At 42.4% G+C, this 135820-nt stretch overlaps 4 protein-coding genes across 4 annotated transcripts; 3 read left to right on the forward strand and 1 right to left on the reverse strand.

The window, feature by feature from the left end:
* Positions 1 to 489: 489 nt before the first annotated feature.
* On the forward strand, positions 490 to 12447 carry slc39a7 (solute carrier family 39 member 7). The gene is made up of 9 exons (XM_066669237.1): positions 490 to 641; positions 1516 to 2135; positions 4654 to 4752; positions 4887 to 4956; positions 5099 to 5167; positions 5493 to 5615; positions 7696 to 7806; positions 8032 to 8228; positions 9662 to 12447. Exons 2-9 carry the CDS (start codon positions 1521 to 1523, stop codon positions 9914 to 9916), a joined length of 1539 nt encoding a protein of 512 aa, XP_066525334.1. The 5' UTR covers positions 490 to 641; positions 1516 to 1520; the 3' UTR covers positions 9917 to 12447.
* Positions 12448 to 36375: 23928 nt separating this feature from the next.
* On the forward strand, positions 36376 to 62793 carry sncb (synuclein, beta). The gene is made up of 6 exons (XM_066669390.1): positions 36376 to 36510; positions 37608 to 37739; positions 54013 to 54042; positions 54712 to 54830; positions 59291 to 59380; positions 62553 to 62793. Exons 2-6 carry the CDS (start codon positions 37619 to 37621, stop codon positions 62583 to 62585), a joined length of 393 nt encoding a protein of 130 aa, XP_066525487.1. The 5' UTR covers positions 36376 to 36510; positions 37608 to 37618; the 3' UTR covers positions 62586 to 62793.
* A 10900-nt stretch (positions 62794 to 73693) lies between these two features.
* LOC136695232 (G protein-regulated inducer of neurite outgrowth 3) lies at positions 73694 to 79521 on the forward strand. The gene is made up of 2 exons (XM_066669165.1): positions 73694 to 73774; positions 74336 to 79521. The coding sequence occupies exon 2, from the start codon at positions 74386 to 74388 to the stop codon at positions 77113 to 77115; it is 2730 nt and encodes a 909-aa protein (XP_066525262.1). The 5' UTR covers positions 73694 to 73774; positions 74336 to 74385; the 3' UTR covers positions 77116 to 79521.
* Positions 79522 to 98647: 19126 nt separating this feature from the next.
* On the reverse strand, positions 98648 to 123878 carry zc3h12ab (zinc finger CCCH-type containing 12Ab). The gene is made up of 7 exons (XM_066666854.1): positions 123764 to 123878; positions 120477 to 120877; positions 117588 to 117736; positions 113442 to 113581; positions 107661 to 107895; positions 105188 to 105288; positions 98648 to 103816 (listed from the first exon to the last, which is right to left on the reverse strand). The coding sequence occupies exons 2-7, from the start codon at positions 120855 to 120857 to the stop codon at positions 102834 to 102836; spliced, it is 1989 nt and encodes a 662-aa protein (XP_066522951.1). The 5' UTR covers positions 120858 to 120877; positions 123764 to 123878; the 3' UTR covers positions 98648 to 102833.
* Between the last annotated feature and the right edge of the window lie 11942 nt (positions 123879 to 135820).

Here is a 135820-nt window from a genome sequence, read left to right on the forward strand (position 1 = left end):
CTGACATAGGGAAACAAATCAGTATTTGGTTTTGGTGTATTTGTTATTTAATTGCTGTATGGTATTTGACGTGGGCAGAACAGTATCCGCAGATCAGGGACGTTTGTGTGACTGTGGATACTGCTCTGCCCATGTAAACTGCCAAACAGTAATTAAACCACACACAAACACATGACAACAACACATAACTCCCCAAACAACCCCTAACTAAACCCGTAAACGTGCCCAAACAATGTCCCAACAAAACCTCTGACTACTGCAATATCTCACTTTTTCCCTCTGAATTGTATTTTTCTTCCACTTTCTGTTGCATTTTGAACTTTTTATATATTATTTGATTCTTTTTCTGCTGTATCTTCTCTATTTCATTTTTTATCCCTTTATATCTTTCTCAGAACTTAACGAATGAGGGACAGCTAGCATAGTCCTTCAGAGGCTTAAATAACGTTAAATCATCGCGAGATTTGCACGGCTTTGAGTGCGGAGGTGGTAATCTCGCGATATTTCCCGGATTTGACTAAAGTAAACGCCACGTCGGTTTTCCGGAGGGAAGAGCATCAGCTTTGCAGCGATTTCTGACCAAAACAAAGCGCTTTTTACTAAATACTACTCACGGAAAACCTTGCGGAGTCGACAGGCAGGTGAGTATAAACAAGTACAGTGTGGAAAGAGAGGTGTTTTCGCTTGTTTATTCTTTCAATTCCGCTTGCTGCAGCGTTAGTGTAGTTCAGGTTAGCCCTGTGTGCGGAGCAATTATCACTCACCGTCAGTAACTCACTCCTCTGTTTTACCACTTTCTCAGTATTCTGTCACTTTAGATTCGTTTTCATTCGCCATATCGGGTCTGGAAATGTGTACACATCCGCTTCAGGTCCTATAATACCCTCCATCCTTCTCCCAGCTGTATAAGTCCATATTAACAGCGTTGTTTGAATGAATAAGGCAGAGGACTTTGATTTTGGTGGGTGAACAAACTACATTCCTCTTAAAATATCATGAAATAACGTTATACAAATCAAAAGTAGCTGCTTCTTAGCTTTCCTCTTTTCCTTCAGTCATTGTTGCCACAGATAGGATCTCTCTTTGAATGAGTAAGTCAGAGATCTGAGGACAGGGGCAGGTTAGAGAGGTAGATTAGCTGAAACCCACCTGAACAGACCTCGATTTGCAAAGATATAGGAGCAATCAGTCCTTTTTACCACCAGAAAGTAGCGAAAAAAAAATCTTCACAAGGTGTGTTTATAGTCCATGAATTGGCCAAACTTGTTTATGCTCCACAGGGTGGGGCTTTCCCAGGGGTACAACCATGTTTAAAATACATGTAACTAGTGATGCTCATTAACCTGTGATGCATTCAGTAAAACGAGGAGAAATCTGTCAGGGATTCATCTGCAGCGTCCATAGCCGTTTTACTGACCTCACCCACTTAAATAATGTTTACGCATTGTTAAACAGTTCCTTCTTCAGGACTGTAAAGTCAAAAGTGAGTAAATGTGTGATGGTTTCTGTTTCCAGGTGAAATGAGGGCATACTCCCTGTCTGTGCTGCTGCTGCTGGGGTTTGGGTTAGCCGTGTTAGCATCACAGCTAGCCTTTGCACATTCCCATGACCATGGACACCACGGGCATTCCCATGGTGAGGGTGGTTGTCATGGACACCACCACGGGCATTCCCATGGCGACGGTGGTTGCCATGGACACTCCCATGGTGGGGTGAAGATGCATCATGGTGCCAGCAAGTGGAGCGCTGCAGCAAACCTGCAGCATCCGGAGGAGGAGGAAGAGCTTCACCAAGGACATGGACACGCACACGACCATGGACACGCACACGACCATGGACACGCACACGACCATGGACACGCACACGAGCACGGACACGCACACGACCATGGACACGCACACGAGCACGGACACGCACACGAGCACGGACACGCACACGAGCACGGACACGCACACGACCATGGACACGCACACGAGCATGGGCATGCCCACGACCATGGACACGCACACGAGCACGGACACGCACACGACCATGGACACGCACATGAGCATGGACACGGCCACAGACTTGGTGGGGAGAGAGTGAAGAGAGAGGCGGAGTCTGAGGGACGGGACACAGTGGAGCTCTGGATGCAGGTAAAAATACAAAAAAAACTATTTGTAATGACACACAAAAGCCAATAGCCAATTTATCTCATTAATCTTCAGTATTTTTACAGTTTCCATTCCAAAAGCCAAGTTTAAGCACACTTCTAAAATCATTCATTCATTGACCTGTCTGTACCCGCTTCACAGTGGGTGGGTCCGGAGCCTACCTGGAATAACTGGGATGTAATGACCTTGAACCACTTTGCCGCTCGGGGAGTAGTTTGGGCACTAGCTGTTTTGTTCAAGGGCATTTCAGCCGTGGACGAGTTTGTTCCCCTCTGTATTTATATATCGTACTTTTTCAACCAGACATTTCAGCTTTAATCCTTCCTTTCTCTGACAGGACAGTGACCTATTGTGAATGTGTACTGGCTACGTGTGTGTGTGTGTGTGTGTGTGTGAATTTACAAACAGACCAAGGAAATATTTAAGTATTGCCATTGTATAATGCTACATTCATCTCTATCTCTCTCCTGTTTGTTTAGCAGAAGGGATTCAACAATGTAAACAACAAAAGACTGAGTTTTAGCCTTGTTTTCATTTCTGTTCATGTTCTCCGTTCCCGAATGAGATCACGCGGTGCTTTTGAATACTGGGTTGTCATATGCTTTTCATTATTTGGCTTAATTGAGACCATCCACAGTGTGATTCAGTAGATACGCATGAGTTTTTGGTGGTTTGGATTTTTTTTTTTTTTATTTACTTTTGAAATGGATGCCCAAGTTGGTTTCAGATTTGTCTAACTTCCCTGCCTTTGTCCAGTTTGGAAAATGTGGGATAGACGTAGCCAGGAACACAATTTTCAGTTTAAAAACAAGTCCAACCAAAATAAAGGCATTATAATACTGCCTTTCTGACTCTTGATCTGAGCTGTAAATAGGAGCAGTGGTTAAATGCTACGATGGTACTGTGTGTTTTATCTCTGTCTCTAAGAATGCACCAGCCATCCATGGGTTATAACCAACATCGGTTGCTTGTGGACGCCACCTCACCCCATAGTTCTTCTAAATGGAAGGGTGTTATTCAGAAGAGTGTTCCCCTTCTGCTGCAGTAACAGCTTCTACTGTTCCCAGAAGCCATTTGATATGAGGATTTAGTTGCGTTCAGCCTCAAACCCTAGCGTGGTCAGCTTCCAATGTTTGATTATTATTTCCGGATCACAAACTCTCCTCTAATCCATGCCAAATATGATGTAGGATGTAGCTCCATCAACCCAGAGAATATAATTTCAATGCTATGGAGCTGTATACCCCTCTGTCCACCACATGGCACTGAGCTAGTGGCCTAGGACTCATGTACGCATGGAGAAAAATGAATCTGTGTGTGCACAACTGAAGACCTGTCAATCATTTGGACCTACAGTGCATATATGAGAGGTTTTATTTCACCATCAGAGCTAATTCCCACACACTTTAAAACCAGCCACACCAAATTAAACAATGAGACACATCATCAGCATTGTGGTGATCTCTGAGCCAAAGCACAACTGCAGTAAAACGGTGTAACCACTAGAGGTCAGCAGAGATGTAGGAGTGTGTCTCAGCTTTTGTAAACGGGTGTTTTGTTCAAGAGTGTATTTAGCTATTTTAAGGCGCCTCCATTTCTTACTGAGGTGTTCAATGGCAGCCATGTTGTGTCTTGGCCGTATCACCCTGGACATCATAATAAAACTTAGGGAAATTAAATGCGATGCGTTGAAGCAGCTACACATGAGTGTAAGTTCAGCGTGCGCAGTGCCAAGTGTCAAATAAAGGAGTATAAACTGAATGATTACTCCATCTTGTATCGACACTCAGTGCTGGATCATTACCAGCGCTGCAGTGATACTGATTTGTGTGTGTTGAGCTGGTGTAGAGTGGATCAGACACAGCAGTGCTGCTGGAGTTGCTGCCACTCTCTGTCCACTCTGTGAGACACTCCTCCCTCGTTGGTCCAACTTGTAGATGTAAAGTCAGAGACAGTAGCTCATCTGTCGCTGCACAGTGTGTGCCGGTCGTCCTCTAGTCCTTCATCAGTGACACAGGACGCTGTCGGCTGGGTGTTTTTGGTCGGTGGACGGTTCTCAGTCCAGACACTGAGGGGTTTAAAAACTCCAGCAGCACTGCTGTGTCTGATCCACTCTACACCAGCACAATACACACTAACACACCACCACCACGTCAGTGTCACTGCAGCTCTGAGAATGATCCACCACCACATCACACCTGCTCTGTGGGGGTCCTGAGCATTGAAGACTAGAGTGAAATGGGCATAAGAAAGTATGCAGAGTAACTTTACAGTGTGGTCAGTGGAGCTGATAAAATGGGTAGTGAGTGTAGGTACAAGGTAAACCACCTGCATGTGTGTGAAAGAAACAGAAAGGGTAATAGTTGAATTCTGTCCTGTGGGTGGGTGGGTGGGGGTCTCTCTCTCTCTCTCTCTCTCTCTCTCTCTCTCTCTCTCTCACGCATGTATGAACATAGGTACACCTATATTCTGCTAATGGTCTTTTTATTACTGGTTTCAGGCGATAGGAGCGACGGTGCTGATCAGCGCTGCTCCCTTCCTCATCCTCTTCCTCATCCCTGTCCAATCCAACACAGATCAGCACCAGAACCTGCTGAAAGTATATACATTCATTACCTTGTGTGTTTGTATGTATTTCTATTTATTTGGCGATCACTGCACAAAATGTACTACTGTAAACTCACTTTTTATTTTTGTTCATCCATTTACTATCAGTCTATGTTTCTGTTTAAGGTTCTGCTTAGCTTTGCTTCTGGGGGTCTGCTGGGGGACGCCTTTCTGCATCTCATCCCTCATGCCCTGGGTAAGTAGAACACACACACACACACATCATCTCTTGCCTGTGCAGGTTTGGAGGCTTATCCTATCAGTAAGAATAGCCCTGTTCATTGAGATTCAATGTGTATTTACAGTTTGTTGTGGCATTGTGTTTTTCCCTGTTGCAGAGCCGCACTCTCATCACGGAGAGGAGGCCCACTCCCACGCCAGCGAGGAGTCACATGGTCACTCTCATGGTGTGTGATTAGCTTCATGAAAATCTGTGTATGATACTGATTGTGGTTGTTTTTAGGCATGGACACGTGTTTTAATTTAGTGCTGAATCGGAATGCTATGATGATAAATTGTATAATTTTTATGTCTATATCCTACATTTATGACTTTTTTTTCCAGTTTCTAAATTTGGAAACGTTTAAGAGTTAGAGACAGATTCCACCTATCAGACTTTGGACTGACCTTCTCTGTAGTTATTGAAAATGAAAATGAATTAATTCAGGCCGGTTTTCATGGCTTCTGTTCCCTGAGGTTATCTTTAACAGTGTTTTTTTTTCCCGTGTTCAGGTGCAGCCCATGGTCACATGATGTCGGTTGGTCTGTGGGTGCTGGGAGGAATCGTGGCGTTTCTTGTGGTTGAGAAGTTTGTTCGTCTTCTGAAGGGAGGCCACTCCCATTCTCACTCTCATGGTAAAATAGTCTGTACAGCATCAAGATTCATTTAGAGAATGACTAAATATGAATCATACAGAACAATGTGTAGGTGATTCACTAGGTACAATACTGTGTTACTTTTGCAGTTCCATGTCTTTTTAAATGTTGTAGTTTTAAAACGCTGTGATGTTATATACCACACCTGGCCAGTGGAGGGTCTAGAGTAACCTCACTGTCAAAGTCCCCATAAATTAATGCAGGGTTTATGTATATATTAATGCAGGGAGTGTTTATGTAAATCAGGTACTGTTTAATTGGTGTTTGTTTAAACCCAGGATAATGTGAGCATTAATATGATTTACAACAATCTGGTGGTGCAGCAGGTAGTGTTGCAGTCACACAGCTCCAGGGACCTGGGTGTTGTGGGTTCGATTCTCGCTCGATTCGATTCTCTCGGGTGACTGTCTGTGAGGAGTGTGGTGTGTTCTCCCTGTGTCTGCGTGGGTTTCCTCCGGGTGACTGTCGTTGAGGAGTGTGGTGTGTTCTCCCTGTGTCTGCGTGGGTTTCCTCCGGGTGACTGTCTGTGAGGAGTGTGGGAGTGTGGTGTGTTCTCCCTGTGTCTGCGTGGGTTTCCTCCGGGTGACTGTCTGTGAGGAGTGTGGGAGTGTGGTGTGTTCTCCCTGTGTCTGTGTGGGTTTCCTCCGGGTGACTGTCTGTGAGGAGTGTGGTGTGTTCTCTCTGTGTCTGCGTGGGTTTCCTCCATGTGACTGTCTGTGAGGAGTGTGGTGTGTTCTTTCTGTGTCTGCGTGGGTTTCCTCCGGGCGACTGTCGTTGAGGAGTGTGGTGTGTTCTCCCTGTGTCTGCGTGGGTTTCCTCCGGGTGACTGTCTGTGAGGAGTGTGGGAGTGTGGTGTGTTCTCCTTGTGTCTGTGTGGGTTTCCTCCGGGTGACTGTCTGTGAGGAGTGTGGTGTGTTCTTTCTGTGTCTGCGTGGGTTTCCTCCGGGTGACTGTCTGTGAGGAGTGTGGTGTGTTCTCTCTGTGTCTGCGTGGGTTTCCTCCGGGTGACTGTCTGTGAGGAGTGTGGTGTGTTCTCCCTGTGTCTGCGTGGGTTTCCTCCGGGTGACTGTCTGTGAGGAGTGTGGTGTGTTCTCTCTGTGTCTGCGTGGGTTTCCTCCGGGTGACTGTCTGTGAGGAGTGTGGTGTGTTCTCCCTGTGTCTGCGTGGGTTTCCTCCGGGTGACTGTCTGTGAGGAGTGTGGTGTGTTCTCTCTGTGTCTGTGTGGGATTCCTCCGGGTGACTGTCTGTGAGGAATGTGGTGTGTTCTCCCTGTGTCTGTGTGGGTTTCCTCCGTGTGACTGTCTGTGAGGAGTGTGGTGTGTTCTCCCTGTGTCTGTGTGGGTTTCCTCCGGGTGACTGTCTGTGAGGAGTGTGGTGTGTTCTCCCTGTGTCTGTGTGGGTTTCCTCCGGGTGACTGTCTGTGAGGAGTGTGGTGTGTTCTCCCTGTGTCTGTGTGGGTTTCCTCCGGGTAACTGTCTGTGAGGAGTGTGGTGTGTTCTCTCTGTGTCTGTGTGGGTTTCCTCCGGGTGACTGTCTGTGAGGAGTGTGGTGTGTTCTCTCTGTGTCTGTGTGGGTTTCCTCCGGGTGACTGTCTGTGAGGAGTGTGGTGTGTTCTCCCTGTGTCTGTGTGGGTTTCCTCCGGGTGACTGTCTGTGAGGAGTGTGGTGTGTTCTCCCTGTGTCTGTGTGGGTTTCCTCCGGGTGACTGTCTGTGAGGAGTGTGGTGTGTTCTCCCTGTGTCTGTGTGGGTTTCCTCCGGGTGCTCCGGTTTCCTCCCACAGTCCAAAAACACACGTTGGTAGGTGGATTGGAGACTCAAAAGTGTCCGTAGGTGTGAGTGTGTAAGTGAATGTATGAGTGTGTGTTTCCCTGTGAAGGACTGGTGCCTCCTCCAGGGTGTATTCCTGCCTTACGCCCAATGATTCTAGGTATACTCTGGACCCACCGCGACCCTGAACTGGATAAGCGCTTACAGATAATGAATGAATGAACAATCCACTGACCTAAGATACTTAGCTGTTTACATTGGTTTCATTGTTCTAATGTCTTCATGTGCCCAGCTGCTCCGAAAGCCAAGGACAGCGATGGAGAAGAGAAAAAGGAAGATGTGAAAAAAGGAGAAAAGGATAAAAAAGACAAGAAGCTGAAGAAAGCAAAGGAGGAAAACTCTGGTGAGAGATGAAAAAGAAAAAAGGGTAAAACATAAAACAAAAAGCCTTAGGGTGTCTGAAGTTAACTTCTTTAGCTTTGGAGCTATGAAGCTATGATAGATAATAAATAACGGAAGCTTCTCCACCACCTTCATCATGACCGGACCGTGATAGATTTGCCTTGAGTTGTTTAATTATCTTAATTAACTTCATTATGATAGTCTAATCCTTCTCTTTTCATTTCAGATATTAAAGTCGCTGGGTACCTCAATCTAGCGGCTGACTTCACCCATAACTTCACGGATGGCCTGGCTATCGGAGCCTCTTTTCTGGTTGGTCCAGCTGTTGGCGTGGTAACCACCATCACCATCCTTCTACATGAGGTGCCCCATGAGATCGGAGACTTCGCCATCCTCGTCCAATCAGGATGCACCAAGAGGAAGGTGGGTGTGGTATTTGTTAGAGCAGTTTTTCACAGTAGATCTGCAACAGGCTGTTTAAAAGAGGAGGCAGATGCTGAATTTAAAAATAAATTAAAAAAAGAGCCTTTCGTTAAAACAAGCCGGTCATCCAGCAGGTAAAGCTGCATTCTGGGAACATAACACACTCCATCATTGTGGAGCAGAGTTTAGATACACAAGCTATTTTTTTAATACAATTGAGCAAATATTACAAATGTTACTTTTTAAATTCCTCTGGCTTTTAGATTTATTCTGTAAAGTATCTCCTCCCTGTGTCTGTGTGGGTTTTTTCCCACAGTCCAGAAACACATGTTGGTAAGTGGATTGGCGACTCAAAAGTGTCCGTAGGTGTGAGTGTGTGTGTGTCTGTGTTGCCCTGTGAAAGGACTGCCGCCCCCTCCAGGGTGTATTCCCGCCTTGTGCCCAATGATTCCAGGTAGGCTCTGGACCCACCGCGACCCTGAACTGGGAAAGGGTTACAGATAATGAATGAATGAATCTATTTCTTCATAGAGATTGTATCAAACCCAGACACAGACTGTTTTACAGAGAGTCCCAGATGTCTTCAATGTGGTACAAACTTTCTCTTGATTCAGATCAGATTCAGAGCCAGATCATCGTGTAACTGCTTCATCCTGTGTGGGGTGGCAGTGTGTCTGGTGCCTCCCCAGAGTCCCTGGGCGCAAGGCAGGAACACACCCTGAAGAGGGCGCTAGTTGATATTGTTTGCTATTCCACAAAAACCTCTGAATTAAAACAAGCCATTGAGCGTTCTGACAGATCCTGGATAATTAAACCAGCCAAAGTTGGGTCAATCACTGCATTTATGATCTTCAGTTATTTAAGCTTCAGAATCATTGTGATGCTCCATTAATTTGTAATGGGGAGAATAGACCCTCTGTCATTGTCACTCTGGGATCAACACTGCTGAAACCGCACTGTGTAAGTTTTGGACGAGTGCAGGAAACCACCCCCACTCCCTCCACCTCCCCATTGATTTCAGTACAATGCTGTAATTATGAATTATACTAAAAACAGATCTTACAGTGTTCCTTTAATGAAATGATGGTGTAAATGTACACTGCATAACAATTTAAACTTAAAATTACAGCTTCAAGATCATTATGATGCCCCGCAGAGCTGTAAAAGGGAGAATAGAGCCTCTGTCAGTGCTACTATGAGCTCAGCACTGCAGAATCTGCACTATGTAACCAGCCCCTTTCATGCCCCTCATCACGATTCCAGTCACGGCTAGTGTACTGTATCATATAGTTGTAGCTGAAGTGGAAGACTCCTCCACTACTTCTAAGGACACTTTATACACAGCCAATGTGTCTTTGTCAAAGGTTATGAAGGCTTTTGATTTTGCTGACTCATCTCTTTCTCTCCTCCTCTGCTTCTTCTACTCTTTCCAGGCCATGTGTCTCCAGCTCCTCACGGCTCTCGGCGCTTTGGCGGGCACGGCCTGCTCCCTCTTGGCGGAAGGAGTGGGTGCCGCTGCCACCGCCTGGATCTTGCCCTTCACGGCCGGAGGCTTTGTTTACATCGCAACGGTTACCGTTCTCCCGGAGCTGCTGGCGGGCCGCTCGAGCGCGGGTCAATCAGTGATGGAGGTCATCGCCCTCCTGTTCGGAGTGTGGATGATGGTGCTGATCGCAGAGTACGAGTGAGGAGGTGAAAGAGCAGATATACAGCAGGGCGGGGAGCGAGAGAGCATGAGTTGGAGAGAGAGAGAGAGAGAGAGGGTTAGTTTTGGGGGTGTTTGGCTATTTGAACTTTTCAGAGACTCAGGGGACGAAGCAGTAAAGAGAATGATATGTAAAAACCTTACCATTCACAGCTATTTAATGCAAACAAGAGCGAGTGAGAGATGAGGAGTGGAAAACGGAGGCCTTTGAAAGAGAAATGCACTTAAGAATCCAAAGACCCTGCATTGATTCAGATGCTCGAGCAGCCCCCCCCCCCCCGGGGACCACCAGTGGCTCCAATCAAAACTCCTAAATGTGTCCTAGATGTGGGAGCCATTTACTTTCAGTCATGAATTTACGCACTTCTTCTGGAATGTCATGTCCTAGTAAAACGTAGAGTAAATTTGTTTATTTTTACTATGATTTGTTGTGTGTTTTTATAACTGTCCCGCGGAGCCATTTAAATGGATTTCTCACTTAGTCAGATAACATGATCCTAAAGGTAAGCATTCTACGCTCTATAGCCAAAAGATTGTAGACACCTCCTTGTCAAATGTGAAGTGTATAAAGAGAGATGAGGCAGTAACAGCCTCTGCTCTTTCTGAGAAGACTGTGAGGATTTGATGGCAGCGGCATAAACGTTTAATAAAGGCCGTGCTGATGTAATCATTGCTACAGCTTATCCACTGCAGAGAACCCACCCGTCTATCGCAGACTCCTTTGCAGCTGCTTTTTTGTATGAAATTGTTTGCAGAGTTGAAACACAAACCAATGGGTGCCACTCACAGTAGTCAGTTGTTAAGAGGTGTCTACATTTGGACACGTTGTGTAGCTTGTTTCTAATTGGACGAGCCTGACTTTGGGCTCATGTTGTCTGGCTAACTTGAGCAAAACCCTGCTGAACAGAAGTGATGCTAATCTTGGGTAAATTTTTAGCATCACGCCACTTCAAATGGCAAAAGAGTTATCGTCTCTCTCTCCGAGAAGCTCCTTTTTTGTTTGTAAGTTGGAAAAGCTATTCCATGATCAGCCCCTCTGCTTTGAGAAGCCTGATCTGAGGCCTTAAAACTCCTGCTTCCAGCTCTGAGACGCCGAACACTCGAACGATTTCTGAAAACGGGCAGGCTTTCTCCTAAACTTTTAGCAGTTTTGATTCCATGATTGACACTGTTGTCCACATCGTGTTCTCCTTTCGGATGCTAGAGGGGGAATTCCACTGCTTTTTCTAAATTTCAGAGTAACGGAGCGGTTGAGGTGAGAGCTCTGTTGTTTGAGACAGTGTTGGTGTGAAATGGTTGAACAAAGAGACTGATTTCTTTACAGTGTTTATGGCTGGAGGTAGGTGTCTCCATGTGTACAGTGCAAATTCAGCATTTTATTTACACTTCACAACAAACAATGAATTTTGCATTTAAGCGTCCATCCATGTATTTCTTCAATGCTTATTATCACCGACCCTTCTCTAGAAAATGTAATGAAGCAATGTGGCAGGAAGCAGAGTATTCCTAAAAAACTCATTTGATAGCTTTTAAAGAGACATTAAAGCTATTAGACGTTTGGTTCCATTCATCGTTCTAAGTTTATAGCTGGGAAATTTAAAAAACTGGTGGAATTCTCCTACGAGATCTTTTTTGAAAGTTACTGACCTGAATACGATGTCATATATTAAGTGATTTGTTTTTACGTGTGCACAAGTTGAGTTAAGGTCTGTCCCCACCTGCCCCAGCAGTTTCCTGTAACAGTGAGTGAATGTAGTTCAGCATTGTGCAGTAACTGGACCAAGGAACTGATTCTGCTGTTTGTTCTCAAGCACATTGTTCATGATCATGCCATGATTTTTGTTTTGTTTCTGTAGCTGTATATTTTTGACCAAAATTGTTTGTCCGTTCTTGGTAAGACGTTGTCTCTCCAGAGCTGTGATATCTGTGTAAACTGCTGGGAATGAGGTGGTGATATTAAATAAATCTCCATATTATCAAGTTTGTTTAATTTCACTTTCAAGAATTAGAGTTCTAACCTACTTCAGGAATGGGTTTCACAAAGGAGACTTCCTCAAAGCGACAGACAAACCAGAAGTAAAGGGTGGAAGTATGTCTTAAAAATGTACATTAAGCATTTTAACACCAATTAAATTTAACATTTATTTTATGGATTTTATAACAAAAAAGCTAAGATAACTGGCAGGTTTTGAAAATGAAAACAGCTGAATTAATGCAGTCTCTTTCACAGGGGTGCGTTAAAATCAAGTCTAAGATCAGTGTTTGGCTTTGAAAGAGATGTGAAAACTCCAGCTGACTAATTAGGTCTTGTCATTCTTGGAGTAACGTAGTGTTTTTGTGCTTCTGGTGAATACTAGCCTTTTTGTGCCTGGCCTTTACTTAGAAACTTTATGCTCACGCTGTGGCATGTTTTGCTTGTAATTAGAAGGAAACTGATTAATGCATTGCTGCCACTAACGGAGGACTCCATGTGCCCATCCCATTCTGATTTCTTCCTGAGTTCCCCAAAGGGTTTTTTTTAATGCATGGAATTTCACCACATTAATTTTATTCTGTATGGAACAAATAATTTGGTGTTAATAAATCTGTGCAAAGATTTCCTCCAAATGGATTTAATTCATTTGAAAATAGATTCAGACTGAGGTGTTTCTGTGTACACTCCACTCACCAATCTGATTAAAATCTCTGTAAATTCATGCTACCAGTAATCCGAGCTGAAATGACGTGCAGGCACTTGGTATACACCGTCCTTCAGAGGAAGACATGCCTAATTTACACAGGAATACGAAGTCAGACCTGCAGGGCACCTGGGCCCTTTAAGAGAAAGATGGAGAGATTTTGTGCACATGCCAGCAGTGAGAGGTTTCTGTCGACTGGAGTCATAAAGCTTTATTCCGCCTCTGAGACTCGAAACCTCTTCACAGTAAAGACTGGTTTTGAATGTGGGTTATATAGGGGTTGACATGTTTTAGCAGCCAGTTAGACATGATGGGTCTTCTTTCAGCCTTCATTAAGTAAATACAATGTAAGAATTGGTGCTTTTTTGTCTCCTGAGCACCCCCTACTTGCTGCTGAGTGTTATTCACGTTTACTGTACTGTTGTGAAATCAAGTCTCACACGCTTCCCTCGCTCAGTCGCTCACTGACATAAACAAGACTGTCTCTCGGATCTTCTACTAACACACATTCTCTCAGACACACACTCTCACACTCACTCGCCGAGTGATGTCTACATAATTCGTGAACAACTCTCAGGGATTTCGGCTGATGTTGAGCTGGGGTAAGGTGTGAAATCGAATAAAATTATGTTGACTACACGATAAAACCCATATATCACTCATAATTTACACTGGACTGTGTTATTATTGTAACCATCACTTTTGCTCACTCAAATATTCCATTCCACTGTCGTCTCTTTTTGGGGCGTGTAAGTAAGAAGAAGAAGATGATTCAGGTTACAGTGGTTAGCTTTATTAACGTTTATTAACCAAACGGCTTGGACAGGATCATCAGCTCGTGCTTCTCCTGCGCACGCAAACCCTTTCTCCCTCTGGCTGAGTCTGAAATCACATACCTCCAATAGTGAAGACAGCACAAAAGCAGTACGCGAGAGTGGCTATGGTGTCTGAATACAGAGTAATCATTGAGCAGTACAGGAAGATTCCCCGGATGTCCGTTCTTCATCGGGAGAAATTTTGAAGTATGCAACCCCAGCACACACCAGTCCTATCCCATGGTTCCACTGGAGCTGCAGAGCGGAGGAAGAAAAATGGTGGAAACTGGGAGCCAGATTTTTACAAGTGTATGATAGAACAAAAGTTATTATGATTATGGATAACATTAAATAACGTTATGAGTAACTCTGCGGCAAACAACAAACCCATTTTGCTTGTTGTCTAAAGTGGTAATAACTTGTGAATTTTTAAAGCGAAGGCATATGATACTTACATTTCACATGAGGTAAAGGATCAAAAAATTATTCATATTGTGTCTTCTCTGAGCTACTGCACCATGCCATCTCAGTGTGAGTTAGAGTCCATGGGGGAAAGAGCCCTTGTAGGTTTCACAAAAACATACAAAATTAAAAAAACAGATGACGAACAGGGGACTTTTAGCGACTAGTGGGACTTTTGTCGTTGGTGGTGTGATGTCACAGGTCAAAGGACGTTGGTAAGATGGCGGATGTAGTGTAATCAGTCGCCTCAAACTTGAAAGTCCCCCATTGGGAACAGAGCCATAGGAACAAAAATACAGAAGAGTAGAGACTGTATTGGAATTATAATACTGAACACACTACACATCCTACCACGTTATAACATAACCCCAAACAACATTCATTATAATCATACACAAGATGTAAAATATCCTAAGCCAATCCATTAGAGCTTCACATAGGGTTCTCCACACTCTCATCACTTGCCTTCTCTCTGGTGATGTGGCCTTACTAAAAGCTTTCAACAAATCACCTGACCCAAGGCCAGCTCTTCCGCATTGTACTTGGCCAATCATATCCCTTAGTTCTAATGAGCTCCTGGCTACCTGCACGGCCACTTCCTGTTTTTGTGAATGGCGCTGCAGCTTTAAACACTGCATCCTTCGATGCTCACAAAATCATCTCACGACTCACCTTTGCACATTTAAATTCCTCAGCTGAACTTGAGTGGTGCTGAACTCAGCTGAACCCCTCTCCCATACCATGCCACGCTACTTAAAGACTGTGGCACCCCTAAACACTTACTTATGGCCTTGTTCATAACCCTTTCCATCTTCTCTACTTCTGTGATTGATCATAAACTGTCAATGGCCACCTAATACGAGGTAGTAAGCCAAACTGCAGACACCACAATTTCAACTTCCCTGACAAACACTATCTATCACTGCTATTAACAGCCTTCACCAGTTCAGCTTTTAGGCCCATAACTTGTTATTGTTCTAAATTAGTTGTATGTGATTATTTTACTCTTGGATTTTGGGTAAAGTTTGAAAATTGTGCCTTCATATCTGATCACTCTCTTCTGTTTTCTGTTTTTCAGCATCAGAACACAAACCTTACTTGGTCTGAGTCACACACACAATGGGGGTTATGGTATTTGGTGCGTATTTGGATTTCAACTGATCAAATCTATGGAGGCGGTTGCTGCAGACGGTTGTGTTATCTTCCCTTGACTTCCGTTTCCTGTTTACCAGCAACTTCAACTCCAGTGTTTCATCCATCCAACTGCTCACATTTGAGGACAACTCTACATTTCTGATGCCAGCATGTTCAGGAGATGGGGACTAATTTGGTGTTCTAAGAACAACACAAGGACAGAAGTCAAAGCAGTGGAACTGTAAATAAACAATGAGACAGTGGTATTAAAATCTCCTCAGCACACACCTACACAAAGTAAAACATCTCCCCACCAGCACACACCTACACAAACATAATAATCTGTAGAAAGGATTAACTGGAATGGTTATCAGTATGAAGTTTCGTGTATTTAAGTTATATTATAAAATCATAAAAACAAATCATCTGTTGTACATTTTAAGGTAAGCATCTGCAAAGCATCCAGTTCTTCTATGACTGCTTATGAGCATTACAAAATTACAAACACACATGAGTGTAAAGGATAGGTAAACAGCTGTAATATCTAACAGCAAATGCAGATAAAGAGAATAAAAAAGTAAATCTTCATGTACAATATTTAGTTTAGAATGTAGTGAGAATTGTAAATAAGAATTTGAACGTTTTAAAACAAGATTCTGTTTCCAGTAGATACTTCCTCTGTATTGGAAGTCACAGAGATAGAGAAACAAGTACAGACTCTTGGGTTAAACAAGTACAGACTCTTGGGTTAAACAAGTACAGACTTTTGGGTTAAACAAGTACAGACTCTTGGGTTAAACGAATACAGACTCTTGGGTTAAACGAATACAGACTCTTGGGTTAAATGAATACAGACTCTTGGGTTAAACAAGTACAGACTTGGGTTAAACAAGTACATAAAATGGGTTATAAAATATGGTGTGAAATGAAGTATTTACATTTCTAACCCTACACAAACCATATAGTATAATTTTCCATTCTGTAGTGCACATTCTTTTCATATTACATACAAAATGAATTATTGAACAAGAGTTGGAAAATGGCACTGTAAAATTTAACAGTGCAACACAATATATTGTATTTTTGTTTATTATATATTTATTCGATTTTTGTTCTGTTTTCAAAACCTTGTGCTTATGTTGATTATGAACTATCCTCCTGTTCTGTATTAATATTAATAACAGTACCATTTAAAAGCACAAATTTGTGATCAGAGTAAAATCTGATTTCCTGATTATTGAAGTGTCCAGTGGTTTATGGGCTTTTTTTGATTCATGCTTCATTTGCATTTCTCTGGATTTCAACTAAATTGTTATAATATGTATTTAAATATTTTGCATGATTATAATGAAATTCACCACTAATATTTCCCAGATTACCAGAAATAATTACTGATCATTATACAAATCTAATCAGTTTCCACTGAAAACAGCTTTTATTTCAGCATTTTTAGCATAAATGCATTTTTAAAGCATTTATAAATGCTTTATTTTTATTATAGCATTTATTTATTTTTTTAAACATTTACTTAACCAGGTGGACTTCCTCCTCTTGCTCATTCTCCTTCTTTCTTTTCACTTCAGAAATCTCAGATATCATAAGTAAGTCAAAGCCAACCACATGTCAGCTGGACCCTCTCCCCACAGTTTTGGTAAAAGCCTGTCTTCCTTCTCTAGTCTCTTTCATCTCTGCCATCATCCACTCCTCTCTTTCCACTGGAACTGTTCCTGCATCATTTAAAACTGCTGTAATTACTCCAATTCTAAAAAAACCTGGTGCTGATCCTTCCAGTTCCAATAACTTACATCTAATCTCAAATTTACTGTTCATTTCCAAAATTCTCGAGCTTCCGCCCTCTCCATAGCACTGAAACTGCTCTCAGAAAAATCACCAATGACCTCCTAATGGCATCTGATTCTGATTTACTCTCCATCCTCATCCTCCTCGACCTGAGTGCAGCATTTGACACTACCTGTCACAGCACCCTCCTCAATAGACTATCCTCCATTGGTATCACTCAGATTCCTCTAAACTGGTTCAAATCATACCTCTCCAGCCGCACTCAGTACATTCAGCTCAAAACTTTCACTTCCCACCCTTCTTCTGTCACTTCAGGTGTGCCCCAGGGCTCCGTCCCGGGGCCCCTTCTCTTAATAATTTATCTCCTTTCCCTTGGTCATATTTTTTGTAAGTTCAACATCTATTTCCACTGTTACGCGAATGATACCCAGCTCTACCTTACTGACTGCTTAACAGAAATAAAATCTTGGCTTTCCTCAAATTTACTTAAACTAAACAGCGATAAAACTGAGGTTCTTCTCGTTGGTACTAAATCAATATTATCCAAAACTGACAGCTTTTCTCTTAACATTGACAATTGTTCTGTTCACCCCTCCCCACAGGTAAAGAGTCTGGGTGTCATCCTCGACAGTACACTTTCATTTCAATCTCATATCAATAACATTACCTGGTCTGCCTATTTTCATCTCCGTAACACCAAGCGTCTACGCCCCTCCCTTACTCCCCATACCACTGCCATCCTTGTCCACAGTCTTGTCACCTCCCGCCTTAATTACTGCAACTCCCTCCTTTTTGGCATTACCCACAAATCTCTCCATAAGCTTCAACTGGTCCAGAACTCAGCTGCCTGTATCATCACTAGAACCCCCTCCATCCACCACATCACTCCTGTTCTGCAACAGCTCCACTGGCTTCCAGTCAAGTTCCGCATTGATTAAAAAATCCTTCTGTTAACATTCAAGGCCATCCACAATCTGTCTCCACCATATCTTTCCAATCTCCTCCATGTTGTAACTCCCTCTCGCACCCTCAGATCCTCCTCCTCCATTCAATTGACTGTTCCCCCTGCCGGTCTCACTTCCACAGGAAGTAGAGCCTTCAGCTGCTCTGCTCCCCAGCTTTGGAACACTTTACCCCCCGACATATGGAACATAAACTCACTCCCACAATTCAAGTCTTCACTCAGAACCCACCTGTTTAAGATTGCCTTTTCATTTGAATGACTCAGTTGCATTGTTTATCTGTTTTCAATACTGTATACTTGTGTTTTGCGGTATTATTTATTTTTATTGTTTACTTTGTACTCTTTGTAAGGTGTCCTTGAGTGACAGAAATGCGCCTATGAAATAAAATGTATTTTTATATTATCATTATTATTCACATATCTCTTTTACAAAATAGACCTGGCCAAAAATGGAAGTAACACAGAGGTACAAAAAAAAAAATAAAAATTAAACAAAACATTTACACCTGGAAAATTTACACCTGACTTGGTCAACTTCACCATAGCCTTAAAATTGTTCACTGGTTCTTGAAGCTTATTTTGTAGGTTGTTCCAGGCAAAAGTTGCATAAAACCTGAATGCTGCCTTTCCTGATTCAGTCTGAACTTTGGAAACAACAAATTGCAAAACATCAGGAGAACGAAGACTGCAATTGTCATGCTTCATGTTTAAAAGAGAGTTTATGTTTAAAAGACTGTTTACTAAGAATGGCTTTATATAAAAAAAACATTGAAAGCGAGTGCCCAGCGAGAGCAGGATGTGCAGCAGTGAAAAAACCCTGCTGATCCATGAGAAATGGGGTGAGGAGCGATTTTCAGCCCAAAAATTAAAACAACACATAAATACACAATGAGTATACACAAGAGAAGTCATGAACCACTTTATTTTAAAGGCTTTTCACATTCCCGGCATTTCCAAACTGATAGCTGACTCTCTCTCTCACTTTCAATTTCAGAGATTCAGAGCACAGAGTATGAGCACCACTGCCCTCATCCCACACCGACACCTCAATATTCAGATATTTTGTATATTCCCACTTCATTCCGGCTCCACCATCTTTCTTTCATCTCGTAAGATCACCTGCCCTAGGTCGTAGCACCCAACACCCTCTCAACGTACTCGACCGGCTGGCAAACCTTCAGACGTTTCTACCAACTTCAACTTTCCATTTCCATGAATCCAAACCACCACCTCACTCCTCATCTTCTCCATCTGGTCATTAACTCTTAAAGACATCAACTTTTTCCATGGTTCTCCACATCCTCCTTCTCTTCACGACTAGGTCCCCCTTCTCGGAGGCATTAAAAGGAATGAACCAATAATAATAATAATAACACTGTAATTTATGTAATTTTACAGAAGCTAACTGTAAATTGAATTTAGGGCTGGACCTGAATATCTGGTTATTCTTTCGCTGTGTAGGTATTTAATTTTAAATTGAGTTTTATCCTTTTTTCTTGCTAAATAGACTATTGATAAACGCAGCGCTCCATTGCACCTGTACTCAGGATCTCCAGCCCTGAAACTGGCACTGATCTTAGCTCTGCTTCATGAGCCCCATTCACCCATATTGAGGACTGTCAACATAAAAGTCCTTGTCTGGACTTGAGTATTGTCAAGGCCACGCCGTTAAAACTGCTAATAACATGAATGCAAATAATAAAAATATAAGAAAAGAACTTAAGATTCTTAATCAATACACTCTTATAAACAAACTACCTCTTTGTGAAAATGATTAACACTTTTACGCAAAAATTAATTAGGACTCCTAATTAACTCCTCATGCTACAAGTGTTTCCTGCTGAACAGCCAGTCTCCCAGCGTCCTTCGCTATTCGCAGTGAGTTACTGTACTTAAGAAATGCTCACATGGAAGCTTTTCAGCCCACAGCAATGTTCCTTATTTACAAGAAACAGTAATTTACTGTAAGATTTTCCCTCTAAAATTCCTTCCGTCTCCTGGTGTGTGTCTGAGTGTGTCCTGTCTGTGAGATTCAGGACCTGACTGGTCATTAATGGGTTAAATGATTCCCCAGAGCAGATATCATCAGTTTTTAAACATTTTCATTAGGTTCCTTCATTATTTTCGTGTTTTGTGTGTTTTACTGTCTGGTTGTCTGAAGGATAATGTAAGACTGCCGTGGTTAACTTTACCCCCTCTTGGTCTTGACCTCTTGGAATGTGTGTCCTGGCCGTCACGTCTCGTCCTGTCAGCACTTTTAGCTGATGGCAGTCACTTTTGGTTCCTCTTTCTTTTTTTATTGTTTTGTGATTAGATTTTTTTTTTCTATCAGAAAAAAATCATTGTATTTATTTATTTAATAGAAATTGAGTAAATAATTGAGTGTGAGTGAGTGAGTGAATGATAGAGGGTAATTGATCAAATGTGAGTGACAGAGTGAGAGTAAGGGATTGTGTGTGTGTGAGTGGGTGTGTAAGTTAAAGTCATGTAAGTCATGTAAGTTGAAGTCATGTAATGATATAAAAGAAACAAGGCGTCTGAATAACAAGGCTCTGTTTATAATCCGGTGTCATACTGGACTATAATACTGACTTCATTTTGCTGACTGAACCCTGGCAGCAACCGGGTGAAAATTTGGCTCCAATTGAAGCCACAGCTCCAGGGTTTCAGTCTGTGGATCAGACTCGTACCACAGGTCTGGGTGGTGGCCTGGCAGCTCTGCACCCTTTCAGCTTTAAGGCCCAAATATAATGTTCATAAATTGTCAAAGAATAAGAATGTGAATGCCTCAGTGTTTGACTAAAAATCAGACATAGCCTTTAATACCAAGGGGTCACTGTGCATTAAATAATGGGTGAAGCCAGCTCTTATCTTCTAAGGTGGCTATGTAGACTAGACATAGTGTATGTGAGTGAAAGGACAGTCCCTGGGAAACTGGAAAGAATTCTGAAATAAGATGTGGGCAGAAACACAAAGATTGTTTTAATGTTATGGCTGATTGCGGTATATAAAATGTTACAAAAGCAAATTGTGCATACTTATGGGAGAGGGAGGATGGAATCTGGAAAGCAAAAGGGCCTAAAACCATTTTGGTAAATCATGTATTTGGATAATACATGGATCATGTATTTTCATACATTAACATTCACAACTTGGAATCACTTTTTACATTCATTTTAATATCGTCGCTGAACAAGAAAGAAATCTACAACAAAAAACTTTACAGGAAAATGAAAAAAACATGTTAATTTTCAGTGGAGGTCAAAAGATTTTATTCAGAGCAATTTTAGAGCATTTCTATTGGTCTGTTCATCATTATTTTTACACACAGTGTAAAAGACTGCTGCTGTGTTCAAAAGATGTAGCAAACTAAAATAGACGAATATGGAGATACATGTTTTGATTAGATGGTGACTATATAGATCACAACTTTAAAGAAAAGCTTCCAGTGCAAATAAAGTCTATGGGAACTGTGAAATGTCATGTCTGATTACAACTGATCTCAATAAATCTCTATAAAAATAGAAGGAAAACTCTGGATGTTTTTACCACAGACAGAAGTCTCAGGAAATAGATCTCTGATTTACCACATTTCCTCAAATCGAATAAATCAAGAACCTCATCTGGTCATCACTGGACCCTCCTCTCTTCAGCTACGTTGGTACTTCCTGCACTAGAGAATGATCATTGAGTTCTTTCAGACTGTGGAACAGATTGACTGTTTTCTCAGGAGAGGAATTCTCCCTGATCTTCTCCGTGATGTACTGGACTGTCTCCTCCGAGTCCCCTCTGTGTCAGTAGACCTCGTAAGAGAGTCTGATTGGACTCCAGCGAGAGGCCCAGAAGGAAGCGGAGGAAAAGGTCCAGGTGTCCAGTCTCACTCTCTAAGGCCCTGTCCACTGCTTTCTTGAGGAAATCAGAGGTGGATTCTTTGAAAAACCCAAAGAACCCATTGCCTTGCTGTAGAAGTACATCTCTGCTGTTAAAGCCAAAAGAAACAAATGCATAAAAAGCTGCCAGGAACTCCTGGACTGTCCGATGCACAAAGCTGAAAACCCTCCCCAGACGTATGCCGTAATCCTCCGTGAAGATCTGAGTGCACACTCCCGAGTACACTGACACTTCTCTCACGTCCATGCCATGCTCTCTCAGGTCGTCCTCATGGAAGATCAGGTTTCCTTTCTCCAGTTGCTGGAAAGCCAGTTTTCCCAGCTCCAAGAGGGTCTTTCTCGTCTGTTTATGATCACGTTTTAGTTTGTATTTCTGGCTGCTGTGTTCGATCTGAAATATCAGGAAGTGTGTGAACACTTGAGTCAGGGTCCTGGGGCTCTCTCCACTCTCTGCCTCACACAGCATTTCCTCTAAAAAAGTGGCTGCAATCCAACAGAAAACAGGGATGTGGCACATGATGGTGAGAGTTCTTGAGGACTTTATGTGTGTAATAATTCTCCCAGCAAGGCTCTGATCACTGATTCTTTTCCTGAAGTATTCCTCTTTCTGAGGGTCACTGAACCCCCGTATCTCTGTTATCTGGTTAATGCAGGTAGTGGGGAGTTCACAGGCCGCTGCTGGTCGAGTGGTGATCCACAGGAGAGCAGAGGGTAGCAGATTCCCCTCGATGAGGTTAGTCAACAGCACATCCACGGAGGCTAACTGTGTTACATCAGATAATCTCTCGTTGTTGTGGAAATCTAAAGGAAGTCGACACTCGTCCAGACCATCGAAGATGAACAAGACTTTGTAGCGATAAACATCTCTTGGCTTTAATTCTGTTGTGAAAAACAGATGAAGAAGGTCCAGCAGACTGAGTTCTTTAGTCTTCATTAAATTCAGCTCACCGAAAGGAAGTGGAAACATGAAGAGGACGTCCTGGTTTGCTCTTCCTTCGGCCCAGTCCAGAATGAACTTCTGCACAGAGACTGTTTTTCCGATTCCAGCCACTCCTTTAGTCAGCACAGTTCTGGTGAGATGCTCTTTAAAGATGTCATTGCATTTGATGGGTGTCCCCGTTATTGCCGGTCTTCTGCACGATGTTTCAATCTGTCTGACCTCATGTTCATTACAGTCCTCTCCACTTCCTCCCTCTGTGATGTACAGTTCTGTGCAGAGCTCATTCAGGAGAACTGAGGTTCCACAGTTCGGGATGCATTTGTGTACTTTCTGAAATGTATCCTTCATTATGGATTTGAGTGTTTTATGACAGGAAGGAGCCAGTTCTAAAAATAAACACCAAAACAAGTTGAAATTACAATGTGTAATATTTACTTTTATTAACACAAATTCAATAGCACGCACTACATCATCGTCATAAAATGTTATTCATTAAATTAGACTCTCTTTGTGATATAAACACTTTCGTGATGCCAAACCCTCCAGAAACCAATCTACTATAAGGAATGGTTCAGTCCTGATTTGGTTCCTCCATCACGTCTCTTTATATTTTACAGACACACTTACAAATTGCTTGAAAAAACTGCTTTTATTTACAGTGACACCAGCGAGCTGGAATTCACTACAGGAAACACTAAAGCTCAACTCGCTGGTGTCACTCAGTCATTTTCATTCATTATCTGTAAGCACTTATCCAGTTCAGGGTCGCGGTGGGTCCAGAGCCTACCTGGAATCATTGGGCGCAAGGCGGGAATACACCCTAGCAACACACATTCACTCACACCTACGGACACTTTTGAGTCACCAGTCCACCTACCGTGTGTTTTTGGAGCGTGGGAAGAAACCCACGCCGACACAGAGAACACACCAAACTCCTCACTCACCCGGAGCAGGACTGGTGGTCTCTGGAGGTCAGGTCCCTGGAGCTGTGTGACAGCGACACCACCTGCTGCACCACCATGTCGCGCCCATTTTAAATGTTTAATTTCTAACCATGTTTTCTTTTCCTTTATCATTCTTTTATTTTGATTATTATTACTATCATTAATTCCTTTACTATTTTTACTAGTTATTACTTTTTTTTTTTTACTGCTGTTTGCCTAAAGCTATGTTCAACTCATATTTATATTAAGATTAGCTTCTAAATTTATAACTACTAAATTTATTCTTGGTTTTCTTTTCTTATTAAATTTGATTTATTTGTTCACTTTTACAATTTATTTTACTTGATTTTATTGGCACTTTTTTTATTTTATTTCTTTTATATTTTAAGTTCCCATTAAACAGTCCATTTGTTGTAACAGTGTATTGCTCAGCTACATTGTAAACGAGGGTTTCCTTCAATGGAATTCTGAATGAAAATAAAGGTTGATTGAGATAGAGATTGACATTGTGAAGTCCCCTGTGTGTATTCTGTATTGATCACTGTGGCCTCTGTGTTTACCCATTGGTATAGATTTTAGTCCCAGTCAGTCTTTGTCTAGTTTATGGCTCTGACTGTTTGTGAGCTCAGAATAAACTTTGCACTAACCTTCTATTCCCTGCAACATAAACCCCAAGTGTTTCAAAAACTGTGTGTTAGATAGGTCGGCCACTACTGATGTTTAATTACATGACACTGAACTCTTACTGGTCTGTAGTTTGTCAGCAAGGTCTGTCTGGTTCATGCTTCTCAGGAAGTGCAGTGTGATTTTCAGCATTCCCTCTTCCAGAGCGCTCTGATCCTGATCTCCCTCAGAACATTCTGTGTGATCCACACTCAGAAACCTCCAAATACTCTTCAGCTGGGTCTTTGCCAGAGAGATTATGTTGTGCTCCAGGTCCTGAACACAGTGAATCATGTAGTGAATTGCTGTTCTACAGCTTTGAAAAACATCTGCTTTTAATTCGTAGGTTCCATAAAAATTAGTTAAACCAGATCTCCAGCTTTATTTTTATTAATAAATGTTTAACTACAGTGTAGCTTTGAAACATTGCACTGTAATAAAATGTATCTTTAATATAAAAATAAAATTAAATATATTATTTCTAAAGGAAAAAGATTTATCTGTTGTCAAGGGTAGACTACAAGTGGATTCCTTCTATGTTAAAAGTCACATGTGCCATAGATTATGTACTAGTGTAGCTTGCTCTAATGCTGAATGACATTAACGTAATATCACAAACACAAACACGTACCTTGAATAAAGTCTCCAAACTTCCCCTGTCCATTTCTGTGCTGCTGTTTTGGAATCTATCATAAAGCAAAGTTCATTTTCATTTATTCATATTTAAATACAAACACATACATTACAGCTTGTTTAGTTGTGCCCCAACCAATGTAATATTACCTGTCAAAGGCTCCGTGTGTGAATGAGGTATAGAATATGTTATGGCATGAATTATGAATGCCTCTATTTCTTTAAAAGCATTAACGCATTTTCATAACTTGATCTTTTAAAGCACTTGTCACTGCGGCTTTAGGCCCATCTTCTGACTAAACATTTGCGAGCATGGACCACTCCCTGAGACAAGCTGAGGGGAGATGGTGAACTCAGGAGTCTTGGTGTCGCGCCCTCGTCCTGTCATGACTGTTTTCCCCACCATGTGCTCTCTTAGAACATGGCTCTGTTTGTTATTGTCCATGTCTCCGCCCTTGTCCCACCTTTGTTTCACCTCCTTGTCCGTCCTCCTCATTATCTGTCTCAGGTGTGTCTTGTCTGTGTCATGTATTTAAGTTCCCTTGTCTCACTTCTTGTTTGTCGGTCATTCGTTTCATTCCTCAAGTCATGTTGTTCCTCTTCCACTGTTGCTGTGTCATGTTACCCAGTCTGTCTGTCTCAGTCGTTTCCTTTGTCATGTTAAGTCTGTCTGTCTTGTTTGCTCTAGCCCTCTGTTTAGTTTCAGATTAAGCACTGTGTTTATGTTTAGCTTTAGCTATCTGTGTTTATTCAGCTTTCTAGGTCTTAGTGAAGTATCTCTGTCTAGGTCTCTGTCAAGTATCTCTGTCTAGGTCTTTAGTCTGTCTGTCTTTCCCGTTTGCTATAGTTCTCCGTTTTAGGTTTAGTCTGTCTAACTCATTGTATTTTAGTTTAGTGTGCTTAGCTTTCTGTCTAGGTTGTCTGTTTAGTTCTCCCTGTCCAGTTATCTGTTTAGCTCTTCCATGTTTAGTTCTCTGTTCAGCTCTATCTAGTTTCGGTCTGTTTCTAGTTCTCTATGTCTGTTTATTTATCTCAATCCAGGTTTGTCTGTATCTGATTAGATCACTCCTTGTATTGTCTCTCTGTCTCAGTTTTTCTTTGTTTAATTATTTATGTCTAGTTTTCTTAGTCTGTCTCTGTATTATTTGGTGTTGTAAATAAAAGTAACTGTTTTAGCATCTGCGTCCGCCTCTATCAGTCCGCCATTCGTGATTCCTGACACTTGGGCTGGAGGACTGGGCAGCTTGGGTGCATATGGGTAGAGCTGTGGTGCAGGGTTTCCTGGAAGTGCTTGCTGAGATATTTGGGGAAAAATCTATGACTATTTACTTCCATGAGGAATCTTATACGATTAAAGGAAAATCCCTGTGCCACATAATCAATGAATCTATGAGGCATGTGAGAGTGGCAAGGGTTACTACAAAAAAACTAAATTAATTAAAAAAACTCCACTGCGCTGGGAAAAGCAACTTTATTCAAGATAGAAACCGGTATCTGACAATGTGAACACGTTTGTGTTTGAGGAATGGGGGACATCTGTGCTGTTACAAACAGGTCAGGTGTGAGTCCTCCCTAAATATGTCAAGTCTAAAGTATCATTTACAAGCAGCACACACTGCCGTTGTTTTAATTTCACTGGTAAGAGTGCATGACTTACTTTCAGCAGAAAATAAACAACATATAGTGAGAGAAATGAGGCTAGATCTTTCATTCGTTCATTGTCTGTAACCCTTATCCAGTTCAGGGTCGCGGTGGGTCCGGAGTCTACCCGAAATCAATGGGCGCAAGGTGGGAACACACTGTGGAGGAGGCGCCAATCCTTCACAGGGCGACACACACTTGCACAGTCACACCTATGGACACTTGAGTCACCAGTCCACCTAGTAACGTGTTTTTGGACCGTGGGAAGAAACCGGAGCTGAGGAAAGGTCAACAGCTTTTAAACCAGGAAAAGCAGCTTCACGACAGAAAGCTATATATTCCCTTAAGACAAGACAAAATAAAAGTATGTTTGAGAAGGCTACAGTCAAAAAGAAGTTAAAACAAGCAGCCAATGTTGCCCTTGCTGACCATTATTTATAAAACGGAAATGGCACCATGTAAATGGACCTATGTAATGTGCTGCAACAAAAACATCTCCAGTCACGGCTGCAAAAGATCAATCTGCAAACCTCTCCTCTCTCTGTTCCTCCGAACAGCTCATGGGGTGGGTGCTCATCAAGATATTGATAAAGAAGTGTGTGAGAAAACACATGGTTTAAATGTTCTCTTGAAGGAAGACAGATTTACAGCCCCACAGCACTGCACAGTCCAACTGCACCAAGGTTAACAAAGTCGGACTGGAAGAAGCATTGAACCTTTTTATTCACTACTTCTTTCTTCAGATGGTGGTTACCTCAAAACGGCAGAAGAGTGCTCCTCTCTGAAATCTGGTGCGAGGCCCATTGACCGGTCACTCTTCACGGACATACGGCCGGGTTCATATCTCTCTGTTCTTAAGGGAAACCCATTTCAGACATCATCGGTTCTTTAGATTACACAGAATAAACACACACACACAGGTAACTTTGGCCCTACACGTCCTAAAATGTGTTCTTCTACTGGAGCAACTAGCTGAATGTTTTAGAGTTTTCCTGTATGTAAAGGACTAAAGATTATAAGAGTATGTAAACACTAATGACACTCGGTTATTTAAAAAAAACGACTTGACTATTTATTTTTAAGAGTGAAAAATATGCATTACACCAGTATAAAATATTCTGTTTTCCTTTAAAAACAAATCTACCGTTACTGCTACTAACACTAAGAGCACTTTAAGTGCATTTTGTGTTGCAACTAACCCTCTTCAATTAAAAGCAGCTGCACAGAAATAAAACAGCATGTTTCTTCATTTTAAGAGACTTGTTCACTTCAAATAGCTCCTAGTGCAGAAAGGAAATGTGTTTCAAACTAAACCTTTTGATGTGGAACTTTGGAGCAGCAGAATGTTATGGGGACATTTTAAAGGTGCTGAGAGGCTTCAACATTTAAGAAAAAACACTCCAATACAATGACAGCACCGTTTACGGTGGACAGGAAATGAAAAATATGAACTTCCACATAATTTAAGGTCGTCTAGAACATGATCTTTTCTGTCATTAAATGAAACGACTAAGCCATCGCATTTTTACACCCTGTATCTAACAACTACACTAAAAGATGTGTGCGCAAGAGCATCAGCCCATAAGTGGCTTACTTTTTACTTCTCAGCTTCAGGGAATGACTGTTGGAACATGTTTTATTTCAAGGGCTTTTAGGAAATGCATGAGTGCTGTAATTCAATCTGTGAGTGAATAAACATGTTAAAAAAGCAAGGCAAGTTTATTTATAGAGCACCTTTCATACAAGAGCAGTTCAAAGTGCTTTACAGAAAAAAACAGTTCAATTAAAATCAAGAATAAAAGTCCATTAAAACAATTAGAATAGTGCAATAAAAGAAAACATGATAAAAAATGATTAAAACTATTTAAAATGATGCAATGAAAGAAAATAACTAAAGTGCTGTTAAAGTAGCAGAGTGTTTTAAACCGAGCTGTAGCTGCTCAAACAGGAATGTTTTCAGTCTTGATTTAAAAGTGTCTAATATTCTCAGTCGGGTTCTGTTTTAGAGCGGCGCCGGAGCTAAACGCTGCCTCTCCATGTTTAGTTTTGACCTGAGGCAGGACTAACTCTAGTTCCTAAAGATCTGAGAGCTCTGCTCTGCTCATTTCTCTGTAGCAGATCTGATAAATACACTGGTCCTACCCCATTTAGACATTTATAGAGCAGTAATAACACCTTAAAATCTATTCTGTAACAGACTGGTCTCCAGTGTAATGATGTGAGGATGAGGGTGATGTGATCTCTTCTTTTGCTCCTAGTGAGACTCTGGCAGCTGCATTATGAATCAGCTGAAGCTGTTTAATGGTCTTTTGTGGAAGTCCAGCTAAGAGACCATTACAGTAATCAATCCTGCTAGAAATAAAGGCATGGATACGTTTCTCCAGGTCTGGTTTAGTCAGAAAATCTCTAACCTTACTGATGTTCTTAAGACAGTAAAATGCTGATCTAGTAACTGCTTTAATATGAGACTAAAACTGAGATCTGAGTTCATTAATACACCAAGGTTGCGAGCCAGTTCTTTAGATTTGAGGGCCCTCGAGTCCAGATACGTAGCCAATCTTTGTCTCTCAGTGCTCAGTCCTCACAGTTAGTGAGGTGTTCAAGGCACTTGCTTAATGATATTAAATAAATATATCCCTTCATGTAGCTTGTTAATTTCATCAATGTAACTATTCCGAATATTTCAGAACAGTCTTGGTTAAATTTAAAGACACACACACACACACACACAAAGCAACATTACTATCCAACTAAGTAAATTCAGCTAAAACTCTTCTGTGAAATAAAGACTTGTCAAGGTGTCTGAAAGGAATACTTCTGTTCTTTGAAATCTGTCATTTACTAAAGCTAGAAAATATATTGTGTTTAAAAAGTAATTACCTTTGTGCACTCTGTGATGCTGGAAGATGTAGAGCGTAGTGTGATTATTACGTTGGATCAAGCACAGCTCCTCAGATGGAGTTGAATAACTCGAACTGTGGCTTGTTCAAGCAAAGCTCAAGAGTCAGCTCCTGGTTCAAAGGTTTCCACAAAGTGAGCGTCCATTTGTACGATCTACTGCTTTCGGTTTTGACTCCTTTATGTTAAATGAGCTGCTCTAACAGGATTCATGGCTCTGTTTCATAAACTGTGATACCTGTAACATGCCTCTCCTTTCATTTTTAGGCCTTACACGACCCTCTTAAATGTCACTCTTGCTTCTGACTGACTCTTCCTTCTCTAAAGCCGTATTTGAGTGGAATTATTTAAAGTAATTTTACCAGGAATGTAACTGTCCCATGACACAGTGTTATTAAAATGTTTAATGTATTGTTTCGTGATAAATTCATGATCATATAAGTTCGTAAGCTACAAGGAATTTTTATGATGCAATAGCACTGATCCTGGGTCAGATATTGGGTGAATAAAGATGGGCGCACACAGGCTCACAGATGATGCAGCTGAGCCTGTAGATCCAGTACATTCTTAGGTTGCCAAAGCTGGTGTCCCAGTAAATCCTATAATAGAACAACTAGTGGAAAATTAGGCAACCAGGCCAAATAAGAGTTGCCATCTGTTGGAGACATTCCTGGGAATCCCTTGCTGAGTGTGTCATCCTGCTGAAAAATGGCATTTGGAAGCCCTGCCATGAGAGGAAACACACATGGCCGCAGGACGACCTGCAAACATCTCTGAGCTGTTAGCGTCCTCATATTACTTCTGAGGATGCCCCACCGTATGCAGTGGCTCTCCAGATCGTCACACCAGCAGTTGGGGCAGGGTGTAGCTCCACAGAAAAGGCAGGACTGAAGCGAGGACTCCAAACTGAAACTGGATTTGTTGCCAAGGACGATACTGTTCCAGTTTGAAGCCGTCTAGATTTCTCGTTCATGACCTTCTTACACCCACAGCCTTCTAAGACCACTGCAGACAGTGCAGAAATTACTCTCGCTTCAACATGTACGAGAATTTTCCATTCCACCTTAAACAGTTTAGCATTTAAGATAAGATGGATAATTTTACTGAGCCTGCAGTCATTTCTGTTCCATTTGAGGTGGAATAAAAAGTTCTGTAGGTGCCAGAATGTAACTGTTGCACAGTTCAAGTGGAATTGAAAACCATTTAAGGAGGAGACGAATGATGCCAGAAGTGTGCTGCCCTGTTTAATATGCAATGGACATGTGGTAAACAACAGTAATTTTTTGCCTTCTAATAATTTTCTTAAAAAAAAAGATTTTCACTCATTGTCTGAAGTGGAGACAAGCATGAGTACAGAGTTAATGTTTCGTGCAACCAACAGCAGAACACTACACTACAGTCAACACGGCTAAATGTAACAGTTATATGACACACAATTAAAATAGTATGATTAGCTAGCTTGGTGCCTGACAGTCACACTACACTAAGCTGTTCATGTAATGGAATGATCTGTGAGAAGGTGATGGGTCCAGCATGTGGTCTCCATCCAAACAAAGCTGTCAATCACTTCATTCCTAAGTGTAACCCCGCCTTCTTAAAGGTGACATTCAAATTTATTTGTATAACGCTTTTTACAACTGATGATGTCACAAAGCAGTTTCACAGAATTCCGACAAGACAAAGTTTAGACATGAAAAGTAAAAATGTAAAGAATGTAAAAATCCCCAGGTGAGCGAGGCCAAGGGCGACAGTGACAAGGAAAAACTCCCTCAGAGCTGAGGAAGAAACTTTGGGAGGAACCAAGGCTCACAAGGGGTGACCTACTGTCTTCTGGTCAATCTACTGGTGATAATAGTCAGGAATCTCTGAGAACGTCGATGGGGGGCGGGCAGCTTGAGGGCACTTGTTGGTGACTGGAGCATGGGCAGCTGGTCTCAAGCGTGGAGCAGGAGCTGGACAATCATCCATCTATCATTTACAATTGTAATCAAACAGTACTAAAATAAAAAAATCAGAAGACGTCTCCTCACCATTTGTTGCTCTCCAGTTGGTTTGTGATGGAAACTGGTCTAATGTGTTTACGAATGTGGATTAAGTCATTGTTGCACAATATTTTTAACTTTCACTCTCTGCAGTGATATTCCCCTATAAACAGGACACATTACACTCAGGATCTCGACACTCAGATCGCTGACATTTCTCTCAGTGCAGTTTATAAATAAAGTGTGCTGCTGGTGTTTTTTCCTTTAGTGTTTAAGTTGGGGTCCTCGTACACAATAAGTCAATGGCATTTTATCAATGAACGGTTAGCAAAGCTGTGGCTAATGACATGGCTGTTTGATATACGTTTACCTTTCCATAAGCAGCTGAGAGCTAACTGAACCATTTTGATTTTTACTGAAGAACCATGTTATATTTAAGAGTGTAGCTATAACACTTCTCCAGTAGATGGCTCGAGAGTGCTACATGTTAGAGCTTTGTTTAACCGTCAAGTTACTTGGTAGTATCTAATTATAGATGGTGGGAATTATATAATATAGGTATTGTGTTATCTGTATTATCCTAAAAATTGTGTGTGTTAAACTTGTTCACAGGGTCAAGCCTGTTGCAAAAATATATTAAATGATTACTCCCGTGTCTTGTAAGCAGTGTAAGCACCTTTCTGTAACAGGCCCAACACTTCTCGAGGGGAAAGAACACACAGTTCCAGCACATTCCTGGTTTTAACATGTGCTGCACTGCAACACTCTCGACTGCTGTGGAGTGGGATCAGGGGTGGTATCATAAGCCAGGTTCTGAGGGGATTAAAGTCTCCAAGCAGCTTCCGTGGGTATCTTCCTGCCTCAAAGTCTGAGTGTAGCTGTCATGTCTGGATCCTGAGTATTTGGTCACACAGTTTGTGGCAGTAAGGTCAGCGTCACATACAACTGCACTGACGGGATAGCGACTTCCTGTTGACATGCTTTTTTTTTTCTCGTGATATTCTAGGGTCTCGTTTCTAAAATCAACCAAATTCTATTTATATAGCGCTCTTCACAACAGTAAGTCGTCCCAAAGCTGCTTTACAGAGGTCCGGGTCCAAGCCTCCTCAGCAGTGGCAAGGAAACACTCCCTCAGCAACACGAGGAAGAAGAACCCTGGGAAGGAACCCATCCTCCTCGGGTCAGGAGGTGGTCAGGGATTCAGCGGGTGCAGAGTCCATTTGGGCTGAAACATCAGCCCTGAACCGTCCGAAGACGACAGGATATCTGCCAATGGGAAAAAATCAACCCTGAATCTAAGGAGGAGTGGAAAACAGGATTATAGAGTCATTACTCTGGCAGGAGATGACGCTGTTCACCAATAATTGTAAAATTCCTGCTCTGCTTTTTTCTGACAGACTGAAAAAAGAAAATTAAATGGATCTAATGGACACTTTCAGCTGGTAGAATGGGTATCAGTGAATTATATATCAAGTACATTTCATAAACAAGTCTAAAAGAACTGGTGGGTGGCCAAAATGTTCAGTCACCCCTGCAAATTATCATTGCATTTTAATGAGAATTTTAGGGGATGCTACATCGACTTATACCAGGGGTGCACCACTCCAGTCGTGGAGGGTCCAGTCAAGTTTGGTGATCCCTCTGCTAACACACACCCTTTAAACCTGGCAATTAACAGAGGAGTTGTATCAGGTGTGTCTCCAGGACTGGAGCTATACAATCCATACGTCCTACACCTTGTTCATTGGTTAAAAATGGAAGTGGGGGACATATAAAAAGCGTAGGTTTAAAATTAAATATGGTACAATTATGTTCCTGGATTAAAGTTCCTAAGACGTATTGCTGAGCGTCCCACCTCAGTGACTGCGCAGGTTATCACCACAGTGACTGTTTTTGAGAGATTGTGCTGTGAAGCCTTCCTTGAAGAGGTTGCTATTACGGTAAAGGGGTGAGACTCTCAATGGCCTTGATCCCAGCAGGAACATTGAAGGAGCAGGTGTTCAAGTTGTGGAGTGTATTACTTTATAGCAACGAACAGGCGAAATTGCCTTCGAGTCCTCCGAGACTGGCCGTGAAATCTTCAAAAGCCACACATCTGACATAGTGCTCCCGCTTCTTCCCTTCAGGAGCTGGTGGTGGGTCGAAGGGGGTAATCATCTGGACACATTGCCTTAGCCCGAGATAATTATGGACATGGGGTTCCAATGTATCACTGAGTGACTCAACGATAATAGGCCACTGACTTAGAGAAGATCAAGGGTTATTTTCTCAAAAGTGACTTTTAGGGCACACTGCAGGATCAAAGCAAGATCACAACAGGAGCCTCACATTCTGAAGGATCTCCGAGTTTAAAAACTCAGGCCCCATTTCAGCAGATTCAGGCTCAAATCACTCACCAACCTGTGCTTGTTTTATACCAAACTGTCACTACAGCATCATGCACTTTGAGTCATGTGAGGAAAAATGAAAGTGTGCCTCATTTCCTCAAGCATACGCATCTGAGCCTCACCATAACGTGGGAATGTTGTGTGAAAACTGGATGGAGATTCTGTATGTGCAGCTTATAACATACTCCACTGAATTTATCAAACCACCACAAGGATCAAACCCCACAGCAGCATTCTCCCCATGTCTAAACTGCCCTGTTCAGAACGCCCGCTGTCAGCACCTGTTCCTTTAAATGATAATGAGCCTCTCACTGTTCACCCCGACCCCGAGCGCACAGCAGTGAGGAGCAGACGCTCTGTTTTTTTAGCCATTTTCACTAAGTTCCTTCTCAGTGCTTTCATTTCCCCGCACTTCTTGTGTCTGTTTTACTGTGTTTAACGTTGTCTTTGCGCTCTCACATAAATGCATGTCCAGTGCTGTGATTGGACAAACTCAGACGAGGGGGCGGAGCAATACTAAAGTCTCTGCACTTGACGTCAGAAGCAGAGCAGAGTGAAAACGGCTCGTTTTATTCCATGTTTTTAGACTTAAGCAGCACACCAAACGATGACTGGGTCGTCTTGGTTGGTAGGCTCCAGATTCCCAAAGTAATGTGAACGTGCACTGATCAAGTGATATATATATTTTTTTCAAACACCCCTTTAAATCTGATGCAGTTCTAGAAAGCCAGTGGAGGGAGTGCATCAGTGCAGTAACATGAATGAATGGCCATAGGAAGACTGAAGACAAACCAGGGTCAGCTGTATGGGCCTGGTGGTCCACAGATGAAGATCAGCCAGGAGAGCTTTGTACTCATCCAGTTTTTATACAAAAGACTGAGCAACATCTGGGTGATCCCTCTGTGTGTTGTAGAGGACAAACCAGTCTGGCCAATCAGGTTTGAAACGTGTTGACAAAAAAAAACAGGTCGTCCAGCGTTACACCAAGGTATTGTGGAATTTATGGACAAATAATAATGATCTGTAGGGCCTTGAGTGTTTAGCTGAACTGACATTTTCATACAGTTTGATCTCTGTAGACTCTCTTCTCTCTGGTGGAAACATGTCACCAGATTTTCCTTTTTATAGCAATCTACATAGAGTCTAAATCAGACATCCAGCGTAATGTGATCAGAGAAATACATTTGAATTCCCTTTGTCTCAAGCTGCCATATTGTTCTGATAAATACTAGGCCTTTGTATCCAAACTGATGAGCAGGAAGGCGTACAGTAAGTGTTTATGGTTTTTCACTGATTGTACGTAACATTCAAAACACTCTGCAGGCAGTGCATTGCTCCATTGACATAATGGCAGCCTCTGGGAGAGTAGAGGAATGATTACTCTGCTTCTTTTATTCTCTATCATTATATCACCCCTAAGAATGAGGGATGAGATGAGCAGAGGCAATGTTTATCCACTGCTCTCAAGCTAATCACAGAACCGATGTTTTCCTCTCTAGAAAACCCGTCATTGAATGTAGATTAATCCGTACAAAGGCACTGTTTTAAGCCTGTGCTCTGGAGTCTGGACTAAGACGCAGTGAGCATCTGTCAATAAACTGATCAAGGAAATGCAAAAGGTAGCTCTTGAGTGGGTGGTAATTGTGTTCATTATGATTTATGTGAAAAAACAACAAAGACCTTTTTCATCCGTAATTACCACAACATACTGCCAACTCACAGCAAATATGTGCACAATGTCCCCAAGTAAAATAGTGTAAATATACCTCTAAAAAAGGTACAGCAGTGGTGGTACAGTCCTGTTGTGTTCCCTAAAGGTTCATTACATTCTCTTCTTCAGAAGGAGAGGGGGATCTCTGTAATCATTCATTATACAACTGTGTCAAATTAAAGAACAAAATAAAAGACCTTGAGATTAAATGGAGCTTATGAAATCAACACAATTTTAAAATATACAATTAATGTTGAATAAGGTATAATTATGTTCCCTAATTAAAAGTATAGAAAATGTACCTCTGAGGGTACCACCACAGAGACATTCATCCGCTCATTCACTCATACATTGATTTCTGTAACTGTTTCATCTGGTTCTGTGTCGTAGTGGGTCCAGAGTCTACCTGCTATCACTGGCCACAAGATTTATATATATACTTACATTTCACGTTTTCATTTTTATATCCAAATTTAGTTAACATTAACTTTAATTATATATTGATTGAAAAGTATTTTTCTATGTAATATAAAGGAAATAATTAAAAAAGGAGGGATTTATATTTAAATTAATTTGTTTAGGTAATAAATACTGCTGTCATCTATCTATCTGCTTTAAGCAGTTGTAATTTCCTGGTATTTGTGCATGTCGCTCTTTTGAAAACAGCCGTGATTTTACTCCCGTGAGGAAACTACCACGGACTGCAAGAGATTGCACGGATTGCGAACGTTTTCCCAAAAGTGCCTTCACGTTTTTTCCCATAGAAATAAGCGGCCGAGACCCACCGGCCTTCCTTATATGGGCATGACGCCGGCTACGGGATGACGTCAGGGCCTCGGAGGACGGTAGAGGTCTATCCTCTCGCGGGGGGCGTGGCTTCTCCGGAAAACGGGTGGGAAATAAAGGAAAGGCAAGTCAAGGCACGGGGAAGGAAAAAAGGCCCAGCACAGCTTCCACTGCCATCGTCCGTTCCAGCCAGGGCTGAACCTGCAGAGCAGCGCGGACAGAAGAGTAACGAGAGACGGTCTGAGCAAGGTGAGAGACACGGCGTTTTTAATCAGAGAATAAAGGTGTGTTAGTCAGAGGAGAGGAGGAGGGCGGAGGGAGGTGGGGATGAAGACGGTGAGACTTAAAGGAGGCTTCAGGATGGAGATGGCTGATATTTATCGCGTGAATTGTATGAGCTGTGTGTTTTATTAGGGTGGTCTGTTATAGTGGTCTTTACACAGAATACAGTGGTGTATTCTCCATTTTCTGACTTTATTGCAATTGTGTTCTCCATCCTCATGCACTGGACACAACATTTTTTTTTTATTGTGGATATATTTATTATTATTATTATTTCCCCCCGTTTTTTCAGTTTTCCAAAAACAGATATTAATGCGTCGTGACTGAGGGCTCTCTCTCGCTCAGCTTCTCGAGCGACTTTTTCATTCCACCTTAAACGGTGCAGCAGTTACATTCTAGTGTCTCACCGTTTAAGGTGGAACGGGAAATTCGATTGAGAAAATGGGCGAATGAGGCACCTGTTTCATGAGAGAATGAGGGACTCGTTTCAGCTTCAAGATCTTAATCGTGTTATTTCTCCAAAATGTTAAGGTGGAACTGGGAGTTAGGGTTCGGAAGCCTTTAGTTAAGGACTGTGCAACAGTGGGACACTTATGTTCCCTTCATCAAGGGATGAAACATGTACATTCAGTGGACACAGCTTCTGCTGATCCTTCGTGATAAAATCCAATGGCAGGATGCTCTCCTTCACCCACAGTGATGGTCAGATGTTCAGTAATAATTAATGAGCAGGTGCACGTTAACCGTTTCAGGGACATCATGTCCATCTTTTAGAGGAAAAAACCTCAGAGGTGGAGGATTGTAGAGGTGGAATAACCAGGGGGTTGAGGAGATGTGGTCTTTCCTTATGGTTGTCTATAGCACACCAGGCAAACGCATGGCCGTCCTGGAGCGGAGACTGCTGCTGATGTAATTCCACCCATTGCAGTGCAGTACAAAGCAAAGCAGTGTAACATCAAGAAATGCAGTGCAATGCAAAGCATGCATCCTAAATCAGTGCAATGCAAATCAAGAGACATGCAGTTTGGTTGCATCATCGCCTCTGTTCCTTTCTTTAAACCCAGAGGGGGTCAGGATGGACGTGTTCATGAAGGGTCTTTCCAAGGCGAAAGAAGGCATGGCCGTGGCAGCGGAGAAAACCAAGGAAGGCGTCGCGGTGGCAGCGGAGAAGACGAAGGAAGGCGTGATGTTCGTGGGTAAGGAGGATGGAGGGGGGTGGAGGGGAATGGGGGATGGAGTGAGGAAGGAGGGAGGGAGCTATAGGAGAGGAGTGAGAGTAGATAAGGGGAGGGGGGACGTCTATATGGGTTAAGGCACGATTGTGGTGTAATTACTCCATTGGTTGGTGGATGGGTGGGGCTCACTCGTCCCCTGTCACGCATTTACAACCACTCACGACGTCACACACAAACATACGTGTGTGTGTGTGTCTCCTTCTTCACTTCTCGTTCCTAAATATTATATATTACACACACACACGAGCAACAACACAAATTCTGTCCTGTAATGGGGGATGGTGGTGCGTGTCAAGAGTTACTCTCCATGGCTCTACCCTGTTGATGCCCCACGGCATCCACCTTAATACGAGAGGACCACTCTTAATTTCAATTTTTATTTTGATAAAATACTTTATATGATGCATAACATGTGCTGTATGTAAATACATTAATATATTACTACAAATACTATTAGAAATTTTATATAATATAGAAAATGAAGTAATTTTGGGGCATTTCTATTGGTTGATTCATGAAATGTTCACACAGTGTGAAGGACAGCTGCTGTGTTGATGATGTAGTAAACTGTACATCCACAAACACTGAGATACGTGTTTTTAAAATGGACAGCAGCGATATGTTTATTAACCTATACATATAGTCCGGCATCTATCCAGATTGTTTACAATTAAATATATTACATTTTGGAATGAAGTGTGTGTAAGATAATGTATAACACCCTGATGTGTGTATTACATAAACTGTGCATTAACAGAGATTCACTGACGTTGAACCCGAGGATTGACTCCATGTGCAGTTAGTCTCTCATCCATTAAAGTATTATGCGAAGGCTTTTCGTATGCATCGATATCAATAAATGTAATATATAAACTACGCATGAGGGGCGGGACAAATAGAAAGCACTATAATCTAATCTAAGAGAGCAGGAGGAGGTAGAGACCTGACACACTCGCAGAGGGCAGTCACGTGTCAGTGTCTGATATTTTATAAGAATGTAATGGAAAACCGCTGTAAATATGGAGGTAGCAATCCTTCAGTACTGGCAACAGAGCCACCGCACAGTGGGATTTCGTTTGAAACCAGTAATACGATTACTACTGCCCACAATACAGACATACTGGAAAATATCTGTCGTCAAGTGAAATATTAAAACCTAGTCTGTATTTTAAACGCACCTCATTGGAAGTGTTTAAGTGTGTTTTTAATGATTATTCAACCACGGCCTATTTCTAGTCCATAGTCTATTATTTCGAAGCCCTGATTGCTGTATTTAAGTGAATAATTCTACTGCAAGAAATAATGCTTGACACAAATGATCTTCCAAAGTAACACAGCACACAAGGACTCTGAGACCTTCTCAGAGATGAACTCTGAGACTCAGCAACTTGAGACTCCCCTGGTGAGGGAATCTCCGACCTGGAGCTTAAGCGAGGGAGTGCCTCACACCTTGTGGAACCCGAAACCAACATGAAGGAGCAGGGAAGGCTTGCGCTTAAGTATGGGGATGCCCACTTGAATGAGCAATCTCCAGAGACAGCCATCAACTCCAGACGTTTGATGTGAACCGAACTATTGTTCTACCACCAGAGCGAACACTGGTGAGTTGATTGTGTCTCTTGAGATTGCTCATTTGGCTTCTGTACGGTGAGCAGCGTCTCCTCGTGTAAGGGCAAGGCCACACTGTTCTTCCAGGCTGGTTTCAGGTGCCACAGGGTACGAGGGGTCCCCTCACTCAAGGACAAAGATGCCCTGCTGCTCCAGGTTGGAGTTTCCTTCATTAGGAGAGTCTCAAGTGTCTGATTCTCAATTTGTTTGAGCCCAGGGGGCTGGCTCCCATCATGACACCTTCCCTGGGTTTAATTCCGGAGGCTGGGACCATGGTTCACTGTTGTCAAAGTGTCTTGAATTCTAGCACCAGAGCTAGAAGAGAGGAGAGCAGAAATGTTGATGTTTGAAGGAACAATAAGTGGTTTTTAAACCACCAAAACCCACCCATTCATTCATTTTCGGTAATGTCTTCATCCTGATCGGGGTTGCTGTGGGTCCAGAGCCTACCTGGAATCATTGGATGTAAGCCAGAGCTCCTGTCAAAAATGTATTATAAATATTAATAACAATTATTTACTTTTATAATATTTCTAATTTTGTATTTTACTGCAGATTTCAAATCACATAAGATGGAATACACAAACAGCTTTGTAGCTAGCCTTTAAATAGCCCAGTTTATCCTCCATAGAGTGGGTCCCTTGCATGTGTTGCCATGTTTAAAAAGGGTTTAGTGAAGGTTAGGATCTCTGATACCTCCAGGTCACTAGGTGTCAGGTTAATGGCTGTTTCATGAGGACGGTCACTGGAGAAAATGACTCACGGCTCCGTTAACAGATAGCACTAGAATCAGAGTTATCAGAAAGTCAAAGCATTGTCACAGTGATATTACTGTCAGGATGCAGTTTTACACTCGTAGAAACCGCACTAGAATATCGGCATTGCTTTGGGTTCTCTGTTGTGCTGGAGAGAGAAGAAAACGTGTCATTTGGACCTGCTCCAGCTCCTCTGTGATCTCCTGCCCAGGTTGGACAGGAGCCTCGGCCGCCACATGTCACCATGTTCCATGAGCTCACGGAGTATCACTGTGCTCATAGCACACGCTCCTCCTTTAACTCAACAGGGACACAGCACCACGTCTGTGCACTGAGAACCAACACTATACGCTACAGTATCGCTCTCTGGAAAAAAATAAAAAAAAACAGAATTATTCTTATTTTCATTTTCTTCCGTGTTTGAAAACAACAGCTGCTCACTCTGTGGAAGACTCACTATGAACGTACCATTAGCAATCCTTTAAATGTACTCCCCCGGTAACTCTGGATTCGGTATCCATGGTTTCAGTTTACTGGGATTACTAGCATATTACATGAAATTAAATGAAAAATTTAATGAGTTTTACATTGCATGCCGTGTGAATCATCTCTTTGTGCAAAAGTATCCAGGGTCTGGGCAAGATATAGTGTGTATGTGGTTTGGTATCATCTGACTCTACGTTCACCATTTTGGAATTGATTGGGAAAGTGTGCAGCCACTTTGAAACTGTACCCATACACAAGTACCTTTTTTGAAAGTGTACACACAAAGGCACAACATCATCTCAATGTCCATTTGTGCTCGTTTATGCTTAGTTTTAAACGTGAAAAAGGACATTTTCATAATGTTTAAAAATAGAAAGAAACACATTAAAAGCTCAGAGTTGAGACAGGGTCTTTGTGGCCAATGCAGCTTTTTAAAAAATGGCTGTAGAGTTGTTATTTCTATTGGATTGAATAATTAATAGACTTTAGTGTTTGTTCATTACCTTTTGTTTTCATATCTTAATTTAGTATTCAGAGCTCATTTTTTATACCAACAGCAGTTTGAGTACCATCTGGCATCCAGTCCACGCCGCCCCCAAATTACATCCATCTCATAAACACATTAGACATGTATATCACCTATTTTTCCCCTCATTTCCTTCAAATTATACATTATGGCTGCTTTGTAAATACAGCACACCAGAAAAATCACCTATAAAAGGGGACATAAATGTCATTTGTTTAGTTAATGTATGAACAGAACCATGCAGTGTCTTTTCTGTGCGCTGCCCAAGTCTGAAAACTTGGGATCGTTCTGATTCTGCCCTGCTTCTGACATCAAGTGAAAAGACTATAGAATTGCCCCACCCCCTTGTCTGATTTTACCCAATCACATCGCTGGACCCATGTTTACGTGAGAGCGCAAAGACGAGGTTAAAAACGCAGCAAAACGAGTGCGAAGAAATAAGAGTGCTGAGTAAAAATGAAGAAAACAAGAACAGAGAAGAGAACTGAGTGAAAACGGCTAAAATCCAGAGCTTCTTCTCCTCGCTCCTCATTATCATTTAAAACAACAGGCACCGAAAGAGGCTGAACAGGGCAGTTTAGGGAGAACACTGCAGTGGGGTTTGATCCTTGTGGTGTTTTGGCCACAGCTGTTTTTGTGGATAAGAGTGAGAATATTTCTTTGTATTGCAGAAAGATAGCAGTAATCATTGAAATAGTGTTTTTAAGGGTTTTGGAAAAATCTGATATTTTCAGCCTGTAAAAACAGGACCAAGCCAAGCCTAAAAATAGGTCACCACTATGTTCCTATAATGAACGAACCTCTAAAGGCTACCGTTGAGGGTTACGGCCCCAGTGACAGTACACTAGCATTTCTCCTGAGGATGCACACTGTGGGTGTGTGTGAGGCAGTGTGTGAAGCCATGTGTTTGCATGGTACACTGACACATTGCTCAGCAGGCGAAGCAGAGTGCAAATTAGTGTAAGTTGGCTTGGTTCCTGTTTAGTCACAGTTCAGATCCATTTGGATTTAGGTCTCTGTAAATGCAGGTAGAGCTGTATCATCATTTTTCCTGCCCCTGTAGTGTAAGAGGTACTTAATGGGCACAAATGCAGGGTCTTCTACTTGCCCTTGTAGTACAGGGGTATATAATAATAATAATGAGGCGGTGTAATAAATAAGACTTATAGAGCAGTCTGTGGCTTAGGGGCCATCGGCTTTCCCTTATAGTAAAACATAGGGGTAGATTCTATTTGGCCAAATAGTACAGAATAGTAGTACAAGGGTTCCTAATTTTATGCTATGGGGTAATCAAGTTGCCCCAACAGTGGATGGGTACCTAATACTAGGCCGAGGGGTAATCTGCTTGCTCCAAACATGACGTCTTGGACCAAGATGTAATGCATTGGTGTCATCAACATGCCCTTACAGTGCAGGGGTACATAAAGACGCTCAGATGCCAATAGGTTGCCCCCACAGTATAGGGTTACATGACTCCAGGGGGCCAGACATGCCCCTAAGTGCAAGCTTCAATTTGAGATAACACTGCTGCAACACAGTAGGAAAGAATACTACCTTCCGTACAGCAGAGACGTTTTTGATTCCCAGGTTAGGCAGAAACGCTGTGCCACAGAGTGGCAATACAAATCCCTGGGCAAGACTCCTAATGCTGTATTTGTTTAGCAAGATTTTAACTGGAATGTGCTGTGAATAAATATTAATGTAAATAGTATGAGGCCTATGATGGACAAAAATCATAAAATTGTCACTTTTCCATTTTCTACTGGACTACTCGACTCAGCACAGCTCCACGTACTTTTCAGTGCCCGGTCCCTGTCCCACGAAACGTAGCCAGTGACATTGCAAAACCCAGTCTCTACCAGTTCATTCATTCATTATCTGTAACCCTTATCCAGTTCAGGGTCACGCTGGGTCCAGAGCCTACCTGGAATCATTGGGCGCAAAGCAGGAATAAACCCTGGAGGGGGCGCCAGACCTTCACAGGGCAACACAGAATCACACACATTCACTCACACCTATGGACAATTTTGAGTCACCAACACACCACACTCCTCATAGACAGTCACCCGGAGTGGGAATCAAACCCACAACCTCCAGGTCCCTGGAGCTGTGTGACTCCGACACTACCTGCTGCGCCACCGTGCCGCCCCATCTCTACCAGTAGTTTGTGTATCGTTTCAAGGAGCATTTGAACTTATGAGCCGCTATTAAAGACAAATGTGATCTCTGGCAACTAAAAGCAAGGAAGGCCTACCAAATTAAAGAGGAAAGAAACAGCTAAAAAGGCAAAGATGCCAAACCAAAAGATTTGTGAAAGGAAAGCTAAAAGCTTATGGATCTGAGAAAAGGGTGTTTTTTTTAATAATCGATAAACAAAGTACAAAAGGCTCAAGAAGATTAAGAAAGAATTGGAGTAAAAGAAGAGTTCACAGGAAAGAGACCCAGGAGAACACTCGAGGGACATTACCAAAATTACCAGCCAGGCTTGTTAGGCACTCACAACAAGAGACACCCAAGACTGAGCACTGAGGTGTGTGTTGGCTTCCCTTAAGTAGGAGAGGAACAGGTGCTGCTGATTTCTCCTAATTAAGGTGTGGTGGCTCCATGTGTCCCTCTGCTGGCTGGGGGTGGCCTAGTGGGCAACCAGGCCCCTGTCTGAACCCTTATAGATTGACAAGTTTCTACAGTCAATCAGTTAAAACATCACAATTAGTCCCCATTTTGATTGTGCCAAAAAAAAGGTCCGGTTACACATAGCAAGCCAAGCTGAGTAGGTTTCCATGCAGTGGAAAAGCACCATAAGTGTACAGTGGTACTCTGTTTGAAACAAAGAACAATGGCCTTCATCAACAGTCCCAGGGGTGTACTGTGTATGCTTTATTGACGTCTATATTTTACTAGACATTTCTCGTCTAGCTGGTCTGTGTTCTTTGGTATAATTGGCTTAGTAAATAAACTATTACCTTTCTGAACTAAAAAGGCTCAAACACTCTGCCCTCTGACTACAGAACGAAGCTTGAAGGGCCACCTCCGGTACAGGAAGCAGCTCCGTGTGGTCGCACATCAAAAGGCCGATCAGAAGCCAGTGGTGCTTGGGCATTGTTGGTGGGAGGAATAGCTAAAGCTCCCCTTGCCTTTGGGGCTGGGGTTTGAATGTGGTGCGGTGATGTCCGTGACTGATTCATGGAGCTGTGAATCAGTTTTGTGGAGGTTTGATCATGAATCATGTAGAGTCTCCTGCAATCTACTATGCCACTCTTCAGGTAAATGTTCTAGCAAACACGTCAGAAACAGAGCACGACACTCTGCATCCTACAGCGTTACAAATGCAGCTCTTACACAACAGGAAAACAGTGAAAATGCATTGGTTGAGAAAGGAAAACCAGGGCAGGCATTCGCATAATCCTGTTTTTTACAGTACGTAGGCTGCAGTTTTTGCGACAAAGTCCAGTGCCCTCCACAACAGAGGGTGGTAGTTCAACCAAGACATTGAATTCTGGAAGGATTCAGGGTATGGAGCCTACACTGAATCTTTAGACACAAGGCAGAAACACATCCTGGACAGGGCAGCAGTCCAGCACAGGGCAACACACACTCACCCAGTCATTCACACACACACATTCAGACCTGTGGACAGTTTCACACACCCACCATGTCACTCACACTCACACCTGTGGACAGTTTCCGGTCACTCACACACACACACTCACGCCTGTGGACCATTTCCAGAAGCCAGGGACTAAATTTACCTGATGAAGAAGCTGAAAAGCAGAGTAGAGTTGAGTAGGGACCGCTGAAGTGTACACAGTGTACACTGAAGACATTTATAATTCTGCACATCAACAGCAATGACAGGTAGATAATGTGTGGTGCATCATCCTTCCTTTACTTTTCAGAGAGAAGAGGCTTCTAGACCTCACAAACCATGAAGGCTGTCTTATTCCCGTGAGCAGTGACAGTACCGTGGTGGGGCAGGGAGATTAGCACCTGGAGCTAGCTCTTAATGCAACCTATCTGCTGCACCACAGGGGGTTTAAAGCTGCTAACAGTATGGGGCTCTCTTCTCTGTTGATGTGAAGCCGCTCTGTGAGCCACGTCATCATACCCTTCATATACTGTGCATTTGAGAGATGCCGAGCCCTTTAGCTCGTCTCTGTCTGGGTGTCTGTAATGGTTTTACTGTAATGCCATTGGTTTCAGGGAGGCGCTGAACAAATGGCTCTGTTTGATACTGGTTCTAACAGGTTTTCTGAATCTTGGCGTTGAAATGAAACTGAGGATTTTGTCATTAATCTCAGAGGTGGCAGTTAATTAGGAAGTTACAAACGGCGTGGTCAAAAGTAGCTTATCATATGGTACTTCACCCTCACGCAATTCATTTTACAACAAAATGAAGTCCTCTGGAAGGGTCTCTATGGAAACTAACTGTGGTTTAAAGCCTTTGGGCCGTTTATTATTAATGTGATTATTTATGACATTGATGAACCAGTTTTGGTTCCTTAAAAAACAAATTTTGTTGATGAGATTATAGTATCCCTGATATTAAGGTTAGAGAAGTGCCCTCACTCACACACATATTTAGTCACACTCACTTCCTTACTCACTTATGGCACTTTTCCGCTGCATGGTACATACTCTACTTGGCTCGACTTGGCTCTACTTTCTGTTTGGTCCCTGGTCTCTCAGTAGAGTTTGTTCCTTCTTTGTTGCAGCGTCCAGCTCTCGCTGGATTCTTTCGTCTGCCACCGATCCAAGGACCGTTTGAACCTCTTCAAAAGACCACTGCATAATTTTATGAGCTGCCGTCGTGAGTCGGATAAAAACAAACGTGATCTCTGCTGCAGCTGAAGATTTTACAGATGGAGAGTTAGTGCTGGTCGTCTGCAGTGATGACTCTCTATGAACAATCAGCGCTCTGCAAGGTTTACACCCCATGGTTTAGTCCCTACTCGCCTCGCTCTGAACCACAAGAGAACAGCCACTAAACAAGAACCTGGTTCTAAGACCAGGACCACATTTACCTGATTAAAAACACCAACACTCATACTCACTCACTCATTCACTCACTTGGGGTTTGGAATCACATTTTCTCAGCGACATGGTTCCCTACGGAACCCTTGTTTGTTAGTGAGATTTAAGTGTAAAGAACTTCCAGAGGCTATTTACAAATCTTAAGAGATACTTTTAGCAGTGCTTAGATTTTCCAGCAATTTTTGACTTTCACAATGACTCTTCACACTCACACTGTGATTCTTTGGGTTCAGGAGGTGATGCAGACTCTGCATGGCACCACTGTGTTTTACAGTGTAGGAGACTGATGGTGGGCGCGTGCTGAAACAGCTGCGTCTGGAATTTCTCACTTTGATCAGAAATCCATGAGGAATATTTTAGCGAGAAGCTCAGCAGAAGCTGCTGCTGATTGGCTGTTTTGCTGTTTGGCCCTGGCTCGGGGATGAGAAATTGATCTTGTTTATTGACCCGTGTTTAACGAGCTGCTGGACGTTGCGTGGTCACACAGGAGTCTTTATTAAGTGCATTACCATTTTAGGTTCAGTATTTCATACTATCTTGTATTGAACAGGTTCTCATTGATATTGTGGTTGAAAAATTGTGGTGAGCTAAACAGATTCACGTAGCCACCATCTCAGAGAGAGAGAGAGAGAGAGAGAAAGAGAGAGAAAGAAAGAGAGAGAGAGAGGGAGAGAGAGAGAGAGAGAGAGAGAAAGAAAGAGAGATCTAATTAGCCCAGATATCTTATGCCTCTCTCCTGATGGCTTGCAAAAACAAAGTGAGAGCAGATGGGCTTTAGTTTGTTGTGAGCTCGTAGGGTTCGAGACTGTAGAGCTGGGCCCTCAGTTTGGGACTCGAATGTCAGGAAATTAGGAACAAAACACCTTCACAATAATACACATTTCTGCCAGCGCCCCCGTGAGATTCTAGTGCTGTGTTAGTTCACACTTACAGTGATTCGCTGGAATGTTTTTTCTGTTCCAGATGTTTAAAACTTTAAAAGATATACAGTATGTTTCGTTTGAAGGTTGTAAGAGATCGGCCTGTAACAATAATAACATTATTGACTTATTGTAAAATATATGGTAATTTCCTCATTAATTTGCTTTATTTTTTTTTTTTATAATAAACTTCAGTCTGAATATACGTTTTGGTTAAAAGTCAGTTGTCCATTAAAGGGGTTTAAATGCATTAAATGCATTATTACGTTATTATCTCTATATCACTTGTGTAAAATGCTCTTAAAATGACAATAATGTTGTTTTTTCGAAGTCATTTCTGAGACAATATATTGATCACAACATTGTGCTATTGTCACAGGCCTAGTAGCAGACTTTAAAGGAACACTAAATGAGATTAGGTTTCCCCCTAGTAATTCTGTGTTTACAGCACTGTACTGGAATCCGTGGGGGAGGGAGGGGCTTTCCCGTCGTCCTCAAAAAAGATACATAGTACAGTTTCTGTAGTGCTGAGTCCAGGTTAGCAACGACAGAGGCTCTTTTCTCTTGGTTACAGCTCAGTGATATTCCCAATCACTGAGATTATATATTATAAGATATTCCCAATTGTTTGCATCATTTAAAAAGTGGCTCCTTCAGTAAAGAACCCTGACATTTCCTCATGGTACTTGTGCTTAATCAAATGTCTAAGGCCTTCAGTTCAGCTCCTGAAGGCCTGGCTGATGAGAGAGCTCACTTGGCTTGTTTACCTAGAACCACCAGTGAAAAAAAAAATATTCAGAGTGGACAATTTTATGCTGAACTTTTCAAGAATTTAACGTATTCTAGCCTTTAAAAATGGTCATTGAGGATTGTGTAGGAGAACAGCACTCTCAGATTAATAGTAGAGACTTGATTCTGTAAAATGGCACTAGAACAAAACACGTTTCTTTATCTCGCAGAAATCCTCAGACCATCCTCTGAACACTGGATCACACACTGTCAGAACAGTGGCCTAGAAAGATACGCATGAGTTGCCTGATGTGGAGGGGGGGGGGGGGGGTGTGAGAAAAGAGAGAGCAGGAGAAGATCCAGAGAGAGAGAGAGAGTCAGAGCACACATTAGAGCACAGTAGGGTAGAAATGCAAGGAAGAGTGAAAAAAAAGTGAGAGGGCAGAATAAACAAAGTGGAAATAATAGAAAACATGCTCAAACAGATAAAGAGAGGGAGTGGAAAAAGAGCAAAAGAGGAGGGGAGAGAGGGAATAGTGAAAAGAGAGAAAGAGATGAAGGCAGAGAACAGAGAGAGATTTTGATCTTGGGAGGCCACATGAAATATGTGTTTGTGTGGAGGAGGGGTGTGAGCAAGATGATTTTCACTCCATCTCCAACACACACACACACACACACAGCTGGGAGGATATGACAGGAAAAAAACATCCACTGGCTTCCCTGCTATTAACACTTAGCATCTCTCTCTCTCTCTCTCTCTCTCTCTCTCTCTCTCTCTCTCTCTCTCTGGGACTCCTAAAGGGGACACTCTCGTCTGCAGCTTATTTGTCAGATGTAGGTTAAGAGAACACTTCACTGGGAGAAGCTAACACACTAATAATGGATGAAGACTAGAAGCTAACGCACTAATAATGGATGAAGACTAGCAGTTAGCACCAAGCGATATATAGTGTGTTAAGTGTGGCTAATCCTCTGAATGGATCAAATCCTTGACTTTTCGTGGATATAGGATGGATGGATGGATGGATGGAATGGAACGGCTAAAGCTAACACTTCTTTCACATGAGAGATAGATAGATAGATAGATAGATAGATAGATAGATACTTACTTACTTACTTACTTTCCCAAAGGAAATTTAGCAACCACAACTAGCAACAAACACAACACAGTAGATTTCGCAATATACAAGATATTACAATTTGCAGGACCTGGTAAATCAGATCAAGCTATAAGGGCATACAAAGGTAAACTCATTAATTAATTAATATTAAAAAATAAATATAAAAATAAAAAGGGAAACTACAGAAGCAGGGGCAAAGAACAGATCAGCTGTTGCTACAACTGTACAACTAGCAACAGGAAACTTAAATATAACTGGCTAAAACAGGCATTAGATTATGTCCATATGATCCTAAATATAGGTATCATACAAAGGAATATACAGTAAAAACTCTGAAGTGCTAGATGTTAGCTAATGTAAAACAGGACGTACCAGATAAAGTTTAGCAAAATAATTCACGTTCAAAGTTTCCTAAAAGTAGGGTGATCAGATCTGAGATGGTGAAAAAGAGGACACGTCTTCGGGGGGGGGTCTGCCGTGCAGACTGACCAATTAAATGTTTACAGATAAGGTTATCGACCGATAACGGTAGCTCTACAGTCAGACCGTCCAATCAGAAGATTTTAGGCTACTTCACCACGCCCCCTTCTCACTCAAGCGAACCAATCGGAGTAGGGGAGGGCGGGACTAGTTTGTGAACGAAATGCTTCTCGAAGTTCTATGTAAGCTCTAGAAAAACAAAATCCCGGACGTTTGTGAAATTCCGCCACTCTACTAAAAGACCACGTCACCCAGTGCCAGCATGTAGCCTTCACTGAGACAAATTAGCATGTGGATCCAGTTTGTTTCTAGCTAATGATAAACAGAAGCTATAGCGGTTAGCCTGGAGTAATGAGATAAAATAAGCCCGGGTTCTGACTTGCTTCTGTGCTTGTCATCATTAGCATTTCCAGATGAAACATTCCCCTCAGTCTGAGATCAGTCAGAGGCTGATTCAGTTTCTCAAATTGTGATGGCCATTAAATCAGCAACAAAAGTGAAGGGAACACCAGTCAGACTCTGGTTTCATACACAATTACATGCCATGACAACACAGAACCACACAAATGAGCCCTGTTAGGAGGGGGGGGGTGTTTATAATCAAACATCGTAAACATCTCCTCAGCGATGAACCTCATATGAGGGACTTTCCAACTGTTTTTTTCTTTTTAAAGTCAGCACCTTGTGAAGCAGGTTGAGAACTCTCCTGCTGTCTGCCACATACAGGATTTTTTGGCCAGTGCCGACACTTCTCTCTGCACAGCGTTTGGTATCCAGGAGCAGCATAGTTCAGGACTGGATTCTCAGTGCAGTATCACAGGGGTACAGACTGAAGTATAATCACCGGCCCCCTCTCAGCTCCCTTCTACTGCAGTGGTGTCCAAACGCAGGCTAACCTCTGGGTTTTTCAGCCAAGAGTCGACCTCCAGCAGGGTGTCACATGCTCTGCCTCCATTGAAGAACATGACCAAAAGAACACAGACGAGCTTTGACAAGGTTTTGGTTTTTACAAAAAAACAAAAAAATGTAAAATGACAGAATTGAATCCAAACTTGATGAACGTTATCACACGAGAGCTCAGAAGAGTGGGTCATTTAGCCTGGCATTTTCTCAGGGGAGGAGGGAGAAAAATGAAGACGCGTCCAATCCAGACAGGAAGAAAACCTCAGGAGCAGCTGTAAAAGAGGAAATTACTCCAGCACCCTTCAGACGTTTAGTCACATCCCAACAGGGCTTTAAGGAATGCAAGGATATAGCGGTTAACTGATGCAGAAATATATTGCAGCAGCGCAGTAGGGTACATATCGCTTAAGGGCAGACATACATTACTCGGAAGGAGGAGGGGGCTCTTAGATGTCATTTGAAACGTGAAGTTACGGAGCGGGAGATGTCTGTGCACATGTATGGCGTGTGTACACAGCATTCACTAAAACAGCATCAGTCTGTCTTGTACTAATAAGGGCATTGATTCAGTCTAGAGAGCTGGATGATGGACAGTAATAACACGGTGTATATTAACATACTGTGAACATGGAGCTGTGGAGTGTGTCTCAGCAGAGTTCTCACTGCAGGGACACTGCTGATCTCCTGATGTCTAGAGAGACTCTCTGTGTGTGTGTGTGTGTGTGATTATATTGGCCATAATGTCAGTTTGTTGAGGGTCTGTCATTCTGTCACAGTGTCCAGTTTTGACTCCTACACTTTCCAGCTGTAAACATATCACAATGTTTACTGCGCCTCAACATTAAGTCACAGTCAATTTCCTGACACCTAGTGGCCGGGATGTGTCTTAAATCCTGTAATAAACTCTTTCAAACATGGCTGCCTCATACAAGAGGCCCACTCTGTGGGTCATAAACGGGTTAATTCAGGGACCACAGAGTAATGTGATTCTTCATCTAATGTTAGTGCACTTTATAGAAATAATATTTAAAAATACAAAGTATTAAATAATAATACACATTTAATATGTATTAATAACACAACTCCATTGTTGTGGATGTATAGTTTACTGCATCATTTGAACACAGCAGCCGTTCTTTACACTGTAAAAGGTTACGATGAATGGACCAATAGAAATGCTCCTAAATTAATTGGGATAAAGTCTTTCTACATTGATTTCCACTGAAATTTAGGTTTTTTTCCTTCTGTAAATGTACTATTTGGAGAGGTGTATGTTTTTCATTGGGCAGTGATGATATTTTATCACTGTCTAAGAAAAGAAAAGAAAAACAAAAAATAAATAAATAAATAAAAACACGTATCTCCAAAATAGAAACTTAGAAACTTGAAAGAAGAAGGGAAAAAATATCTTCTCAGCGTTTAATGGAAGTCAGTGTAAAAAAGATTTTATTCAGAGTCATTTTGGAGCATTTCTATTGGTTCATTTATTCATTTACTCATTTATTTCCATGATTTGAAGGACAGCTGCTTATAATCAAACGATGTAGTAATCTAAACATCCACAAAAATAGAGAGAATTTATAAAATACAGTATAATCACAAACATATTGTTTTCACATGAATTACTTTAAAATGCCTCTGTTCTCATGAACATGTTAAATACAGAGCTGTGAACCGAAGAAGCGTCAGGATCCGACATCCGTTTCTCTTTGAAACAGAATACAAGGCTCAAACATGGAGTGAGCACCGTGTCTCTGACCAGGGACTGGCCCTCTGACCACACCACTGTGTGTGAAATCTCATTAGGGTTTTAATGGCTTGAAGGTCATGGAGGAAGGACCTGGAGGGGACATCTGTCCTCCTGAAGATCAATATTTCTTATTCTGTCTTCGTCTGTTGGGGATTCGTCTAAACAGAGCTTGTGAATGGAAGCCAGGCTTGTGCTCAATGTTTTATGGCCTTTTTTTATTACTATTGGCTTATTATGGAGAGATGGTAGCTCAGAGAACAGCTCCAAAACGGAGACTTCCGAGGAGATGGAAGACTACTGTATTTATTAGTTAACGTATGGTCACTGTGAATCATGTCTGTTGGGTCATTCATTATAAACCTGCACAGAAAATGACAAAGACGGAGCGGTTAGGTCCCACAGGAAACAATGTGGTTTGTAAAGGCAAATAGAAGGTCACTCAGTATTGACCTTTTCTACCTTGTTAGTTAATTAAGTCACACATTTAAATAGAAACAACCCCTGTTTTCCTTTAATTTTCTGTCAGAAAGTAATGACGTGAGACGTAGATAATTAAACACATAACTCATACACCGGTGTCATAAGAGCGGTGTCTGACCTGATATTCCAGTAATAAATCTGAATATACCTCGGTCAGAACACAAAGTGTTAATGACCAATACGTATTGACTGTTTGTTTTGGTGGAGTTTACAGACCGTATTTGCCTGTCAGGACAAATCCTTCAGCACCCATTTGGTTTCTCTCATTTATTGGATGTAAAACGTACCCATAAAAACACCAGGCGTCTGTTACATGGTGTGAAGGTTTCATAATGAATGCCTCAATAGAAGTGCACCAAAACGACTTAGAACACAATGTACGTCTGTTCACGATGTCTGAAAAAGAGTAGCAATAAATAAATAAATCAGCCCACCGAGGCCTCTCTGAATTAAATCTGTGTGTAATTGACGGAGGTGAGTGATCTTTTAAATAATCCCATAAACAGAAGCATAATTGAGGTGTAAGTGTCTGTATCTGATTACACTCCCAACCGATCCCATGAGCACCGTCTCGTTTGCTCAGTGCGGTTGTTTCAGGAGGAACAACATTAACACACCAAACGCTCATCCACATAAACTTCTATAAAGACTTATTCAAGCAAGAGGCAGTGGGCCCCACCCTCTCTGGGGTGAAACTGATTAAGGCAGGTTTCTGACATGACGCTTGTTAGAAAGAGCCTTTATAGAGGTCAGTGTAGGTGAGAGTCAGTGGTAATCAAAGGTTTATGAGCGAACGATGACCTACAGGAGAACACTAGATGGTCACTGGGTCATTTCGAACTTTAGTTTGGGAACAGAATTGCAGAGTTTTCATTCACAATTATAAGTTTGTAATTAATCTCAATGCATTAAAGTTATTTTAATAAAGCCTTCCAATATTCACCTTTCATTCAGGAAAAGAGACTGCACTTAAACATTTAAAGTGAAGAACCCTGCTGTATGTTAAACGGTACATTTACAAAGACTTGTCGGTAGTGAAGAAGAGCGCACCTGTAATTAAGGTCTGTTTAAACAGTTTTGGCCCGAGCTCTTACATCAGTGTATTTCAGATAATGAAGGACATCTGTTACATTATAAACCTGTAACTATGTGTTGAAACTGTGGACTGCTGATAAACCCCAGTGCTTTTGTGGATTAAGGTCATTTCCTTTAATTAATTAGTGTCAATTTGTATATAACCTCTCTTTCTATCTATCTATCTATCTATCTGGTCTTAGGAGGGTCTTGTTTCACAGTGTGTGGGTTGGTGGGCTCCGGATGTATACATTAATTGGCACATGCACTGAACAAGGCATTCTTTAAAATGTGTCCCATATTAATTAAGGTGTATTTAATTGGATTTTTAATGATTGATTGATTGATTGATTGATTCTGCTTGGTTTCAGGGAGCAAGACCAAAGACAGCGTGGCCACGGGTGAGTCACTTCTCTCTACTTTAATGAATAGCTTTTATTTTGTACTGAACAGTTAAAAGTTAAAAGCCTTAGATTGGACTTAGTGTTTGTCGATTTAATGTTGAAATCCCTCTTTAAACGAGTGCAGTGTTACATTTTTAATGTACTATAATTCACAGCCTACAGGTCTAAAGGCTTTTAAAAACGTATCCGTAACACAGAGCTAGTAACATGGGTGTAGACAGATTGGACCAATCAGAAGTTACCAAACGCCCATGTGTTGTGATGTCACAAGCATGACTAAGTGGCTTACCACCACAATACGATCAGTATGTAATCTTCGATCCTTAAATTGAGTCAAGACTGTTACTCTCTCTCTCTCTCTCCCTCACACACACACACACACACTGAATTGTCTTTCTCTCTCTCTATTATACAGACACACACACATCTATATATTACATCTCCATCCTGTCACATTCTATTTCCCTCTCTCTCTCTCTCTCTCCCACATGAACAGTTCTGTTCTTGCTCTACAGTTTTACAGTGTGATTGAGGGAGTCCTAGCTAACGTGGCTGTGTATGTGTTTGTGTGTGTGTGTGTGAGGAGGGGGTCTAACAGTGACATAAAGTGTGTGAAGACTAAGCTGAGTTTGATTGCATGCTGAAGCTGTGTGTTTTGTCGAGTAGTTGCTGAGAAGACGAAGGAGCAGGCGTCTCAGCTCGGAGGCGTCGTTTTGTCAGGAGCCGGGAACATTGCTGCCGCTACCGGCCTTGTGAAGAAGGACGAGTTCCCCACCGACATGAACGTACGTCTACAGCCCTTTTTATTAATAATAATAATAATAATAATAATAATAATAATAATATCATATTACATAAAAATTAGATAAAAAAACAGTTAAACCTATATCCTATTATGGACTGGCGTCCTGCCTGGAATTAATTCAGTAAAATATCTCTGTAGAGATCTGAACCCACAGTGCATCCAACAATAAAGGCAGCTAGGACCTGTGTTTACACTTTTCATAAAGCTCAAGCTCCTCTTGCTGAACCCCCCCCCCCCAGTAAACACCAACACACACTCACACACGCACACACACACACACACAAGCTGCTTGGAGGGTTACTTTAAAGAAGACAACATTTCTGAGTGTATCAGGGCCCCTGCTGAGAAACAACAGCACAGACGCGTCTAAACAAATGGTCAAGCTCCGCACACCCACTTCTAAAATCAGTATCATCTCTGTCTTTACGTTTACAGGAGAAGGAAAACCTAACTTTTATATTTGAAGAGTTTAGTTTGAGGTTTTTCATGTGGCCAGCAACAGGAAGCACATGAGCACCAGCCCCTGCAGATCCCTGGGTCTGGGTCAGTTCTTGGAGGGGAGACCTCCTCCTAGGAAAGCTTGGGTGGTGGAGGAGGGACCTGCTGCTCACTGGTGGAGGTGTGAGGTGTGAGGTGAATCCCTTATTTCCCAAGAATGACAAAAGTGTTGGGGTCTAATAAAGGTGCAGTGGAAGTGTAAACATCATTCATTCATTCATCAGTTTCAGAAAATGGAGATAGAAGAAACTTTGTTGATTTACTGTTACAGCAGATCAGCAGATGCTCTTCTCCGGAGAGAAGTACAGGTTTAACCCTGTGACAGATGATGGTAAATGCAGTGTTAAGAATCGAGCCCCAGTGTGGTAGCTGGTCTGTGCTGTCTTTTGTGGCAGTGAGGATGGAGCTAATGTGCAGGTTGCTCTCAGTAAAGAGAAGAAACTGTGATGCTCAGAGATAAAGTAAGGACTTGGGGTGTGAGGTTGTGACGGAGTGATGACTGAAGGGTGAGTAAAGGGATTATTGATGGGGATTATGTGAGGAAATATGCAAAAGAAACAATGGTTTGTATAAACGAGTGCCTCAGTGGAAAAGAGAAGGAGTGGGAGCTGGAGAGAGAGAAAAAAAGGGGTGATATAGCATGAGAGAACAGAGATGGGGAGAGAGTAAAAGAGCGAAAGAGCAAGAGGAGAGAGCTGGAGATAGACAGAGAGAGACAGGAACATAACCTCACTGGGGGTATCATCTCTCTCTCTCCCTCTCTCTCTCTCTCTCTCTCTCTCTCTCTCCTGACTTTGCTGAAGGTCAGGGAACATATTTTAATACTCACTGACTGGAAGTGTGTGTGTGTGTGTGTGTGTGTTACTCAGCTCTTATCTTAATGTATTAACGCTGCAACTCTGAAAAGTCTCTAAGGATCCATAAAGTCTTCATGTGAATCTGTGTAATGAGCTTAAAGCAGTGAACACAGTGTAATTCTTATTAAAGAGCCCCCTGACTGCCCCCCGGTGGTGCAGCGGTCTAAGCCCAGTCCCTGTCATCAGGAGGTCACTGGTTCCATCCCCTGTGATACTTCAGCCGTCTGTGGCCAGGGTCCTAGAGAGCACAGTCCTCCTCTCTTTTCTGGATGGGTACGGTGACCCCCGCTCTCCTCCATCATACAACCACAGCACTTGCATGACAGACCTGGGCAGTTATGGTGCTTTTTCACTGCATGGTCCCTACTCTACTCTACTCTGCCTTTTTAAATTTTTCATTAGTTAATTCTGATCCTGGTCCTAGAACCAAGTTTTTTTTGTAGTCGCTGTTCTCTGGTGGTTCGGAGTGAGGCGAGTAGGGACTAAACCGTGGGGTGTAAACCTTGCAGAGCACTGATTGTCCGGAGAGAGTCGTCACTGCAGATGACCAGCACTAACTCTCCATCTGTAAAATCTCCAGCTGCAGCAGAGATCACGTTTGTTTTTATCCGACTCACGACGGCAGCTCGTAAAATTACGCCGTGGTCTTTTTTAGAGCTTCAAACGCTCCTTGGATCAGTGGCTGGTCGGTGGTAGTGAAGAACCAAACAAATACTAGATAACAGACAGACAGAGTCCAGTAGAGTGGTATAGAGTAGGCATTTTAATAAATAAAGAGCTTCCTGACGGTTAAAACACACAAAGCCTCTGTAATAAAATAACATTTGTAATAATTTTTATATAATTCCCAATTGTTTTTGAATTTTACTGAATATATTGTAGCTAAAATATAATATTCTTGTGTACTACATAATGATGTAAATTGCACAAGATTACTCTGTTGACACAGTGACACAGTGGTGAGCCGCCAGTCGACAATATTTAATTAACACCTTCAATTAAGTTTAATTATATTAGCTGTGGTTTGGACTCTCGTTCACCATGTAACTGAGTAATGCATATACACTCATTTATACGTGTGTGTGTGTGTTTGCTTTCATGCCTGACTTTGAGTTAAAACTAGTATTGAATAGTGTGCTGCAGTTTTACTGCCGTATGTTTATAATCAAAGTAAATAAAATTCATTCTAATTTCGTTAGAGAGGTACATACAATAACAATATAATAAAAAAAACCATGAATGAAATCGTACTGATAAAAAAGTCAGAAATAAATGTATAGGAAATAAAACGGTACTTTTTATGAGGAAGTAAAAAACGATGGACAGAGTGTAATGAATAAATTATATAAAGGATGATGATGATGATCATAATCCAGACGATATCCATTAAAGCATGCTTAAAGTAACAATAACAAGAATGAAAATAGAAAACAATAAAATGTATTTTATCAACAAAGAAAGGCAGCTGGACCGAACTGAACAGAGCCTGTGAAACGGCAGTGGCCTGGAGCAGTGTGAGGTGAGAGGAGATGAGGAGATTTCACACGGCTGTGTGAGTTGTAAAGTGTGGGATATGAATCCGTACACTTGCTTTTCTTTCCGGGGGTGTTTCTCACCTGTAATCTGGAAGTGTGGCTGATTTAAAGCTGGGGATAGAGTCTGTAATCAGATTTTCTCAGGGTATCCTTCACAGGGCTCTGTAGACCAGGCTCTGTCCAGATAAGTTTGTGGACTCTAATAATCTGATAAATGGCTTTAGAGAGGAGCCCAGTGCAGCAGTGCTGCAGTAATCGTACAGTAGCCTGTTCACCGAGGAGTGTACAGTGCCCTGTTCACTCTTCAGCTTCATCTGTCTGTTTACCACCAGAAAAGCACAAGGTCTTCAGGGAAACACAAGCCACTTGTTTCGCTTGAAGACTTTGTTACATACTTCGTTAAACGGCACAAGGCTAACGTTAGCTTGTTTTATGCCAGAAATCAGAATATGGACGACAAAGGGCACAGGCAGCTGCTGGAGAATGTGAGATACGTGTAGAGTTGTTGTGCCCATGCTACTATTTGAAAATAGAAGTCAGTCTTATCATCTATTCATTGTGTCGCTTGGTTTCAGGAAGTGTAGGTAGTGTCAGTCACAGCGCAGCGAATGGAGTGGATTTACGTGAGGTTCAGGACAGCTGTTGGGACGATGGTGCAGTGTTGGGAAGGTAATGGAGTTGTGCGCTTGGACGCTCGCGTTGTGTTGGGATGTTGGGATTACGGCCGGCTGAAACATGGCCTAATTGGCTAAGATTAGCACGGTTTAAAAATACGCCCGTGGCCCAGTGGAGGACACATACAACTCCTCCTTTACTGTACTTTCATTACACTTTTCATTCAAGTCTTTGACCTACAGGGTCAGTGAAGGAGGAACAACAACCTGTGTCCACAGCGGAGGCGATAGGAACCCGACGTCTGAAGACTGTCTCTCAAAGCTCCTCACAGGGTGTCATTCTATGACACGGTTATGAACTCTGAGATGTCTGAGGTGCTGTTTATGAGAGTTTAGACATACCATTTTCCCTTGAGGAAAATGCATTGCTCACAGTTTGCTCTGTAATGGCTCAGGAGACATAGTCGTTATTCTCCTGCTGTTCCTGAGGGGGAAAAAATGAGACAAAAACCAGATACGAGAGAGAGATATGACTTACAAGGTGTTGGAGTTACACAGTGTTAGGAGTCTTGCCCAAGGACTACACTTATTGGTGTAGCACAGACCTGGAATCGAACCCAGGTCTCTCACATGGGAGTTAATGGTGTTACCACTGTATCACACCGACACAATCACAGACCACTCTGAATGACCCGCTCCAGCCTCACATCATCCACTTTACAAGCCATTTCACTACCGCTGACACATCCCCAATATTTGAATAAAGTACTGAGAGTTTGGCTACACTTTCATCCCCACTCACGTCCTCATTCACACACACACACACACTTATGCAGACTCCTGTCAGTACCATCATAAAGCATTATTTCAGTCATTAGGCAGATTTTCCATAGGTTTTTACAAAAAATCCATCTGTGAATGTGTGTGTGTCCACAGCCTGAGGAGTTTGGTCAGGAGGCTACTGAGGAGCAGATGGGAGAAGCAATGATGGACCCAGAGGGAGAAGGATACGATGAGAATCAGCAGGTAATCTCACACACACACACACACGCCCTTCCACTTTTTTATTCATCGTTGGGAGATTGTAAGCACTTCCTAACCATACGAATAACTGCTGTTTGCCTAAATGTAATGTTAAACTTAACACGTCTCCACTTTAAATTATGATTTACACTGTGGTCCCCACAAGGAAAAGACACCCCCGTGATGTGAGGGAGTAAACTGATTTCAATCCCTGCAATGTAAAATATTATTGGTACAAACATATTCTCTCTCTCTTTCTCTCTCTCTCTCTCTGTCTCTTTCCCTTTCTCTCATCTTTCTCATCTGTATCCTTTATTCATCTCTCTCTCTCTCTCTCAAACATAGAGACACACACACACACACACACACACTGTAATTTAGCCTCTAGGACCTTGGACTGTTGAAATAAAAGGAGCAGATTACATAATATATCAACAGAACAAACGCTTTATAATCGACAGAGAATGGTCCACTGCCCAAATATCATCAGATCAGTGGTGTTTCTATGGTGATCCTTTTAGTTTGGAGGATGGCTTGGGGGCCACGGGGGGAGGGGGGTTGCCGATACATTGTGCAGGTTACAGTCTGTAACTAAATCTGTGGAGTGGACCGATAAGCAATGTGTTTCTGAAAACTAGCCAATCGTACCGGTGAAATTTCCTTCAACTTCATAATAAAACATAAAATATAATATAATACAATGTAATATAACAATACAATATAATATAATATGAGTGCAATTCACTGCTTAGTGCCTTCACTTACTTCTCTCTCTCTGCCCTGCCCCCGTCTCTCTCACTATCTCCATCTTCTATTCAGTCCCCCCTTTTTCTTATTTTTCATTACCTCTCCTCATGCCGAGTCTGGCAACACGGGCGTGGCATTGATGCCACAATCTCCGATGCACTGAGGGTAGTTACAGACTACCACTATCACCCCACTTCAGCAGTGCTTAAGAAATGGATTCTCCCACTGTCTCAGACCATGTGACCACTCTCACAGAGCAACGAGAGTCATGTGACATGGTCTTCTTCCCTTTCTCTCTCCCCTTCTTTCTCCATAAGAGGACAGTCAAGGTGCTCGGGCTTAGTCTCTGTGTATGGGCTGCCACCTGCTGGAGGAATAGGGGAAATTATGTTTCTAATACTTCAAACAAGACACTTTTCTCCAGTAGAGACAGTTTAGAGCAAATATCAACGTTTTTTTTTTGGCCTTTTACATTGTGTTTTGTTGAATCTGGATTGTAGAAGCAGTAATATAAATATGTATCAGTTCACCCCGGATATAAACCAGCAGCCTAAACATGTTTGGAGATTAGTCGTTTACTTAGTACTCGTTAGACCCAAAAGGCTAACGTCGCTCACGAACCCTAGAAGTCTTCAGTCGTTCTCCTCAGAATTCGACTCCCACTTCCTGTGCAGCACACACTGTTGTCTGTTGCTTCTTCTGGTAAAGAGCTGCGGAGCTGGAATGTCCGGGCTAAAGATTTCTGTTTATGAATACAGTAGGAATTTGAATGTAATCCGGAGGCTAAAGGTAATCAGAGTTTTGGAAACCCCTGTTGTATAAAATGGTTGACCTCTACCTTCAGCTACACAGTGAAGTTAAGCTAGTGTTTTTAGCTCGTAGTGAGTCACAGTGACATCAACAACTCTGGGCCATGGATTTGTTCAACACTTTTTTTAGTGAAACGTTGTATGCTTAGCCAAAAGTGTGCTTTTAGGTCCTTCACACCTTTATTTGCTACACATGGGAAAACATGGGAATTTCATTTTTAATTCATCCGAGAACTTACATTTCCGTTTTGGCATAGCTGCTCGAGATAAGGGTGGGTACACGAGCTTTGCCTGACGTAAACAAGGACTACTGACGTGCAGACTGACCAATTAAATGTTTACAGAGAAGGTTATCGACCAACAAATAACGGTAGCTCTACAGTCAGACCGTCCAATCAGAAGATTTTAGGCTACTTCACCACGCCTCCTTCTCACTCAAGCGAACCAATCGGAGTAGGGGAGGGCGGGAAACGTTTCTCGTTCTATGTAAACTCTAGAAAAACAAAATCCCGAACGTTTTTCTTTTTTAAGTTCAAAAAAGAGGACATGCCCGGGTAAAAAAGGACGTCTGGTCACCCTACCCAACTCCGCAGTGTGTTAGTACTACTGAAAATTTTATTCAACAACAACAAAATAATTCATAAAAATTGAAGAAAAAAAAAAACAAAAAACATTTTTTGAAAATGATGAGTGAGAAGAAGTTACTGGTGCTGCGTTTGTCACAAGTTTGAGGATAAGTGAGTTTTGGGGATGAGTTTTGCGGATAATATTGTACACAAATTAGGAGTGAGTTGTGGTTTAGACGATTTAAAGATGGTGAGTTCAGTGTCTGTGATCGTTAATATAGAATGTTAATATGAATTTCTAGGGGTTTTTTTTTCTTTTAAAGAAGAAATGACATCTTTCAGCTCTTTAAGAGCTGGCTATATGTTGAGAATTTTCTGGGCGTGTATTTACAAAAGTGGTTTGGGAGACTATTGTCTTCCAGCTTTGAGGTGAGACTAGTGTGGTCTGGGGCTGAAGACATTAGAGTGTACAGAGAGCATTACATTACCACATCTCAGTCCAGTCGTCACTTCGTTTTCTCACTCTCATTGACTTTCAAAAACAGTATTTTCATAATTGTTTCCATTTAAATGTAAGTTTTCTCTCTTTATTTTAACCAGTTTCGATTAAAACATTTTACCTTAGGATATTTACGAATAATAGTCTTCTGTTTAGAACTGTTTACTGTAAACTCTGTGGATCAGGTTTAAAATATTAGCATTTTTGTCTAAATAAACCAATATAAAATACATTGTCTTAGACTCAAAAATAAAACTTTCTCTTGCTCTTTACTTATATTATCACGTACTACATTATATTTACATTCATGGCATTTCGCTGACACTTTTATCCACAGGGTTTAACAAGGTATTTCCAGAAAGAGTGAGTGACTGGGCCGTGGTCTCCATAAAGACTGTAATTTTCATCAAATGCTGCCAGACGTGACTGTGCTTTGAAAGGTTTCCTGGGAGGTTGAACCATAACGATCAGGGTGTAAATGAATAACTGTGGAGATGTTGTTACGTCATCTGAAGTGATTCCTAACCCTCTTTTTGTGTGCTGTTTCTCCACAGGAGCAGACCCAAGATTACGAACCTGAAGCGTAAAGTGTCCATCCATTCCAAAACAATGTCCAACCAGCAGCACAATAATGTTTCTAACAATAATAAGGACATGCGCTGAACTCATCACAATAACCCTGTTGCAAAAAAAAAAAGAGCAAAAAAAAAAAAAGAAAAAAAAACTTGAAAAAAAAAAAAACGACAGTTACTCCTTCAGAAAAAAAAGGTTCTTCCTATCAGATATATATATAAATATATATATATAAATATAAATATACTTTTAATATGATCTATTGTATATGTCCTGTTCTGGCTGTGACGTGGTGGGTGTAGTTCTCTTTATCGACTGCAGGGGGCAGCGCCGTCTCGTTTCCTTGATTCCCTCCCAATGAAACGAGACCCGCTCGCCCTTCCTGGCTCTTCGTGCCTGTGTACATTGTGTTTCTCTTTGTGTGGTAGATGTTTCGGAACTTCCAATGCTACTTTGGGGGTGAATGATAAAGGAAAATAAAAACTGAAAAAAAGAAACATATATACGAGAACGATAATATTCTATAGAGCCGTGTACGATGCCTGTTTGTGGGATACTCTTTGTTTATTTATGTATTTATTTACTGACAGATTGAACTTTTCATGACTTATTTGAGCAAGTTGTTTATTTAATGTTTTTCAAGTTTTATACATTGTAACTTTATAGTTGCTCGTGATATCATTCCAGTGGACTCTCTGTTTAGAAGTTGGGCTGTTTGTATCCGTTTGTGTGTTTGTACGTGTGTATGCGCGTGTGCGTGCCTGTGTGTGTGTGTGTGTGTGCGTGTGTGTGCGTTTGTGTAATGGAGATTTAAAAAAAAAACAAAAAAAGTTGTGTACGTGTGTCTTGATCCGTTTCTGGGTAATCGGAGTAGTGCTTTACGATGCTGGAAAATGTCAATATTACAGGTTTCTGTGTCACGCAAGACGAAGCAAATCATCTGTAAATAAACAAATAAAAAGAAAAAAAATTAAAAAACAAGTCTCATTCGTGGCTGTGGTCTGGGTAATGTTCGTACGGGGAGTTACAGGTTCTGTCCCTGTCCCACAGCTTCCTCTCGTCACTCTCTGTGAAGAGTGTGGTGTGTTCTCAATGTGTGGGGGATTCCTCCACAGGTGTGTGTGACTGAGTGAGTGTGTGAATTTGTCCACAGGTGTGTGTGTGTCTGAGTGAGTGTGTGAATTTGTCCACAGGTGTGTGTGTGTGAATTTGTCCACAGGTGTGTGTGTGAATTTGTCCACAGGTGTGTGTGTGTGTGTGTGTGTCTGAGTGTGAATTTGTCCACAGGTGTGTGTGACTGATTGAGTGTGTGAATTTGTCCACAGGTGTGTGTGTCTGAGTGAGTGTGTGAATTTGTCCACAGGTGTGTGTGTGTCTGAGTGAGTGTGTGAATTTGTCCACAGGTGTGTGTGACTGATTGAGTGTGTGAATTTGTCCACAGGTGTGTGTGACTGAGTGAGTGTGTGAATTTTATCCACAGGTGTGTGTGACTGATTGAGTGTGTGAATTTGTCCACAGGTGTGTGTGAGTGAGTGAGTGTGTGAATTTGTCCACAGGTGTGTGTGAGTGAGTGTGTGAATTTGTCCACAGGTGTGTGTGAGTGAGTGTGTGAATTTGTCCACAGGTGTGTGTGACTGAGTGAGTGTGTGAATTTGTCCACAGGTGTGTGTGAGTGAGTGTGTGAATTTGTCCACAGGTGTGTGTGAGTGAGTGTGTGAATTTGTCCACAGGTGTGTGTGAGTGAGTGTGTGAATTTGTCCACAGGTGTGTGTGAGTGAGTGTGTGAATTTGTCCACAGGTGTGTGTGACTGAGTGAGTGTGTGAATTTGTCCACAGGTGTGTGTGACTGATTGAGTGTGTGAATTTGTCCACAGGTGTGTGTGAGTGAGTGTGTGAATTTGTCCACAGGTGTGTGCGTGTGTCTGAGTGAGTGTGTGAATTTGTCCACAGGTGTGTGTGTGTCTGAGTGAGTGTGTGAATTTGTCCACAGGTGTGTGTGTGTGTCTGAGTGAGTGTGTGAATTTGTCCACAGGTGTGTGTGTGTGTCTGAGTGAGTGTGTGAATTTGTCCACAGGTGTGTGTGTGTGAATTTGTCCACAGGTGTGTGTGTGTGTGAGTGAGTGTGTGAATTTGTCCACAGGTGTGTGTGTGTGTGTGTGTGAGTGTGAATTTGTCCACAGGTGTGTGTGACTGATTGAGTGTGTGAATTTGTCCACAGGTGTGTGTGTCAGAGTGAGTGTGTGAATTTGTCCACAGGTGTGTGTGTGTCTGAGTGAGTGTGTGAATTTGTCCACAGGTGTGTGTGACTGAGTGAGTGTGTGAATTTGTCCACAGGTGTGTGTGAGTGAGTGTGTGAATTTGTCCACAGGTGTGTGTGACTGATTGAGTGTGTGAATTTGTCCACAGGTGTGTGTGAGTGAGTGTGTGAATTTGTCCACAGGTGTGTGTGACTGATTGAATGTGTGAATTTGTCCACAGGTGTGTGTGAGTGAGTGTGTGAATTTGTCCACAGGTGTGTGTGACTGATTGAGTGTGTGAATTTGTCCACAGGTGTGTGTGCGACTGAGTGAGTGTGTGAATTTGTCCACAGGTGTGTGTGACTGAGTGAGTGTGTGAATTTGTCCACAGGTGTGTGTGACTGAGTGAGTGTGTGAATTTGTCCACAGGTGTGTGTGACTGAGTGAGTGTGTGAATTTGTCCACAGGTGTGTGTGCGACTGAGTGAGTGTGTGAATTTGTCCACAGGTGTGTGTGACTGAGTGAGTGTGTGAATTTGTCCACAGGTGTGTGTGACTGAGTGAGTGTGTGAATTTGTCCACAGGTGTGTGTGACTGAGTGAGTGTGTGAATTTGTCCATAGGTGTGTGTGACTGAGTGTGTGAATTTGTCCCCAGGTGTGTGTGTCTAAGTGAGTGTGTGAAATTGTCCACAGATCTGAGTGACTGAGTGAATATGTCCACATGTGTGTGTGACTGTGTGATATTTTCCACAGGTGTGTGTGTGTGTGTGAGAGAGAGAGAGACTGGGTGATATTGTCCACAGGTGTGTGTGTGACTGGGTGAAAATGTCCATAAGTGTGTGTGTGTGTGTGACTAAGTGAAATTTTCCACAGGTGTGTGAGTGAATGTGTGAAATTGTCCACAGGTGTGTGTGACTAGGTGTGTGTGTGAAATTGTTCACAGGTGTGTGTGTGACTGGATTAAATTGTCCACAGGTGTGTGTGTGACTGAGTGAGTGTGTGAAATTGTCCACAGGTGTGTGTGGCTCAATGAGTGTGTGATATCAGGGACACGTGATGAATTCATTATATAAAGTTAAGCCCTCATTGTTTTTAAACTGCATGTTTGAGAGATACACAAAGCTCTGACTCGTTTCTTCACAGTGGTGGTGAATGGAACCAGGCGTCAACACAAATATATTATATTTTACTCTCCACCACCTCCAGTGAACTACTCCGGGTTTAGAATCACCCTGTGTACATTTCTCCACCAGGAAACAAGAATCTTAAAACTTATAAACATCTCCTAATTCATAACCAAATAATAAAAAGAGATTTAGAGGCTGTCTCTGGACGTCTGGTTCCTATCACCACCACTGTGAACAGTCACACGGGCTTCTCTAGAACAGAGGCTACTGTAGTGAATGTAGTACATTACTTATATACATAATAGATTGTATTGACCGCCTTGTTTCTCCACTTCCATTTTATCAGCTCCACTGACCACACAGGAGCACTTTGTAGTTTTTACAATTACAACTTGTTGTCCACATGTTGCTCTACATACTTTATACCCCACATACCCCATTTCCCCCTGTTTTTCAGCGCTCAGGACCCCCACAGAGCAGGTGTGATGTGGTGGTGGATCATTCTCAGCGCTGCAGTGACACTGACGTGGTGGTGGTGTGTTAGTGTGTGTTGTGCTGGTGTAGAGTGGATCAGACACAGCAGTGCTGCTGGAGTTTAAACCCCTCAGAGTCTGGACTGAGAACAGTCCACCGACCAAAAACATCCAGCCGACAGCGTCCTGTGTCACTGATGAAGGACTAGAGGACGAGCGACACACACTGTGCAGCGACAGATGAGCTACTGTCTCTGACTTTACATCTACAAGGTGGACCAACGAGGGAGGAGTGGACAGAGAGTGGACACAGGGTTTAAAAACTCCAGCAGCAACTGCTTTATTCATTTGTATTCTGAATCTGTTGTTTGAATTCAATGGTGGTCGAAGCTGTATCTGTCGTACAGAAGCCTCCTCTCCTCTTTGTCCCATTTCCTCCTCCCCTACTCTCTCATAAACAGGATGTGTGTTTATTTGTGTGTGTGTGTGTGTGTGTGTATAGAGCTGCTGAGTGCAGCAGATAGTGCAGATTTCTCTGTGCTTTAGTGGACGCGGTGATGTAAGCCTCCTCTCATTCATGGCTCAGTGTGTGTAATCAGAGAGGAATGTGAGCCCCAGGCTGGGGTATTAAACTGACCAACCTGCCCCGGGGCCGCGGTATTAAAGGACCAACTGCCCCTCACACTCCTGCTGGGCGGTTCCTGAGAGCCACACACAGGAAGATGGCGTCCTTTAAGAAATCTCTGGAAGGACTGAAGAGCAGCACACAGTCGGTCAGCAAAACGCTCACTGACTCCACAGGTAGCACCTCCCTCAGCCGTGGGTCAATAATAATCATAAACTGTATTTATTATTCTGTTATTAATTACAAGACTAAGACAAACCGATTTATTCAGTGTTTAATTTACATTATTATTATTATTTTATTTTTAATTGATAGGAATTATTCTGTATTTATTTACGGTAATAAATATATATTGTAAATAAAGTTACAGTATACATACGTATTTATAATTAAATCATTATATAGAGATAATAACATATTCAGAATATATATATATATATATATATATATATATATATATATTAATCCAAATATCTGGAAAATGATGTTACTTTTGAGAATGACGATGAAAATGATGGACTCCATTGCAATAAGGATGAGGAAGATGACGGTGATGAAGATAATGTTGTGATCTAATGTTGTGATTTAAGTGCAAGCTGCTCAAGATGCTGTTCACCAGGTGGCAGAAGCCTCTAAAGAAACCACCACTACAGGTAAGAGAGAGAGAGAGACAGAGAGTACAGTCAGAATCACTCTGCTGGTACCCCCCAAAGTTCAAATACTGTACCTTTAATTAGGGAACATAATTATACCTTATTCTATCATAGATTTAAAACTGTTGATTTCATAAGCCCCATTTCATCGTCAGGACTTTCATTATGTTCCTTTATTGGACACAGTTGTATAATGAAAGATTACAGATATCCCCCTTTCCTTCCGGAGAAGAGAATGTAATGAACCTTTAGGTTCAACTGGACTTTAACTGTACCTTGTTTCCTGAGAGTGTACATTTGTATTATCTTGATTCTCTGTCTTTGTACTTTGCACATGTCTGGGTTTCCGTGTAGTCTCTATCGGGAACACTACGTCTGGAAGTATGTAGACACCTCCTCTTCAGACTTTAAGGGTCGTAATCAGGTGTTTGTCCACTTTAAGGCTCATGTAACAGCCTCTATGTTTTAACAACTAAAGCCCAATACCTGCGGCTCTGAGGGGTGTTACATCTGTCTAGCTAGCAGTAGATACTGGGCATGATAACCTCAAGCTTGACGGGGATGTCTACGATTGTGTGGAACGCCAGTGCTCTCTGGTTTGTTTATGTTCAGAACCTCCACTCCTTTTAAGGTGGAACGGTGTTTGAGGAGAATGATGTGTTTGTGTTTGAAGTTTAACTTGTCTGTAAGGTTTTATTCACTGTTTGAATTCCCACAGAAACTCATTAGTAACTCGAGTTTAGTTTTGTAGCATTTTCAGTCTGTGTTTTCTTTCATGCAGTTAGTACTCTTCCAAAATTAGAGTTGGTTTCTACCGAAATAATTTGAAAGAGCAAAAATAAGTCAATGTTACGCACCTATGGAGCAGGAATACTGCAATATCCTCCTCTCTAAACATGATTTTCAAAGTTTGACGAGCTCTTTTCCATTCTGACTTGAGCAGAGAGGGGGAGCCTAGAATGTCGGACAGAGCCACTTTGTTTTTATACCCAGTTACAGACACAGGGGCTTTGTAAACACATTAGACCACTTTCCAGTGCATAAACAGACTGTAAACTTAGCAAATTTAGCATTTAGCATCTTTTGAATTGTATAAAATTGTGATTTTTTATATATATATAACAATAGTGAACATCACCTGCAAATAACTGTTGACTTTGTGCTTTGGAATAAACTATACTCTTGATCTGCATGGATGTGTGTGTGTGTGCAGCTGCCGAGGAGGTGTCCAAACAAACACACTCTGCCATTGGCACAGCCGCAGACAAAGCCTCAGACACCATAAAAGAGTTCGGACACAAACTGGGCAGCAAGTAACAGCCGACGCCATCCTGACCTTCACGTCCAATCGGGACAGAGAACCAAAACCGAGATCCTGATCTGTGTCTGAAACAGGCTTCACATTCCATTCATTCAGCTAGTGACCACTGTCCGGACGCCTGCTCTCGGGGGGGAAGGGGGTGGGGGAAAGGGGGTCACATTTCTATTGGTAACTAATTTTGGAACAATAAAAGATGTGATTTTCGTGTGTGTACCTCATTTATCGTCCCTTACAGCCTCAGTGTCGTGGCTCCGCTGAAAACTCAGGCAGCCCTGAGGGGGAACTATTTCCCACGTCATAAAAATGTATGAGCGAGTATGAGTTATGAATATCAATGTGGAGAATATGAATGTCTGAATGATAACAGAGGTCTGTGCTTTGCCACGTAAACAAGACCCGACCTTTGGTGCGAAGGCTCAGAGCCAAGTCCCACCTTCGTAGAGCTTAGTCATCCGCTCCCATTGGAATAGTCTGGGCTTTGGCACGATCAATGAAGGAGGGCTGTTTGGAGAAGCTCAACAGAAGTGGTGGTGGTGGTGTGTTGCCATGGCAACTTAACACCGACATAGCTACGAGCGCTTTCATTCACATCGCCTCAGGCAGCATCCCGCTCGGCTTCATTTAGTATTCCACTGCCAAAGCCATGTCCCCTGTTTCCAGGCTGTTTCACCACTCGAGTGTTTAAGGAACCAACTGTTGTTGTTTTAACAAGCAACACTAATCCGTTTCTAAAGACTCAGGCGTCCACTGAAGCCTTTACTAGCCTCTTTCGGCACACAGATCATGTGTCAGCAACAGAATGTTTATCAATGGTAGCACTTTTAGACACTTGATCCTTGAGTTTGTAAAGGGAGCTTGCTACAGTATTCACTGTCAGAAGTACAGTGATTCTAGAAAGGCTTTATAGTGGATGCTAGAACATTACTGTGAGGATTTGATTGCCTGCAGACACAGATATTAGTGAGGTCAGGTGCTGGTGTTCTGGATCTGAAATGGCACTCCAGCTTATTCCAAAAGGTTGGGACACCTGGGATTTATTACTCCAGAGAGAACTCTATCAATACACAATTAAGCATGGTGAACTTAGACTCATGTGCAGCTGCTCCAAGGCTATGTTTATCTTCTTAACAACAACTGTAGTACAAACATTGTTTGACAACCTGTTTTTCACAATGAAAACTATTAATCGTATAAATAAATAATAATTTGAGTACTATAACTAGGAATGTTTTACACTAAACTTCAAAAAAGAAAAATAAACTAAAATATGAAGGACTCACAAAGGTCAGAACACGGCGGGAACACACACACACACACACTGACACTTCTGAACAGCCAATCCAGCTATCAGCGTGTGATTTTGGACTGTGGGGAGAAACTGAAGCAGGGTAGGAAACCCACACAGACACTGAGAGAACACATTACACTCCTCACAAACATTCACCTGGAGCAGAACCCAAATAAATGAATGCAAAATATATTTTATTTAAAAAATAATAATAAAAACTCCCTCATAATTTTGGATGTTAATATGTTTTAACTGTAACAACTTTCCAAGCTTTTATTTATAAAAATTAGTAATAAATAAATAATACCTCTAAAATGAAGATATTATTTATTATTCTTAAAAATACATGACTAAAATTAGTCAATTATTTTTTTTATTTAGTGGACTATAATTAGACAGATTTATTTATTTATTATCAACTACCAATTAATTAAATTATGAAAATGACAGTAAAATGATAAATGTTTCTAAACAAGTCTAAGTTGAAAACAAAATCAAAATCAGCTGCGAAAATGAACACAGCTCCTAGGCAGTGAGATTAATGTGCATCTCCTCTATATTCACCACAGAGGTGCAGTGCCTGTAGAATGAGACGCTCTGGAGGAAACACGCATGACCCTGACGTCACCAGGCCAAATGCCAAGAATCAGCCAGTGAAGGATTAGTGTGCACCTCAAGAAAAACAGGCAGGGGGCACAGCGATATGTTGTATTTCTGCTTTTGAAATAAAATTAGAGCAGTCCAGACCTCTATTACTCCAGATAACGAGTCTGGGAGATGCATATGCCTCTCAGAAAATAGAACAACCAGGCACTGTAGGGAAGCTGAGAACACAATATCTTCTCAGCTCCTTCTCGCTCGCTCGTTATCCTGGCTTCTTCACCTCCTCCTCACTCTATCTGACTCTCTCTCCCTTCTTTCTCTTCCCTCCTACTCACCCTCTGCCTCCACATCCCTCTCTACTTTTTTCACATCCCTGTCCACCTCTTTAACCTCCTGTTGGCCCCTGGTGACAGTCTGTAGCCAGTTCTGCAGTTGTGCATGACATGTTTTTTTTTTTTTCCTCGAACCCCAATAAACATACACCCACAAAACCATCTCCCACACAACTCCATCGCCATCTCCACCCTCCAGCCCGGCTCCATGGCCAACCAACATGCTCCATCCACACGGCCCGTTGCTAGGCAACAGAATTCTGTGGGAAAATGCGATTGGCAAGAGCTGAGGAATTGGTACAGAGACGAGAGCTCTCAGGAACATGGTTTCAGTGGTCAGGCTTAGGATCACGATCAGGAAAACATACATTCACACATGAGGAGCCTTCTGCAAGGCATTTACACACAGATCAAGATAGAGATTCCAAGAAATTATGCAGATGTACAGACCATCTGAGAGTTTTGGTTGTTATTCCCTTTGTGCTGGTAACGAATAAACTACGCAATACAAATTAGCCCTATTGACCTGCACTGACCAGCAGAAATAACAAGAAAATTGTTGGATATTGACATAAACTTACCTTCTGCCTTACCAGTATTAAGAAGTACCACAGTCAGAGTCAGAAATATTCACGGATTACAAGATAAGTTGAAAAATGAACAACCAAATTTGGCCTCAAGGTTAGAGAGACGTGCTCGGGACTGGAAGGTTTCTGGATTGATCCCCAGCACTTGAAGGAAAAATGGGGGCAGTGGGATCTGTGCTTTCATCTCTCTCAATATCCACTGCTGAAGTGCCCCTGAGCAAGGCACATAACCCTCTGATGCCCAGGCACTATGACTGGTAGCACCCTGCTCCAGTTGTGTTTGTGTGTTCACAGACTTTATGTGTGTTTGTGTAAATCAGGATATCACACTGTGGGGACCACAACCTGTTTACATAAATCATATCATTGGGAATAGTCTTCCTTGTGGGGACCACCTGCTTCCCCAGGTAAACAGGTAAACCATTACATTTTAAGGTGAAGGCAAGTTATCAGCATTTATTGGTCCAATGGCTTAAAATCTAATTTACAACATATAACAAAACAAATTAATGAAAGAAAAATCTGTAAATATTTCATTCATTCATTGTCTGTAACCCTTATCCAGTTCAGGGTCGCGGTGGGTCCAGAGCCTACCTGGAATCATTGGGTGCAAGGCGGGAATTCACCCTGAAGGGGGCGCCAGTCCTTCACAGGGCAACACACACACACACGCATTCACTCACACCTATGGACACTTTGGAGTTACCAATCCACCTACCAACGTTTGTTTTTGGACTGTGTGAGGAAACCGGAGCACCCGGAGGAAACCCATGCAGACACGGGGAAAACAGTCACCCGGAGCAGGAATCGAACCCACAATCTCCAGGTCCCTGGAGCTGTGTGACTGCGACACTACCTGCTGTGCCACCGTGCCACCAAATTTGTAAATAGACTGTGAAAAAGTGTTAAAATGTAACATGTTGTCTAAAATTCTCTTTAACAAATGGTTGTCTGCTCAGAAAATGCTGTGCAAAACACCAGTGGACCTCTAGCTTAGCCCTAAACCCATGGTCCACTCTTTTCTAGCTATCTGGGAAGGCTAAAGTTAAGTTTAGGGTTAAGCTATTCATACTTATGGAAACGTTCATGATAAACCTCCACAAAATAAATGGACGTCTATGTAATGTCCCCAAAATTCACAGATACAAGTGTGTGTATGTGTGTGTGTTCACTACCATAAATGGGTTAATTGCAGAGAATCAATTTCCCCACAATTCTTCTTCTTCAAATTAATATCACGTTACTGTTCAAGCTTGAGGGAGTTCGCTAGCAGTACTCATTGCTAATGTCAACTAAAGTTATTCAGCTGGCTAGCCAAGTAACTAAGCAAGCAGTCCTACCAAATTGATGGACTACATAAAAGCTCATTTGAAGGTTAAGAGGCCACATTAACAGATCAACTAATGTGCTAGACTTTGAAGTTAGTTTGCTAGGAAACAAAATGCTAATTAACACACATTTGCCAGACGCTAATGAATGACTTCAGAGCAGCATGACTAGCTGTAGGCAGATTAGCAAAGCACAGGATAATTAGCCACTGTTTTTGCCACAACTTGCGAGCTGTCAAAAGAAAAAACAAAAAACTGCGGAAGCCCCATTCAGCACACTGCCAGTCAGGGTGCACACACTCCATTTTGTATTGTATTTAAAAGCAGGCTGGTCTCACTGTGAAAGCTGGGTATTAATCACCACCATTTGCTGCTGATTAAAGAGCTTTACCACTCACTGCCAGGTTGAGCCTGGTTACCAGGGAAACAGAATATCAGAAGCTCTCAATACTGCGAGCGCTCACTGAAATCCAAGGACCTCCATCTACAGAAGAGATTTCTGGAAAACAAACAGCCATTCGCAAGCTGTCTCTCTCAGCACCCACTGCTCAGAGAGAAGGGGAATTATCCTTGGATCCGAAACACCTTGTTTCAAGAAGAAATACCAAGAGCACAGTTCTGGAAATGAGGTGCGTATTATTTACTTTATGTCTACATCTTCTCAGCACACACTCGTGTGTGAATGCCGTCACTTCTGTGCTGTTGCTATGCATGAGGCTGAGTCTTATGAGAATAAATTCAACTGAATCAGACAGGTTGGGTGCAGAGCATTCCTTTGCACCCAATAGAAAAGCTGGGTATGTATGTTATCTCAGGAAATTGAGTTCTTGAAAGCTTTTTTTCACCTGCATTGCTCATAACAAGGACTGTTATTGCCTGCATTTATATTTAAATAGGATTATAATGTGCCTTTCGCCTTAAGAAGCAATACATTGTGTTGTGGTTGTTTGCATGTAATATTACTCTCTGTTAACTCTGCCGGAACTCTCTCTCTCTCTCTCTCTCTCTCTCTCTCTCTCTATATATATATATATATATATATATATATATATATATATATATATATATATATAGCTAACAAGAGACATTTGGTACATTATTTATGTTAACATTCCCTGTACTTTAAATTATCATTGTACTGCGATGTGTGTACTGAGATATTTTACATGCATGGCTTTGTTTTTTTTCAGCAAGACACCAAGAACTGTGGGAAAATACAAAAACTCGCACTCCCATGTGAATGGAGGGTCCTGTTCTCACCCAGAGTGAAGTCTGGGATCTGAACTCTGGGATCTGCACTGATTTCAAGGATAATCCCAAAAGGGATGCCTGTGTGACCTGCATCATGGTGGATAACAAGCCCACTCAAGCCTGTAAACACACGGAGACAGGTGCTCAGGAAGAAATCCCCACCATCTCTCAGACAGCAGCGACCAAAGTGGATCAGCATCACCCAGCCGTCCCCCAGGGCTCGGCATTAGTCGATTCAAGCACTCGTCCAGGACAGGTTCAGGGCAGTGCTCTCCAGCACGAACTGATCAGTGGTGATGGACCTGCACGCAGAGAGCGCTTCACCTCTGAGCGACAACAGGCCAGCCAAGAAATCACCATCCTGGTGACCAATCATGAGGCAGCAGACATGGAGATAGAAGAGACTGAAAAAATTGAAATACTCACATTTGAGCCCATTGCCTCAGCCGAGTGTGCTGAAGATGACAGTTTGGATGCTTCCAAAGTTGTAGCAGACCTGATCGAGCTCAGTCAGCTGCAAGAGTCTAGTATGATCAGCAATAGTTCAGCAGTGCAAAGTGCTGGTTCACTTGAGCATGTTCATATTGAACAAACACTTGCTAATAGTCAACAAACCAAGGTTCCTGTGGACTCCACAAACAGATCTGCAGAATTTGTAACTTCAGCTAACCTGACGGGTACCAGGACCACACCTTTGGCACACAAAGATTCAGAGGAACTCGCACAAGGGAAGCAGAACCAGCCTCATGATCAACAGCAGCATGTGCAGACCCAGGTTAGCCTGGAGGCCATATACCATTCTGTGGCCACTAGCCCCATGACCCCTCCTCAAGGATCTGCTTCCTTCTTTTTTCCATACACTCTTAGCAAGTTGGGCACCAGTGGAGAAACTGAAGCAGTTCCATCAGTCGAGATGAAGGATGTCGAACTTCAGGTGGGTGTGCAAGTGGAGTACCGATCAGTTGCCACAGCTCCCATGACACCTGTACTTACAACTGCACCTGAACTGCAGATAGAGACACGTTCAGTTGCAACCGCTCCCATGACTCCCGTTGCAACAGCTGCACCTGAACTCCAGATAGAGACACGTTCTGTTGCAACAGCTCCCATGACTCCCATTGCAACAGCTGCACCTGAACTGCAGATAGAGACACGGTCCGTTGCAACAGCTCCAATGACTCCCATCGCAACAGCTGCACCAGAACTGCAGATAGAGACTCGCTCAGTTGCAACAGCTCCTATGACTCCTGTAGTAACAAGTGCACCTGAATTACAAATCGAGACTCGGTCAGTGGCAACAGCTCCAATGACCCCCATTGCAACAGCTGCACCTGAATTACAAATTGAGACTCGGTCAGTTGCAACAGCTCCTATGACACCTATTGCAAAAAGTGCCCCTCAACTACATGTGGAGACCCACTCTGTTGGCACAGCTCCCATGACCCCTGTAGTGACAAGTGCCCCTCAACTACACGTGGAGACCCACTCTATTGGCACAGCTCCCATGACCCCAATAGTGACAAGTGCCCCTCAACTACACGTGGAGACCCACTCTATTGGCACAGCTCCCATGACCCCAATAGTGACAAGTGCTCCTCAACTACACGTGGAGACCCACTCTACTGGCACAGCTCCCATGACCCCAATAGTGACAAGTGCTCCTCAACTACACGTGGAGACCCACTCTACTGGCACAGCCCCCATGACCCCAGTAATAATAAATGCCCCTCAACTACACGTGGAGACCCACTCTATTGGCACAGCCCCCATGACCCCAGTAGTGACAAATGCACCTCAATTATATGTGGCAACTCACTCTATTGGTACAGCCCCCATGACCCCAGTAGTGACAAGTGCACCTCAATTATATGCGGCAACTCACTCTATTGGTACAACTCCAGTGACACCTGTAGCAACAAAAGAACCCCAAATGCACATGGAGACTCTCACTACCGGTACAGCTCCAATGACTCCTGTTGTGATAACAGCACCTCAACTGCAAGTAGAGACTCGTACAGTCGCCACAGCTCCCATGACCCCCGTACTGTCCAAGGCACCTCACCTGCAAGTGGAGACTCGCTCAGTCGCTACAGCTCCCATGACCCCCTTATTGACCAAAGCTCCCCTATTGCAAGTGGAGACTCGCACAGTTGCTACAGCTCCCATGACCCCCTTACTGACAAAAGCTCTTCAACTGCAAGTGGAGACTCGCTCAGTTGCTACAGCTCCCATGACTCCCTTACTGACAAAAGCATCTGAGCTACAGGCGCACTCAGATGCAACAAGTGAGCTGATTCCAGAGCCTGAGCCACGGGCACATCCAAGGCCAGAGGAAACACCAGAGCCTGTACAGGATGTTAGCTGGGACGAGAAAGGCATGACATGGGAAGTCTACGGTGCTGTGGTGGAAGTAACTGTTCTGGGAACTGCCATTCAGAAGCACCTAGAGAAACAGGTGAAGAAACAACGTAAGACATCTTTAGGTGAACCTGCTGTGGACCCTGCTTCTAACACCACGGACACACCCACTCCACTCCCTTCCAGTCCACCTGCCACCAAATCATCATCTAGCAGGTGCAGTTCAGCAAAAGGAAGCCGGAAAAAGGATGAGGGGAGAGGGACAAGGGGCAGACGAAGGCAGAACCCGCTACGTTTGTTTTTCAGGAATGTGCGGAGGCCAAGCTGCTGCTCTCGAGCCCACTCTGAAGAGAGACACTAAAGACAGTGCTTTAAAACAGTTGCAGAAATCAAAAGGGGGACATGCATAATGGTTCAGACTGTTGACAGAACTGACTCGATAACATAGCACATGTGTGTTTGCTAGTTGTAGCCATAGATCCTATGACAGGATCTGTCAAGTGAGAGATTCCCTTTAACGATGAGCTCTCTCCAGTGGCTGGGTATGTTTATCTTTTTAATTTAATTGTATTTAATTTTTTTGGGTGGGGGTGGTGCCTATATGTTTGTTTTACTGAGCTTTTCTGTAGTGGAAACAATTGAGTACAATGATGTGCTCATAGGGCACTAAACCAGCTGTAACTGGGACACAAAATCAATTTCTCATTGAAAAATCTTTGGCCAGAGGGGCATACGGGTTGCTGTAAAAATTGGCATCCACTACACCAGTGAGACAGCACAGAGCACACAGTGTTCTCTGACAAGAATAGTAGCCTCTTCCAGAGTCGTGTGTTACTCCACACTCTCCAAGGCAGGTACAATAAGTGCAAGTGTGGGTAGCACATTTACTCAGTTACACATACTTAAGGTTTTGATGGATTTTTAGTTATCCATATAGTGCTTTAACTTCCAGGTGTGTTTGTAAAGACCTTAATCTCAATGGGGCAGAATCAAGAGAATTTATATTTTACCCACTTTTTATTCATGCCTTTGCAACGAGTTCATAATTTCTTACTAGCGTCATTCTAGTCCATCGTTTCAGCTGTTGCTACCATCTTTTGTTTGAGATTTAGCACTGCAACAGCACCAGAGGTTAACTCCCATTCTGAAAGATGATGGATGTACCAAGAATTCTACATGAACCTATTTACTTGTTTTGTGACTACATTTGCTTCGGACTAAGTAAGTAACTTAGTAACAATGCTGTTATTTAGATTTAGGCTTTTTTCTGTACACACATCTAAAACGAAGAGACACAAGGCAGTGGTGTGAGGGGCTGGGGTGGCACTGATTCTGACAAAAATGTGAATGGCTGACACAGATGGCCCCTTGCTGAGGCCGTTAAATTCATATAATAATGTTTTCAAAACCAGATTTGGTTTGTCACTCAAATTCTTTACCCGTCGTTTAAGAACTATATGAGCACATAGTCCGTAGATTGTTGTACAGTTTGTTATATTAGTCTACTTTTAGATTCATTAATATACTAATAGCATAGACAATCCTAGTTATCCTTTTAGCGCACTGACTTTGATTTCCAGTGTTTCTGAAGCCTCTGTCAGAGCTGTGTATTTTTAAAATTTCAGTGCTCAAGAATTAAGTGTCCTTTTTATTTGTTATTTAATATTTTTCTTCTTTACACTCTGATTGCTTAGACAAATCTGAGGTCCTCTCAAGAAAGACATCCACCAGACATTAAAATGATGAACCTCTGACCTGTATTATGAAGTGAACATATAAACACACGGAGGTATCAGTGGAGGGGTAATACTGAGAAACTGAGTTACCTTTTTTTAACGTTCCTAAGATGGAATAGTCTAGAGCGGGGATTCTCAATCCTGTTCCTGGAGTACCACTGCCTTACATATTTTAGAGAATCCCTTACTTCAAACACAGCTGATGAAGTCATGAACTAATTACCAACCCTTTCCTGAGTTGAACTGTGTGAGCAGGGAGAACGTTACAACATTCAGGTCTGTGATACTTCAGGACCAGGATTGAGAACCACTGCTTTAGTGGGACTTGCTGACTTCTGAGTGGACCAGTTCTAAGGCTGTCTTAAGTGATGTTAGCTGTGCTTTGTTGGAACTGCTTTCTATCAGCTTTTGTACATCATGCTTTTGTGGTTTCATTTTGTGTTTGTGGTTTAGCCAAGTGTATTGCACTTAGCCTCAGGCCTTATGTTAAGTACTTTCTGTGATATTTGTGGCAATCTTGCAGTGAAATGGCTACGTTTCTCAATGTTTTGCAACATAATTAATGCCATGGCCGTGGAAAGATTGTACTTTTATTTCCACATGGACATAACGCACCTCTACAGCTGACAGTGTTACTACTTTTATAAAATGTCATCATTGTCATGAAGTAGAGGTTGCGAGGTGTGGAGACACTAGTCAGTGAACTGCCATTTTAATCGAATTCAGTTATACCTTTTGTGTTTTTACTGGTGATAATCTGTTGATTTATGATGCCCACTTGACCATAACCATTCTCCATGAAGCTCCACGACTGCTGTAATGGTGTTGTTCCCACGCTGTCATTCTGAAAACGGGTCACTTTCTCAAGTGCATAATGGGCAGCAGTCACAGGAATACATTTCTACATTATCATGCTCTCATATGAGGGAAGTAAACATTTTTTAAACCACTCCATGTGAAATATTTCTATAGTCTGGTTGTTTCTTTTATAATAACATAGGAGACGTATAACAGCATTAAAATGAAAAGTGTATAGCAAATTATAACATACTTGTTAATAAACAATAAAATCACTATCAGTGTAACAATAGTGTATCTTTTTTATATCAGTGAACCATTTTAGAAGTGCATATATCATGAATTAATCGCTTATTTTGGGCATGTGCACATTGATGTGTGAATCAGGAGGCCACCAACACACACACTGTATAACAAGACCAAAGTCAGTTTTCTGTATGCTGTGTAAGTCTGAACACATGGGATAAAACGAGCCATTCTGATTCCACTTCACTTGTGATGTCAAGTGCAGAGACTTTAGAATTGCCACGCCCCCTTGTCTGAGTCTGTCCAATCACAGCACTGGACCTGCGTTTATGTGACGACACAAAGACGAGGTTAAATGCGCAAAAAATAAAAAAAAAACTTAAAAAATGAGGAGAAATAAGAGCACATAGTAAACAGACCAGCTCAACTACGAAAAGGCAATATGAGTGGGCAACATTGGCAGGATCTTCCTAAGGGCATGAAGGGGCAGGCCCACTAAATAAACTAAATAAACCAGGAATATTGATGTTTGAACATCAGTGATATGTGAACATGAAATGAAACCTGTCTTTAACACACACACACACACACTAGTGACTAGATACAGTGAACCACCTTGAAGCCTGGAAAACATTTGGGCGTTAGGTGCTTACTCAAATGCACTTCAGCCGTGGACACTGAGGAAGGAGAAAGGTTCACGCACACACTTTTCAGCTATTATTATTATTTATTTTTTTTTCTATCACCCTTACTGTGTGAGTCAATTAACCTTGTCAAAGTGGGCACCTGGTTGTAGTTTGCATTTGTACAAATTTTACTAAGAGACCACTTCCAGGGTTCATAAACTGTGGCTCACATTAATTAATGTACACATTAATTTCTGATGTCTACCCAGTGAGTATATCCCCCCATAACCCTGCCACTTAACCTAAACATAACCCTAACCCCTAACCCTAAACTTATCCCTAAACTCCTAGGATTTGTAGCCACAAGATTGTCTCCAGTGTAATGTTCTCTAACGACAGTTTACAGCACTGTTTCTGTAACCCTTCATCAGCTATATATCAGAGAGTTTAAGTGTATTTACTGTAACAGTTCCACCAGTGGACAGGAGCTACCACAACTTTGACGTCTGGATTTTTTTTCTTTACGTATATATGTAATTATTTCTGGAGACATTGTCCCACTTACAGGTACTAGTCATGGGGTGGGGTAGAAGGGGTTTTACCTTATGACTCCCTGCCAGAATCCTGGGGCAGGGTGAGAAGGGGAGTGTACTAAAGAGCACACCTATAAATTTGTACTGTACTAATGCACCTATTTTGAACAGAATGCAACCTCTTTTCATTCATAACACAGACATAGCGTTTCATATATTTATTAATATATTTATTTATTTATTTTAAGGACGTAGGATTTACCCAGGGCAACACACAAGATAGAATTGCCCCTGGGTAAAAACAGAACTGCAGTGAAGTCCTAAAATGTATTGGTTCAGTAACTACAGTGACTACAAACTCAATGGGCTGGTTCCCCAGACAGCGATTAAGCTTCATCTTGGACTATATCCTCCTTTCAAAAGAAAATCACACTTCAAAATGCTGTGTGCTCTGCATGGTTGTAACTCATTTGCTGCAGTAACAGCTACTACTCATCCAGGAAAGGTACACTAGATATTGAAAAATTACAGTGTGGATTTGATGGCAGCTATTAACAGCATAAATGAGTTGTTTGAATGATGTGGATTAGTTCTGGATGACACACTACCACAAATCATCCCAGCAGTGTTAGATGGTGCTCCATCACTCTCCACAGCCTAAAGCTTGAGGGCTTTATACTACACCAGCCCACGCTTGGGACTGTGAATACACTGTATTATATGCCTGCAATACCGAAGTCAGTTTGAGGACCACAATTCTAGGACTCAAAGCATAGTGGAAGAGCAGTACTTCTTTCCGTCTACTAATTTCCACAGGTATATTCCACCCCTACATTGCCGATGTATCTAAACACTTTAAAACATTTCATATTTTTTAAATACTATTAATTTAATCATAATACTCATAGGGGTGTTTTCTCAGTGAGGGATTAGGCCTAGTCCTGGAATACACAACCATTATGAGTCTTCCATTTAAAGAGGATATAAGTAAGTGTGTGTGTGTAACCCATGGTGGAGTTAAATGCACAGGTCAAATTTCATCGTATCATAAACACCTGATTTTGTATGATGCTATTACAGCTAATATTTGTGAGTTTTGATGGAGACATCAGACTGAGACCGTGACTGAGAATATGTCCACACCGGCAGGACAGCTGGGACTTTGTTTTTCCTCAAAAAAGACACAGTGTCACAAGCCGTTAGAGCATGTGTCAATCAAGGAAGACCAGACAAGACAAACAGCCTACGGTGCTCCACGAGTACATTACCTAATAACCCCCTCTAATAACAGAGATGTGGACTTGACCGGACACAGGTTGTGTGTTAGTCTCCATAGAACATCACTGCAGACAGCACTGCTCCACAGCCCAACAATGCTTGGCATTGGGCCTGGTGACTTTAATCTCATGTGCAGCTGCTTCAAAGCATGGAATAAAACGGGATGGACTGAAGCAGCTGCACATGAGCCTAACCTCACCCTGAATGTGATGGAGCCCATCCCCCGCGGTTCCTACGCCAATGTGCTTCTAGAATCTACTACACTTTTTACTGTCATCCCCTAGATGTTCTAAAGATGTACATGTCCAGGTCAAAACTGGAGACTGAACGTCTTCAAATCTATTTTTACCAAAGACCGGTCTTGTGTTTCGGGACCAGGCAAATACTGCCCCCTACAGGCTGCCTCTATACCACCACTGTATACACAGTATACAGCATATAGGTATGTTGCTTGCCGCCTACACGCCCACACATATGATTACACAGTTTCTGTAATCTCCGTGAAAAATCTAAACAGGGTGCACTAAAGCAGCTGCACCTGAGCCTAAGGTCAACAAGACAAATGTCTGCTATAGATGGGAATAACCCTCGGCATTGAAGAAGCAGTGGAGCTGAATAATCTGCATCGATTGAACCACATCCAGCACTTTTGGAATGAGCTGGAGCGGTGTTTGTGTCACAGACCAAATTACTCAACATGAGCGCCTGACCTCACTAAATGCAGTATCAGTATCTGACCTGTAAGGGGCAGCATGTGTCTGGTCAAGACTGGCGTTTTGTAAAGTAGATACCCTGATAGCAAGGAGACGGTGGACCACTGTTGACCCACTGAGGACAAAGTTGGAGGTCCACTAGTGTTTTACACAGCGTTTTCTGAGCGGACCGCTGGTGATTAAACAGAATTTTAGACCAAATGCAACATTTTATCACTTTTCCATTCACAGTCCAGTTTACATTTTTTTCCTTCATTAGGTTCTTTTTGTTATTCTTTGTAAATAAGATTAGTAAATAATTTAAACCCAGCACAGTGTCAACATTTGTATCATTTAATCATTTTATATCAGTCTTATACTCATTATTATATCTCTCAGAGTTGTTGGTAATATTTGTATTAGTGTGTTTTCCAGAATAAAAGTCTCTGTGAATGTAAACTCTGTTTGAGGAGATTATAAATGAGTTATATCCTGTACAGGACAGTAATCTGAGGGGTCCGATGGTGGACCAGCAGTGGTCTACAGTCAGTGCTGTGACAGCCTTTTTATACCAGTTTTTATGAGTGTGTGAGTGACTGGGTGAGTGTGTGAAACTGTCCACAGGTGTGACTGTGTGAGTGACTGAGTGTGTGAAACTACCCCAGGTGAGTGTGTGTGTAGTGGTTTGTGTAGTTGTGGCTATCTGTTTCTGTAGTTTCAGCCTTACAGCTGATGCTCATTTCTGGGGTAAATGGTCTGAAGCTAGAACCAATAACCCCTTGTAAATAGTTTACATATTCAAAGGGTTTTCTTTTGTCTCTCCTGTCATGTTACTAATATACACATCCCCCTTTATACCATACGTCCAACGAACCATTCATCAGCGTCGGCCCACCCACTTGGAACTTGAATGTAAGCCCATGCATAAAACCATACTTGGGTACTCCATCTAACACACACAGTGTCTCACACCATCTCTGAAGTTAAGAATTCTGTAAGAGTTTAGCTCCCAAAAGTAAAGTCTGATTGAACCAACTTCTTGAGTTATTATTCTCCAGTAGATTAAAACCCAACCACTAGATGTCCTCATTAACACACAAACACAAACACACACTTCATTCATGTTCTTCTTTAGTTTTAAAGGAAGGAGTCTGGCTGCCAACATTTGTCTGTCCATTTTTGATTATTTGCTTATGGCAGTTCTTTCTGAGCATTACATTCTTCTGAAGGGAATTAACACATACATAATGTGCAACTATTTGTCATCGTACAAATAAATGAGTCTTCCATATTTGACCCATTTGTGGCAGTTCTTGGGATTGAACCGGCAACCTTCCGTTACCAAGTCTAACCATTAGGTCAAGGCTGATCCTGTGTGGTTTTAGTGGGTAACTATACCCCCTAGATCCTTCACAAGGGCAATTTAACCAAATAACGAATTCCAGATATTAACAACTTTGTCAATTTTGCTCCATTAAGAATCATAATTTATATTCACAAATGGTGCTCCTGTCCACGGGTGGCGCTGAGGTAGTGGCTTCATTTACAGTGTAGCTGAGCTAATACAACAACAGGAAAAACACAGGACACAATCATACACAATATGTGAAAATGGTGTTTCAAGCACTAAAAAATGAGAAAATATGTAAAATAATAAAACCATACAAAATAAAATTAAACAAACATCACAAACTGTGGAGCTGAAATATCTCCACACACAACTCAGTGTTTGCTCTGCCATTGTCTGTCTACAGACTGAGTAACTGAACAGCGTGCCGCTGCACTTACACATAACGCGTTTACCCAGGCGGAAGAAAAAGTAGTCCCCCCCCAACCTCAATGTCGCAATAGTTTAGTTACTTTCCACGGTGTTCCTATTAATGATATACATTACCTCAAAAGACTGAAGTATCAAAAGTATCGAGATTTTGATTTGAGAATTTATTTTAGAGAATAAATCTCTGGTATCAGAGGTGTGGACAGTTCAGTATCAATCCGCACATTACTACCGTTAACGATAACGTTACACAAACACACAACACTGCTGTTTGTAAAGTTTTTGAAGCATAGGTTTAGTTTTAAATGTATGGTTAGATTAAGGTTTAGGTTTAGCTGTTGGCACTAGCATTACACAAGTACACTGCAATTTCTAACGTTTTGGAGCTTACAGTAAGGATTGTGTGTAGTTTTGGACCGTGTTTAGGGTTAAGGTTAGGGACGTTTTAGGGGAACTGCTCACTGTTTCACTAGAAACCCACACAAACGTCCATACACATAGTTAGTGCTGATTATCAGCTGCTGATTAACTGTTGTACACGTTGTATAAATCCTTGAGACCAGTCTGAATGTAGACAGTGGCAGGGATCTACTATGTTGCTTAGGTATTTTATGTAACTGGTTTATTTTATTATCACAGAGCAATACAAATTATGCTGTTCAAGTTCCTGTGTTGTATTTACTGCTTTATGATATTAAAAACCTCTTATCTCCAAAAGGGTAAATTTACAGAATTGTGGAGGCGGGGGGTAAATAAACAAATATATTTGCATTGGAACAGATTGCCCTGAGAGAGAGGAGCAGGATTCCCCCAAATTCTGAAGCTTATTCAGGAGTTCTCAGTCCAAAATAAACTTCTCTTACCTATAGACCACAGCTGCTTCTAAACACAGTGGTTCTGCTCGACAACCCATGGCTTATGCCAGCAGTCACAGCATCTGAACACCAGATCATGCAAATCCACTGAAGCTAAGCAAGTCTGGGCCTGAACAGCATCTGAATGAGTGATCTGCAAAACTGGTGACTGCTGGAGGTGGTGTTGTAGGGGCCAAAAGGGGGCGCTGTTCCAGTGGTCTGTGTAGATCCCAATGACTGTGTTCACTAACAGGGACACTGTACTGAACAAAATGATGCAGATCCTTTAGAAAAGTTGATAGGTTAGGGCCATAAAATACTTAACACAAGGATGCGAATGAGGACATGAGCCACGTAGGGTGGCTTTCATGTGCAGTTGCATTTAATAATGCAACATAAGCACAAGCTGCATTCTGAGAGTTGCTACAAGGGGCACTACAGAGAGATTCAGGGACCACAGAGTCCTTTCTATTTTCTCTTATGCCACTGTGATCATTTCTGGCCTCGTGATCATCCCCACGTTCAGTAACACGGCTCAGTCACTCCCTCTCGTCCTCTCTCTGCCTGGTAGCTGGTGTGTGGTGAGGGGTGTGTCTCAAAGAATGTAAAGCACTTTGGGGGTCTAGAAAAGCACCACAGAAGAAGACCAATCACCATTTAATGTGTTTCTAAGGAGGTCAGTAAAGCTGTGTTAGGCCTGTCACGATAATTACATTATTAACTTAACTCTGCAATCATTTTTGCTGAACTCAGTGTTGTCCATTGTGTTCATTTGTGTGTGCATTTACATAACAATGACAGTCACCTGTATTTTAGCCCCTAGCTCTCTTTTGTTCTCTTCTTTTCTCTGGTCTCTCTGTTCAGGTATATAAACAGGTATAACTACATTCTTGTGCTATAGTATTATCATTATGTCAGTGGCATTAAAAAGTCTTAAAATTAAAAAATTATCATTTATCGCAATTACTTCAGTGCACAAAAAGACATCTCTTTCTGCACTTTAAAGGCAACGTATACAATGGTGAGGAAATGCTGTTCTCTCTGGTTTGTTAAGTTCGGAAGCTCTGCCTCTTGTAATGTGGAATGGTGTATTTGACGAGATAAATGACCGTTGTTTGTAGGCATGTAATATGTTTTTATTCACTGTTTATATCACCACAGAAGCTCATTATTTAGTTTTGTAGCACTGTCAGTAAAGCAGATATCCATCTCCCAAATTTGGAGACATTCCACTTTAAGTGATCAGAAAGAGCAAAAATAAATGAATATCACCCACGTATGGAGCAGGAATAGAGCAACATCTTCATCTCGGTTTGTGCTTTTCAACTTTTGGAGTCTTAAAAAATGACAGATGTGTTTTCACTGGTGTGAGCAGAGAGAGAGAGAGAGAGAGAGAGAGAGGGAGGGAGAGAGAGAGAGAGAAAACCTAGCATAACAGTTTGGTTTTTCACTCATTTACATAACAGGCTTCGTAAACACATTAGATCAGTTTTAAGAGCAATCCGACTGAGCAGCAAATGGTGAGGTTACGTCTTCTGAAATGTATAAAAAGTGTTGTTTATTACAGTCATGTATGCCACCTTTACGGTAGCTGCACTTTTGAGAGTGTACTCACAGTGTACTCACAGTGTGTCCTGCTCTAAGTCTCTGGAGGCTTCATCCCAAGTCAACCTGCATTGTTTCTTCCTTGAAACCTTGTTTCTAAAAACAGAGCCAAGCATGTCTGTAATGTGTGTTTAAACAGAACAGAAACACGAGAAGCACGAGGCTCTGTGCCAACTTACTACATGCAAATCCAGAGCCGGAGGCATGAGGGACATGTTTGTGATCACACCTGACTTTTCTCATGAACCAGGCCAAAAAACAGAGGTTCTTTTCTAGTGTCTTCTCAAAAAAAAACAAAAAAACAAACCTTCTTATATCTTCTCATATCACCACTGCATACACCAGTCATGAGCATAAAATAAATGACCTCCTGTTTCTACACCCACAGTCCATTTTATCAGCTCCACTGACCACACAGGCTCATGCTGTAGTTCTACAGTTAAAGGCTGTAGTCCACCTGTTGCTCTGCATACGTTGTTAGCCCCCTTACACCTTGTTCTTCAGCGCTCAGGACCCCCACAGAGCAGGAGTGATGTGGCGGTGGATCATTCTCAGCGCTGCAGTGGCACTGACGTGGTGGTGGTGTGTTAGTGTGTGTTGTGCTGGTGTAGAGTGGATCAGACACAGCAGTGCTGCTGGAGTTTTTAAACCCTGTGTCCACTCTCTGTCCACTCTGTGAGACACTTCAAGTTCAAGTTCAAGAAGTTTATTGTCATTTCAGCAGTATACAGTGTTTACAGTACACAGTGAAACGAAATAGCGTTCCTCCAGGACCAAGGTGCTACATAAGACAATACACAACATTAAAGTGCAACTAGTGCAAAGTTAGTGCAAACATAAAACAGTGCACACACATTAAAGTGCAAAAGATATGGCTAGGAAAATACAAAACAATGTCCATACAGTACAAAACAATACAATGCAATACAAGACAATACAAAACCATAAGTACAGAGGGGGTGAGGGAGAGAGACACTGCAATTTAAAGTGTATTTGTGCTGTAAACGGTAACTGGATGTAACCATGACGTAAACAGGATATGTGTAAACTCTAGGTGTTTAGGAGTCTGATAGCATGTGGGAAGAAGCTGTTACGGAGTCTGGATGTGAGGGCTCGAATGCTTCGATACATTTTTCCAGACGGCACTAGGTTGAGGAGTGTGTGTGAAGGGTGTGTGTGATCTCTCACAATGCTGAGTGCTTCGCGGGTGCAGTGAGTGGTGTACATGTCTGTAATGGAGGGGGGAGATGAGCCTTCTTCAGCCTTCGCAGAAAGTAGAGGTGTTGCTGGGCTTTCTTTTTGATGTTACTGGTGTTAGTGGACCAGGTGAGATCATCCGCTAGGTGAACACCAAGGAATTTGGTATTCCTGACAATCTCCACAGCAGAGTTGTCGATGTTCAGCGGCGAGTGCTCACCCCTTGTTTTTCTGAAGTCTACAAACATCTCTTTGGTTTTATCCACGTTCAGAGACAGGTTGTTGACTTCACACCAGTCAGTTAGCCGCTGCTCTCTGTATGCTGACTCGTCGTTCTTACTGATGAGACCCACCACAGTCGTGTCATCAGCGAACTTGATGATATGATTTGAGCTGTGCATCGCTGCACAGTCATGGGTCAGCAATGTGAACAGCAGTGGACTGAGCACACAGCCCTGGGGGGCTCCTGTGTTCAGTGTGATGGTGCTGGAGGTGTTCCTACCGATCTGGACTGACTGAGGTCTCCCAGTCAGGAAGTCCAGGATTCAGTTGCAGAGAGAAATGTTAAGGCCCAGTATATTCAGCTTCCCGATCAGGTGCTGAGGAATGATGGTGTTGAATTCTGAGCTGAAGTCTATGAACAGCATTCAGGCATATGTGTCTTTCTTGTCCAGGTGGGTGAGTGCCAGGTGGAGCGTGGTGGATATGGCATCGTCCTTTGAACGGTTAGGACGATACGCGAACTGTAGAGGGTCCAGTGTGGGGGGAAGTAGGGTTATGATGTGCCTCATGACGAGCCTCTCGAAGCACTTTGTGATGACCGATGTGAGTGCAACGGGACGATAGGCAGGACACAGAAGAATTCTTAGGCACCGGGAAGATGGTGGTGTTCTTGAAGCATGTTGGAACAACGGCGCTGCTAAGAGACATGTTGAAGATATCAGTGAGGACATCAGCAAGCTGGTCTGCACATTCTCTGAGCACTCTGCTAGGAATGTTGTCTGGTCCAGCAGCTTTCCGTGGGTCGACTCTGCATAGAGTTTTCCTTACGTCGGCTGCAGTAAAAGACAGCACCTGGTCGCTGGGAGAAGGGGTGGACTTTCTCGCCGTTACAATGTTGTTCTGTTCCTCAAACCGTGCGTAGAAATGGTTCAGCACATCTGGTAGGGAAGCATCTCCGTCACAAGTAGGTGGTGTAGTCTTGTAGCTGGTGATGCTCTGGATGCCCTGCCACATGCGCCGAGTGTCTCTACTGCTCTGGAAGTGGCTGTGAATGATCTGGCCATGTGTACGCTTTGCCTCTCTGATAGCTCTGGAGAGTTTGGCCCTCGCTGTCCTCAGGGCCGCCTTATCGCCTGATTTGAAAGCAACGTCTCTAGCCTTCAGCAGCGCACGCACCTCTGCATTCATCCACGGCTTCTGGTTGGAGCGGATGGTGATTGTCTTGGAGATGGTCACATCATCGATGCACTTCTCTATGTAGCTGGTCACTGATGATGCGTACTCCTCCAGGTTTATTGTGTTGCTGTAAGTTGCAGCTTCTCTAAACATGTCCCAGTCAGTGCACTCGAAACAGTCCTGAAGAGGAGAGATTGCTTCTGATGGCCAGATTTTCACCTCTTTCAGGACAGGTTTCGATCGCCTGATGATGGGTCTGTATGCAGGACTTAGCATAACAGACATATGATCTGAGTTTTATTTTTTAAACAAACAAAAGCCCGCTTGGTTCCAGAGCGGCCGCTGCATGCGTGTTGACGCGCGCGCCGCCAGCTCCTTGTAGATGTAAAGTCAGAGACAGTAGCTCATCTGTCGCTGCACAGTGTGTGTTGCTCGTCCTCTAGTAGGGTGACCAGACATCCTCTTTTCACCGGACATGTCCTCTTTTCGGGACCTAAATGTCAGCATGGTAGGGTGACCATATCAGAGCTTTCAAAAAAAGGACACATGGGGCAGGTTGGCAGCACAAATGCTTCCATAACCATGCAACTATGCTACTGAAATTTAATACATGAACAGATACTTGTCAACAAGATAAAAAACAGATGCGTTTTTGGACAGATTCCTTTCCATTCAACATTTGGCCCTAAGCAAAAAAAAAAAAAAAAAAAACAATAATAATATTTTTGTAATTTCTTGACAGTTTATTATCATTAAAACTGGTATCATTTTCTGTTCACACCAAACTTCAAAACTGAAGTCCTGTATTTTACATAAATGTCTGGATCCTAGTGATGCTCTGATCAAGTCTGTATTACTTCCCGTTGATAAAATGTGGTGCTTGCCTTTAGTAACGTTTAAAAAAAAAACACAGTTAAAAGTTAAACACGTCTGTTTCCGTCATGATCATGAGTTTTTTGGTGTAAACAAGTCGCTTTAATACAGGACTTCAGTTTTGAAGTTTGGTGTGAACAGAAAATGATACCAGTTTTAATGATAATAAACTGTCAAGAAATGACATAAATATTATTTTATTATGTTTGCTTAGGGCCAGATGTTGAATGGAAAGGAATCTGTCCAAAAAGGCATTTGTTTTTTATCTTGTTAACGAGTATCTGTTCATGTATTAAATTTCAGCCCATAGTTGCATAGTTATGGAAGCATTTGTGCTGTCAGCCTGCCCCATGTGTCCTTTTTTTTGAAAACTCTGATATGGTCACCCTACCACGCTGTCGGCTTGATGTTTTTGGTTGTGGACTGTTCTCAGTCCAGACACAGAGGGGTTTAAAAACTCCAGCAGCACTGCTGTGTCTGATCCACTCTACACCAGCACAACACACACTAACACACCACCACCACGTCAGTGTCACTGCAGATAAAGAAATAAGGGGGATTTTGTGTTTCTCAAAACAAGCACACGGCAAGAAATAATAATCTTTTCTGAGAAAACCTTTTGATTAGAATCTAGGACACTGCTGCTGTTCTGATACCATTGTAAACAACGAGGCTGCTGTTAGGTTGCATTACTGTGCATTCGCACTGTTCAGTTTGGTCTGAATCAAAATGCCTCAGACCACGGTCAGGAACCAAAGGACCAGATTTTGGTCCGACCAGGAGAGGGGGTCTCGGTCCAGATCAAACTGAACTAAGGTCCGATTCATGTTCAGTGTGAAGACACTTTTTTGGATGGTTCAGAGGAAGTGGAATCAATTTAAAAGACTCAACACAACCAAGTGATTTATTCACTATCTCAACACTATCTTTATCTCCAACTCCAAAACATGCTTAAATTTCACTGTAAGCTTATTACCAGAAACACAACAAACACTTTCAGTGACCCACTAAACTGAAACACCAAACTCCCCTACTGTACTACAGTGACTCTTCTGGAATGTAATGCTATTTTCACAGTGGTGCAGATGTTTAAATTCTGCTGTATTCATATTATTCTGTAATACTCTTCGTACAGTAGTTCTATAGATATTCTCACCAGTGCACACTTCTCCTTAGGTCCTGTCCATGGCTCTTTATTGATTTTACTCTTTATACAGTTTCACAATAAAGTATGTGAACCTTTTGGAATGTCATGGTTTACTTCATAAATTTGTCATGAAGTGTGATCTGATCCTCATCAAGTGTAACAAAAAAAATTTCTACAGGATAATGTGAGAGTGTCTGTACATCAGCTGAAACTCTGTAGATATTGGTTGATGCAACAGGATAATGACCCAAAACACTGGAGCAAGTCCACAGCAGAATGGCTTATGAATAAACCACAATCTGCCTTTTAGAGCAGCCAAGTCAGAGCCCAGATCTCAACCCTATATCCTATGGGTTCACTTGAAAAGAGCTGTACACATGAGGCATCTGAGGAATATGACAGAGCTAAAGCAACCAGGAAGAATGTGCAAAAATTCCCCCTGAACAATGTGCAGGTCTGATCCACAGCTACAGGAAGCGTCTAGTTGAGGTTATTGCTGCCAGGGGAGGGTCAACCAGCTATTAATTCCAAGGGTTCACTTACGTTTTCCACTACCACTTTGAATGTTGATTGAGTGTGTTTAATAAAAAGATTATAATTTTTCTTTGGATTATTATTTTAGGCGCATTATATTTGTCAATACACTTGAATTGGATGAGGATTAGATCATATTTTATAACAAATTTATTTAGAAAACCATGAAATTCCTAAAGGTTCACATATTTTTTCTTGATACTGTATTTTGCCTTAGTTTAATTCTAGTTAATAGTCTGTGCTTTTCCAGTCTGTTACTATGTCATGTGTGCTCTCACCAAAACAAGTTCCTTGTGTGTGGAATATACTTAGCAAATAAAGTGATTCTGATTCTAATTCAGTGAAAACTGCATCATCAATAAACATTATTTGACAGTCACCCGGAGCGGGACTTGAACCCACAACAAGGTTCTTGGGGCTGTGTGACTGCGACACTACCTGCTGCACCACTCCTCCACTCCTCCACAAGGTGGGGGGGGGGGCGGCGGCACAGCTGTGGAGTTCGATCCTTGTGGTGTTTTGACCAAAGCAGGTCACAAACCTTTCAGGTTTTTCTTGTGTGGGAAAGGGTGGGAGTAAGGCTCTTCGGCTTTGGTTACAGGGCCAGACACAAGTCTTTAGAAGGCCTTGTAATAATAATAATAATAATAATAATAATAATAATAATACATTTTATTTGTAATGCACTTTACATTTCAAGGTAATCTCAAAGTGCTACAGGAGAATCAGAAGCAATAAAAAATCCATTAAGAAACAAGTAAATAAAAACAAGATCAGTAGAAATGCAAAAGAAAAAAAAATCATTGTGTACAATGATTCTTCCTCAGGAAATCACCCCTGAAACTACCATTTAAAGCCCACAGATGTGCGGCCACAGAAAGATGCTGGCATTCATTCTGTGGTTTTTAAAGAGAATGTTAATGACTTCCTCTCGCCTTAATGAAATTATACATCCTTCATAACCCTTCTTTTTCTGCTTTTAACTGATAACCACCCGAGACTGGAGGTGTTCTAGCCTCATCACATATCGGCCCACCACAGATGCATGCCATTATAGATAATACATTACTTAGAGCCCCTAACATCATCAGTGGGAAAAAAAGTCAGTAATAATGTGATCATGTTGTTGAAAAATCATTCATATTTACCCATGAATTAAATGTGTTTCTGAGTTGTTGCTGTCCTAATATTCAGTGAAGCACCTTTAACAGGTTTAATAACAGTGTCTTTTCTGTCCTGTACGCTAGGCTCTCTCTCTCTCTCTCTCTCTCTCTCTCTCTAAACATTGAAAAGCATGAACTGAGATGAGGATGTTGCCCTATTCCTGTGCCATAGGGTGGGTAATATTGACTTATTTCTGCTGTTTTAGATTATTTAACGTGGAACTGACTCTAAACTCAGGAGAGCACTAACTGCATGAAAGTAAACACAGAGTGAAAGTGCTACAAAACTAAGCAACTCAAGTTAAACAAGTTTCTGTGAGAGTACAGCACTTCCCCAGAATCGTAGACATTGCCTTTAATAAAATGTGATCGACAATGAAAGTCTAGTATATAATTTGCTGCATTTGACAATCCTGAATGTGTAGCCCCCACACAGTCCCCTCCGACTGCTGCTCCGGCCTACAGCATTAATAACTGCACACTCTCTTACCCAGGTCACAGTTTAAGAAAAAGACCAGTGGCTCACAAAACAGAAACACAGGCCTAAAAGTGAAGACCAACTGGTTGAAGCATGTGGCAAAATTGGCCCTGATGTTTCAGCAGAGGAACCAACGGCACGTCATGAGCGTGTCTCAAACACAGGTGTCTCTGTGATTCCAGTGTAGGGGTTGCTGTAAAGGGGAGGTGGTGGTGGTGGCGGTGGTCGGTGGCTGCAGACACACTAAGACCACGTCCAAAAGAGCTGAAAACCCCTGCACTAAACAACACCAACCGCCACTCTACTTTTTCGCCTCAGTTACATCTTTATTCTCGTAGCTGACATGCGTAAAGTCTTTCACTGGAAACAAATCACTGATTGGTATCTGGAACACACGCCTCACTGAGGGGAAGAGTGACCTCAAGCCCGTGGAAAGATGAGTGCTGAGGAAACTGTGTAGAACCTTGATAAAAATCTGAAAAATTCTAAGCGAAATTAACCAGTAAGATGGATCAACTCCAAATGACCCTCCAGCTTCACGATTTTTAGTAGAATCTGTTAATGTTAGGGACAATGTGTATGTTCCTTTACAATTAACATAACATTACCATAATCTGCACCCATGTCATAGAAATGACTACCTTATAATAAAGGCTCGGGACATCAGGAGGATCACAGAAAAAATGTCTTCAACTATCAACATTTTCGCGATTTGTTGCTCATGTAGGAAACGTACACTGAGGTTCTTGAGGTTCCTGCAGATTGTCTTCTCTGAGTTTTAGGCCATTTATCTGTCTGTAGCGAGAAATGACTGTGTATTTGGGAGACAGGAAAACTACTAACAACACCAAGAGAAATTCTTACTCACACTCACACCTGTGGACAGTTTCATACACTCACTCACTCACACCTGTGGACAGTTTCACACACTCACTCACTCACACCTGTGGACAGTTTCACACACTCACTCACTCACACCTGTGGACAGTTTCATACACTCACTCACTCACACCTGTGGATAGTTTCACACACTCACTCACTCACACCTGTGGACAGTTGCACACACTCACTCACTCACACCTGTGGACAGTTTCACACACTCACTCACACACCTGTGGACAGTTTCACACACTCACTCACTCACACCTGTGGACAGTTGCACACACTCACTCACTCACACCTGTGGACAGTTTCACACACTCACCCAGTCACTCACACACTCACACCTGTGGACAGTTGCACACACTCACCCAGTCACTCACACACTCACACCTGTGGACAGTTGCACACACTCACTCACTCACACCTGTGGACAGTTTCACACACTCACTCACTCACTCACACCTGTGGACAGTTTCACACACTCACTCACTCACACCTGTGGACAGTTTCACACACTCACTCACTCACTCACACCTGTGGACAGTTTCACACACTCACTCACTCACACCTGTGGACAGTTTCACACACTCACTCACTCACACCTGTGGACAGTTTCACACACTCACTCACTCACCCCTGTGGACAGTTGCACACACTCACTCTGTCACTCACACATGTGGACAGTTTCACACACTCACTCACACTCACACCTGTGGACAGTTTCACACACTCACTCACTCACACCTGTGGACAGTTTCACACACTCACTCACTCACACCTGTGGACAGTTTCACACACTCACTCACTCACATCTGTGGACAGTTTCACACACTCACCCAGTCACTCACACACTCACACCTGTGGACAGTTTCACACACTCACTCACTCACACCTGTGGACAGTTTCACACACTCACCCAGTCACTCACACCTGTGGACAGTTTCACACACTCACTCATTCACACCTGTGGACAGTTTCACACACTCACTCACTCACACCTGTGGACAGTTGTACACACTCACCCAGTCACTCACACACTCACACCTGTGGACAATTTCACACACTCACTCACTCACACCTGTGGACAGTTTCACACACTCACCCAGTCACTCACACACTCACACCTGTGGACAGTTTCACACACTCACTCATTCACACCTGTGGACAGTTTCACACACTCACCCAGTCACTCACACTCTCACACCTGTGGACAGTTTCACACACTCACTCACTCACACCTGTGGACAGTTTCATACACTCACTCACTCACACCTGTGGACAGTTTCACACACTCACTCACTCACACCTGTGGACAGTTTCACACACTCACTCACTCACTCACTCACTCACACATGTGGACAGTTGCACACACTCACTCATTCACACCTGTGGACAGTTTCACACACTCACCCAGTCACTCACACTCTCACACCTGTGGACAGTTTCACACACTCACTCACTCACACCTGTGGATAGTTTCACACACTCACTCACTCACACCTGTGGACAGTTGCACACACTCACTCACTCACACCTGTGGACAGTTTCACACACTCACTCACTCACACCTGTGGACAGTTTCACACACTCACTCACTCACACCTGTGGACAGTTGCACACACTCACTCACTCACACCTGTGGACAGTTTCACACACTCACCCAGTCACTCACACACTCACACCTGTGGACAGTTGCATACACTCACCCAGTCACTCACACCTGTGGACAGTTGCACACACTCACTCACTCACACCTGTGGACAGTTTCACACACTCACTCACTCACTCACACCTGTGGACAGTTTCACACACTCACTCACTCACACCTGTGGACAGTTTCACACACTCACTCACTCACCCCTGTGGACAGTTGCACACACTCACTCTGTCACTCACACATGTGGACAGTTTCACACACTCACTCACACTCACACCTGTGGACAGTTTCACACACTCACTCACTCACACCTGTGGACAGTTGCACACACTCACCCAGTCACTCACACACTCACACCTGTGGACAGTTTCACACACTCACCCAGTCACTCACACACTCACACCTGTGGACAGTTTCACACACTCACTCATTCACACCTGTGGACAGTTTCACTCACTCACTCACTCACACCTGTGGACAGTTGCACACACTCACCCAGTCACTCACACACTCACACCTGTGGACAGTTTCACTCACTCACTCACACCTGTGGACAGTTTCACTCACTCACCCAGTCACTCACACACTCACACCTGTGGACAGTTTCACTCACTCACTCACTCACACCTGTGGACAGTTTCACACACTCACCCAGTCACTCACACACTCACACCTGTGGAAAGTTTAACACACTCACCCAGTCACTCACACACTCACACCTGTAGACAGTTTCACACACTCACCCAGTCACTCACACACTCACACCTGTGGACAGTTTCACACACTCACCCAGTCACTCACACACTCACCCAGTCACTCACACACTCACACATGTGGACAGTTTCACACACTCAGTCAGTCAGTGAGTGGCTTTTCCTAACATTTAGTGCACAGAGCACACCTACACAAACACACCCACACACAAACAAACACAGACAGCTACTTTAAGGTCACACAGTTTATAAAATAACCACAGAAAAGCTCTTCAGCTGCTGCATATGAATGTAAAGGTCACCATGTGCAGTGATTGTTGTTGGAAGGAGGGGTTGGAACAGAATCACTAATTTAGGTTTTGTTTATTAGCATTGTGCCTTTTTTATGAACCATTAATTCATCTGACTTTATAATGTAGTTTTGCCACAGCTGTACATTCACCTCTGCCTTTGGGAAGTTCAGATTTTTAGGACGTGAGAGTCATGCTGCTGCTAAGAAAAAAAAAGGCGAAACTAAGACCGAGCATCTTCTCTTTTCAGTTGTTTACCACATCCTCTCTTCGGTGTCTCTCGTTTAATCAGTCTGACTACAATGACCTATTTGAGTTTATCTTTCACACTCATCTTTTATCTCTCATCCCCTCACCGCCTCAGTAAATGCTTCCTCTGCCTCAGTAACGATATTAAACACGTGACCACAGTGACAGAGAAGGTTTCTGTCGTACTCATCTGTGCACAAAAGCTTTTTTTTTAGAAACATAACCTCTCTGAGTTTAGCTGTTTTAAAGGGCAGCCATTCCTGAAACAGGCTTTCTAATGTGAAAAACAGAAGGGGACACTCTGCAGCAGTTTCATAAGAGACCAAGGTCACCATGCTCAGTGCTAACACTCAGGGTGAAAAAAAAAATACCCCAAAACCTTGGGCTGCACAGCAGTGAATCTATTCTCTGGAGGTGATTTAGCTCCATTTGGTGTTGGTACGCTGGAGTGGTGTCTGTGTTCCAGAACCTGCCTTTAGTAGCTGACCTCATTAATGACACACTGTTGTGTCCACATACTTTTGGCCATAGAGTGAATCTGTAGAAGTATATTCTTGTCACATAACCCCAATGTGCAAGGCATCTGTGAAGCTGTTCTCACAGTTGCATCATGCTGTTGATGGCTGATTAAGGTGCTCTTCTTTATAGTATGTCTGAATAACAGAGGATTAGAATGAGTGGGAATTTGCTGCACCTGCTGACATTACAGCTTTGAAATGCAGGTGGAATCCCTGCAGATGGTGGTTTCACATAGAAAGGAGCAAAATGAAATTAAATACCAGATAATAACTTACTCTTCACCTATTGGGACTCTAAGTTATCAAAAGGGAAATTCAGGGAAAAGAGGTCAAATGCCTGGTGCTCGGTGCTTCCAGTGAGACATTACAGTGCTTTTCTGCTCATCCTTCACTTCAGGTGTAAGAAAGCTTCAGGCTCATGGTTTTACTGCCAAAAAAAAAGTCAGTACAATTTATATTCACTTATAGTTAGAATTAAACTAAAGTTATTTAATGCTTTAGAGACATTGTTTAGTGTCTGGCTTTGTTATAAGATGAAATAAAAACATGCACCGGAAACGTATTTACACAGTTGATTATTTGTCAAGCCACTTTTATTTTATAAAATAGAAACAGCACTAAAATCACAAACAGTAGAAAAGATGTTCAAAAGCATATTTTTCCCTTTAAACACTGTTGCTACTCCAGTATTTAAACGCAGTTCAGATTATTATCTTATTACATCTCTTTACAACTTTTGTGACTGCTTTGAAGAACAGTAGGGATGGTTACATGGTGTGACAGGGTGCAGAAATATAACCAGTGGTCTCAATTAATCAAACGCAAAAAAACTTTAAAACCTTAAGAAACCTTGCAGAGCTGAGAAACGCTGCTGCACTATGTCAGGTTCATGAACAAAGCCTCGTTTCAGTTTCAGTGAAATTCATAGCTGGGATTTTTACATTGTCTTGGGATTTGTCACCAGATGGTTTCAGATCCTCATACGGCATGTAAAGTAAGATGAGCACATGAGGAAATACACCCCAGGTGATAAAGTTAACAGCAACGGCTAGAACCAAACACTTCCTATAACTGGAGCTCAGGGGCTCTTCTGTGAGCAGCTGTTGGACTTCAGCCAGACTGGAGGGTTTTCTGAAAGGTCCTGACACTGGGACTCAGGACTTCATCAAAACATTAACTCTTCATTTTAAGAAGTGTATGTCGAGTTTGAGACATGACGAATTGATTTATACTGTTCCCCTAGCAGCAACTACACTACTGTAAACACGGTTTGAGCTCAGTAATCTCAGATGGTGTAATTCAGACTAATCGCCAAACATATAATTAAAAATATACACACAGTTTGCTGAGATTAATCGCATTGACACTTTTTAAGACTGAAGCTTTTAATAATAGACATTTAAATGTAAAATTAAATATTCACTGTAAGATCAACACAATGGAAATACATATAAATTGGTGGTTGTCGATCGATTAAAACAATATATTCACAACAGTAAAGTTAAAACGCCAGAACTTCACTGTATTTTCGGGAGAGAGATAAGTGTGTAGTGTGATATACATGAGAAACTGGCGAGAGATAACCATCCTTTTTTTACTTTATTATAATATTCAGTGTAGTTTTGATTATGTTTGAATTAGAAGTTCTTAATTTGCTGAGTAAAAGTTTCAGTAAAAATGTTGTTAATGTTGACTGCTTTGACAAAATGAAACACTATCATAGGGTTCGTGTCAGTGATGAAAATAATATGTTAATCTCTCCACAATGTTTTCACTGTTGTCTTTGAAGCCTATTATTCAGTTACAGATCTTTCTGGGCTTGTCTTTCTCACACTAAAGTGTCAGTATGTAGACACGCAGTAACAGGGCTGGAACAGGGCTGCTCTTTGTTTACACACTGCTCGTTTTTCATACAGTTTTTTTTTTGCCATCTTCCTCACCATGCACGTGTCCTAATCCAGGCAAGTTTGATAGTTTCAGAATAATAGATGATTTTTTTTTTAAACAGCTACATTATATGACTTGTGCGTACACATGCCTTTCCTATGAGGAGATTTGACCTCTGTGTAACCTCATATTCTGTATATTTACACCTCAGTGAAACCAAGTTTGTTTTAGTTACAAATACAGTTTTGTTAAGAAGGGATTTTTTTTTCATCCTCAGAATATGATTTTATTTAAAGGCAACATAAATGATTCTGGAGAACTACGGTTTTCACAGCTAAATAAACCCCACCCTCACATTTGTGTTCATTTTTTAAGGTGGAATCTTTAGAACAGTACAAAGCCAACTTAGCTGTTTCGTGGTTTATCTCCTCTGTAAGTTTTAACTCACTGTTTGAATTACACCAGTAGCGTTTTAGTTTGGTAGCACTTTCGCTCTGCCTTATGAACGAGCACCTGTTGATGATTGGCTGGAATAGTGTTACAGTGTTTGGTCTGAGCCAATTGGTTTATTTCCCCATTTACTGAGCCAATGCTGCATACAAACACCGGACATTTTTCCAGTGTGTAAACAGCGCGGAGAGATAGGAGATGGTGGAGAAACATGAATGTTATAAACCATTTTTTATTGGATTAAAATCATGTTCAGCACCTTTAAATCTTGGGTTTGTCTTTTTTTTACAGTGTGCGTTTAAAGGAACACTATGTAATATATTTACATTAAAATGACAGTTTCTAAATCATTGTGATGCTTCACTGACCTGTAACTGGAAGAATAGTACTCTAGGCACAGCACTAAAGAAACTGCATTATGTAACTTTTGGAGGAGAGCAGGAAACCACACTCCCTCTCCCTCCACTTTCCCACTGATTTCAGTACAGTGTTGTAAAAATATATTAAACTAGGGGGCGCTCCAGGAGGGAAAAATCCAAATCTTAGTGTACCTTTAAACTAAATCACAAATTAAATTATTTTTTACTCATTTTTACCATGGGAGTCAATGTAATGTTGGGACAGAAAATCGACAGTTCTTTAAATATAATTCAGTACAACTTTAATTACAAAACAATTATGCCAACATACTGTAATGTCTGACAAAAATACTTGCACAAAATGTAATTTCATCTGGTACAATGGGTTGGTTTTTATTGCTTAACATTTTATACAACTAATGCTTCTGTTTGCTGGAGCCTCCCTGAATACAACACTAACACTGAGTAACACCTCAGTGGCTTTGTATACTGTTAAAAAAAGCCTCATATCTGTCAGTCGTGTCAGGTTCTTTTTTACCCTCTTATACTGACATGTTTAGCTGGGGAGTGGTGCATTCTGCTATTGTTATCCATGACAACCCTGCTTCTGCTTTGCATAGATGTGTGACTTATTGACTTCTGCCAGTGTCATGTTAACTTCATCTCTCCACCCTCATTAGAGACCTATTTACTGCTTTTCATCTGAATGGGGGATTTACCCAAAAACCCACAGGGCATACACTCCTCTACCTCTTTCAGGTAGTTTTGCATTGGGACCGCTGTAAGAGGCACACAGTGTCAACAGACTGCGTCCACACCTCACCTCTGGATTAGACACTTATTTAAAAAGATATACATACCCATTCACTGCATTTAAACAACAATGCATTATAAACTACAGAAAAATGTAAAAGCTGAAGGCAACTGGGCTGCGTTCACACAGCAGGTAAAAGTGGCCCAAATCTCTTTCTTCATATGTGACACAGGTGTGTTGTTTTCATGTCTGTGTGAACATCAAAAATCACTGAAGCTGTCGTTTTCAAATCAGATTTGGGCCAAAACATGGTATTGAAATCTGATCCGTGCCCGATCTTTGGCACAGTGACTCTGTCTGAACGGACAGATCTGAATTCATGTGACTTTTACATCAATCCTTGACTGTGGAGAATGATCCATGGACTCAGGTCCAAACCATTTTCATTTTAATGTTAAGGTGTTTAGGACGTAGAAACGCCCCGGTCAAAGCATTTTAGATTTGTAAAAGTATTGGGAAAACAAACTCCCATTTATAAGAAAAAAAAAATCTTATGGAAATTGGTATGAAATGTTTAATAAAAAATGTTGGTGTGAAGGACGCTCAAATGTGGATCATCGAAATATTAAATTCATTATGTCTGCACTTGTCTCCTTTTCTTTGGAGATGTGTTTGAGACTTGGCAGATTTGCCCTTAGAATAAAGGTAACAGCATTCACTTGACCTTTGGAATCAGTTCATGTTTTAATATTCTTTTCAGGCTAATTTAAATCTTGTATTTCCCGTGGAAACCATTTGGAAAACAGAAAAGAGTTGTTTTCTGATACAGTGCTGCACAGTAAATCTCCAGTGTGGTACCAGTCCTTCATTTCAAAATGAAAGTGCTTTGGATGGAACAAACTGCCCTCTCCTTCTGGTCAGAGACTGAAGCACTGTTACTTGCACGTGTGGGTCAGTTTAGGAGCGTGCTCTGTTCAGACTGATGTCAGATTTAAGTCACATTATATAGAGAGTGTGAACAGAAGTCACTTTTACCTGCTGTTTGAGCGTAGCTTTGTTGTGACTACAGTCCTATTAACCCAACTCCTTGAAAATAAATGCATTAAACATCAGAATAAATAAAGAAAGAATGTTTGCTATGCCATGGTACGGTCGGACATTCCATGTCAAAGTGCAGAAAGTCCTGAGAACCAAATCCAGCTAAAACACTACAGGTAGTTTGTTATGCAACCAGTAACATGGACAGCGTGTTAAGCCCAAACAGAGAAAACTCATGAGACAACTGGTTGGAGAAAACTCATAAATGACTGGCAATGCAGTTTGGCCACAGAGTCTCAATCAGCTGACTCAAATCAGCTTGTGCCCACAGAATTGGGCCTGAAGGGTTAAAAACCCCCTCCATACGACTGCAGGTGGACGATCTCCACTGCCAGTACTTGAGGGTCCAAGAGGTTTGGGAACCTGTCCATGGCTCTGTCCACCAGACGGGAATTAAAAATATTCTTCAGCTTTTTCCGTACCTGCTCCCTTTCCAACTTCTCGCTCACCTTGCTGTCATTTGGAAGCACTTCACCCCAGGAAGAGAGGTCCCCCCTCTTAGGGCTGGAGAGAGATTGACTGTAACCTTCAAAAGGCTCGGTCCAGTAGTCTTGTTGTTGGAGATATTCGTGTGGGGCACTGTATGAATTCCTTGGCTGGTAAGAGGATGCTCCACCATAGGAGTTGTACAGAAGGTGAGGGTAAAGCCTGACTCCTGGGTTTTTGGTGTTCTTGAACTTGTGGCCTGTGCTGGAGCTAGAGGATTTGAGGGAGGAGCAGCTAGATGGCTGGCTGCTGGATGTAGAATGGTGCCTACTGCCAGACTGAGGTTTAGTATTCTTGAATTCTCTTCTGAACATGTGGTCAGAGTGAGTGCTGTGAGAATCGAGACCCAGGTACTCGTATGAGCCCAGGCCAGAGTCCAGGGGCTCTTGAAAGGAAGAGGGGCCAGTGTCCAGGAACTCCTGAGGGGAAGAGAGGCCAGAGTTCAGGATTGTCATAGAGTAGTGACCACTCCTTTCATGCTTTGAAGGGAGCTTCCCTGGAGTGGACTGCGGTCCTCCCTTTAACACAGGCACATTCTCGCTTGTTTGGGCCTTCTTCGATGGTCCCTTCAAATTCAGAGTGAGCTTCTGCTCCATTACTTCCTCCAGAGAATCTCCATGATGGTGATGATTTTTATGATGATGATGGCCTGTTGATTGTGGTTGGTTCGGAAAGCTAGCCATCTTGGCTTTATCCCGCAACTCATCTGCCAGGGAACGCTGGGATTGCTTGCTTCGCTCGGGATGGCTGAACTTACACTTGATCCCATAAGTGCATTTTTTACCTATCATTAAAAACAAGAAGAGGATTAGTCATGTAGGATGAATGTGTTGCATAATAAGAACAAAAAGACAGGAATGCTCTGTTAGCCATATTAGCATTTTTGTCATTGGATCTAATGGAAAATTGTTAGCATTTAATCACGGAGAGTTTACCCAGCAAGCCATCGGAGAAAGCTAATTTTGGCCGCTTGTATCCGCGATCTCGTTCTTTCGGTCATTACCCAGAGCTCATGGCCATAGGTGAGTGTGTGACGTAGATTGAACGGTAAATTGAGTTTGAATTTACTTTATGGCTCAGCTCTCTTCACCACGAAGGTCCGGTACAATTACCTCATTCCTGCAGACACTGCACCTAACCTAAGGTCAACCTCATGATCTCTCATCCCATCACTCGTGAACAAGAACCAAAGATACTTCAACTCCTTCACTTGAGGTAGGTTCTTACACCCTACCTGAAGGGAGCATGACATCTGTTTCCAAGAGATAACCATGGCTTGAGACTTGGAGGTGCTGATCCGCATACCGACCGCTTCACACTCAAACTGTTGTTCACTGCAAACTGCTCAAGTGAACATTGGAGGCCTCCATGCGAGGAAGCCAGAAGAACAACATTTTCTGCAAAGAGCAGAGATGCCACTTCCTGAGCCCCCTGACTTCTTTAAAGCATGTGTTTTTAAAAAAATGCTGTATCCATGTACAGATTTGGAGGAAACGATCTTACCAAGAAAAAACAAACAGAGTAACTTAAGACCCACTGGAACTGAACACTGGGCGTTCAGCTCAAACACACGCCTTAGAATTCAGAAGGGATTAGACTTCTGTTCTGACTTGCACACACATGTTTGCTGATCCTATAGGGTTACAATATTTGCATATCAATTGCTTGTTCTTCTAAAGACCTGGTTCTCATGCACTGCTGCTGTGTGTTGACTGTGTGTCTAGAGAACAGTGTATTTGCATTTGCAACACTTAAATACACTTATCAATCATAGTGTCAAAATGTAACCCATGTATCAACACTCATTGTCCAATTTATCTGCTCCCTTCACCACACAGGAGCACTCTGTAGTTCTGTAATCACAGACTGTTGCTCTGCATACTTTGTTAGCCCTCTTTCCCCTCTGTTCCTCAGCGATCAGGACCCCCACAGAGCAGGTGTGATGTGGTGGTGGATCATTCTCAGCGCTGCAGTGACACTGACGTGGTGGTGGTGTGTTAGTGTGTGTTGTGCTGGTACGAGTGGATCAGACACAGCAGTGCTGCTGGAGTTTTAAATATCCATGTTCCCATGCTCTTTACCCCACAGTTTGAACACCTCTGCTCTAGAGCATCAGCACTGCGCACATCATTGATAGAGACGACTTTAGACTCACCGTAAGGGCAGGGAAGTCTCTTCGGAGCTCGCGGAGTCTTGCGGAGGAAGTTGTCCAGAGTAGGTCCGTGTCTCCCCAGTGGGTCGTCTGGAGGCATAAACCTGGTGCGAAGATAAAAGTCAGTTGATTAAAGGAGCAATCAGCCTCTTTCTCAAATGACTGTTCTTGGAGCTACTGAAGCAACTGTAGTGTCTACAATCGTCCTGTGTCTGAGATTCTGTATTTTTTTAGGTATTAGATTAGGTATTTTTTTAAACATATACATGGTAGGTATGGTATGTAGGGAACCCACTCTATGGAGCATAAACTGGTTCAGGACTGAAGGGCAATCTGATGTGAGTTGCATCCTAATGAGGCATTTTAATTGAACCAAGTAGCTTTAAGTAGCAAGAATCCCATCATGAGACCAGACCCCCAAATTTTCAGTCTGTAAAAGTTCACTCATGCTACTTGACTGCTGTTTTCCTTTCACTGGCTTCCAGTAGCTGCCCTCATCCGATTTAAGACACTGATGCTCATCTACAAAGCCATGAATGGACCAGACACTCTCTTATAGATGACACTGGTCTAAACCCGATCCATGCCTCAAAGAATTCAAGCTTCGAGTCTGACTCGGCTTGAACAACCGTCCTTTAAGACGTCATAGATAAATGGATTCAGGACCGAGCCGTGGTTTATCCACTCATTAAAGTGGTGTCAGATCACTGTGATGCATAATATATATGTGGAAATTTTGCAGAGATTTTTAGAGCTTGTGAACAGCAAAGAAAAGTAGGCAATGCACTTCGAGTCACAACAAAGCCACAGAAAATACTCACAATCGAAGCACGTTGCTGTTTTTCCAAAATGGCTCCCTATTCAATATTCCTTTTGTTATTCACTATACAGTGCATCATCATAGGGAACTGAATTCAGGAGGGTAGTATACGATTTCGGTCACTACCTCATGCATTTTGTTTTTAAAACCAAACAACACTGCGTATTGGTTAATCCGCTATCTGCTAAGGTACACTACTTTTTGAGGTGCATTGTGGGATTGTTTGAGAGCACTGAAAATTGTCTATTGCTACAAAATGGAGGCCCAAAATAGTGCAACATATAGTGAATAAGGAACTGTTTCTGACACAGCATTTATTTCCTATTTTTTATTTATATAATACGCTGTATATGACTGTGTCCAGATTACCTCTGCTCTTTCTAGTGCTTCTTTATGTCAACACACCCACAGCCCACTGCATCATGGTTCGTGCTGAAAAACAACTCTGATTTGGTTCCTGGTGGAAACTTTTCTTGTTCAGGAACCTATTTATGTTGGTGGAAACACGCAAAACAGTTCCATATTCGGTTTGTGGTTGTTTGGTGCAGAAGTGCTATCTCTGTCAGAACACTGACAGTCCCTCAGTTTCCAAACTCAGACTGAAGACTCTGTTTAAATGACCACTAATCCTGCAATTATTGAAATGTCTTGAAGTGCACTGCTGTTTCACTTATCAAACACAGGGAGAACACACCACACTCCTCACAGACAGTCACCCGGAGCAAACCCACACAGACACAGGGAGAACACACCACACTCCTCACAGACAGTCACCCGGAGGAAACCCACGCAGACACAAGGAGAACACTCCACACTCCTCACAGACAGTCACCCGGAGGAAACCCACGCAGACACAGGGAGAACACACCACACTCCTCAGACAGTCACCCGGAGGAAACCCACGCAGACACAGGGAGAACACACCACACTCCTCACAGACAGTCACCTGGAGGAAACCCACGCAGACACAGGGAGAACACACCACACTCCTCACAGACAGTCACCCGGAGGAAATCCACGCAGACACAAGGAGAACACTCCACACTCCTCACAGACAGTCACCCGGAGCAAACCCACACAGACACAGGGAGAACACACCACACTCCTCACAGACAGTCACCCGGAGGAAACCCACGCAGACACAGGGAGAACACACCACACTCCTCAGACAGTCACCCGGAGGAAACCCACGCAGACACAGGGAGAACACACTACACTCCTCACAGACAGTCCCCTGGAGGAAACCCACGCAGACACAGGGAGAACACACCACACTCCTCACAGACAGTCACCCGGAGGAAACCCACGCAGACACAAGGAGAACACTCCACACTCCTCACAGACAGTCACCCGGAGGAAACCCACGCAGACACAGCGCCGCCCTTAAGCTTAGATCAGATTAAATTAAATAATACACATCTCTACAGCGACCTGAAGTGAATGTGTGCATCAGCCTCACTGCACTGAAAATGGAAGATCCACACTTAAGGAAGAAAAACACTCACTCAAGAGACTTTAACAATGCATCCAACACTAAAAGGCAGGAGTAAGTTTCTCTTACACAGTGATAAGTAACACGTTAACACACACACGAAAACTGTTCTGGGAGCATTCTGGACATTGGTGACACACATCACAATGTGAACAATGACCTACTTGTCGTTGACGAAGGAGTACATGAGGAGCCTCTCCTCAATAAAGCGCTTCCACTCAGGCTTTTCCCCCTGCAGGTCCCGGTAAGTGTCGTTGGACACAATGATGCCGTCTGACTCGCATGCCAGCTTCACGATGAAGCGGTCATCATAGCAGACCACCCTCTTCCCTGCCACTCGTCTGGACGGTGTGAAAACCAGAATCTTCTTCTTCTCCAGCTCCCGAAGGATGTGCTGGTCTGAAGGGAAGCAAACACACACAGGTAAGGTTTGGATCCTTGCTCATCCTACGTTTCTTCATTAATCCAGTGTTTGTAACTGTATTTCTGTGAGGATTTGATGGTATTCAGCCATTAGCAAATTAGTGATTCATTCAAACTCATCCCAAAGGCACTAGATGGATCTTCATCACTGCGGAGAACACTGTTCGACTGCTCCACAGACCAGTGCTGAGTGGCTTTATGTGCCTTGAGCCAGCTGCTGGTATTAAAGTTCACTGAAATGTATTGTTTTAACATTAAAGTAGCTGAATTCACTGATTCGGGCAAAAAAAAAAACATTTTCTTAGATATTTATAATAATAAACAAATATAGATTCTAAAATTTTAAATTAAACAATGTATATATTGTTACAATATAATTACTAGTTCCTCAGACACTGAAATGTCACACGTATACCATTTAAATTGGACTGTAAAATCAGATTTCACTAGCCTAAAAGTGAGTCCTGTGGCCATTAAGGTGGAACAAGATATTCAAAGCTGATTATTGCCTATCAGTATCATTTTCCCAGTGCAAGGTACTGCAACCTTCAGCATAATTATGAAGTAATTTGCATATCAAAACAGGAAGTGTAGTAGAGTCCCATGCAGGTACCTTAAGCTTAAATAACAAGAATTTAAGTTATTCGTTTTTATTAAGATAACAAGCACCAGCCCAGACCACAGACCATGTTAATAGTCAAACATCTCCCTTTAGTCTGCTATAGGTATTACTAATTTAGAAAAAATGCTTGGCAGTTCTTCAGGATGAAGGAAGTTTAAAAAATCCCCAGGGCAATTTGAGATAAGGCTCATTCATGTCAGTGCAGAAGGGAAATAAATAGAGAGGTGGTTTCCCTAACTTCTTTCCTGGCCAGTCATGTAATCATGTGTCCTAGACCAGGGTTAGTGGCTTTTAGAAACCTCTGAGAGTGAGTATTTCACCCCACATCATAAAATAGCTGGGCTAATATACACTGTGCAAAAGAGTAAGTCCTGTCAAGGCCCAATACAGCTAAATATTCAGCTTGGGAATATTACTTAAAATTTGCAGTACAGGAAAACTGCAGAAAGATTTTAGAGTATGGAAGAGTATTACAGAATGATTTCAGAGTATGAGAGTATATTACAGAAAGATTTCAGAGTATGGGAGCATATTACAGAACGATTTTAGAGTATGAGAGTGTATTACAGAATGATTTTAGAGTATGGGAGTGTATTACAGAATGATTTTAGAGTATGGGAGTGTATTACAGAATGATTTCAGAGTATGGGAGTATATTACAGAATGCTTTCAGAGTATGGGAGTATATTACAGAATGCTTTCAGAGTATGGGAGTATATTACAGAATGCTTTCAGAGTATGGGAATATATTACAGAATGCTTTCAGAGTATGAGAGTATATTACAGAATGATTTCAGAGTATGGGGGTATATTACAGAATGATTTCAGAGTATGAGAGTATATCACAATGTTTTTAGAGTATGGTAGTGTATTATAGGAACATTTTAGAGTATGTGAGTGTATTGCAGAATGATTTTAGAGTTTGGGAGTATATTACAGAATGATTTTAGAGTATGGAAGAGTATTACAGAATGATTTCAGAGTATGAGAGTATATCACAGAACGATCTCAGAGTATGGGAGTATATATCAGAATGATTTTAAAGTATTGGAGTGTATTACAGAATGTTTTTAGAGTATGGGAGTGTATTATAGGAACGTTTTAGAGTATGGAAGAGTATTACAGAATGTTTTAAGAGTATGACAGTATATCACAGAATGATTTTAGAGTTTGAGAGTGAATTACAGAAAGATTTCAATGTATGGGAGTATATTACAGAATGATTTCAGAGTATGAGGGTATATCACAATGTTTTTAGAGTATGGGAGTGTATTATAGGAACATTTTAGAGTATGAGACTATATTACAGAATGATTTCAGAGTATGGGAGTATATTACAGAATGATTTCAGAGTATGAGAGTATATTACAGAATGATTTTAGAGTATGGGAGTGTATTGCAGAATGATTTTAGAGTATGGGAGTGTATTATAGGAAGATTTTAGAGTATTATAGGAATGTATATGTATTATAGGAAGTCTTGTTTCCCACTAATAATTTTTATTTCCTCAAGAAGAAAAAAGTAGACATTATATTCAATGACACGACGCTCCTCAAACAAATATCTTAAGTGTTTTAAGAATACGTTATCAGGCTTATTTTCCCCAGATTTAAATTATAGAATATTCTGACACGTATTAAACACAAACTTCTAGGATTTTGAAATGTTGAAAAAGAGGAAACACCCCCATATGAAGTTACTTCATCTATATTGTTTTGCCGTTTTGTACTTGGTCCTTTTTTTTTTTTTTGGAAAAGTGTGTGTAATATTACAGCCACAGTCTAAAGTCTAAATGCACGGGTCTGTTGAAAGACATACAAATAAGGAAGTGCACTGCAAAACAATTGTGTTGTGTAATGTATGCATCTGCAGTCACTCATGGCAACCACCTGGAAACATTCACTGGGCATTTTTTAATTTCGCAACATCCAAAAACCACACTGTGACTAAAACACTATAAAAAGTGGGACAGGGGTCATTCATTCATTATCTGTAACCGCTTATCCAGGTCAGGGTCGCGGTGGGTCCAGAGCCTACCTGGAATCATTGGGCGCAAGGCGGGAATACACCCTGGAGGGGGCGCCAGTCATTCGGGACAGGGGTCAATTAATATTTAATTTAAATAAACAATGGGTCATTTTTTACAGGGTATGCCTTGTTAGCATGCTCTCAGCTGTCAGCACAGTGTTAACACTGAAGCATTACATTAGTCACAAATTTGTACTTTTCTGAATATATTTAATTCATGATAATTTTACTATAACATGTTTGAATGAGTAAAGAGTCTGCTTACTACTCAGTTGACCGGGGTTGAGGGTGGATGTTTGGTTGGTGGATGGATAGGTTGTACAGACTACTTCAAATTGCCCTGTTGGGGGTATGTGGGTATTTTTATATTTTAAATGTATTTATATAATTATTATTTTTTTTTTTTATGTATTGTCGAAACAATTCTGAAGTTTGCTTCTTAGTAATCATCAGTGAGTGTGGACCAATATTTGGACCACATTCATGTGTTGCACATTACATTCATGTGAGAAACGGCTGATTCATGTTATTTACAGTAGGCACGATCAAAAGTGTACAGTGTTTTCGACTGCAGGCATCGGGCTCCCCTGGTTTCGATGTTGTGCTTCTTTGTGGTTTCTCACAAATGACTGAAGAGTTAGCATTTTATTTTCGACCAGTAAGATCCAGAAAGTAGAACAGAGTAGTACACACTTCAGTTGCTGAGCTGAGAGGTGTTAGATGCGCTGAGAATTTCCACTGACCACAACACAACCTACTCAATAACCACTAAATACCTACTCAATACTTGAGTACTTTTTAAACTGTTTTTTTTTTCTCTTTGGTTTCTGTTACACTCTCATATAAAAAGGTCTTGTACAAGTATATTATTGTCTCAAAACTTACAAACAATGTAAATTTACCTTTAAAAGGTTCCTCAAGTTCCACTGTGTTCCTTAAAGATACATTACATTCTCTTCACCAGAAGGAGAGGTGAATCTACAATTGATATTGAATATAGTACAATTATGATCTTTAACTAAAGGTAGTGAAGATGTGCCACCACAGTGACAGATTTTCAGAGCATGTACTTTTACTGCATTTAGTATTTTACCCAAGACATAATACTTTTAATAACACTATAATACTTTTAGATTCAGGATAATCTAACTGCCTCCAGTCACATCTGAGTTCCACCTTAAACATGACTGAAAATGCTATAAGAATTGCTACTCTCTGCAGCTTAATGTGGAAATGTTTCTGTTTGTTGACCATCATTTCTAAGTGCTTTAACTTTATTAAAATACTTTCTCATGGAAAAGTAACAAGTGTTTTATAATACTTAAAATAATTAAGTCTTGACTAAGGCTAAAATAAAAGGTTAAACCAGCGTCAGTGGGGAACCACACACAATCAAATTAAATTGAGATAAAAATAGGGAACAGATACTAATGACTAAAATAATTCTGAGACTAAAACTACATATTAACAAGTGTTAATATTTGTAAGGATTCAGGAAAATGGATCTAGTTAATATCCACCTCTGTATCACTCATCACTTCATGTCACACAGTCAGTCGAGCATGAACAGACTTGTCTTTCCTGGCTGGAACAAACCCAATATATGTCTGGATTCCTTTGCTTGCCTTTGACTTACTCTCTAATTTATTTCCCTTGGAAGCCCACAAAGATGTATTCTTAAATTAACAGAATCTAAGCAAAACATTTTTCCTAGCAACCAATTTGAGAGCAAATGTTTTTCACTGCACAGATTTCACCCCACATTAACCAAGCTCCCCCAGGTCACACATGATGCCACCAGCCTCAGAGTGTATGAGAGTATTCTTTGAGAAGTCATTCTGAACTGAAAAATGGGTCTAGTGTTGGAGCTAAATAATGATATCACACTGAAATATGCTCCAGTATGAGGTAATGAGGTAACAATCATGTGATGGTGAAACACATTTAATGTGGAAATGTAAATAGATGTTTTAGATGCTTGTTCGCTTTTGGTTATTCAGCTACTTGATTAGCAGCTGGTTCAGCTTCTAGCTTAGGTGCCTGTCTAGATTCTAGTCAAGTCTCTGTCTAGATGCTAATTATGCCCCTTTTCTAGATGCTAATTGACACTCGTGTCTAGATGCTAGTTATGCCCCTTTTCTAGATGCTAGTTGAGACCACTTGTCTAGATGCTAGTTGAGGCTCTTGTCTAGATGCTAGTTATTTTCCTTTTCTAGATGCTAGTTATTTTCCTTTTCTAGATGCTAGTTGTGTTCCTTTTCTAGATGCTAGTTGTGTTCCTTTTCTAGATGCTAGTTGGGACCAGTTGTCTAGATGCTAGTCGAGGCTCTTGTCTAAATACTAGTTATGTTCCTTTTCTAGATGCTAGTTGAGACCACTTGTCTAGATGTTAGTCTAACCTCTTGTGTAGATGTGAATTAAACTGCTTTTCTAGATACTATATCAGTGGCAAGTTTAGCTTCCTGTCCAGATGCTATATTAGGTGCTAGTTCAGCTGTTAATTTAGCCGCTCCACTTTTGTTTACCTGCTTGACAAGATGCTAGTTTAGCTGCTTGTCTAGACGCAGGTTTAGCTGTTAATTTACAGGTTTACAAAGGTTTTTTTTCTCAACATACCACCAGATTGGCACATCTAAAGTTCATTATAGGCTTCAACTCAGCCACATCACCTTATACGGCCCACACAACATATATCATAACACAAATCAAGCTTGGCAAATATCTGCCCCACAGTAGTTGCCAATGCAGTACCTGAGCCATAAGGGCTTAAAGTGAGACAGATTCCTGTGATATCTGGGACTCTGTCTCATTAGGATACTTCAGGTGGTAGGAGATATGACAAAACTCTAATCTTGTGAGATGGTGATCTAACCTGTGATCGGGACATCTGGTCGGGGTGGCTCTCGTCTCCAGGAAGGAACAAACACTGTAATATCGTCATGACCTCGCTCAAGGAAGTATCTGACTGCTAGCTCTATCCCCAGGCAGGAGAAAACTTCCTTGTTCCCGTGGCTGCAAAAGAAAGAAAATATTTTATTGGGAATTTAACCAGAAGACGATTCTGCAGAACAGACATTTACCACCAAACAAGTTTCAGTTTGAACTTGCCAAGTTTGTCTGTACAATCTACATGAGGAAAATTTAAGGTTTGCACACTGATGTTTAATTGCTTACATAGCTGTATAATGTCAATAAAAAAATATGAATTAACAACAGCTGGCCATGAGTGTAGTCATTGTGCTCAATGGCAACAGTTGGTCGGAAGAGTATAAAGCGCCCCTAGACTTGTGTTGTCAAAAAGTGTAACTACATGCTCTGGAGTGATGGAGCTCCATTCAATAATTTAGGCCTGAGTTGAAGTATCACCTATTGGCCTGGATATATCAGAGATTTAAACTGGGCCGTCCCAATGTGGAGGACCCACTCCCTGGAGCATAAACTGGTTCATTCGGGGACTCCAAACAATTAATTTCTTCATCTTGAGCTGCACTTTGTAGACAGTTTATTACCTTACAGTTTATTAACTCAAAGAGCAAGAATGTCAGTGCACATCACAACGTTTTATAATGCAATATGTTAATAGTGATATCATTCATTCATTTTCTGTAACCGATGGGACCAGAGCCTACCTGGGATCACTGGGTGCAAGGCTAGTGATATAATATTATAAAAAATTACTTTCATAAATATTGTCTGCTGATTTTTGGAGGTGAAAATGATAGCATCATTTTTAATCTTTTACCAAAGCCAGCTTCTGTGCTTGGGGTTACAGTGATTGTTGCACTTTTCTTTTCCCCACTAGACTATGCAGTCGGTCCAGTTCTCTAGGGAAGGGTGGAGTTCTGATTTGCATAGAAGAGGATTTGCATACAGCGGAGATCAGACATGGAGGAGTTCGCCAGGACAAGTGGATCAAACGCCTATGGGCCTCTGCAAATCATTCTCAAGACAGCAGTTTAACTATCATGATTCATCCACAGAGGAACACACAGCATTCAAAAGGTAGGTCAGTTCTCTAAGAGAATAAATGTACACAACTTCAAACCAAGAATAAAATTTAAAATGTAAATTTTCAGTCCCCAGTTTCATGAATAAAATATAAAATATGCCATACTTTATCATTTTTATGACCCAAAGGTGTGTCAAAACCTGTTCCTCCAAAATGTCCTCGTAATTCAAGGCTATTAATCAGTATCTTCTTCCTATTTTGCTGTAGTAACTACCTTAGCTCATCTGAGAGAGCACTGGAACATTGCTGTGAAAATCTGATGGCAAACAACCACGAAAAAATTGTGAGCTTTAGTACTGATGTTGGTTTTTAGTTCTGGATCCAGATAATGCCAGTTTGTTGCTCCACAGCCTGAAGCAGGGGGGCTGTAAACCAGGGGGGCTGTGTTCTCCCTGTGTCTGCGTGGGTTTCCTCTGGGTGCTCCGGTTTCCTCCCACAGTCCAAAAACACACGTTGGTAGGTGGATAGGCAACTCAAAAGTGTCCGTAGGTGTGAGTGTGTGAGTAAATGTGTGACTGTGTGTGTTGCCCTGTGAAGGACTGGCGCCCCCTCCAGGGTGTATTCCTGTCTTGCGCCTAGTGATTCCGGGTAGGCTCTGGACCCACCGCGACCCTGAACTGGATAAGAGTTACAGATAATGAATGAATCAATGAATAACAGTCCTGGAGATTAAATGGAGCGTGTGAAATCAACACAATTTAAAATCTACAAATATAACAGAATAAGGTACAGCTATGTTCCCTAATTAAAAATACTGTATATGTATCTATGAGGGTACCACCACAGTGACTGTTATTCTGAGTGTGTACCAACTCTGTGTGAACACATGAACCTCTGGGTGCATAGTGGGTGCACCATAAAACAGTTCAATGCTACTCATTGTACGAGGTGTGTAAGAACTTGTGGACATGCAGTGTCTCTGAGAGCTTGGGAAATCCATTTGATTGTGACTCGACGGAAGAGGAACTAGGTCAGAAATCTGTGACTGCGTGACAAAAGCGGAATGCCAGCTTGAGAAAACAGGAACAAAGGCCACGAGACGCAGCTCATATGCACAAACATAAGGAACTAAATGAGCGCTGGAGATCAGCGAGAGATTCACATGAACACCATCAAACTGGAACATTGTTGTGTGGATGTTTAATTGCATTCAGCCACATACCAAAGATCCATTATGGATCTCAAACACTAATCCAACTCATCTTATACATGCATTGGATAGTGCTCCACCACTTCAGAGAACGTTTCCACTGCTCTGATGGACGTGGAGCACATGCGGCACTGGGCGTTTTAACCTTAGGCTCAAGTGTGTCTGCACAGAAATACCATACGGGTTATTACCGCACACTTTCACTGTGGAATATGCCGTTCCTGTGGGGTCCTACAGCTGTTAGGGGATACCTCTGTCATCAAGGGGTGGAATCTGCTGCAATGTTTAGGGAAGTGCTATGTGTCCAAGTAACATCCAAATGAACACTTGCTGCCCGCCGAAGCCTTAAGGGAAGATTTCCCTAACAGAATTACATAAGTGGGATGCATAAAATCCCTCAGACGTTTCACTTAACCAAGGGAAAACTGTAAGGGGTTTACTGCAGTGACTAAGGTTTTCTGGCTGTAATGGTCGACTTTTTCCATAACAATGACACCTTAGAAAGAAAAGAATTCACTAAACACCGCTGTTTAAAGAAGTGCTACGTAGTCTGTAAGCACTTATCCAGTTCAGGGTCGCGGTGGGTCTGGAGCCTACCTGGAATCATTGGGCTCAAGGCGGGAATACACCCTGGAGGGGGCGTCAGTCCTTCACAGGCAACATAGTATTTTTCTCTTAAAATGACAGCTTCAGAATCATTGTGATGCTCCTCTGAGCTGTGTCAAGGAGAACAGAGCCTCTGTTGTTGCTATTCTGGACTCAGCACTGCAGAAACTCCTCTAAGTAACTTTTAAAGGACGGTAGGACCCCACCCAATGTGCCCCCCCCCCCCCTCATTTCAGGACAGAGATGGAACAATGAATTACACTCTGCAACTGTAGCGTGAGCCTAAGAGCAAAAACCCAAATTCTTACCCAAGTGGTCTTTTAAAACACTTAACCCTAACCCTAAACTAAAGGAACACTAGGTAGGGTTTGGTATTTTGGGCTCCCCCTACATTTGCAGAGTGTAATTCATGTTTACAGCACTTTCCTGAAATCAAGGAGAAGGGGGAAACAGGCAGGGTGGTTTCCTACCCTCCTCCAACAATTACATGGTACAGTTTTTGCAGCATTGAGCTCAGAGAAACAACGACAGAGGCTCAATTTTCCCAATTACAGCTCAGTGGAGCAATATGATGATTTTGAAGCTGTATATTTGAGGTAGAAATAGTATCTATTGTTGCTTTAAGAGCTGTATCAGCTTTCTAAGGGAACTGACGGTTAAGGAGCTTTAAGCAACAGTTAAGCCATTTTAAGGGAATACTTAAAGGACTTAAGGAAACATATAAGGGTTTATAATGATTTCTTTAAGAAATTAAGGCATTTGTTCTGCTACACATTTAACACTTAAGGTGTTTCATGCAACCATTGTTTCGCAACAGATCTTCTTCCCACTGCGCACACTCACGTTGGTGCCGTCTCTTCCCCAGGTCAGCGCTCCACAGACTTCCGCCCATCCACATGATGAAATGAAATGTAACCAGGCCTCTCTCTCCCACTGCTCCACTGTGTCCAGGGCAGGGCTTATTGTGGATGGACAAAGGCAATCATAGGCGCTCTGACCTGACTGCAGCTACACCGCCCCATTTTCTGACCCCCAGATTTAACCCTTTCAGCAGCGGGTGCTAGTAGCTCAGATGAGTTCAGACTCTTCACACATCGCATTTTGGCCGATACTATCCCGGAAGACCCCATTAGATCTCTGAGATGTCTGGGACCCTGACCATATCTTCTGCCCACTGCCTAATTTATGCCCCCACCCTCTCCATCTTAACAGGAGCCACTGTAAATGAGGAATGTAGGAAAAGAGAAACTCACCTCATAGCTACATTGCTCCCATCAATGACCACAGGCCTCAGTGCATCATCTTCTGCAGCTTCATCCTGCTCCAAGGCTAAAGACAAAGAGCTCAGGCTCTGACTGCTGCCGTCTCCACGGGAAGCCAGCACTGGACCTACAGAGGGCTCCTGTGTTGGGGGTGGGCAGTGAGTATTAAATAACCATGCTTAAAATATACATTCACATCTCATACACAGCACTATTAGAGCCACACTTCAAAACTGACGTCAAAAACGGACCTTAAAAAAGGGTTTGATTAAGTGTTCTCTATTTAATCCTTCTTTTCTGAAGTATTTCATCAGAGGGTTTTCAGAGGGACCAAATGTGTGTGAATATCTGTTCATCACAATTATTGATATGGAAATCTTACATCAGGCTAAAGTTCAGGATTCTGAGATTCTGTGGACAGTTTCACACATTCTCCCAGTCACTCTCACACTCACACCTGTGGACAGTTTCACACACTCACCCAGTCACTTACACACTCACAGCTGTGGACAGTTTCACACACTCACCCAGTCACTCACACACTCACACCTGTGGACAGTTTCACACACTCACCCAGTCCCTCACACACTCACACCTGTGGACAGTTTCACACACTCACCCAGTCCCTCACACACTCACACCTGTGGACAGTTTCACACACTCACCCAGTCCCTCACACACTCACACCTGTGGACAGTTTCACACACTCACCCAGTCACTCACACCTGTGGACAGTTTCACACACTCACCCAGTCACTCACACACTCACACCTGTGGACAGTTTCACACACTCACCCAGTCCCTCACACACTCACACCTGTGGACAGTTTCACACACTCACCCAGTCACTCACACACTCACACCTGTGGACAGTTTCACACATTCACCCAGTCACTCTCACACTCACACCTGTGGACAGTTTCACACACTCACCCAGTCACTCACACACTCACACCTGTGGACAGTTTCACACACTCACCCAGTCCCTCACACACTCACACCTGTGGACAGTTTCACACACTCACCCTGTCACTCACACCTGTGGACAGTTTCACACACTCACCCAGTCACTCACACACTCACACCTGTGGACAGTTTCACACATTCACCCAGTCACTCACACACTCACACCTGTGGACAGTTTCACACACTCACCCAGTCACTCACACACTCACACCTGTGGACAGTTTCACACACTCACCCAGTCCCTCACACACTCACACCTGTGGACAGTTTCACACACTCACCCAGTCACTCACACACTCACACCTGTGGACAGTTTCACACACTCACCCAGGCACTCACACACTCACACCTGTGGACAGTATCACACACTCACCCAGTCACTCTCACACACTCACACCTGTGGACAGTATCACACACTCACCCAGTCACTCTCACACACTCACACCTGTGGACAGTTTCACAAACTCACCCAGTCACTCACACACTCACACCTGTGGACAGTTTCACACACTCACCCAGGCACTCACACACTCACCCAGTCACTCACACACTCACACCTGTGGACAGTTTCACACACTCACCCAGTCACTCACACACTCACACCTGTGGACAGTTTCACACATTCTCCCAGTCACTCTCACACTCACACCTGTGGACAGTTTCACACACTCACCCAGTCCCTCACACACTCACACCTGTGGACAGTTTCACACACTCACCCAGTCACTCACACCTGTGGACAGTTTCACACACTCACCCAGTCACTCACACACTCACACCTGTGGACAGTTTCACACATTCACCCAGTCACTCACACACTCACACCTGTGGACAGTTTCACACATTCACCCAGTCACTCACACACTCACACCTGTGGACAGTTTCACACACTCACCCAGTCACTCACACACTCACACCTGTGGACAGTTTCAAACCCTCGCCCAGTCACTAACACACTCACACCTGTAGACAGTTTCACACCAGTGGCGATTGCTCTAAGACTGCAAGGGAAGCTCAGCGTCCCCTAAAATGTCAAAAAATAAGTGATCAAATATATACTGTTGGGTGTACATGTAATTGAATAAATATGCACTACAACGCGCTCAACTTTTGTTCAGAATCAGCTTCTTATCACTGGTAAAGACGTGGCTTTCTTCTCCATCATTCCTGCAGCTTCACAGTGCTTTAAACAGTGTGGACACTAAGCGTCCACAGAGTTCAATAGTGAAGCAGCGAAGTGCAGGGAAACGAGACGAGTCATTGGATAAATGCTGGGCTTTGTCCCGCCCATTGGACGCTCAGCGTCTCTGGGGGTCTATGGGGCAGTGGGCTGGCCTCGGCTGGACCGGACGCTCAGCTTCTGCATGATGATTGGATGATCTGTCTGAGGCTGAATCCCTTTTTGATTGGCAGCGAAATGAGCGAATCAGCGATCCTTTGGTGTAAAGATCCGTGGGAGCACAGGCAGACACACGGCCGGGCCAAGGCCGTTTAAGTAGCCTAGCTCTGCTGGCCATTGAGAGGACACTAGTCAAGTCCCTGGAAAAGATGCCTTGTTGGTACGACAGGGGCACAGATCATTTTCTTGAAAAGGAACGGAGGGTAGAATTTACGTATAAATAAACTGACACATTTAATGATGTAGGCCGAAATTGAGCTTCCCCTCCTTGAAAGACCAGCATCCGCCACTGGTTTCACACGCTCACCCAGTCACTCACACACTCACACCTGTGGACAGATTCACACACTCACACCTGTGGACAGATTCACACACTCACACCTGTGGACAGATTCACACACTGTGCTAATAAACTGTTCACTGTAAATACAGTAATAACGATTGTGACAGGCCTGGCATTTTAATTAACACAAATGTCATTGGGGTACATTTTGTCATTAAATCTGATTTCTGACCTGTAGGCTGTAGTCTGAGTCCTCTGTCTCGGACGCTGCCTTGATGAGTTCGCCCAGGACTCTGTTGGTGTCCGAGTTGAGGCCCAGTTTCAGTAGCACGCTCCTGACTTGTGTCTCAGTAAAGCCCAGCTTCATGAAGAGCTCCAGCTGGGTCTGGAGGTCGGGGCTCAGCTCGGCCGGCTCCTCAGGGCCAGAGTTGGGCCTGGACTCATCCATTTCACTGCCACGGGAACCAGACGAAACAGACAGAGAGGACGCAGACACACATGCAGGTGTGACTGAGTGAGTGGAGGGTAGCCAGTGGCCTCTGAGAGAATCAAACCAGGCGTATTGATCCCATCCGTAGGGCAGATCACAGATGGGGTCAGTGCTTTTACTCATCTCCTTCTAATTGCATTCACCTGGAAAAACATTCAAGTTTTTAATAATCATCAGTAATCACTTAAAGGAGCACTGTGTAATATTTTACATTAAGATCTTGACAACAAGCTCAATAAAGCAGATACAGATCAGTAAAATAATCATCATTCAGTCCAGGCTCTAGAACATGAGACAGATGAATCTACACACATATAAAACCCAACGACATGGTTCAGAGATTACTGAGAGTTACTGCTACCAACTTACATCTGGAACCTTTTCTCCACACTCTTATATTTCACTGTCTACTCTGTCAATTAGATTAATATCACCATAAATATAGAATAAACGGACTGAATGAAATTCCAAAATCCAACTTACCAAACTTTACCAAAAATGTGAAAATATGAAATATTTGTACTGTGTCATTTCTTATTATTTGGGGAATACAATAAAACTGTAAGAAGGGGCACTGCATTTGTCTTTTACAAACACGAGAGAGGAGAATGGAGAGCGCTGACTCATCTGTGAAGCCAACCATCACAAAGCGATGACGGAGATGTGATATGACATAATATAATACGTGTCATGGGCCCCATATTGTTTTGATTGTTTTGCATAGTTTATCATTCCACATGAGGCCTAATCTATTTTTGAAAGTCTATAATAATTCATTTTCATAAGAATATTTCCCCAATATTCCTTAATTAAATGTACTATACATTTCATCAAATACAGAACACAGTGGGCTTCCTTTGATGTGGGCCCTTTAAAACACTCTGGGGGAATCTAGTTTCAGAACCCACTGTAGATGAAAATAAAATCCCCTGATCTGCTTTTAAAAGGAAACACATTCAAATCAATCGGAGCAATGATTGCCATCTGCCACCTTCTTGCCAAGTGATGAGTAAAGCAATTAATTGTTTGTCGTAAACTTGAATCTGTTTCCAAAAACTAATCAAAGAGGCATTCAGTCATTTTTTTCCCCAGAGATTCTTATTTACGTTTAGAAACCACTGTCATACTTAAACCTAGTGGCCTAATTGTACTTGAAACATGGTCATCCTGTTCCGGGAGATCCGCTCTATTCAAAAAGATTCAGTCAGGGACTACAAATGAATATGATTATTCATTTAAAAGGAGTTTTAAATGTAAAAGATGAAGAATGAATAAATAAAAGGATGCTAAATTACTTGCATCATTAATGTTTATAATATTTTGGTTTTAAAATGACTTGCTCTGACATTAGGACAAACAAAAACAAACCCCACGTTATTTAACTTCACATCTTATCATTTTAATTACATTTTAATAACAATTTTAAAAAAGTTTAAAAACACAGGTTCCTGTTCTGTTGATGTATTATTAGATGTTAGTTTTGATTGTTTGTTTTGTTTTTTGTTTTTTCATGCAGTGAAATATTTTGTCTCTCATTAGTTTAGAGAATGAAATAAAAGTCAAGCCAAGAAACGTCCAGTCTCCACAACAAACAACAACACAAACAACCTGGACTTTCCACATGATGTAAACTAGACAATTACCTGAATGTTTCATCACTGTCGAACCCTGTCTCTCAAAACAATAATAATAAATAAATAAAATTAAGGATTAAACCCTCTGTGCTTCCAGAAAAACTATGTGACAGGGTTGTGTTTGAGCACATTTCTATTGGTCCATTCTTCATAAAGCTTTGGCAGTTTAAACAGTAACTGGTGAGTTCAAAGTATGGCAAAAATACAGAAAACAAAAGAAATGGAGATACAAGGACTTTTTAATGTTTCATCTTCTCATAAATGAACATTTTAATGAAAGAATAATGTGTACATAGGAACAAGGCTGTGTTCTTGTACTTACACCCTGCTTTCAATAGTTTCAGATTCTAAACATCGGCTACACAATTAAAGACAAATTAATAAATCACATTCCCCTTGATTTTTACCGAAACAGAAAGAGTTTGTCTTTGTTTCAAAGAGGGCCCTTTTCCTCTGACATAAATCTCACACATCACTGGGGCAAGTTCAGACAGATCAGCCAACACTGAATTCCCCACATTATCATGAGTATAAAGCACCCACGGCTTTAGTGTGGCATTAAAGAGACAGATTAAATAAATAATAATAATTAAAAGAAGAAAAACTAAAATCAGACCAAAGTGAATCAGGCCAAAAACACTCTGAAAATCATTTGAATAAAGTAGTTTAAAGTCTGTTGTTGTCTGTTTGAGGTGTGTAGAAAGTGTAATATGAATTTATTTGAGTTTGAAGCCTGTTTTGATAAGAATGTGTAATGTGTATATAAGATTATTTACAGTTTAGACCTGGTTAGATAAGATAACCTACTGTTTAGACTTGTTTATACACGATTATATATTGCTCAATCCAGTTTAGATAGGACTGTGTGCTCTTCAACTCTGTATGTGCTAAAACACTGATGTTAGATCAGTTAAGATAAGACAAAGTAATGATTTATACCTGAGCATAAGGGTTTAGACTCGTTTTTTAGGTTTAGTTCAATTTAAAGAAGAACTATTCGTTGTTTAGATGAAGTTTCTGGATTAAACACGGGTATAAACCAATGATACTTTGTTATTTCGACCTTTAAATGTGAGAATAATGAAAACTAGGAGGTTAAACCTTCACAGGAGGGAAAGAATGAAATGAATGAGTTTTTTATGTATAAAATGAGACAGGTCCTCAGAGCTGTCACTTCACAGGAACTCAACTCGGACCAAAAGGAACTAGCTACAGACGTTATCACACGTCAGAGATGAGGTTTAGACTAATTTAGATGATGTACTCAAGAAAACAAGGTCCTCTTGGAGATTTTAACGCACACTTCTACTTTAAGTTCCCAACTAAGAGAAGTTTGCTTGAAATAAAGGAGCAAGGAAGGAAAGGAAGCTGTGCAGAATAAAATATTAGACTCACCTTCTGTTAACACGAGTCTAACTCTCCTGCGGGAAAATTCAGACTGGACCCCAACACTATCCCTGAGTTTACAGCAACCTGGACCCAAATCTCTCTCTCTCTCTCTCTCTCTCTGTGTGTGAGTTCTGACCCTCACCTTCGTCGCTCTTTTACGGTCGTTGTCACAAGCCCCGCCCTCCGCACTGTGATTGGTTGTTTGTCTCTCTCTCTCTGTGTAATTCTTCATATTGTAGGGAGGAAACCATATTTACACACTCACACCGTGGGTGCTTTACTTCATTGTACGGTCCATAAGGTAAATCAATAATTCAGAAGGTGAAGACATGTTCGAGGTTACTGTTAGTGTAAATCTTAGGGTCAGCGTTAGGCCAGTGTTAATTCTGAAGTTTTACACTGAGTGTTAATCACTAAATTGTGTCCACAATGCATGACACCAATCTTGTGTAGTAAACATTAACGGTTGTTGACTTTGGGTAAGACCTACTGCCATCCTCCTGATCTGGATGTTACAAACAACGAATGGATGGATGGTTGAATGAATGAATTAATTAATTAACAAATTTATGAATGAATGAATGATTACCAAACAATCAAACATGACATTTGACAGTATTTTATCCAGCAGCACATTTATTTCAAACTTTCCCCCACAGTGTGAACTCTGACCAGTCACACTCAGCTGCACTAGAGGTCCCCTTAAGTATCCAAAGGGATTTGGTCTCTGATTCTACATGGTTCTGATTCTGGCTCTGGTTTGTGTTCTGGTTCAGATGCTGGTTCTTGTGTGAGATTTGATAGGCTCTAAATGTAGTTTTCAATGTGCTGCAAACAAACTGATTAATAAACATTTATGAAGGTAGAGGAGAGGCCTTTTTATGTCTGTGAACAACATGACAGATCTTTTTGATAATTATTTTACGCTTTGGTGCAGGTTTTGCTTCTGGTGTAGGTTCAGGTTCTGGTGCTGGTTCCGGTGCTGGTTCTGGTTCAGGTGCAGGTTCTGGTGCTGGTTCAGGTGCAGGTTCTGGTGCAGGTTCTGGTTCTGGTGCTGGTTCCGGTGCTGGTTCTGGTGCTGGTGCTGGTTCAGGTGCAGGTTCTGGTTCAGGTTCTGGTGCTGGTTCCGGTGCTGGTTCTGGGGCTGGTTCTGGTGCTGGTTCAGGTGCAGGTTCTGGTGCAGGTTCTGGTTCAGGAGCTGGTTCAGGTTCAGGTTCTGGTGCTGGTGCTGGTTCTGGGGCTGGTTCTGGTTCTGGTTCAGTTTCTGGTTCAGGTTCAGGTTCTGGTGCTGGTTCCGGTTCTGGTGCAGGTTCTGGTGCTGGTGCAGGTTCTGGTTCAGGAGCTGGTTCTGGTTCAGGTTCTGGTGCTGGTTCCGGTGCTGGTTCTGGGGCTGGTTCTGGTTCAGGTGCAGGTTCTGGTGCTGGTTCAGGTGCAGGTTCTGGTTCAGGTGCTGGTTCTGGTTCAGGGGCTGGTTCTGGTTCAGGTGCAGGTTCTGGTGCGGGTTCCGGTGCTGGTTCTGGTTCAGGGGCCGGTTCTGGTTCAGGTGCAGGTTCTGGTGCAGGTTCAGGTGCTGGTTCTGGTTCTGGTTCAGGTGCAGGTTCTGGTGCTGGTTCAGGGGCTGGTTCTGGTTCAGGTGCAGGTTCTGGTGCTGGTTCCGGTGCTGGTTCTGGTTCAGGTGCAGGTTCCGGTGCTGGTTCTGGTTCAGGAGCTGGTTCAGGTTCAGGAGCTGGTTCAGGTGCAGGTTCTGGTTCTGGTTCAGGTTCAGGAGCTGGTTCAGGTTCAGGTGCTGGTTCTGGTTCAGGTGCAGGTTCCGGTGCTGGTTCTGGTTCAGGAGCTGGTTCAGGTGCAGGTTCTGGTTCAGGAGCTGGTTCAGGTTCAGGTGCTGGTTCTGGTTCAGGTGCAGGTTCTGGGGCTGGTTCTGTTTCAGGTGCTGGTTCTAGTTCAGGTACAGGTTCTGGTGCGGGTTCAGGTGCTGGTTCTGGTTCGGGTGCTGGTTCAGGTGCAGGTTCTGGTGCTGGTTCTGGTTCAGGTGCTGGTTCTGGTTCAGGTGCAGGTTCCGGTTCAGGGGCTGGTTCTGGTTCAGGTGCAGGTTCTGGTGCTGGTTCTGGTTCAGGTGCTGGTGCTGGTTCAGGAGCTGGTTCCGGTGCTGGTTCTGGGGCTGGTTCTGGTTCAGGTGCAGGTTCTGGTGCTGGTTCAGGTGCAGGTTCTGGTTCTGGTTCTGGTTCAGGTGCTGGTTCTGGTGCTGGTTCCGGTGCTGGTTCTGGTTCAGGGGCTGGTTCTGGTTCAGGTGCAGGTTCTGGTGCTGGTTCCGGTGCTGGTTCTGGTTCAGGGGCTGGTTCTGGTTCAGGTGCAGGTTCTGGTGCTGGTTCCGGTGCTGGTTCTGGGGCTGGTTCTGGTTCAGGTGCAGGTTCTGGTGCTGGTTCAGGTGCAGGTTCCGGTGCTGGTTCTGGTTCAGGTGCAGGTTCTGGTGCTGGTTCCGGTGCTGGTTCTGGGGCTGGTTCTGGTTCAGGTGCAGGTTCTTGTGCTGGTTCTGGTTCAGGTGCTGGTTCTGGTTCAGGGGCTGGTTCTGGTTCAGGTGCAGGTTCTGGTGCAGGTTCCGGTTCAGGGGCTGGTTCTGATTCAGGTGCAGGTTCTGGTGTGGGTTCGGGTGCTGGTTCGGGTGCGGGTTCTGGTGCGGGTTCTGGTTCTGGTGCAGGTTCAGGTGTCGGTGCAGGTGCTGGTTCTGGTGTGGGTTCAGGTTTTTCCTCCTCAGTTTCAACTTGGGCCACAACTCCATCCTTGCCTGTATCTGGACCCTGGCTGGAGCCACTCCCCGATGGGCAGTTGAAGCTGATAATCTGCTGAATGAGCTTTGGACCTGGAAAATCTAGGGCAAACATCCCTACACAAGAGGGCTTCTCCTTGGATGTATAAAGGGTCAGGAGGTGATCGTCAAGCTGTTTGTTTAGTATTTTGGCCACATTTTCTGGGATCTCGCCTTTGGCACCTGTGTCAGTGAGCATCATCTCACGTGTGCAGTGCTCAGAAGCTTTTTTCACATGTGCCTTCATCTCCTTTTCCTTACCTTGCTTACCCAACACCATGGCGTGGACTGGAAGACCCCAATCAAAATCTGAGCTCTGAATTAGGATGATCTTACCTCGTGCTTCACCCATTGTAGGAATGGTGCTCTCCTTCCAAACTGGAAGAACGGCCTTTTTTGTCAACATTTCCTTGGCTATGCTAATTGCATTTTCTTCCCCAGTAAGCCTCAACAGCACTGCTTCAGACTTATGACCTACCAGAAGGATCTGAAACTTGTTCAACACATGTTCAAAACCTTTCCTTTTAAGCTCATTGTTTCCAACGTACAGTTTGCCAAAGAGTGTCCAAAGAGAGACGTCAAAAAAACGCACTCCGGCGTAAAACTGATTTGTAAGTTTCCATGCCTGGAATCTAGAATACTTATTAATGCCTCTGCTCTTCATGCTTCTGTGTGTTCCTGGAATGGTCACAGAAGAGAGGGGCCTATCGTCTGGAACACATTTCGTCATCCAGTCCACGCTGACAAAGTTGGGATGCAGGCTTTTGTACTTGCTGAAATCACCCTCATCTTGACAGTGAGACACAATGACGCTGTCAGGAAGGAGGAAAAGGATGAAGGGCACTCCCTCTCAAACCAGAGACAACATAATAACTAAATTTATTGAAACACCTCTTAAAAACACTTGGTAATCAGTGGTAAGACTTACAGCACCAGCAGTGAGAAATACCAGGTGACTCCCATGATCCTTCACTCCCTCAGTGGCCACACGAGCTGCAAGAAGCCAGTGTCAAAACCATTAACTGTAATTATACACAGGGTAAGATGTAAAATATAATATACCAGTTCATTAGACATTGAATTAGGGCCCACTCGACTCTCTTCCCACCTGCAACCACATCATTTCTTCTATCAACTATCTTTGAATATTTAAAAGAAATAGTATTCTACACCTAACCACTAAGGTTTCTGTGGTCATTTATGACCCGATCAGCAACCAGCTACTTTTAACAACCAAGGCTACTCATTGAGCCCAGCCCTTTCCCCCTCATCTGTACTCAAAACACCCAGTCAGTCTCTGGCTTTTCACAGGGGTCATCAGGTAGGTAGTCTCAGCCCCTGATGCTGCACCCACAAGTTTTCAAAGAGTCTGATACTTTCATTGCGTTAAACTGGCCTGACTGTCAAGATTCTGCCAGGTGCTTTCTGATTGATTCTCTAAATAGCAGGCTTGTGATTGGCCCTTTTTTGTGTCAGTCAAATTAACTTTCCTGCAGTAGCAGGCAGTCCTCGTCCACTTTTACATTTATGGCATTTTGGCATCTTATACAGAGTGACTCACAAGGTTACTGGAATTACAGGTAGGCCAACGCAGTGGGGGTGACACGGTGGCTCAGCAGGTAGTGTCGCAGTTACACAGCTCCAGGTTGTGGGTTTGATTCCCGCACCGGGTGACTGTCTGAGGAGTTGGTGTGTTCTCCCCGTGTCTGTGTGGGTTTCCTCCAGGTGGAAAAACAGACATTGGTCACTCAGAAAGTGACCCTAGGTGTGAGTGTGTGAGTGAATGTTTGAGTGTGTGTGTTGCCCTGTGAAGGACTGGCACCCCATCCAGGGTGTATTCCTGCCTTGCGCCCAATGATTTCAGGTAGGACCCACCTTGACCCTGAATTGGATAAGCGGTTTCAGATAATGGATGGATGGAAGCGGTTTCAGATGGATGGATGGCCAACGCAGTGTTAGGAGACTTGCCCAAGGACTCTTTATTGGTGTAGCACAGACTGTTGCCCAGACCTGGAATCGAACCCATGTCTCTCACATGGGAGTCAATGGTGTTCCCACTGTACCACACCAACCCTTTAAGGCTCCTTAGATATTCTGGCAATGCAAGACTACCAGGTAGGCACCTCTACTCATCAGTGTTTCACAGATTTAAGCCCAAGATACCTCCAGAAGGCTCTGAAGAATAGTGAGGTCTGGTGTTACAGACCCACCCACACCTCCAAGCTCAATTTACAGACCTACCATTCACTCTTAAATAGAAAAGTGCTACTAAGTGTTCTTTGGGTGATGCCATAAGAAGAACCACTTTTGGTTTCATAAAGAATTTAGTTTGTTCAAGGGATGTGTGAGTGCGAAGAAACTTATTAAGGTTTAAAAATCCATCACTCCATCTTAAGGTTCTTTACCTATATGAACTTACCAGAAAAAATGGTTCTTTATGGAACCAGAAGTTGTTCTTCTATGGCATTGCACAAAGAACCTTTTGTAGCAGCTTTATTTTTATGAGTATACTTTTATGTCACTCCACACTGGCCTCCCTGGTGACTAAAATGGCCACACTGGGTTTATGTCTGCAAATTTCTGCATACAAAATACCATACATTTCTGAGGTTCCCCTTAAATGCGCAAATTTAATGCACACTGCTTCACAGGAAGTTTTGAGTAAACTCTGGTGAGCTTTGATATGGAAATTGATGTCTCTGACTAAAAGCACCACTGATCTGGTTGTCTGACCCGACACACTCTGTACTGTCTCACTGCTGCAGTTTCAAACCTGGAGATGCTATACTTTTCTGTGAGTCATCAGGCAGGAAAATTGACTGCCAACAGTCTCTGATTACACCGCCATGACGCACAAGATGATGAAAAAATCACGGTATATTGATGTCAAAATCTTTTAATCACTAAAAAAGACATTGTCTAGATGGAAGCACGTGTGGCTGCAAAATACATATGCATATTTACAACTTTTTACATTTGAACCCAGGTCCCGTTGATAAACCCAGGATTTTGAACTTTATGCTGGGAACTATTTGAATAAACCTTTTCTTCCTTGGTGTTTGTTGGTTTGGAACAGGACACCCATTAATTTGATAAAAATGGAAAGATTGACGCATCAGACGATGACACATGCATCCCCTGTGCATAGTACAATATATAACTGTGAGGACTGTGTCATTGTGTTATTTATTTTCCTTTTTCTTTCAGTACAAAATCTGACAGTTTATTTATTTTATATTTTTTTCATTTTTGACAGAATTGGAAAACATTAGCTGAATTTATACATGGTCCAAAAATTCTTGGAATAAATAATTCTTGTTTTAACCTACAAACACACACAAGAATTGCACATCAACTGTTTTCCTTCACAACTAAGAAAATAGGTTCCATACAGGATTTGTAAACACAGCATTCATGATTATAAACAGCGACACAGAGTGCTGTCACTGCCGTATGTTCCTTTGTCTGAAGCCTAAAGCAAAGCTAACTATGTCCTGTGGACAGGTTAGCAGCAGCAATGCATATACAAAGCTTTACTCACTGGTTTAGAAGTATGACATTCATCTACATAACGCATCCATTGTGTAAAGCCATTAGATAACATGTACCTAATAGTGATTGAAATTATTTTTCTTTAGATATAGGTTTTAGGGAAAAGAAGTCATTCTTTCACAAAAACAATCATCTGATTGATAATTGACTGATGCAAATAATTGATATTCTATCTCACCTTGAAAAAGAAGCTCCTTGTTTTTGCTTTCCTCTTTTTCCTTACGCTTCAGTTGCTACCATACTACAGTGTGTGTGTGTGTCCATCATGAGGTGCAGTTGTATGTCTTTGCATTGATACCATGGATATCTCCACACATCGATAGTTTAGGAAAATGTTGGTGAGTCATATTGTTGATACATGGAAATCCACCTGCAGGAATCCTCACGGCCTCCTCCAAGACACATCAACTCCTTCAGCTGTGGCTTCAGTTCAGTTCAGTTCCAGTAGTAGTAGAGAATTGTGTATTAAGCAATATCGTAAGAATTCCCCGGTAAATGTAATAACATCCAGAATTGTTATGAGACTTGGCACTTGTAATATATCCCAATAATGTCATGATGTAATTAGTGCTGTAGTTAATCATATAAAACATTTCTGTTGTCAGATATTTATTAAACCAACTGCCATCAGGACTGTCAGTGCCTGTCAGTGAACTTTATGAACAATGTCATAGGAGAATCTGTCCATGTATTCATGCTGTATGATGTACGAGATGTGTCCATGAGAGTCTAAAAGTCTAAAGTCTCATCCTCATTACATTATTATATTTAACTTTAATTTCCAATCAAAATGTCTTAAAATTAATTGCTTATTTGGGCCTAGTATTTGTCTTTCACCCTAAGAAGAGTTTATTAATGTAAGTGTTAATCTGTGTTCAATTATTTAATGTGTCTTTATGTATAAAGAATAACTTTGATTTAAAAATTCACCTGTGGTGTGTTGAGGGAGAGTGAACTGTAGTTTCTCCAGGACACGGTGCTAACATTAGATCTGTCAGGAAGCAGAGCTGTAGTTCCCAGTGTTTCAGCTCTGACCTGCTGCTTTTAGTGCCCCCTGTAGGAAGGACTGTGACTCCACAGGCTGCAGAACTGAATGATGGACATATAATTCTGACTGCTGATTGGATAAATAAAGGTGACGCCCAATGAAAAGCACACAAACACACAACCCAAAATGTATTCAACACAGAAACAATCAAACAACCGAGCCCAAAATTGCAGGAGGAGCCGCAAGGAGCCACCCCCGAGTCTCTGGAAGGACCAAGCCCCTCCCTAGGATGGTGGTCGGTGCTACATACAACCGCACTAGCATTAGCATAACATTTACCTCAGCTGTGGAGCAAAAATAATGACGCAGACAACAGTTCTACCTTTATTCAAAACACACACACACACACACAAAACAAAAATATCCCCAGATATATTTTCTTACTTTTTCAGCCAAAGGAATAAGTCAAACTGACGCAAGGCAGTCAATAGGAAACCAGTAGATTTGATCCATAAATTATATTATTTGATTTAGCTCATTTTTGAGAGAAAACTGTTGAAAAACACTGTTGAAAAAAGTTGGGTGACTAGGTACATGACGGCCATGAAGAATGACACTATTTTTTTTAGGATGAAAACTGGTAAATTAGTTTTTTGTAGTCATCTCTGCACTATATATTTGAACAATTTGTTTGTACACAAGTCTCAACTAAGAAGATGTTAACAATTCCACAGGGTTTGACAAGAAAGGAATCTTAGAGGAACCTGGTAGGACTACATAGACCAAGTCAGTAATCAGGAATTGTGAAAGTTCAGTGAAAAACACAAGTAAAGACGATACAACCTTCCAGTTTTAATGTAATGCCCAAACTTGCCAAATGGATCTCCAAATGGACTCTCTATGGCATTTGTGCTGGGTTTTCACTAAGTGAAATTTAATCAAAAATGTTTAATTTTGCTTAAGGCTAACATACCAACATTTGTAAGAGTTTAACTGTGATTTAAAAGTGTTCAGAAAAAATTTTTCACTGTATGTGAACTTGTAATAAGCAGTGTGAATAATTACAGTAAACAAGACATTACATTAGGAAACTAAAGGAGATGGTTTACGCCTTTGAACGCGGTGACATACCCTATGCAACTTTCTGTGGGGTTTTGTTGGTGGAGAACTAGTCTGGGGGATGGATGGAGGTGGCATGGTGGTGTCAAGTGGAGGTGTAGTAGTGTCGGGTGGAGATGTGGTGGTGTCAGGGGGAGGTGTGGGTGTTGTGGTGTCGGGTGGAGGTGTGGTGGTGTCGGGTGGAGGTGTGGTGGTGTCAGGGGGAGGTGTGGTGGTGTCAGGTGGAGGTGTGGTGGTGTCAGGGGGAGGTGTGGGTGTGGTGGTGTCAGGTGGAGGTGTGGTGGTGTCGGGTGGAGGTGTGGTGGTGTCAGAGGGAGGTGTGGGCGTTGTGGTGTCGGGTGGAGGTGTGGTGGTGTCAGGGGGAGGTGTGGTGGTGTCGGGTGGAGGAGTGGTGGTGTCGGGTGGAGGTGTGGTGGTGTCGGGTGGAGGAGTGGTGGTGTCAGGGGGAGGTGTGGTGGTGTCGGGTGGAGGAGTGGTGGTGTCGGGGGGAGGTGTGGTGGTGTCGGGTGGAGGAGTGGTGGTGTCGGGTGGAGGTGTGGTGGTGTCGGGTGGAGGTGTGGTGGTGTCGGGTGGAGGTGTGGTGGTGTCGGGTGGAGGAGTGGTGGTGTCAGGGGGAGGTGTGGTGGTGTCGGGTGGAGGAGTGGTGGTGTCGGGGGGAGGTGTGGTGGTGTCGGGTGGAGGAGTGGTGGTGTCGGGTGGAGGTGTGGTGGTGTCGGGTGGAGGAGTGGTGGTGTCGGGTGGAGGTGTGGTGGTGTCGGGTGGAGGTGTGGTGGTGTCGGGTGGAGGAGTGGTTGTGTCGGGTGGAGGTGTGGTGGTGTCGGGTGGAGGTGTGGTGGTGTCGGGTGGAGGAGTGGTTGTGTCGGGTGGAGGAGTGGTGGTGTCGGGTGGAGGAGTGGTGGTGTCGGGGGGAGGTGTGGTGGTGTCGGGTGGAGGTGCAGTATTAATTTCCTGTTTTGGTGATGGACCACTTCCAGAGCTGCAGCTGAATTTGATTAATTGTTGAATAAGTTTCGGACTTGGAAAATCAATGGCAAATACCCCTAGACATGGTCGCCGATTCTCGGTGTTATAAAGACTCAGGAGGTGATCTCCAAGCTGTTTGTTTAATGTTTGTGCAACTTTCTGTGGATTCTCCGTTTGACCTTTGGCACCAGTGTCCGTGAGCATCATCTCACGCGTACAGTACTCAGAAGCCTTTTTGATATTCTCCTTCAAATGGAGCTCCTTTTCTTCTGTACTCAGCACCATGGCATTGACTGGAAGCCCCCAGTCAAAGTCTGAGCTCTGAATCAGGACGATTTTACCCCTCACCTCTCCCATTTTTGGGATCGTTTTTTTAGTCCAGACATCAGTCGTGGCGTGTTTTAATTTTTCTTTAACCATGCTGATTGCATCTCTAGTCCCACTAATCCTCAGCAGCACTACCTCAGATGTTTTATCTTTGAGAAATAGATGTAACTGGTTCAGGGCGTTACTGAAATCCTCATAGTAATAAGCAGCGTTGTTTTCCGCATACAGTTTACCAAAAAATACCCAAAGAGTCATGTCTAAGAATCGCACCCCTGCGTACAGCTGTGTTGGAATTTCCCATACTTGAAAATTTCTGTAAAAATTCAGTCCTTCTCTCTTTAGGCTTTGGTGTGTTCCTGGGATGGTCACAGAGGAGAGGAGTTTATCGTCTGGAACACACTTCATCCAGTCCTTGTTAGTGTCAGAGGGGTCCAATTGTTTGTTTTCGTTGAAATAATCGTCACCTGTGCACCTTTGGTAAACTGCGAGCCTGTCAGGGAAAAAAGTTACATTGGAGACGATAAACAATTGTATCTCTGCTTCCTGTCTATTTTAGACCAATAGTTTGGGAACTTAAAGACTACAAAACACTCAAGGGATACCTGTGTTTAAAACAAAAGCAGTATACGTTTATATAATGTTTTGCCTTATCAGAGAATAATGAGCGAAGCACAACATAGCAAAATAGTAATGGGGATGTATTATGAAAGCATCACTTGCTCAGTGTATGTGAACAGAAATGTGTGGATCTGGAGCCCACCAACTCAAACACTGTGAAACAAGACCACCCAGTCAGTGTTCTGTGGGTTGCCCAGGTCTGAAGACATGAAATAAAACAAGCGTTTCTGATTCTGTTCTGCTTCTGACGTTGGAGTATAGTGAGTTTAGAATCGCCTCGTCCCCTAGTCCGAGTCTCTTCAATCACAGCGCTGGACCTGCGTTAATATGAGAGCGCAAACACGGGGTTAAACACAGCAACACCGACACAATAAGATAAATAAGAGCACTGAGTAAAAACAGAAAACCAACAGAATAAGCAAAAGAAAAAAAATCAGAGCTTCTGGTTTAATTACTGGTGAAACTATTACATCATTATAACTTACTAATTACGGCCCTCTTTTAGATTTGTTTATATTTTCATTTTCAAGTAGCTCCAGGGTCCTGGTGTGGATTCGAGGCTAACCTGATGTCGCTCTCTGGAGCGCGGTGTGTTCTCCATGTGTCTGTGTGGGTTTACTCCCACAGCCCAAACACACATTTCTGGGTTGTTTGGCCATGCAAAAAGGGTCCATATATGTATATGTGTGTGTGTGTGTGAGGGACTGGAGACCTGTCCAGGGTGTTTCTGTCCTGCCTTGAGCCCAGTGATTCCGGGTAGGCTCCAGACCCACCGTGACCCAGTTATAGAAAGTGAATGAATAATGAATGAACATTCCATCTATAAATTTTGGATCTGAAGTGTAACTCATTTCCAGATGTTTTGAAAGTAGCCAGTCACAGGACTTACAGCACCAGCACAGAGAAACACCAGATGGGCCCCATGGTCCTTTACTGACTCAGCAGCCACAGCACCTGCAAGAAAACAGTGACAAAAACCTTAACACAAGTTACAGACAAAACATTTAAACTAGGGACTTGAAGGGCCCTCTGAGTGTCTAAGAGGAGGGACCTGATAGGTAGTTGGAGTCTGAGTGGACTTTCAGGATTGGGGCCTGAAGCAGGTCTGAGTGTAGGGTTATGACGGTAGTGCAGCAGGTAGTGTCTCAGTCACACAGCTCCAGGGACATGGAGGTTGTGGGTTTGAGTCCCACTCCGGGTGACTGTCTGTGAGGAGTGTGGTGTGTTCTCCCTGTGTCTGCGTGGGTTTCCTCTGGGTGACTGTCTGTGAGGAGTGTGGTGTGTTCTCCCGGTGTCCTTCCACGTTCCAAAACGTGGTACCTACACGTTGGTAGGTGGATTGGCGACTCATTGGTGACTCAAAAGTGTCCGTAGGTGTGAGTGAATGTGAGTTGCCCTGTGAAGGACTGGCGCCCCCTCCAGTGTTTGTTCCTGCCTTGCATTAAATGATTCCAGGTAGGCTCCGGACCCATCGTGACCTTGAACTGGATAAGTGCTTACAATAAATGAATGAATGTGCATGAATTTAGCCTACAACAGTAAAATATACAATATCATTGAGTTAGAAACCTGTAAAATTATTTTTAAAACACATTTTTCTTTATGTAACATTTTTCTGTGAATTTGTGTTCAGCCATGAGAATGTTTCTTATTTGAAAATGTCCCTAAAGGCACTGGATGAATCTCAGTGACT

Source organism: Hoplias malabaricus, chromosome 4 (assembly GCF_029633855.1).
Source record: "Hoplias malabaricus isolate fHopMal1 chromosome 4, fHopMal1.hap1, whole genome shotgun sequence".
Lineage (NCBI taxonomy): Eukaryota > Metazoa > Chordata > Actinopteri > Characiformes > Erythrinidae > Hoplias > Hoplias malabaricus.

Excerpts from the sequence above, each read along its gene's own strand:
- slc39a7 (XM_066669237.1), top strand. The coding sequence starts at position 1,521 with ATGAGGGCATACTCCCTGTCTGTGCTGCTGCTGCTGGGGTTTGGGTTA. Across the intron at positions 4,753-4,886 it reads AGCACCAGAACCTGCTGAAA|GTTCTGCTTAGCTTTGCTTC; the intron begins GTATATACATTC and ends TTTCTGTTTAAG. Across the intron at positions 5,168-5,492 it reads GTCACATGGTCACTCTCATG|GTGCAGCCCATGGTCACATG; the intron begins GTGTGTGATTAG and ends TCCCGTGTTCAG.
- sncb (XM_066669390.1), top strand. The coding sequence starts at position 37,619 with ATGGACGTGTTCATGAAGGGTCTTTCCAAGGCGAAAGAAGGCATGGCC. Across the intron at positions 37,740-54,012 it reads GGAAGGCGTGATGTTCGTGG|GGAGCAAGACCAAAGACAGC; the intron begins GTAAGGAGGATG and ends GCTTGGTTTCAG. Across the intron at positions 54,831-59,290 it reads AGTTCCCCACCGACATGAAC|CCTGAGGAGTTTGGTCAGGA; the intron begins GTACGTCTACAG and ends GTGTGTCCACAG.
- LOC136695232 (XM_066669165.1), top strand. The coding sequence starts at position 74,386 with ATGGAGGGTCCTGTTCTCACCCAGAGTGAAGTCTGGGATCTGAACTCT.
- zc3h12ab (XM_066666854.1), bottom strand. The coding sequence starts at position 120,857 with ATGAGTAAAAGCACTGACCCCATCTGTGATCTGCCCTACGGATGGGAT. Across the intron at positions 117,737-120,476 it reads ACTCAGACTACAGCCTACAG|GAGCCCTCTGTAGGTCCAGT; the intron begins GTCAGAAATCAG and ends CCCCCAACACAG. Across the intron at positions 107,896-113,441 it reads ACCAGATGTCCCGATCACAG|ACCAGCACATCCTTCGGGAG; the intron begins GTTAGATCACCA and ends GCTTCCCTTCAG.